This window comes from Neofelis nebulosa, chromosome 7, assembly GCF_028018385.1.
Source record: "Neofelis nebulosa isolate mNeoNeb1 chromosome 7, mNeoNeb1.pri, whole genome shotgun sequence".
Taxonomy (NCBI): Eukaryota; Metazoa; Chordata; class Mammalia; order Carnivora; family Felidae; genus Neofelis; species Neofelis nebulosa.
Genome location: NC_080788.1, coordinates 114,557,017 through 114,699,534, shown reverse-complemented (window position 1 = coordinate 114,699,534; position 142,518 = coordinate 114,557,017). Strand labels below are relative to the sequence as shown.

General features: G+C 42.4%; 5 protein-coding genes across 11 annotated transcripts in view; 3 read left to right on the top strand and 2 right to left on the bottom strand.

Moving 5' to 3' along the window:
• Positions 1-22,836, top strand: part of ZFYVE26 (zinc finger FYVE-type containing 26) — a 68,831-nt gene extending 45,995 nt beyond the window's left edge. For both annotated transcript variants that reach the window (XM_058739437.1, XM_058739436.1), the window contains exons 29-42: positions 1-112; positions 1,917-1,948; positions 2,645-2,781; positions 3,690-3,910; positions 7,819-7,966; positions 8,224-8,433; positions 8,915-9,133; positions 13,044-13,241; positions 13,932-14,131; positions 14,965-15,106; positions 15,399-15,458; positions 16,902-17,084; positions 17,852-17,896; positions 20,551-22,836. The exon at positions 1-112 is cut by the window's left edge and continues 25 nt beyond it. In XM_058739437.1, coding sequence (XP_058595420.1) covers positions 1-112; positions 1,917-1,948; positions 2,645-2,781; positions 3,690-3,910; positions 7,819-7,966; positions 8,224-8,433; positions 8,915-9,133; positions 13,044-13,241; positions 13,932-14,131; positions 14,965-15,106; positions 15,399-15,458; positions 16,902-17,084; positions 17,852-17,896; positions 20,551-20,754 — 2,111 coding nt within the window. In that variant the 3' untranslated portion in view covers positions 20,755-22,836. The remainder of the gene's footprint in view (positions 113-1,916; positions 1,949-2,644; positions 2,782-3,689; positions 3,911-7,818; positions 7,967-8,223; positions 8,434-8,914; positions 9,134-13,043; positions 13,242-13,931; positions 14,132-14,964; positions 15,107-15,398; positions 15,459-16,901; positions 17,085-17,851; positions 17,897-20,550) is intronic.
• A 15,285-nt stretch (positions 22,837-38,121) lies between these two features.
• On the bottom strand, positions 38,122-48,068 carry RDH12 (retinol dehydrogenase 12). Its single transcript, XM_058739435.1, has 7 exons — positions 47,962-48,068; positions 45,721-45,839; positions 45,077-45,232; positions 44,315-44,419; positions 43,296-43,505; positions 41,362-41,551; positions 38,122-38,966 (listed from the first exon to the last, which is right to left on the bottom strand). Exons 1-7 carry the CDS (start codon positions 48,027-48,029, stop codon positions 38,864-38,866), a joined length of 951 nt encoding a protein of 316 aa, XP_058595418.1. The 5' UTR covers positions 48,030-48,068; the 3' UTR covers positions 38,122-38,863.
• Positions 48,069-59,186: 11,118 nt separating this feature from the next.
• On the top strand, positions 59,187-79,742 carry RDH11 (retinol dehydrogenase 11). 5 transcript variants are annotated; one of them, XM_058739431.1, is made up of 8 exons: positions 59,603-59,692; positions 61,829-61,937; positions 62,197-62,315; positions 62,663-62,818; positions 64,195-64,299; positions 64,857-65,066; positions 68,665-68,854; positions 75,899-77,180. In XM_058739431.1, the coding sequence occupies exons 3-8, from the start codon at positions 62,201-62,203 to the stop codon at positions 75,999-76,001; spliced, it is 879 nt and encodes a 292-aa protein (XP_058595414.1). In that variant the 5' UTR covers positions 59,603-59,692; positions 61,829-61,937; positions 62,197-62,200; the 3' UTR covers positions 76,002-77,180. The 5 variants fall into 5 exon arrangements, with proteins under 5 accessions (XP_058595413.1, XP_058595412.1, XP_058595411.1 ...); XM_058739430.1 differs by lacking the exons at positions 59,603-59,692; positions 61,829-61,937 and adding an exon at positions 59,187-59,265; XM_058739429.1 differs by lacking the exons at positions 61,829-61,937; positions 75,899-77,180 and adding an exon at positions 78,945-79,742 and having other exon boundaries at positions 59,552-59,692.
• On the top strand, positions 79,487-109,821 carry VTI1B (vesicle transport through interaction with t-SNAREs 1B). Its single transcript, XM_058739433.1, has 6 exons — positions 79,487-79,737; positions 101,288-101,346; positions 103,496-103,687; positions 106,454-106,627; positions 108,168-108,229; positions 109,493-109,821. Exons 1-6 carry the CDS (start codon positions 79,623-79,625, stop codon positions 109,587-109,589), a joined length of 699 nt encoding a protein of 232 aa, XP_058595416.1. The 5' UTR covers positions 79,487-79,622; the 3' UTR covers positions 109,590-109,821.
• On the bottom strand, positions 109,781-142,282 carry ARG2 (arginase 2). 2 transcript variants are annotated; one of them, XM_058739427.1, is made up of 8 exons: positions 142,050-142,282; positions 141,087-141,159; positions 117,837-118,014; positions 115,275-115,434; positions 114,291-114,385; positions 113,761-113,865; positions 112,643-112,776; positions 109,781-110,266 (listed from the first exon to the last, which is right to left on the bottom strand). In XM_058739427.1, exons 1-8 carry the CDS (start codon positions 142,158-142,160, stop codon positions 110,061-110,063), a joined length of 1,062 nt encoding a protein of 353 aa, XP_058595410.1. In that variant the 5' UTR covers positions 142,161-142,282; the 3' UTR covers positions 109,781-110,060. The 2 variants fall into 2 exon arrangements, with proteins under 2 accessions (XP_058595410.1, XP_058595409.1); XM_058739426.1 differs by having other exon boundaries at positions 112,643-112,779; positions 142,050-142,279.
• Between the last annotated feature and the right edge of the window lie 236 nt (positions 142,283-142,518).

Sequence of the window (142,518 nt, the reverse complement as noted above, 5' to 3'; positions counted from 1 at the left end):
GCTGTGGCCGACTAGTGTGCAGTGCCTGCTCCACTAAGAAAATGCAGGTGGAAGGCTGCAGAGAGAGCCCTACTCGCGTGTGTGACCAGTGCTATAGTTACTACAACAAAGAGTGAGTGTCCTGCAGTGGGGCCACTACGTCCATCGGCCTCTGCACCACAACCCCCACCCCCCACCCCCCTGTCCTTACACTCCTTAAAGTCTCATTGTGGAGAGCATCTGAAATCTGGAACAGTTACGTAACAGCAAGTTTTAATTTAGCATTCATGCTGAAATGTCATTAACTCTACAGTGAAATGTTTGACTTTGGTCAGAGAAACTTCTAAGAGAGGAAGTAGGGGTGAGAGGAAGCAGAACTCAAGACTCTTACATGATGTTCTTCCTGATATCAGGACACATGGTTCCTGTCTGAGGCCAGTAGCCTCACCAGTTTTTCAACCACTCTTGCTTCCGTTGGTTTCAGCTGGACTCAAAGCCACATATTCACACCTGTTGAATGTTTGGGCATCACTTCCATCATTTCTAATCCAGCTAATCAACCTGGCTTGTTACCCACAACTAGGACAGCCCCCACACCTCCCTACACACAGTTTACCTAATGACAGAAACTGCTTATACCTCTGACAAGACAGATTGAGACTGTTTGCTGGCTTGCTGTTGCTCAGTTTTTTTCACTTCTTCTAGCAGCAAAGGAGGGTGAAACTAAGACTCCTAGGCCATCTGGGAATATGAGCCAAAGAAACTCCTCAAAAGCAAGTTACTCATGTTTTGCTTACGGACTTAAATTGATTTTATATTCTGCTCAACAGAATTATTGCATTTGTTTTAAGATGAACACTTTTTGTCATCATTTACCATGATGATTACTGGTCTCCTAGGAAGGAAGACATACCATGCTTATATTGCCAGTTCTGTGATCCTGACATACCGCTTGCCTCCCTCGGAGTAGAGGACAAGATAAATATCCATATACCATATTGCTGAGATTAGAAATGAGCAGTAAATTGATGGGGATTCTCTTACTCAACAATTACTCAGCAATAATCACTGTGTCCTCAAGGGGGCCCCATGTTAGTGGGGAGACCTTAACAAACAGACCACAAGGTCATTGGATGAGTGTAGTGGTAGAGACACACAGCTTAGCCTGATGGTGAGAAGATTTCTTAAAGGTATAGCACCTGATCTGAGCCTCTGAGTATGAGAAATTAGTAGGTAAAGAAGCCAAAACGGCATGCCCAGAAGTGGGAGTGATAACCGCAAAGGTAGCAACAGGAGAATATGTGGATTGTTGGAGGAAGTATAAAGAGGCTCGAGCAGTGGCTCCTCGTACAGGTGATAGACTTGACCTCTGAATTGTGGCATCAGGACTTAGTGCTTGGTGATGCTAACTGAAATTGACCAGAGCCAGTGGCAGAGTGGAGAGGACTTTTATGGGTTGAGCACAAGTCATGGGTGGCAGGAGTTGGTCTCAAGAGATAACCAGGCTAGGTCATAAGGACTGAAACTGCAAATGTGGAATACTTTTACCCTGAAGAGCTGTGGAAGAATTTTAAGCACAAGCATAACATGACCAGATTTGCATTTTTGAAAGCTTGCTGTAGCTGCAAAATAGAGAGTAGGTTGACAGAGTCAAGGACACCAACTGGGAAGCCATTGGAAAGGTTCTGGCAATAAATGCTGAGGGCCCTTTCTGAGGCAGGGATGGAGGGAGATATGGGGACATTTAAAGAGGTATGTAAGAGATGGAAGGGACAGAAAATGGTGAGTGAATGGCTGTGACAGGTGAGGGACAGAAAGGAGTTTGGTTGGTTCCCTGATATATTTTACTTGGATAATGGTGTAAATGTCAATGCTCTATACCAAGTTCAAAACCGAAGAGGAGAAGGAATTCAGGCATTTCATTTTTCTGTTTCCAGTGTGCCAGAGGAGAATCCAGAACAACCAGAAGGTAAGGTTGAATCATATTCCTGTGACTCCTTGTTTATATGTTCAAGTTGGCTCTTTCTTCTTTCTTCAGCGTTTCAACTGCAACTGATACCCTTAATGGCAACTCAATACAACTTGTTGGCCAAGGAATAAAGAAAATTATTGGCATTTCTATCAAGCTGTTTCCCTTAAAATTTACCATCATATTAACCTACCATATTTAGCCATTAGCTTCCAGCACTCAGAAGGCCAGCACCCAAAGAATTTGATCCCTAACTTTGAATAGGTTATTTCTTTTTTTTTCTCCTGGATTTCCCCTTCACCACCATCCTACCTCTGAATGCTACCTCCTTCCCCCAACGCAATCACTATTAATAGTTTGGTTTATATCCTTCCACAGAAGTTAGTTTTTAGGGTAGCCAATGACTCAGCCCTCCATTTGAGAAGGATACACATTTCAGAGTTTCTTGTGTGAAGAAGAAACTCAGGGTTTGTCAGGGTTGTATGACAAACACTGTAACTCTCATCCGGGATCTTCCCTGGGGAAGAAAGTTTGAGATACCTAGTAAGATCTTCTAAAGAAGATAAAGGGGACCAAGGAGAGACAGAGGCCCTCAGATAGGCAGGGATCTGCATGTAGCTCATGCCAGTTTTCTGGCTGGGGCTACCCTGCACTGCTGGTCAGTTACTGACACACAGATGGCACTTCTCTTCTCAGCACCACCCAGCTCCAAGAGTGAAAGCCCTCCATACTCAGCTGTGGTGAGAGTCCCCAAAGCAGCTGAGGTGGAATGGATTTTGGATCTGAATGAGGAGGAAAATGAGCTGATGCGGAGTGAATTCTACTATGAGCAGGTAATGGCAATAAATGTGATGGTCATTTGAGTTTTTTTCTAACATATAATTATGGCAAGAAATGCCAGAGATAGGTGAACACGACCTGGCCGTCACTTACAGCATAATAATACGGGAGCTAAGACAAGTAAACCAACTGAGGCAGAAAATGGAGAGCATCTTGGAAACATGAGAGATCAGTAAAGGCTTCATGGAAGAAGTAGCATTTAAGATGATCCTTAGAAGAGTAGTAGGAGTGTGACGAGCAGAAATTTGGGTGTTTTAAGGAGAGTGAGGATAGGGGAAGGGCAAAGAGTGCAAAACTAGAACATCTGAGCAAAGGCACAATGTCAAAAATTGCAGGGCATGGTTAGGGGACTGGAAATGGTTTAATTGGAAAGAACATAGGGCGGTAATAGAGAGGTAGTAAAAGGCAGGATTGAAAAGAGCTATTTATGGATAAGGCCTTGAGTTCTGCAGTAGGGAATATGTACCTGGTAGGCACCAGGGACCGTGCAAGGTTTTGGAGTGTGCTTTTGGAATATTAATTCAGTAACAATGGGTCTATGCTTGAAACAGAGACTTCTCCAGCAAGGCGACTTCCATAGTCCTTGCCAGTAGTAAGGAAGATCTGCACTAGTGAGAAAATGGAGGGAATGTGTGGACATCCCCAAGAAGTAGGTAACACATGAACACAGTATTCCCGGTATGGGAACGAAACCTAGCAGCCAGAGCTTTAGCAATGCCACTTAGAACACCTGCAATTTGTTGAGTTTCACTCCTACTTTGCTGTGGAAGTTGGCTCCTTCCTCCAGTGTAGTTCAAGCCTGGCGAAATAGGAAGAATAATTCCTGCCATCCAGCTACCTTTGAAGAATGCTTTGGTCCCGAAGCTCACTATGTGTTTCTCTCTTCTCCCACCCTGGCCAGTCCCCCAGTGCCTCTTTGTGCATTGCCATCTTGAATCTGCACCGGGACGGCACTGCGTGTGGCCACCAGCTAATTGAGCACTGCTGCAAGCTGTCCCAGGGCCTCACCAACCCAGAGGTGGATGCAGGGCTACTCACAGACATCATGAAGCAGCTTCTTTTCAGCGCCAAGATGATGTTCGTCAAGGCTGGCCGGAGCCAGGACCTCGCTCTTTGTGACAGGTAAATGGGAATGAGTCTTTGTTCTTTTACGTGGGTATCATTTCTCTCTGGTGGCTTTTTCTGGCCCCACTATGAGTTCTCACCTCACCTCCCTCTCTCATAAGACCCACTAAAATGTTTTGCTTCTCAGTTTGATATTGGTGAAATGCTGCTACCAGATCACAAGTGATCTTCCCTACCCTTCTTTTTCCCTGGGTGGATCCTCAAAGCAGAGTGTTCTGTAGCACTACCCCATCAGAAAGAAAGTAAACACTTTGGTTAATCTGTAATTAAAATCAATTTGGGGAAGCACCTTTAGTTTCTGTGGAACTGTCTGGCTTTAAAAGAAAATGTGCCCTCCCTAAATGTCCAATGCTTAGCCTTGGCCAGAACTCTACCCTAGTCTTGACCAAATCCAGACTATTGCCTCAGAAGTTCTGGGTAACAGATCTATAAAGCATACTGGGGGCTAGTCTATCCCTGTGTTACAGGTAGGAATCTGCATCATAAAGTAGAAATATCTATAGAAAAGGTAAGACTAGGCCCCAGATCCCTATACAACCTGCTCTGCCTCCGTTCATTAACTTGACAGTGAAAACTCCCAGTTAGTTCCCAGCTTATCTGAGATGTGTGACTCATGTTGTGTGTTCCCAACACTCAGTCCTAGCCAGATATGGGAGCAGAGAGCATAATTTTCTTTGAAGTGTAAGTGCCTCAGGCCCTTACTCAGTTTTCACCTGCAAATTCCCAAGATGGAGAGCCAGTGCAGTGGCTCATCTCTACTACTTCCTAGCTCTGTAACCTTGGAGAAGTCTGTTAACTGCTCTGAGTCTCAGTTTCCTCTTCTATAATATGGGGGGTGTTAATAATACTTACAGGGCAGTTATGAAGATAGAATGAGAGTATCCATGTGAAGGGCTAAGAACCCTTTGTACTCCAAAAATGCTAGTTTTATTATTTTCATTAACAAAACCAGGGGACATGTGGGTGGCTCAGTTGGTTAAGCATCCAACTCTTGATTTTGGCTCAGGTCATGATTTCACGGTTCATGACTTCAAGCCCCACTGTCGAACTCTATGCTGACAGTGCAGAGCTTGTGTGGGATTCTCTCTCTCCCTCTCTCTCTGCCTCTCCCTTGCTCACGTACATCCGCACAGGCAGTCAGCACACATTGTCGTGTGCTCTCTCTCTCAAAATCAATAAAGAAACTTTAAAAAAAAATTTATAAAGGAGGGCCTGGGTGGCTCAGTTTGTTAAGCATCTGACTTCGGCTCAGGTCATGATCACAGTTTGTGAGTTCAAGCCCTGCTACGGGCTCTGTGCTGACAGCTCAGAGCCTAGATCCTGCTTCAGATTCTGTGTGTGTGTGTGTGTGTGTGTGTGTGTGTGTGTGTGTCTCACTCACACTCTGTCTCTCTGTCTCTCAAGAGTAAATAAAAGATTAAAAAAAATTTTTTTCAAATAACAAACAGAAGATTGAGAAAGACGGGAGGAGGTGTAACAGAAAGTGGAAGGAAGTATAAAGGAAGTATAAAGGAGTTAATTTCACTGTTTCATACTAAGAGACAATAGAGTCTATATCATTTTTCAAGTTAATAAATGAAGAAATAAGTATATGTTAAGTAAAGTTTTTTAAATAACCATGAAAAGAACCAAAAATCTACCCATTTACCAGAAATAGAGAAGTGAAAAGAACAAAAACCACTCCATATAGCAGAAAGTAGAAGTTAAGGCAAAAATAAAAATATATCTAAATATACATCAAATGTCAGTAATGGAAATGAAATAAAATCTTATTAAAAGAAAAAAGTATTCAGATTGGGGGGAAAAAACAAATTTAACATCAAGTCCTATACTTCTTTCAAAATCTAATATAAATGGAGGAAATTTTCACTTTAGGCTATAGACAGCAGAAATTAAGAAGGTGCTAAAAAAAAGAGGGGGGCGTTGGCAGGAGGGCCAGGGTGGCTCAGTCAGTTAAATGTCCAACTGAGATCAAGCCTTGAGTCAGGCTTTACACTGACAGCTCAGAGCCTGCTTGGGATTCTCTCTCTCACCCTCTCTGTGCCCCTCTCCCACTTGTGCTTGCTCTCTCTCGCTCTCTTTAAAAATACATAAACCTAAAAAAAAAAAAAAAAAAGGGCAGGGCACCTGGGTGACTCAGTCAGGTAAGCATCCAACCCTTGATTTCAGCTTAGGTCATGATCCCAGGGTCACACTGAGCATGGAGCCTGCTTAAGATTCTCTGTCTCTGTCTCTCTCTCTCTCTCTCTCTCTCTCTCTCTCTCACCTCCTCTGCCCCTCCCTTGCTGAAGTGCATGCACACAAGCACTCGCTCGCTCTCTTTCTCTCTCTAAAATAAAAAAATTAAATTTAAAAAAGGAAGTGTTTCCTTCGGTAAGATTCTCAACCCCAGATGCTGTGCGCTTCTCTTTACAATGTACAACAATTGCTTTACATTATACGTTTGTAATTTATAGATTCAGACATGCCCATTCTAGATGATTTCCTCCTTCCTGCAGTTTTCATCTCTCATGTGTATTTAGAACTCCTGGTTTGCACAGTATTTTTCCACTGTTTTTAACTCATACCTCCTTCTGAGAGACATTTAAATAAATAAATAAATGTTTAAAAACAAAACTCACATTACCTGTTACTACACGTTTGTTTTTTTAATTTTTTTTACACATTTTTTTAAATTTTGTTTTTAAGTTTATTCATTTTTGAGAGATAGAGACAGAGCATGAGGAGGGGAGGGGCAGAGAGAGAGGGAAACACAGAATCAGAAATAGGCTGTAGGATCCACGCTGTCAGCACAGAGTCCGACACGGGGCTCGAACTCATGAACTATAAGATTATGACCTGAGCCGAAGTCAGAGGCTTAACCGACTGAGCCATCCAGGCGCCCCTTACCTGTTATGACAAATGTACAATACATTATGATACCAATTTTGTTTTTACACCATGTACTCTCCCTTACCCCATTCCCACTAAGTTGAGAATGAATGATGTCCTGAATCCCTTTCCAGGGAAATTGATGGACAAGTAAGGATCCATGGAACTTTTTTCTAGACTTCTAAACAATTACATATAATTGTATATAACATATGTTACATAATATATATATATACATACATACATACATACATATATATATAGTGTAATATATATTGCATCATATATACAATTATATTCAAGAACTTTGAGTGTAGGACTGTTTCAGGAGCACTGTACAAAATGACCCAGTTCTCTGGGCTCTCTGTCACCATAAGGTTTTTACAATCACCAGGTATCAGGAGTAAGATCAAAGATGGCAGTGCTAATGGGCTGTAGCACGGGGTCATCCTAAGCATGGGAAGAAGATGTCAAGTCCAAGAGATTAGAATCCAAATGAAGGACCAGGTTGCCCTTTCCCAGCAGCATCTCCAAGGAAAGTAGTGACGTGGCTTCTGTACTGACCAGAAATACAGGCCAGGCCATTGATAGTCTCTGTGCTTTCTTCCTAGCACGCAGTTCTAAAGAACCAAAAAGCAAGTGGGCAATTTATGAATCTCCTAGTTGTAAATATCCCTACTCTGAGTATTAATATCTGGTATTTAATGATTACCTTCAAAATTCTAGACTCAATGCTAAGCCCTTTTACTTGGGCTATTTCATTCTATTCTTAAAATTATCGTATATCCATTTTACAAATGAGTAAACTCAGGTAGAGAAGAGTTAACTGACTTGCCCAAGGTCATAGAGCTGCTAAGTGATAGAGTTGAGATTCAGAGAGTCTGACTCTAGAGCCTTCTCTCATAGTGTCTATGTACCTCTCAATTCTCATTACCACATTTCGCACTGGAATTGAAATAGAAAACATTAAAGCAGCAACTATTCTTAGTAAGACTCGGTAGAGCCTCATTGCCTTGCCTCTTTCCTCCCTGTAGCTACATCAGCAAGGTAGATGTGCTGAATATCTTAGTTGCTGCTTCATATCGCCACGTGCCATCTCTGGATCAGATCTTGCAGCCGGCTGCAGTAACCAGGCTAAGGAACCAGCTTTTGGAAGCTGAGTACTACCAACTGGGTGTTGAGGTGAGGCCAAGACAAAACTTACCTCTACCCAATTGTAATGACTTGCCTTTGCCTGGCCTTGCAAACAGGTACTGTCATCTCTCAGTTGTCCTTGGCCATAGGGAAGTATCTAGAGCATGACAAGTTTGCCAGTGGGGAGTAATGGCAGGTGGGATGATGGGGAAGGAAGATGATTGGCAACAATGGGAAAGAATTGGTCTTTGGGACTTTCACTGGATTTAGGTGCCTCTCACTAAAAGGAGCAGTTTTTCCTCCAGATCTCCACAAAGACTGGCCTTGATCCCACTGGAGCGTGGCATGCTTGGGGCATGGCCTGCCTCAAAGCCGGGAACCTCACTGCTGCACGGGAGAAGTTCAGTCGCTGTCTGAAGCCCCCTTTTGACCTCAATCAGCTGAGTCATGGCTCAAGACTGGTACAAGATGTGGTTGAGTACCTGGAGTCCACAGTGAGGCCACTCCTGTCCTTGGTAAGAAGACAGCAGATGGAGAGTCGGTTCAGGGAGGAAAGCTCAGGAGCAGTAATGACCTGGGGAAAGAATCAGTGTCCACTCAGCTTATAGTGGCAGTCCCGGCTCAGAGCTGCCAGATTTAGATTTTATTCTTTCCATTTTACATAATTAGGTAAGTAACTCTATATGGTTAGATAAGTAATACAAAGTCCATTTTAAAAAAAAAGCAAACTACAGAAAAGTATTTTTTAAATGATAAAAATTATACATAATCCCCTACCCAGACTTAAGTAATATCTAGATTTTGGTGAATTTTCTGTGTTATGTTTTTGAATGAAATTGGTGTTATAAACACAGTGTTATAGTATGATGGAGAATTGTAAAACTGTATTGTAAGGTTGTCTCCACATTACTAAATACTCTTTGAAAGCAATATTTTCAGAGGCTGCTGAGAATTTACTGAGTTTTATTTTTCTTTTGCACTCTCCTTTCCTGTCAGCAAGATGATGATTATTTTGCTACCTTGAAAGAACTGGAAACTACCCTTCGGACCCAGAGCCTCTCTCTGGAGGTGATTCCTGAAGGGAAAATCATGAACAACACCTACTACCAAGAATGCCTCTTCTACCTGCATAACTATAGCACCAACCTGGCCATCATCAGCTTCTACATGAGGCACAGCTGCCTACGGGAAGCGTTACTCCACCTCCTCAACAAGGTGGGACTCACAAACCCAGCTCTCAAAGAGCAGTGCCCACTCTGCCCACCTGGGTTGGCCCACTCAGCTTTAAGGGGAGTGATAGCCCACCTGAAACTTAACCCAGTGCTGAGCTATAAGATCATCTCTGGCAGAGTCAGGTAAAAATGGAAAGCTCTATCCATTTAGATTATGATTTGATACATGTGCAACAAGTCTTAACCTGGATCCTGGATTACCCCTGTGATTGGCAATGACAAATTTCATTCCTTCTCCCAAAACATACAGCAGAATCAAATAGTAGTTGACAGCATGGTCTCTAGAATGAGATAGTTGGTATAAGTGGTGTGACCTTGAGCAAACTTGTCTACCTCTCTGTTTCCACACACCTCCCACCTGCCGTGGGACTATGTCCCACTGCTAACTCAGCTGCTGGTCTAGTCAGAGTTGTTACAAGGGCCAGGAAACACCCATGATCCTATATTTGGGCCCCAAATATTTAATGGGAGGAGAGTGTGCTCTCCTTTTTTCCCCTCTGACATCCTCTGTCCTCCTCCCACAAGAGGTGAGGGCACCACCGAAGTGCATTTTTTCTTTGGAGCCATTGTTAAGCAGAGTCAGAACTCTGTTTCCCCTGACCCTTTGGTATTCACTTTTTTACAAGAATGTTCCAAGAATATTTTCGGAGGACTTGGCTGATTTGGACCAAATTTCATAGGAAAACATAGGAGTTCAATACTTCAGTTTCAATCTGCCACCCTAATTCAAAATGGCAGCCAGAGAAAGTTTACAAATGGACACATCTTTTGGGGTTGCTCCAGGTGAAGTCTACTGTTCACAGTCATGGTGACCATACCCCTACAGGACAGTGAAAGGGAAATGTTTTCACTACTGCCTTAGCTACTATTTCTTAGCTACTAACCAGGTTTCAGGAATAAAGTAAGAATTATTTTATTTAGGGTTTAATTGCTAAATTTTTCCTTTTCCTCAGTTTCCAAATGAGTTTTGAGATAAAGCTACCTTTCCTAAACACAAATTGAGAGTGGAAATCAACCAGTTCTGTTTCTTCTAACTGTTGACTAGTTCAGAGAGTTAATCTGCTTACTTACTTATCTTGGTATAAGCTGACAACAGCATTACCCTGCTTTACATTTGTCAGAGCTAGGAAAGAGCCTTCTTTTTATCTCCTATAATCATATTTACCCTTGAACCAAAATATCTTAATTCTCAAGCAGATAGGGAACAACAGAAAAACACATTGTGAAAACTACAGCTGACTGGCTAGAGCTGGAAGGTGTTCTGTTGCTGGTCTTGTTCCCTGCCCTTTTCACCCCTTTACCTGCCGCACTGCCCGAGAGTGAGCTTTCTAAATCGGAATACATGCTATTTATGTTATTCATAGTTCATGTTATTCGCCTTTCTGAAAGGCCCTCAGAAGATCCCTGTGGCCATAAGATGAAGTCCAAATTCCTTGGCATGCATACAGGACCCACCCAGATCAGGCCCCCTGATTTCTCCAGTTTGTTTTCACAAGTTCTAGATATGCCCTACATTCCAGGCTTATGAAATTATTTACCTTACGCTTTCTTACCTCTGTGAATCTGCATGTGCTGTACCTCCTACCTAGAATACCCTGCCCCTCTTTGTTTTCTCGGAAAACTCCTGTTTATCCTATCAGACCCTCTCTGTTGAGCCTCCATAGAACACACAAGCGACGTCAGTCCCCACTTCCTACACACCACCACTGTATCTAGAGTACAGCTCTGTTACCGTGTTGATCCCACCGCATTGCAGCTGCTTCTTTACAACTGTGTCATCCCTTCTGGATCATGGAAGCTTAGGTTTTACCTCTCTGTGTCTTCAGATGCCTGGCCTAGTGCCAGTTATGAATGAATGAGTAGATGAATAGATTAAATAGAAGCTCTTAAGGTATTGCTCTTCTGAGAAATTCCCATTCCTATGGAGCTGATCCCCCTGCTTTTTAAAGTCTGTCCTAAAACTTTTAAATTAGGTCTGGGTTTCTCAGTTAGGAACAGCCAGAATCAGAAAAGAAGTCCTCACCCACTGTGGATGTCCTCAAAGCTCAGAACTCTTCCAGTTCTAAACAGCTTGTACCCAGTGCTGCAAGGCCGACATGGTTACACTACTGTGAGTTTATAGCCATTCTTTACTCTCCATTAGTTATTCACAGTTTAACGTCTAAATGCCCAGGTGATTTTTTTTTTCTATGACTATAGAATGCGGATTTACGACACAGGGTCTCTGAACCACAGATGAGCTTCAGAAGGGAAGGGATTAGTATATGTGTGCACTTTCCTGAGGAGTTGATCCATAATGTTCATCTTTTATTCTTTCATCCAAGAAATATTTATTAAATAGCCAAGGACTATTCTGGGCATTGTGGGAAAAAAACAGACAAAAATATCTGCCCTCATAAAACTTACATTATAGCAGTGAGACAGACAATAAACAAGGTAAATAAAACCTGTAGTATAGGTGATGAGTAAAAAGAAAAATAAAGCAGGGAAGGGGCAGGGATGGATGGGGCAGTTTTAGAAAGGATGCCCAGGGAGGGTGACTCAGTAAAGGCCCGAAGGAGGTGGGGAGCGAGCCGTGCAGATTATGGAGAAAGCGTAGTCTAGGCAGAGTGAGTAGCAAATGCAAAGGCCAGGGTGGCTCGAGCAGAGTGAGCTGGGGAAAGCATAGGAGCAGATAAGGTCAGAAAGGCAACAAGGGCCCAGTCATACAGGGACCATATATGGCCTTGTGGACATTGTGAAGGTTTGGGCTTTGTCCTGAGTGAGGAAAACCACTGGAAGATTTTGAGCAGAGGAGTAACATGATGTGACTTATGTTTTAACAAAACCATTCAGGTTGATTGGTTGGCATTAGACAAAAAAGAGGCAGGAGCAGAAAGTGATAGACCAGGGAGGAAGCTATTTCAATAATCCAGGCAAGTGATAATGATGCCTTGGCCAGGGTGGTCAGATAGAGGCAGATTCTGTATGTATTTTGATGGTAGATTCAATAGAATTTGCTAGTGAATTTTATACTGGGGAGGGGAGAGAAGATCTGACTGAATTTTAATCTGAACATCTAGAAGAATAAAACTGCCATCGGAGACAGGGAAAACTACAGAAAGAAGAGATTTGGAAGAAACAACCAGGAGTGAAGTTCTAGATGTATTAAGTCTACTAGATACCCGAGAAGACATTTTGAGTAGGCAATTGGATATTTTAGACATACACTTCTGGAGTTCAGGAGGAATGAACAGGATGGAAATAGGGATCTAGGCACAATCACCAAATAGTTTTAAAGCCATGAGACTGTATGAAATCACCAAGAGTGAGTATAGAAAGAAAAGAGAATAGCTTCCTCCTAAGCCCTGAGGAAATTAAGAGGAATCAGCAAAGGAGATTGAGAAGAAGTAGCCAGAGAAGTAGAAACAAAACCTGGAGAGGGTAATGTCCTAGAAGCCAAATAAAGAAAATCTGGCCAAAAAAAGAAAAGGAGGAGGAAGCCATCAGCTATATCAAAAGCCATCAGCTATCCACCTGATAGATCAGGTGGAAAACAAGGGCACAGAATTTTAGATTTAACAATTTAGAGACCATTGGTGACCTTGGGGGCAGTTTTAGTGAGGTGATGGGTGCAAAAGCTTGATAAGAATGGGTTGAAGAGACAATCACAGGAGAGAAATTGGAGACTGAGAGCGTAGATGACTTTGTCAGGGAGCTTTCTGTTCAGGAAAGGAGAGAAGGGAGCAGTCATCAGAGTGGGGTTCTCAAAGGAATCTGTGACTCGTAAAATGTTAAGAAGCACCACTGTAGAAGGAAGCTGAAGGTGTGTGAGTGGAAGGAAATCCAGAGTGGATCCCAGAGAGTGCCAGAACCAGGCTCAATACTTGACCTTTTGCCTTGCCCTGCTGCAGGAGAGTCCTCCAGAAGTCTTCATAGAAGGCATTTTCCAGCCAAGCTATAAAAGTGGGAAGCTACACACTTTGGAGAACTTGTTAGAATCCATTGATCCAACCTTAGAGAGCTGGGGAAAGTACTTGATAGCTGCCTGCCAACATTTACAGAAGAAGAACTACTACCACATTCTATATGAGCTACAGCAGTTTATGAAGGTAATAGCCCCTTCCTGCCCTCTACATCTGTTGATGACAACCTGCCAACGGAGAGACTGTGCAAGATGAGGGAACAAGACTGTCATCTGGTCCCTGACTTCACTATTTGACCAACCCTAGAGCAAATCCATGTTGCTCTCTAGCATTGTTGAATAATGTTGGGATTTCCATTCTCATCCCAAAGAGACAAATCGTAACCTTGTCAGTAATGGCATTCTTTAGAGTTCAAGGAATGTGAAGGTAAAAAAGAGGTCTGTGGCAATTTCGAAATAAGCATGAGGCATGAATGCAGAATTCATAAGGAATAATAAATAAAGTGTTTTTAGAGAAGGTGCATGAAGGGAGAGGTAACAAGGTTCTCCCAATCTGTCCCAGGGTTGCAAACACTAAATCACAGAGAAATTGAACCATTCAAAGCCAAAGTGAGACCAAAGCCAAGCTGAATGGAAAAGCAAAAGTATCCTTTTTTGAAGATCTCTTGTGTGGTGGAATAAAGTCCTTCCCAGGAGCTCAGCCAGTCAGTTCACTTTAGAATCCCTTGGGCTTAGGAGTAACTGATACAAAATAGTTGTTCAACCCATGCTGGCGACTAGGCTTTATGGATGGGAATCAAGTCAGAATTTTCCTAACAGCCCCACCTTCCAATATCCCTGATCTCACTTGATCTGAACATTCATTTCCCTCTTATAGGACCAAGTCCGGGCCGCCATGACCTGTATCCGGTTCTTCAGTCACAAAGCAAAGACTTACACAGAACTGGGAGAGAAACTCTCGTGGTTGCTTAAGGCCAAGGACCACCTGAAGATCTACCTCCAAGACACCTCTCGCAGCACCAGAAGGAAGAAAACCACCTTCTTCCAAAAGAAGATGACTGCAGCTGATGTGTCCAGGTAGACCAGGGCTCAGGGAACAATTAGGGTGGGCAGAACGGCTAGAAAGGAGTGTCTATTGGCGATGAAGCCACTCTTGTCCATTCCTAAACCCTTGAAAGAGAACCACTCATCTAAAGGGGATCATTCCTGAGTGACAGTGTGCAGTACAAGCACGCAAAGCCTACAGAGGAGCTCATAGAAGAGAGTGAGGGAAGTACTGGGATGAGACTACATGCCAAATGCCTTCCAGTAGGCAGGTGGAAGAGGTCCTCAAGGTGTTGGCCTGGCCCATCTCCATCTTCCTCGCACACTCCTCCCTTCTCCCTTGCTGAGTGACAGCCACACTGGCCTCCTGGGGGCTCTTTTGCACACCAAGCCCTTTCCTCCTCTCAGTCTTTATACTTGCTTGCCCATTACACTCCCTCTGCTTACAACACAACATCCAAAGTAAATGCTGCACCCTGCCTTCATTGCCTTCATAGGCCCAGTCGCTAGATATTTTGTGTGTTTGTTCATTATTCATCTCTCCTCTCGCCTATGAAGTCTGTGAGGGCAGGGTTCATGTCTCTCTTGAGCTCTGTTGTTATCAGTGGCACATGGTGCTTCCTAAATACTTACTGATGCAGGGACTGGACTTTGTCCAGTTCCACGGAGCAGCAGTTAGTCTGTACAGGGCACCAGACCACCCTATCTTGTTGTAACTGATCAGAGGGTATTTTGGATTTCTTCTCTCTCCATATCATTTCTTTCACCTTTTCCATTGCCATCTTATCATGATTTCTCAGTCACCAGGCCCTAGTCCCTCCTGAAGCCCCTCGTGAGGCTATACTATGTGTCTCCTGTCACCATAGGCACATGAACACACTTCAGCTGCAGATGGAAGTTACCAGGTTCTTACATCGGTGTGAAAGTGCTGGGACCTCTCAAATCACCACCTTGCCTCTGCCAACCCTCTTTGGAAATAACCACATGAAAATGGATGTTGCCTGCAAGGTACCTACGAATGTTTCAGACCTCTCACAGACTATTCTCTTTCAGAAGCTTATCACAATTGTCATCATCTAGTTGTATTTCAGTTGTTTGTTTGATGGCTGCCTTCCCACTAAGACATGAGCCACAGAAGGCTGGAGATCAAATCCATTTTGATTACTCTTGTATCCCTAGTGCCTGGTGCTTGGTAGAGTCTCAACAAATATTTGTTGAATAAATGAGGCCCCTTATTCTTGATAGAGGGGCTACTCCAGTAATTATTGCTTCTTTATACACATTTCCCTCTCCTTTTCAGGTCATGCTAGGAGGGAAAAATGTGGAAGATGGTTTTGGAATTGCATTCCGTGTTCTGCAGGTATGTCTTGAATCACTCAAGACTTATTCTGAGAGCAGTCAGCACCTGACCACAGTTCCATGAGAGATTGTTCTTCAGAAAACTTTTATCCCAAGATAAAGCAGATTTACATATACATCATGAATGTAGTCGAGGTGGTTACCACAGAGCAGAGTCACATTCATGATTCTAGGACACATTGCCAAAAGCCAAGTAACCAAGGACAGATTCATCAAAAGCTATCAGGTCTAGAACAGCTCCTCACAGCTGTTCCCCTGCACAGCCCCAGCTTGTGCTCTGAAGGGAGCATGGCTGAAGGATGTGGCAGGTGGGGGGAGATGGTCCTGTGCAACAGGAAGAGCCGCAGACAGCAAGGACTGCCCCTCCACATTCCATCTGCCCAGGTGCTGGCTCAAGGAGTACCTTTCCTGTTGTTTGTGGTGAGAAGACACAGGTGCAGCTGCGGCGCTCGAGAGAGTCTGGGGCAGGCACTGAAACCACAGGGGCAGAGTTTCTACAGACCACCCCCACCACACGGTTCCATGCAGACACCCTAAGGACCGTCATTCTCTGGGGTGGGAAGAGCACACTGTGTGTCTCAAGGATCAGTGGCTTCGTGAATGATCGGACCGGTTCCTTTCTTTTCCACATATCAGTGTTGGAAAAGTCTCTGCACATGCAGCTACCCCTGGCGGGCAGGCAGGGCTGCAGCTCCTCCCAGACTCTGATGAGGATTGTCCTAGACCACGACCTGACTTAAAGGGTTTATCTGGTAGTTTCCAGCAAATCAGTCCTTTGGTGAACTGGTCTGTTTCCAAACACTGAGGCATCTCTCGATAGAGCACCAAGTGTCCACGGCAGCAAATACTAACCCCCAACATCCCTTTCCTAAGAGAAAGGTGGCTCATTAGAGAAAGAACGAACTGGGAAATTGGATTAGAATGTTTTCAGAAAATGGCAGGCAGCAAGTTAAATATACTATTTTAGATATCAAGGTTATGATTTTTATAGTTGTTTCTAAATGTCTGCCTAATTCCAAAGAGGAACTTTTTGCTTGTTTTTGTTTGTTTGTTTGTTACGTGATTTTTTTTTTTGTCATGACTACAATCAGTATGGCTTTCTACACCAAGCATAGTGGGAGCTTTTTAATTTTTTTTTTTTTTTTTTTTAACGTTTATTTATTTTTGAGACAGAGAGAGACAGAGCATGAACGGGGGAGGGGCAGAGAGAGAGGGAGACACAGAATCAGAAGCAGGCTCCAGGCCCCGAGCCATCAGCCCAGAGCCCGACGCGGGGCTCGAACTCACGGACCGCGAGATCGTGAGATCGTGACCTGGCTGAAGTCGGACGCTTAACCAACTGCGCCACCCAGGCGCCCCAATGGGAGCTTTTTAAATATTGCCTTCCTTCCCCTTGCTCATGTTCTCTCCTACCCTAAGGCCATCATTCCGTGTTCTGTTCTAGGACTTCCAGCTGGATGCCGCAGCGACCTACTGCAGAGCTGCCCGGCAGCTGGTGGAGAGGGAGAAATACAGTGAAATCCAACAGCTGCTCAAGTGTGTCAGTGAGTCAGGCATGGCGGCCAAAAGTGATGGGGACACCATCCTCCTCAACTGCTTGGAAGCATTCAAGAGAATTCCACCCCAGGTGTGCTCGCTTCTATACCTCTTTGCCCCTCTATCTGTTTCAGTGTCTTCATATCCCTTTCTTTATTTTTCTGTTCCCCGTAATGTACTCATAATGTACTGAAACTCTGTAAGATCCCTTCATGTTTCTGACTCCTCTGTAATCATGGCCTCACCCTAATCAGCCCTTCCCTGGAATAGTGGCCTCACCCTAATCAGCCTTTCCCTGAAAAGAAAATTCTTGATAATCTCTATACCTGGAAGGTGTCCCTGAATATCTATTGTCTAATATTTGCAACACCTGGAAATGTCTGTGGACGACCAATTTGAGCTTCTCCCTGTGATTGTAGAGGAGGTCAGGGTGAGTCTGTAGATGGCCTTTGAAGCATGTTGCCTATGAAATTGCCCCCCTCTGGCTTCTTTGTGGAGTTAACGAAGCCACATCCATTCATGAAGGCCAAGAACAGGCCTTTTGGGAGCTGTTCTTTCTCCTCAAATTCCCCAGCTTAGTGTTATCCCTAATAGCAGAAGTTGAGTTTAAGGGATGCCTGGCTGCCTCAGCCAGTGGAGCACGCGACTCTTGATCTTGAGGATGTAAGAAGTTCAAGCCTTACATTGGGTGTAGAGATTACTTACAAAATGAAATCTTAAAAAAAAAAAAAAGAAGAAGAAGAAAAAGTAGTAGAGTTTAACAAGAGTCAGAATGACCAGGCTAAGACTGGATTGGGCCTCAGCTCCCATGCTGGGGACTCTTCTTCCTCTCACAACTGCTATTTCTGTTCTGCACAGGAGCTGGAGGTCCTGATCCAGGCAATACACAGTGATGACAACAAGGTGAGCAGAATTTTCTCCAAACCTGGTGTTGCTCCTGAATAGCACCTTTTCACCTTTGTCCCTTGCTCCCCACAAAACCTGTACCTCAGCTTCTTTGTTATCCAGAGATGGAGCTGGGGCCCAGATGGAGGTGCAGAAGGGAGAAAACTGAGAGAGAACGCACATTGACTCTGTGAGCCTTTCCTTCCCATTTCTTTATCCCCAAGACAAACATGTCCTAGGCTACTGTTGAATCTCCATTTTATATGCAGAGCTTTTCTGAGAGAGTCCTAGGAAATCCTTCATATCAGTCTTCAGGTTGACTGAATGAGGTTCTCAAAGTGGGCAGACATTTATTTATCCTGGAGGGAAAAGGGTACCCTGTACAGTAAGAAGGATACCCCACCCAACCCTTGACCAACAGATATCCATTAGTGTCTCCTTCTCTAGAACAGGCCATTTCCCTGAGGTCAGTGATCTCTTCCCTATTGAGTAGGAAATCAGTGCTTTTGCAAGGAGTGCCAACCAGCATAGAAGTGCTCCCAACTACTCCTATTTGTGCCTAACTACAGACTAATCTAATCTGTCTGCCATCCAGAGGAAGTCTAACAGGCCAGGAGAGGCATAGGAAAACCAAGCCAGACTGCCCTGGCCGCTAGCAGTGGGAAAATCTGGCAGCTGAGTCCCTTGTGAAGAAAACTAATGTCAGGCACATGGCTTTTTTTTTCCTTTAATTTTTTTAAATGTTTATTTTTGAGAGAGAGAGAGAGAGAGAGAGAGAGAGAGAGAGACAAAGTATGAGTGGGGGAGGGGCAGAGACAGAGACACAGAATCCTAAGCAGGCTAAAACACATGGCTCAAACTCACTAGTCATGAGACCTCAGCTGAATGTCCAACCGACTGAGCCACCCATGCACCCCTCAGGCACATGGCTTCTTATACAACCACAGAACTGCTTCCCATGGCAGTTTTGCTAGTCCCTGTACTGAATTTGCCAGGCCTTCTTCAGCTGAGGGATTAGGAAGACTATGTTCTTAGCATTTCTTCATTTATGCATGCAACATCTGGATGACCTCATATAGGATAGGATTCTGATATTCTGAATTGTGGAGAATTACTATTTCAGAATCATAATGAGAATCCAGCAGCCAGGCCAGATACCCCGGTTCCCTGATCCCCAGACTGCAGACCTTTTCCAAGCCTTTAGTGAGCCTCCCCCTCAGCAGGACAGAGGCTTTGCCCTGGGAAAGACATGCATTAAAATCTAGGCAGTTGTTCTTTTTCAGGGTTTTTATTTTTTTCTTAGCACTTATTCTAATGCACTTAAGTGATCTTAGGCTAAGGTCTTGCCAAAAACCAGCCTTATTCAGTTCCTATTCCAGACTGTCTGGCAAAAATGCCCTCTTCCTATAGGTATGAATGTTGCCTGACAACTTATGATACTGTGTTTAACATACATAGGTGCTAAGTAGAGCCAAAGGCCTGGGTGAGAGTGAACATCATGGGGTAGCAGGTAGATACCCAAACAGCAGGACTTGATCATGATCATTTGTGAGCCTAGAGAATATTGGACATCTTCTAGCTTTAGCAAATTATCTGTAGCTGAGCTTCAGATAGAAAGATAGAAAGACTTCAGTGACCAAGACAAAAAAGATGGAAGATGAAATATGAAGAGAGAAGAGTCCCCTCCAACCACCAAGAGGGACTGTCACAGCAAAAAGTCAGCTGTTAATAAAAGCTGAGGCAACTCATTAGGGCCTTGCTATTGGCTGGCATAGCACACTGGCAAACCAGGGATGTGCTGGTGAGCTCGGGGCCCGGGAAGGTGTGGGCTCTAGTCTCCATTAAGCTGGGGATTTGTGAGATGGAGGGTCTCCAGAGTGCAGGAGAGACCACCCCTCACACCTGAAATTGAGACGCTTCTGATCCAAACAGCAAAAGTAAGTCAGTGTGAGATTATCCCTTAATTAGCCCTTTTCTAACTGTGTGTGTGTGTGTGTGTGTGTGTGTGTATGTGTTCATCCCTGAACTTCCTATTACAAGATTTTAAATTCAGCAGGTTGAAACCAAAAAATAGTGAAGGAAGAATCTTTGTGCCCATCGTAAGGGAGAGATATGATGGCTCATTCATTCATTCATTCAATCATTCACTTAATGCATGTTTATTGAACACCTGCCAATGCCAGGCCATGTGCTAGGCACCAGGAGTACAAGAAGTAGAAAAAGCGGACACTATTCCTGGCCTCATGGGGCTTACAATCTAGTCAAGGAAACAGACATCAGATAATCACCCAAACAACTATCAAATCATAATTTGTCAATGACAGTGCTGACCCAGTACTGACCCTGAAGCTAGCAGGAAGCTGGAGAGCCCAGGATAGTGAGGAGGAGGGCCTCAGAAGGAAGAGACAGAGACCAGATTCTGCCTGCCTGCCTGCTTTTCTTCTTTTTGAAATTTTTAGGTTACTTGTAATAATTATAAAATAACAGTGTAATAGGTTAACATCCGGAATATTTGAAGAGTTGCTACAATGTAATGAAAGACAAGAACCCAATCTTTAATTTGGTAGGTGAGAAGTGCTCTCGTCTGCCAAGCTCTCTGACACAGCTCTGTGTGTGTCGCTTCAGCATTGGTGATGGTCTCCTCTTGGCTGTCTCTTATGCCCAATTGCCAGGTTCAGGCCTACCTGACATGTTGCAAACTGCGTTCTGCCTACTTGGTTGCCGTGAAGCAAGAACACTCACGGGCTGCAGCCCTTGTCCAGCAGGTGCAGCAGGCTGCCAGGAGCAGTGGGGATGCAGTAGTGCAAGACATCTGCACCCAGTGGCTTCTGACGAGCCACACCCGGAGCACCCACAGCTCAGGCTCCAGAAAGTGACCGTGTACAGCGGAGGCCTGACTACTATAGAATGGGAGAGATGGAGATGATCTCTACCTCTCCCCTCCTGTGCAGTGGGACTTCCCCGGCTCTGCCCCAGGTCGGAAAGAGCTGGATTGTACCCTACTTGCCACCTTGGGCAAGGATAGGACCTTTCACGCCACGCAAGTGCCATGTTTCTGTCAAACTGTGGGATCTACGTGTTCGTCCGGAGATGGCCAGTTGTTTCTACCTCAGCGTGAGTAAGTGTGTGTGCACACTTCTGTGCACTCATGTTTACGCCTAAGCATTTCTGAACAAACAAAACTCTCCCCCACCAAAAAGAGGCACTTTACTTTAGACTTCTGCCAGTCTGCACACCTTCCCTGCGTTTTGGTTCTTAACCCGGGTCATCCTCTTTGTACACAGTTCCCTCCGTGTGGAGATGCTCAATGGCTCCTCAGAACTAGAAGGGTTTTACAGAGAATTATAGAGCAGCACCAAAAGGATTGCCTCTTTTCTTCCTTCTCTCCCCAAAATTCAGAGATGGCGAGGGGCAAGTGCTACCTGTGGAATAAAACTTCCGAGTGTGCCCTCTCACAAGCACAAGGAGTAACCATGAGTCTCTGGAAGGTAGCCTGAACAGAAGCGTCCTCAGGTGCTGGCGTCTGAAAGCTGTGGGTGCAGACAGTGAGGGGGCCAGAGCCCCACTCACCAGCAGAGGGGCACCATTGCATTCATGCTGTGGGGAAAGAAAGGGGAACCTCTCCAAAAAGAATGCAGGGGGCTTGCTTACAAGCACAGAGCTGGCTTTTGTGAATATCCCTGCAGGAAAGAGAGAATGTGGCTCCCTCTTAGAGAGTCTGGGGAGAGAAATGGTAGCCAAGATCCTAGCCCTAAAATGGCTAGACTACCTGTTTGAGTTAACAGCCTGTTTGTGCTCCTTAAAATGGTCAGGAATCCACTTCCTCTTCTGTCCTGCTTTTCTACAGTCTCATCAGGACCACAGGGTGAATACACAGAGGCCTAGGGTCATTGAGAAGGCAGTACACTTCTCTGTCTTCACAGAGGGAATCAGGGTTTGGGCCTGCAGACAAGAGTCAGAACAAGGGGATGATGAAAAGGTCCTGTCCAGTTGATGGAAAACCAGGTGAAGTACTCCTTTAATATGCACTGGCTTGTGTTCCCACACCAGATATGATTTTTTTTAATGTTTTATTTTATTTTTGAGAGAGAGAGAGAGAGAGAGAGAGAGAGAGCGCGCGCATGTGGGGGAGGGGCAGAGAGAGAGGAAGACAGAGAATCCGAAGCAGTCTCCAGGCTCTGAGCTGTCAGCACAGAGCCCAACCCGGGGCTCGAGCTTTCAGACCGTGAAATTATAACCTGAGCCGAAGTCGGACACTCAACCAACTGAGCCACCCAGGCACCCCCAGACATGATTTTAAAAGGGTCTGTTGTACTCAGTGACTTGGATTTGCAAGTGAGGGCCCTAAGAAAAAGCTGCAGCTCTGAGCCTCCCACCAGCCAGAGCTCAGTCTGTTGATCTCACATCTGCTGCTGAAACAAACAGGAACTGGAAGCCAAAGTCAGTATCTCCGGTGCTTAGACCCTGTGGATTTCTTTCTGAACCAGGTTTTTTGGTAGTAAAAAAATAACCATCATGGGCATCTGTCAGATTCAAAGTTTTGGTCCTGTAGAGAAGAGAAGCTTCAAAGAAAATATTAGATCTCTTTTGGGGGAGGTTTAACAAGTCAAGTGGCTTTTCCTTCTTCGAGTCATACAATGTATCTGTCTTCCAGGAAACATCATTCCCTGGCATCCACTTGTCCTTCTGAGTCTGCCCTCTTTGCACTGAACATAAGCACTTTATATGAATGAGTTGCAAATCTTGCAGCCCTTAATTTGGGATGTTAAAACCAGATTTTTCTGACTTTTTCCTCTAATTAGTTGAACTATAAAATAGGTAACCATTGACTAGACTGACATAAGATGACGCTAAAGACCTTTGAGCATCACGCTGCGGTCTCCAGGGGGAAAAAAGTACATGTTGAAGGGTTGAATGTTTTACTACAAGCAAGCCACAATAAAGTGTCTGTCCTACCAGTTTCTTGCCTTCATGACTGTTTTGTGATGTCTCTCTCTTACCCTTCCCTTCCTTTTTGCTTTGTGTTCTGTGTGAAAAGAAAACGTGGATGGGGAAGCTCAGATGGCCTTCAATTCTTGAACTTTCTCAAAATGATTCCCATCATAACTAATGACTCTTTGGTTAGAATTTATCTCAAGTTTCCAATGTGTTCAAAACTGTGAGTGTACTCTCTACCACCAGAAAACTTTTTTCCTTCAGTTGGGTTTGTAGGTAGAAATAGGTTATACATTCATCAGGTGTAAATGGTAAGTGAAAAGTCCCTCCCATTCCTGGCCCCTCAGCCCAGTGCCTTCCCAGAGGCCATCATTGTTACCAGTTTCTAATGTATAGTTCCAGAGCTATTTTATTGCATAAACAAACAGGAATGACTAAAGTATTCCATGGCCATATAAAGATATGCCATAATTATTTAACCATTGTCTGTTGGGTATTTTAGGTCATTGCCATATTTCACCACTACAAATTATGCTGCAGTGAATTATCTTGTCCAGAATACCCTGGGTCAGGGGTGCCTGGGTGGCTCAGTCACTTAAGCATCTGACCTCAGCTTAGGTCATGATCTTATGGCTTTTGAGTTTGAGCCCCACATTGGGCTCTGTACTGACAGCTCAGAGCCTGGAGCCTGTTTCTGATTCTGTGTCTCCTTGTCTCTCTGCCCCTCTCCCACTCACACTCTGTCTCTCTCTCTCTCTCTCTCAAAAATAAATAAACATTTTAAAATATATAAAAAAGAAAAAGAATAGCCTAGGTCAGAGGATATGTGCATTTGGCAGATATTGCCGGCTGTCTGCCAAAGAGATCATACCAATTAAACTCTCCCACCAGCAGTATATAGGACAGAGCCTACTTTCTCACACCCTTGTCTCAGTAGATCCCAAACTTTGTAGCTCTTTGCCAGTCTGGTAAATGAAAAATTTGGTACTCTGAAAAGTTTTTTAAAGCTATTCATCATTTTTCAAATTGTGTGTGTCTTTTTAATGTCAACCAAATTATGAATCTTCAAAACCAAGCATAGGGTCTTTGCAGAAAGTAGAACTCAAATTTAGCTTGTTTTCTTGCCATCCTCTTAGAGCGTGTGTTTGCAGTATAATGCTTGAGCCATGGACTTTAACGTTGCTGCCGTTATCTCCTTTCTCCAGAAACTTATTTCCTCGAATTTCTCTTTAAAGAAAAACAACAACAGCAACTTCAGAAACAAGCACAACAAATAAAAACTGATGAAAGTGGACCTGAAAATTATCTGTTATGGACATGGCACAAAGATGTGTCACAACACAGATAATTAGAACACCCAATCTAAATCTAGGATATGGGACCACGGACTATGTTTAGAAACCTGAGACACTCCAGAGTTACCAGATATCTTTGGCTGGAGCTTAAACAAAGCAGGTCAAATGCTATTAGACTCTCTTCATACCCAAGCAACCAAATATCAATAGTCACATAACCCAAAGGTTATGGCCTTTTCTTGGTCATCATCCTCTCTTCTACAGTAATAATGTTGACTGACCCATTAAAACTTCCAGTTCTTTTACAACAAATTCATTCCACATGTGATTACCAAAAGGCTTCTCCGGTGGAATCCTTTCCTGTTCCATTTCTTCATGTTGTTATTTCTTTCACCACCTACCAGTCTCTGGTCTGCCATTATCAAAACCCTTTCTTCAGGCTCATTTTAAGTGCCATTTCCTCTACAAAGTACTTGCTTCTCGGGCTATACTTCCTCTTCATGCCACTTAAAGGCTAAAATTCTTCAAAGTTCTATCCATTCTCTCTTGACATTTAATACTCTCCCATACCATCCCATAACTTCAGCAGTCATCTTGGTTGGCTGAGTTCTAAACCAAATTTGTCCCTCTTAACTCCTTTCCACATCACACCTGCCTTTTGATTGCTTCTTGAAGTCACCCACGTGGCTAACCTGTAACTAAAAATATCAAGTCCAAAATGGAACACATTCTATTCCACCTACAAACCTGATCTTCCTCCTTTGATGAATATTGGTATTACTGTTATTACCGTTATGCATGCTGCCGGGGTTAGCAACCTCAGGGTTTCTCTGTATTGACTATTCACCCTCCTCATTCAAACATTTAGATACTTACCTCAAAAATAAATACCTCAAATACCTCAAAAACAAGTAAATAAACATTAAAAATATATATAAATAAATGAATGATCTGATGGTGGCCTAAGGAAATCTATGATCTAAGAGGCAGACAAAGGAGGAGCAACTGGGCAAGAGATCCCAGAGGGAGGAGGAAAACCAGGAGAATGGAGGCTATAGAAGTCAAGGAAGTAAGTGTTGACTTCCAGTTTCCACATGGCTCTTTTTACTCTTGAAAACCACCTCCAAAGAGCCAAGGAGAAACAAACTGTAAACAAACATACTTCCAAACAGAAACTCTATCTTTGATAAACTAGGAGACAACTGTTAAGAAAAATTCACAGGTCGCCTGGGTGGCTTAGTTGATTGAGTCTGATTTTAGCTCAGGTCATGATCCCCAAGTCATGAGATCAAACCCCACATCGGGCACCATGCTGAGCGTGGAGCCTGCTTAAGAGTCTCTCTCTCTCCCTCTCTCTCTCTGCTCCTCCTCTGCTCGCTCGAATGCTCTCTTTGCTCCTAAATAAAATTTTTTAAAAATCACAATATGAAGATTTTTAAATGGATGGAGGGACACCTCTTCTGCTGTAGAAGGTGGAAAGGAAAAAAATATGAGTGGGATACAGATAAGTTTGCTGGTTTGGTAGCAGAAGGAGAGAGTCTATGACTAATGGCTTCCATGTTCTCTATGAAGTCAGGAAAAATCACCTGTTAAGAGCTCAGGTTTGCTGGTAGGTTGAGTAACTTGAGAAGTTAGAGAAGACATGAACTATGTGTGTGTTGTGAGCTCAGAGGCAGTATACTGTGACGTTTTTGAAGCTTATGTGGGCCTCTGTGAGTAAAAGAGTCACTGAGCGTTGTATTGTGGGCTAGGGGGTAGAGGGACAGGTTTCTGTTAGCATTTTTATTCGAGTATTGCTAGTAAATTGCCTAAAGAGATCTCAGAGGACCTTAAATTCCCATGGCTCATGGTTTGGGTTTGTTGGGGGTTTTTTCCCTTTTTTTCTCATTCTAAATCAACATCCATTTTTGTACCAAATTTTGTGTCTGTAATTTTGTATTCTCTTCTTAAAGGTGGTCCCACAAGTTGTCTAAGCTTCCATGGATCCATCCTTTACTGTGGGGGAACAAGTGATCAGGTAGCACTGAAGTCAGCTGGCACTGATGACCAGCAATTGATGATCTGGTGGTCCTGCCAGGTTGAGTGATGTTCTCCAGTAGCATATAGAAATTGGAGAGTTGGATTCTTCCAGGCTTGACTTTTGCCAGATCAGTGTGATAATGGGACAGGGGAATTGGCAAGAGGAGCTGGAGAAGGAAGTTGTGGTTGGGATGTTGGAAGGTAACCTATCAGAGGAGCGGCAAGTTCATGTTGACACCATGACACCATGACACCATGTTGTCATGACACCATGACATGTTCATGACACCATGTTGACAAGGTGTCCAGGTGTGGTCCTTGTCATGGGAAAGGGAGACTAAAGAGGAGTGGAGAAGATCAGAGCTGAGGAAGTCAAGAAACTGAGTCTGTGTGGACATACAGCACACTTTGAAACACTGGTGCTTTGGGCAACCCATAGGCACCCACGATTATCACCCTCCTACAGTATCATGACGCTATCTGAGTTAGATACATCCTGTCTGATCACACTCTCTCAAACACTTTATGAGGCAAACGTCTCATATGTTCAGTAAACACTTGATCTTTCTTTCATGCCAGATTGAAATTAAACCTCTATGGTAGACAGGGGCCCTGGCATATGAAAGGGGCCTCTTTTTTGAGAATTCCCAGAGCTGGACTGCCAGTGCCCATCTCAGAGCTATGTGAACAGTAGTGCCCTTAGACCCCGGCAAGAAGGGCTTCTTCTCAGTCACACACTTTAAAAAGCCCTACATTTTACAAAAACGCACATAAAAGCAGTAAATTTATGGGGCGCCTGGGTGGCTCAGTCAGTTAAGCGTAAGCACCAACTTCGGCTCAGGTCATAATCTCGCGGTTCATGAGTTGAAGCCCCTCGTCAGGCTCTGTGCTGACAGCTCAGAGACTGGAACCTGCTTCGGATTCTGTGTCTCCCTCTCTCTCTGCTCCTTCCCCACTTGTGCTCTGTCTCTCTGTCTCTCAAAAATAAACATTAAAAAAATAATAATAAAATTTTTAAAAAGCAGTAAATTTATTTCCGAATGTATGGACATCTCTGTTACTTGGGCTCTGGTGCTTAGTTCAGACTTAACACAACTTGACACCCTCAAGATAAGCTCTCATGCTGAACACTATAAAAGCCCCCAGGGAAACAAGTCGTGGCTGCTTCAGAGTTCCGGGAAGGATTTGAACAGAGGAAGCAACTGGGGACAATAAAGGCCAATTGGGCACGTTGTTTCTCAGCATGAGTATCAGAGATGCTTGCATTAAAATGGGTATTGGGGCGCCTGGGTGGCTCAGTTGGTTAAGCATCCAACTTCGGCTTTGGCTTAAGTCATGATCTCACAGTTTGTGAGTTCAAGCCCGGGTCTGGGTCTGCGCTGACAGCATGGAGCTTGCTTTGAGCTCTGTGTCTCCATCTCTGTCTGCCCCTCCCCCACTCTCTCTCTTTCTGTCTCTCTTCCTCTGTCTCTCTTTCCAAAATGAATAAACATTTAAAAAATGGGTATCATTTTCAGTAGTGCTGAGTGTATTTTTTCTTATCTCTTCATATTCCAATGTGTGTATGTTTGCAACACTTGTATCTGGAAGCTAAATAATAAACAATTCATTTTACCTTTAAATTGATAGATGTGTGGGTGTAGAGGAAACAAGAATGAAGTATAATATCCATTGTTTACACTGGCAACAAAATGGACACTGAATAGTGTTTTGTTTTCTTTTGTTTTAGTTTGTTTTGAGAGAGAGAGAGAGGGAATGAGCAGGAAAGAGGTGGAGTGAGAGGGGGACAGAGGATCTAAAGTGGGCCCTGTGCTGACAGCAGAGAGCCCAATGCAGGGCTCCAACTTACGAATTGTGAGATCGTAATCTGAGCCAAAGTTGGACGCTTACTCCACTGAACCAGGTGCCCCAGAATCTTGAATAGTTTTATTTTTATAAAAATTCATAGAATTAAATTTTCTTTAAAAAAAAAAATTTTTTTTAACGTTGATTTGTTTTTGAGAAAGAGACAGAGTGAGAATGGGGAAGGGACAGAGAGGGAGACAAAGAATCCGAAGCATAGAATTAAATTTTCAAAAGCTTAAAGATTTAGCTTTACTTAAATAAACTTTATTTAAAATGTTGATATTCATAGCTGTGCTGTATTTTGCCCTTTAATTTTGGTATATAATTTAAATATTCTAGAAGAAAATAACGTAAGACATTTAAAGTAATTTTTATTTTTGCATTTCTTTAATTTACATTTTTATGAAAGCATATTTAAATCGCAATGATTTTAAATACAATTACATTTTATATTTTTTAAATTCTTTAGGTAACTAATAATAACTTCCACTAGAACATAAAATATTGGATGATTACAACAACATAATTAGTGATTTTATTGAGATGAAAGCCACGTGGAGCAGAGCCACCCCTCACTTTCACCCCATTGGACTGTGAAATGAATAAGAAGTTTTTATTGTATTAATCCAGTTAAGATTAGCATTGTTTGTTACAGCAGTTAATCTACTCCTCCTATCAGAACAAGTTGTACGTCATGTTCTATGATCTTCTCAGCTGATTGTTTTGGTTAAGAGATATCGTATATCCATATGTAGAAAAAATAGATTATACACAAATTAAAACTTGGATAAACACCTGTGAAAGTATAGCCACAACTACTGAGACTCTGTACTAGGATGTTAGATTAATTAACCTTGTTGAGACTGAAGTTAGTGAAAAATGACAGATCTGTGGAGTGGAGAAAAATATACTGAAAGCAGAGTCAAAATGTCACTTTACCGGTAAGGAAATTGGAGGCGATGAAAGTAGGTCAAGAAGACATCTGCCTTAGGTCAGGAGTAATGATGGGGGGAATGTATGTAAAAAATGACAGAATTTGGGGCACCTTGATGAGCTCAACCATTTAAGCATCCAACCCTTGATCTCAGCTCAGGTCTCAATCTCAGGGTTGTGAGCTCAAGCCCCACACTGGGCTCCACACTGGGCACAAAGCCTTCTAAAAAAAAAAAAAGGAAAAACTGGCAGAACATTAGCATTTTTATATGGCCCAACACAATAATGTTGTATCAGGACATAGATTTCAACAATAAAGACCATTTGCTGTGTCCTATAACAATAAGTCACAAGGGAGGATAGTTCCAGACTTGGTTAATTCCGTGACTCACTAATTTATCATCAGCACCCCAGGTCCTTTCCACCTTTCCCTCAGCATGTGAGCTTGGTCTTTGGACCACCTCAGCTCCACTCGTGACTCAAGATAATTGCAGTGGGTTCAGATATCATATTCAGCCATGACAACATCCAATAGAAGAAGACAAAAAATTTCTTCCTGTGTCTCACTTTTTGGTCAATGTGGAAGCCTCTACCAGAAGTTACCAATGAGTATCCTTCCATATCCCATGGGCCATGATTGAGTCACATGCCTTTTCCGTAACTAATTACTTCCAAAGGAATTGTGATCACCATGATTGCCTTGGACCAGCAGTCCAAGGACCTTTGCCCAAGAATACAACAATTAAATATGAATCTCTGAGGTAAGACCTAGGCATTGGCATTTTATGTTGTTGTTTTTTTTAATTTTTTTTTCAACGTTTTTTATTTATTTTTGGGACAGAGAGAGACAGAGCATGAACGGGGGAGGGGCAGAGAGAGAGGAAGACACAGAATCGGAAACAGGCTCCAGGCTCCGAGCCATCAGCCCAGAGCCTGACGCGGGGCTCGAACTCACAGACCACGAGATCGTGACCTGGCTGAAGTCGGACGCTTAACCGACTGCGCCACCCAGGCGCCCCGGCATTTTATGTTTTAAAATACACCTAGGGTTGGGCGCCTAGCCTGGGTGACTCAGTAGGTTGAGTGTCCAACTTTGGCTCAGGTCATGATCTCACCATCTGTGGGTTCGAGCCCCGCCTCGGGCTCTGTGCTGACAGCTCAGAGCCTGGAGCCTGCTTCAGTTTCTGTGTCTCCCTCTTTCTCTGCCCCTCCCCCACTTGCTCTCTGTCTCTCTGTTTCTCTGTCTTTCAAAAATAAACATTAAAAAAATAATTTTAAAAAAAATTTTAAATACACCTAGGGTTGAGAACACTACAATGACTTAAATCAGTCACCACCAGTCACAGACACAGTAGCAGCCCACAGTGTCTACTGAAAGTATTAATTTTTACTCATTAGTGTATAGTTGACGTGTAACATTATTTTCAAGTGTGCAACAGTGATTCAACATTTATATACATTAAGAAGTGGTCACGGTGATAAGGATAGCTACCATCTGCCACCATACAAAGTTGTTACATATTATTGACTATATTCCCTGTGCTGTACGTTAAATCCTCATTGTTTATTTGTTTTATAACTGGAAGTTTTTACCTTTTTATCTCTTTCACCTATTTCACTCATATTCCCCCCCACCTGCCCACCTGCTTCTGGTAACCACTAGATAGTTCTCTGTACCTGAGTCTGTTTCTTTTTTTTCTTTTTTTTTTTTTAATTCTTTTATGTCTATTTTTGAGAGAGAGAGAGCACAAGCAAGGAAGGGACAGAGAGAGGGGGAGGGACAGAAAGAGAGGGAGAGAGTCCGAAGCAGGGTCCAGACTCTGAGCTGTCAGCACAGAGCCTGACACGGGGCTCGAACCCACAAACTGTGAGATCATGACCTGAGCTGAAATTGGACGTTTAACTGATTGAGCCACCCAGGTGCCCCATCTGAGTCTGTTTCTGTTTTGTTAGTTTATTTATTTTGTTTTTTAGTTTGCACATACAAGCAAAATCATACGGTATTTATCTTTCTCTGACTTATTTTACTTAGCATAATATCCTCCAGGTCTGTCAGTGTTGTCACAGATGGCAACATTTCATTCTTTTTATAGCTGAGTAATAGTCCACTATGTATGTATACACCACCTCTTTATTCATTCATCTATCTGTGGACACTTGGGTTGCTTCCGTGTCTTGGCTATTGTAAATAATCTTGCAATGAACATAGGGGTGCATATACCATTTTGAATGAGTGTTTCTGTTTTCACATAAATACTCAGAAGTAGAATTGCTGGATTATATAGCAGGTCATTTTGTTTTGTTTTTTGGTAGTTCTATTTTTAAGGTTTTCAGGAACTCCATACTCTGCTGCACTAATTTGCATTCCCACCAGCAGGAAATCATTAATTTCTAATTTCCAAGTAAAATATTCTGGGTTTTTTTTTTTTAAATGAAATGTATGTTCTATCAATCCTTCCCAGGGGCAACCTCTTTTGTTTTCATTAGATATGATTTTAGACCTTTTTCTGTGCTTTTACAAACTTAAATATGCACCCACAGAAAATATATGGTGTCATGTTATATGTGTGTAATCTTTAAATATAAATCTTATCACCTGCACACATTCATCATTCTCCTATTCACCAATGTAGCCAATAACTCATGTCTGTATGTATATATGTGTGTGTATAATTTTTAATATAATTACTTTTGGAGTAGTTATCCCAAAAGCAAGTATACTAATACTCCATTGTATGATTATATCAAAGATTAATTTTCCCCAATTGGACACTTAGATTGTTTCCAACTTTTTGCTAGTACAAAAAAAAATGCCTCTTTGCATATATACACTAATGTTGCTATAGATACTAAGAAGCAGAATTTTCTGAGTAGAAATGGCTTCACCATTTCTTCCACTCATATCAGCAGTATATAAAAATACCTATTTCCTAGACTTTTATCAACATTTGCTAAGCTCTGTCCTTTTTGACAATCTATTGAAAAATGATACTGTTATTGTTTTAATTTGTAGTTCCCTGATAACTACTAAGATACATTGGCCATTTTTATTTCTTTTTTTAACATTTATTCATTTTTGAGAGACAGAGACAGACAGAGCACGAGCAGGGCAGGGCAGAGAGAGAGATGAGACACAGAATCTGAAGCAGACTCCAGGCTCTGAGCTGTCAGCACAGACTGTGAGATCTCACAGACTGTGAGAACCCACAAACTGTGAGATCATGACCTGAGCCAAAGGCAGATGCTTAACCAACTGAGCCACCCAAGCGCCCCTGGCCATTTTTATTTCTTCTGTGAATTTCCTGCTTATATCTTTTTTTTTTAATTTTTTTTTTACATTTATTTATTTTTTAGAGACAGAAAGAGACAGAGCACAAGTGGGGGAGGGGCAGAGAGAGAAGGAGACACAGAATCCGAAGCAGGCTCCAGGCTCTGAACTGTCAGCATAGAGCCTGACACCGGGCTCGAACTCACAAACTGTGAGATCATGACCTGAGCCAAAATTGGACGCTTAACCGATTGAGCCACCCAGGGTGCCCCTTGCTTATATCTTTTTTAAAATGTATTTCTGTTTTTTGTGTTTTTTTTTTTTAAGTAATCTCTATGCCAAATGTGGGCTTGAACTCATGACGTCAACATCAAGAGTCATATGCTTTACTGACTGAACCAGCCAGGTGCCCCCCTCCTGTTTATATCTTTTGAAAGTACTCTGTCAGGTATTCTATCTTGTTCTTATTGAGAAGTAAAAGTTCTTTATATAATATGGCTACCACTTTTGTATCTGATATACATCTGTCACTGCAGCAGATGCCGTGGCATGCCAACCAGATTCCCCGCTTCAGAAATGAAACACCTATACCCCAGATGCTGAGAGTGTTGGCAGCTAACAGCTCTCAGCTGAGTCTCTCTCTCTCTAGAACTTACCCTCATCAGAAAGAGCCGCCTTGCCCAGGCTATGTCCCCTCCCTGGAAGCTGTCCACATCCAGTAACTGGGCAGTGTGGGTCTATAAAGGCCACCCTTCTTTCCTCAATCCAAGATAACTCAGTTCCAGAGCCCCCTGTGGGTTTAGGATCGTCTAAGCCTTTGTTGTGACTGCACCACTGTTCCACTCCACCCTCTGCCCAACCCTGTTTACATTACACCCCATGGTTATTGTTCCCAAGAATACTCCCAGCAAGCTCCCTGTGTGCTAATGTCCATCTCAAAGCCTATTTCCCAGTATACCTGGCCTGCATTACACATGTTTACCAATATCACTTGAGTTTTAACGTTATTTCTGGTGTGTTATTTTCTTATTATCTATTTATTTTAAATGTTTATTTTTGAGAGAGAGAGAGCATAAGCCAGGGAGAGGCAGAGAGAGAGGGACACAGAGGATCGGAAGCGGCGCTCTGTGCTGACAGCAGAGAGCCCAATGTGGGGCTCAAACTCATCAACCATGAGATCATGACTTGAGCTGAAGTCAATGCCTAACAGACTGAGCCACCCAGGCACCCCATCTGGTGTGTGTTTTAGATGTATCCCTCCTTTCCCGTATGCATTTTGCTTTTCATGTCTTAAAAAGGCCTTCCCTGGGGCGCCTGGGTGGCTCAGTCGGTTAAGCGTCCGACTTCGGCTCAGGTCACGATCTCGCGGTCCGTGAGTTTGAGCCCCGCGTCGGGCTTTGGGCTGATGGCTCAGAGCCTGGAGCCTGCTTCCGATTCTGTGTTCCCCTCTCTCTCTGCCCCTCCCCCGTTCATGCTGTGTCTCTCTCTGTCTCAAAAATAAATAAACGTTAAAAAATAAATAAATAAATAAATAAATAGGTCTTCCCTATTCTAAGGGCTTAAAGATATTCTCCTACATTTTCTTCTAATATTTTTGCTTTTTTTACATGAAATAGAGAATCTAACCTTATGTTTTCATTTAGATAGTTATTTGTCTTACATTATTGAATAGTCCATGTTTTTCTCATTGATGTGAAATGCCACCTCTACATTTGTCACATCCTTACATGACTCTTCCCCCTTACCATAGCTAAATACTATGTGTGAGCATCTGACCCCTGCCATACCTGAGGTTCTTTTAATACGAAATATAGAAAATTGCTGCAGTGTCTCTTTAATGATGGACTCCACGAGGTGTGAGGCTTGACAGTTTTCAACAGTCAAGCTTCTTGCCACTTAACTCTGAAGTGAAGTCCACATCCAAAGAAAAGCAAATATTGTAGAGAAGGAGGCATGGTGATGCTTGATGCTTGAGTTCTGGTTATTTCTGAGATTCATCCCTGCCCTTTCCCACTATTCATATCCAACCCTTCCTTGAATTTATGAGCAAACTATTCTGCTTTTTGGCTTAAGCTTGCTCAAAATGGACGTCTAGCTTGTAACCAAAATAGGCCAAATACACACGGTGTGTCTGCCAAGGCTCAGAGGCATAGCAACACGGAGTACAGAGCTGAGTTGGACAAGGGCTAGGTGTCAGCCAAAATCTGTGACAGCTAGTCATCACTTAGGTCATCTGTGCCCTGGAACTGTTTGCTTCTTGACTTTTATGTTTCTTCAGTTTCCTTTTCTTCTAGTTTCCCAGACAGGTTTCATCTTTACGAAATTTAGGCCAGTCTCAGTTGAGTCAAAGGGAAAAATTTTCCACACCTGGGCTAGGCTACGTAAGGGTTTCCAAGCATAACAGAAGCCAGGATCATGAAGGCAGTGGGCCTGGAGCAGCTAGAGAAGCACCTCAGGGCAGAGAAGTCCGGGATGACTGTAATCCCTGAGTCCTCCTCCACAGGATCTTGTCTCCCGTATCCTGAGGGGCACTCTGCCAGGCAGGAAGGCATATCCATAGCATGAGTAAAGTGGAAGGAAAATGGCCTCTGTGGTCATGGGAGAAACTGAGAAGTGGAGGTTGAATGATGCTAACCCATCCACTCCCAGTGTTGTTTGTGCTGGGCCAGGGCCTTTCCCTTGCTTGGTTGGTAACTTGGGACAAGTCTTTCTAAAAAGATGACAGGAGGCCAGGGCTGGCACTTGTTCCTTGTCCAGGTTGAACAGACTAGACAAAGCTTCTGGTGTTGAGCAGGAACCTATACGGAGGCACGATGAAGTCTGAGCACATGGCAGTTACAGAGAAGTAGGGCTGAGAGAGGTTGTGTCTCACAGGAGCACCTGAAGGCCACAAGAAATGGTTGAGTCTGGATCCGAACAAGGGGAACAACTATTGTTTTATATTATGAAAATACCAACAACATGTAAATCAATATACACACCTAATTTTTTCCCTCATTTTTAGCATTCTTTGCTGTCCAGTTCTCATATATTTGGTGTTAGGCACAAATGCATCCAACTATCTGAAATAGGATAGAAAACTTCAGATTGAAAATATTTTCCCTGACCAAATAACACTTAACAGGTTTCTTTAAGTGAGAGGCAGTGTAGTATTGTGGTTAGGAGCAACTGCCCTGAGCCCTCTGCCACTTTGAGCTGGCTGAGAGCTGTGCCACATGCCAAGGATGGCAGGAAATAATGCACATTTCAAGTAGAGTCATTCTTCAGGAAGGAAGGGATAGTATGGAGGTTATAATTAGGGAAGTTGCACTGGAGCAATTTCCATGTTTTCCAGAGACCAGGGTTAGATAACAATGCAGGGAGTGCCCCCTCTTGCCCCCCAAGTCCAAAAGTTAAGAGAAAGAATTTCTCCACCAGACACCATGACCTTAAGGTCAGCCCTCAGCCCCCAAAGTTCCTAAGGCCATTAGGCTTGAGGGGAGCAAAGTCCTTTCCTTTTGGGTGCCAGATTCTCATGCAAATTGCTTTCATCTGTCTCCCCAGCTCACCCAGGTTCCTCCTAGCATTAGACCCTGAGGATCTTATATTCAAGCTGCCTGTCTTGCCCTGAGTTCTAGGTTCTGCTCCCTTGCTGTTAGAGTACCAATACCCAACCTCCGTACTCCAGATTGAGGCTAAAAGCCCCCTTGCCCCCCGCAGTTGGCCCCATGGTCTCTGAGTATCTTAGAAAATGTACAAAGAGGTTTTTCAGATTTCAGATATTTGACACAAATCAAGAGTAGTATAACCTTCATCAAGCCAATCATACTAGCAAGTAACCCGGCAAACGTGAAAAGTTTATAAAATGTAATAGTCCAAAGGATTCCAAACACACATAATGTAAAGATTCCGTGTATTTTTAGGAACAATCTTTTGAATGTGTTAGCATTGTCTCTCTGAAAAAGATGTCCCTCTGAAAAAGATAGAAGACTCCAATTTAATAAAAATGGCTATACTTGAATGAGTGATAGTGGAGGAACCCAGCCTTGGGAGCAGGTTTACTCACGAACCGTGTACCACCAATACCAGTGTTGCCTAGATGTGGTAATTGGAACCAACTCTTTGTAGCTCATACCTGGTTTTGTTTCTTCTACCTACAGCCAGCCCCCTCTGAAGTGCATAAGTGTCCCACCCCAAGCCCACCCCTCTTGCTTCAATGTGTCAATGCTTATTAGTGCTTAAACTAGCACACAGGTGGGAGTCCTTGCTCTCATACCCATTGTCTGCTTGTTCTCCTTACTGTGCAGAGAGCAGCTCTGCACGCTTGCCTTCCACAGCCCACACTCCTGCTTTTTGGTTTATGCTTGTTCCTGCAGCCCAGAAGAGACATCCAGGATCATCCATGCCCTGCAATGCTCTTCACCAGCCTTGCCTCCTACCCTTGCGTGACCTTTGGCTGTTTTGTTTTGTTTTTTTCCTCTCTTTTTTCCCCTCCAGTCTTCACCAGGCTTTTCATCAGACCCAACAGCCTATGAGCACAGACTGTAGGTCCCAATAGCAAGCATATATTGGTTGCTTCCCTAGTACTATCCCCCCACACACCCCTTTGCCCCTTCATGTTCCCAGATTTTTCCTTGGAATTTTTTGCTTCCCCCACCGTGGGAAGCAATACAGCATAGCAATTAAGAGAGCAGATCCTGGAGTCAGACTATGGGGGGGGGGTCCATTCCACCAATTATCAGCTGTATGAACTTTGGCCAACTACTTAACTTCTCTGTGCTTCATCAGTAAAATGGAGATAAAAATAGAGAGTGCGTGTGAGGGCAGCTAATCCTAATTAATGTAAGTGCTGTATGTTAGCTACTATTCTTCCCCATTGGGTGGGGATGGCGGGATGGCCCCCAGCTCAGGTGTGGATAATGACTGACTTAAGCCAATTAACATAGCCCATCTGTAGTATCCATTCAGGCCAATGAGGCACAAGGAGATTTGCTGGGGCTTCAGGAAAGAAAAGCTTCCTCTTTTTTTCAGGACCATTTCTCTTTCCCTGATTTGCACAAACCAACTGTAAGAAGACATTTGTGAGACAACGAGGGAAACTTGAACTCCAAGAATTAACTTATATTCAAAAATTATTAATGTTCTCAGGAGTGAAAACGGTATTGTGGTTTTGTAAAAAACAAAGGTTCTTATTTGGACATGCACATTATTTATGGGCGAATGTACAATGTCTGGAATGTGCTTGAGAATATTCCATGTCACCTCCAGAAAAAAATGTCATGGAGGAAATAGACAAAAAAAGATTGGCAAAAGTTACTGTTGAAGCTGGATGATGGGTAGGTACATGGGGATTCATACTACTTGTTACATTTTTATCTACTTGAAAATCTAAGGAATAAAAAGGTTTTTTGAAAAGTCTCCTTGCTATGGAAGGAAAGGGTATTTTTGTCATCCAGAGGCCCTTTGGATGCTTTAAAACTAGAACCAATAACATGATTTCCTGTGTCAATTAGCTGACAGATGGGGCACATCTGCACCTGCCTCTTCTTGGTGAACTTTAGCACTTGAGAGAAGCAGCAGGTGGCCCGGAAACACAGCGTAAGAGAGCAAGGGAGGCCAGGAGAGACATCAGCTGTGATTTTTGGTCAAGGGTTTATGAGGGCTTGGTTTTTTTAAATCTATGTATCAAACTAAAAGAAATCCTATATTACCTCTGACCTTAATCTGTAGGGGATATCAGCATCTGTGTGATTTAAATCCCTTCTGTTACATGTTCTGTGATAAAAATCGGAGAGCTGGAAGAAACTGGAGAAAATACCCAACTGAACCATCTTATTTTGCACTCAGATGTGATATAAGAAGATTATGGTTGGTTGGGTGAGATACTACTCACTAAACTAGAAGACTGGCTTCCCCACTTTGTTGCATTTCTCCCTTGCTTCCCTGACAAAATAAATAAGGCAATAAGATGAATGCACAGACTTTATTTTCTCTACAAATTTAGGTAAAGGCAACTTTGTAGAAGGAAACTATCTACATGTTCAAAAATGAGAAAGCCCAAACTTACTCAGTATTATATGTTAATTATGTCTTAATAAACCTAGCAAAAAAAAAATTTTTTTTAACTTCTTAAAAAGAACCAGAAAGAGAAAATGGGAGGGTCCAGCTTCATGCAGTGGCTCCAGGATGATCAGAGAAAGAAACTAAAGTTGGCCAAGGATTAGCCATGATTTTCCTGAGTTGTCCAGACTCCAGAGTTGTGACTAGTATCTCAAAGAGAGATCAGTCCAGAGTTTGGGTCTATAGTCCCTGGAAATACAGTGTATAACGCTGACGCTCCTGTCACCTCAGCTGAGCATGCTTGCTGGCATTTCTGGTATTGGTGAGGAAACTGACCTAATTTTCCAGGCTCTTCTGCCATCCTTGTGCCCAGCCTGGCATCTGTGCAGCCCTCCTGCCTGGAGAGGGCAGCTGACTCTGCAAGCCTTGGGGAAGAATTCTCTATAAGTGTGAACATCTTGTGCCATGGAACAGCCTCACAAGAGAGTTGGGTGTGCAAAGTTTTCCAGAAGAGACAGGAGAATCGGAGCAGGACAGGATCCTCAACAGCAGCCAACCAGGAGGACAACCCTTCAGAACTGGCCTTTTCCTTGGTCCTGTTTCAGTATGATGTGGACTAGGCCTGATAAAGCTGTGGCTCTTCCATCAGCACTACTCCCACTGGATTCCTAGAAGCTCACAGCTGACATTCCACAAGCGCTCAGCTGTTTCGTTATCTCGGGCCCTTGGAGACACCCAGGTCCTCTTGCAGTCACTGGAGGGCAGAGAAACAGCATGAACATCCAGGAGTGGAAATGGACAGTCTGGAAAAGTTTTTGGCCTCTTTATCAGAATATATTTCTTTTTTGCTTTAAAAATGTTTTTTTTTTTAATTTTATTTTAGAGAGGGACAGAGAGAACAAGCAGGGTGGAGAAGCAGAGAAAGAGAGAGAGAGAGAGAGAGAGAGAGAGAGAGAGAGAGAGAATCCTACGCAGATTCCATGCTGAGTGCAGAGCCTGAGTAGGGCTTGATCCCATGACACTGGGATTATGACCTGAGCCAAAATCAAGAGCTGGATGCTCAACCGACTGAGCCACCCAGGTGCCCCCAGAATATATTTCTAAATGTATATTGGGGCGCCTGGGTGGCGCAGTCGGTTAAGCGTCCGACTTCAGCCAGGTCACGATCTCGCGGTCCGTGAGTTCGAGCCCCGCGTCAGGCTCTGGGCTGATGGCTCGGAGCCTGGAGCCTGTTTCCGATTCTGTGTCTCCCTCTCTCTCTGCCCCTCCCCCGTTCATGCTCTGTCTCTCTCTGTCCCAAAAATAAAAAAATAAAAAACGTTGAAAAAAAAAAATTTAAATGTATAAAATATTTGGATGAAAAGGAACTAATTGTATTGAAATTCAGTTTTGAAATATTTTAAAAACAGGGGCGCCTGTGTGGCTCAGTCGGTTAAGCGTACGACTTCAGCTCAGGTCATGATCTCGCGGTTGGTGGGTTCAAGCCCCACGTCGAGCTCTGTGCTGACAGCTCAGAGCCTGGAGCCTGCTTTGGTTTCTGTGTCTCCCTCTCTCTCTGCCTCTCCCCTACTCACACTCTGTCTCTCTCTGTCTCTTGAAAATAAATAAATGTTAAAAATAATTAAAAAATAAATAAAATGAAATGAAATAAAATATTTTAAAAACAGCTTCGTGGTAAAGTGATCCACAGGCTCCTTTGTTAATGTGCTCTGTAACAAGAGCTAGTGCTGGGGCCGACAGCCACCTGCTTGTAAAGTGGCAGTGAGCAGAAGTGACATCGTGAGACACCTGCAACAACTGCCAGGGGATGTGAAAATACTTAGTTTTATTGGTGACAAAGTCACAGGTATCCCTGCTACTCTAGAAGGTGATGGCCGACGTTGGTTATCAAAGTGAAATGTCAAATTTCAGATGGAGATTAGTGAAAATGAAGATGTAACTACCTTCCTGTCCAACTTCACAGACCCCTTGAATTCTATCCATGGACCCACTTGTGCCCCATGAACACCAGACTAAGTACCCTGTTCTCTTTTGGAGGGAACAGGGGACTGGAAGCTAGACAGATTGGGAGGTGGGGGCAGAACACAGTGTTCATGGTGTTTTTCTTTAAATAGTATTTTGTTTTGGGGGTGCCTGGCTGGCTCAGACAGTTGACCATTCAACTCTTGATTTTGGCTCAGGTTATGTTCCAAGACTTTGGGTTCAAGCCCTGTGTCAGGCTCTGCACTGACAGTGCAGAGCCTGCTTGGGATTCTCTCTCTCCCTGTTTCTCTACCCCTTCCCCTGCTTATGCTCTCTAAATAAATAAGTAAATAAATAAATAAATAAACAAACAAACTTAAAAAAAAGAAAAGATTCTCTTTCTCTCTCTCCCTGACCCTCTCCCCCACTCGTGTGCACACACTCTCTCTCTCAAACAAACAAAAAAAAGAGTACCAAACACTTTCAAGAGCTTAAGCAACATTAGCTATTATTTATCCGTTCTTCTACTGTTGGGCACTGAGGTCATTGCCAATGCTTCATTTAATAAATGGTGTACCAATCAGCAGCTTTCAGCAAACAGGAAAGAATAGCAGACTGGGATGGTTCAAGCCATGGAATGGGAAGGAGACTGAATCTTGCCCTTCCTTGTATTCCTAACATCTGAATTCCCATTGAGTTTGTGGCAAGACTCAACAGTGAAATGTCTATTTCTATTATTCCAACAGATAGTACCACTCTTGGCAGCATTGGGGGACAATGGGGAGAGGTAACCTTGCCCCAGCGCTTTGTGCTAAGTTGTATTAAAGAATTTATTAAAGAAGTCAGCCAAAAACTTCAAGGAGGAGAAAAAGGATCCAGAGGAAGCCCTCTGGATGTTCTTTCCAAAGCATAACCAACAGGGACAGTCTGACGGCCCTCAGAAAGCCACAAAACTTACTGAAAATGTGGCACACCGTTATAAAACAGAACCATAAAAGCAGCTCTTTTCAAGTTTCTAATGTAAGCTCCCTTGGAAAAGTAACAGCATTTGGTGTGCAGGCCCAACCTAAACCTGGATTCCATTATCACGCACAAACTTGGCCACTAGGGCAGGGTGCAGAGCCCAGGGAGCCCTGTGCCTTACCACATACAAACTGGTGGAGAAAACCCGTGCTGCCTCCACACACCTGAAGTACTTGCCACTCAATGGCTCCAGGCCCTCAGCCAGGGCACAGTGCAGGCTGGTCTGTGCCCCCTCCCGTGCCGACTTGACGAAGGGGGAGAAGATCCGCCAGAGCAGACACAGCAGAAAGGAGTGCCGGATCAGCTCAGAGCTGACCACGCCTGGGTGCACAGCGTAGGTTGTGACCCCTGTGCCTGGGGCAAAGAAAGCACAGTTAGCCCAGGGACACATCGGAGCCCAACAGTTCATCTCCTGTGAAAAAAATGCACAAATGAGAAGGGACTCAGAGAACAAAACCCCGGGTTCAGAAGGTACCTCTCCCAGCCAAGTAGAATCTATCTCTTCCAGAAACATCTATAGCCTTCTCAGCCTTCTATGTTCCACAAGGAATTCTTGATTGAAGATCCTTCCATTTGAATGCCACTTTTACTCTGTGGCTTAAGTATTAATAGTAGAAACAACCACATGTAGTAGTAGGAAGAGTAGTAGGAGTAGTAGTATCAATTATGGATAGTAGTATCTTTGAAATTTCTATAGAAGGAGCTTAGGGGAAGCGACTTGTTGGGAGGTAGGAGGCTGGAAACTTGTTTTGAGCTGTAATTGTTGAGCAAGCACATTTTATGGGGAGGGTACTTTGAGGGGTATTGATAGAGATAATGGAGGTTAACATGGTCCCAAGACACCACTGGTACCTCTACTATCTTTAGTACTTATTATGTGCAAAGGCTATGCTGCCTGCTTTACATGTATTATTTCATGTAATTCTCCATGAGTCTTGTAAGGTGCCCATTTACAGTTGACATAACTGAACTCTTGTCACAAAGAAGTTGAGTAAATTGCCCACGGTCATACCTAATAGGCTGCAGGGCCAAGGTCTGAACTCTGAGGAAAAATAAAGAGCATAGACTCTAGAGCTAGACTATCTGCATTTGAATCCTGGCTCAGCTAGGAAACTTTCTTGGTCAAGTTTCTTAATATATCTGTAGTGAGATATATCTATCTCTTCATTTGTGGAGTGGGGGAAAATAATAGCACCTACCTCATAGGTATGTTGTATTAAATGAGTTTAGACATGTATAATATATGGCACACACAAAACTCTCAATTATTATTGTCATTATTATTGTTTCTTCTAATAATTACCCTATTCTTCTACCCTCTGTATTCTGATAGTAAATACCATTGTTCCCAAACTCTGGCGTATTCCCTGTGGCAAATGGTCCCCCAGGTTTGCAGATGTCAAAGCCAGCAGCTCAGCAAAAACTTCAGGGGAGCACAGAATCATAGGATTAAGTGAAGCCTCGCCTCATTTTACAGCTGAGGGAATGAAGTCAGGGGAAATTAAAGGGACATGCACATATACACAGGTAGATCATATGTGGTACACCAAGAGCTCAGACCCAGGGGGCCAAAATCCAATCTGGTCTCTCTGACTCTAGGTAGAGGCAGCCCTGTAGCTTAGCTCACCATGTGAACCTCAAGGCAACTAGCACACACAGAAGGAAGCACCCTGGATTTAAACCAGAGTACCCATATTCCAGTCCTGACTCCTCCACTTGCCATGTAACCTTGGGCTAGCCACTTCTTGAAACCTCAGCTTGGATCCATAAAATAGTAATAAGAGTACCTGCCCTGCCTATTACAAGAGGTTGCTGTGAAAAGTCAAATAAGATGGTAAATAGGAGAAAAGATGTGACATAAATGAAAGGTAACTTTATAGATTCCTAACCCCTGTTCAATTTTAAGTTTCCCAGGAACAAGAATTATTTTTAGTCTGTTTATGACCTTGTTCACCTTAGTGTGTAAAGCTACCGTTGAAATGCGCATGTTTGATATCTTGACTTCGCAAGTTTCTGTGAACCTCTAATCTAAACAGAACCTCTAATCTAAACGGAAGTCCCTTTGCCATCTTAACCCTGGCCCTTTCTCCAGACTTACCTTGGAGCCTCCTGGCCAGCTCACGAGTAAAAAGCACATTAGCCAGCTTGCTGTGGCAATAAGCGAAACCTCGGCTATAGCGCTTCTCACCCTGGAGGTCATGGAAGCGAATCTTGCCAGCGTGGTGGACTACCGATGACAGGTTCACCACCCGTGAAGGAGTGGACTCCTTCAGCCGCTCCAGGAGCAAGTGGGTAAGAAGAAAGTGGCCTGTGAGGAGAGCCAGCAGGGGAGATTGAAGAGTGGGGTGACAGCTCAGGCTTAGGGGTGGGAGCTGATGATAGTACTTCAGCATTAACTCCCTATCTTCTGGGCATGAACAAATTTAGATGCTGTGATAACTCAGTGCAAATGATCAGTCAGAGTGAGTGGATTCCTCAAGGCAAGGGCCAGAGCTAGACTATAGACAAGGCAATATAGACTTGATCTGTATTTATTTGTCCCTCTGCCCTGTCCCAGTCAGGAGAAATGCCTCCTGATGGCTTCCAACCACCCTCTGGCCATGATCACACAACTGAGGGCCCAAATACATTTATGTACAGAAGGAAGGATGGAATAGTAAGGTTAAAGTATTTGCCTAGGACCAGAGAACATGTTCCATGAACTCTTCACTAGAGCCATGAACCCTGAACCCCAGCCTTATTCATACCTCAGACCCTCAAGATCTGCCTCCTCTGTAGCCTACCCCTTGACTTGCTTGGTCCTTAGTTATAAATGTGACCCCCTCCAGCCAAACACAGATTCCTGCACCCTGCATGCCTGGCCCTGCATGGGAAGGCTTGCACTACCACGGCCCCATCCAAGAATGACATTCTTCTTCCTGGTGTCTCCAAGTTTTGGGGCTTCTTAATGGTATAAGTAGGAGGATCTCACTTTTTGTACTGGTCAGGAGAAGGATAGTAAACAAAACCCCCAACTCTATGAAGCTCACTAGAGATTCTCAGTAGTGGTATAGGGTCATCTCCCTACAGAAAACAAGATGGGGTTTTCTTGCTTTCCAGTCACTCAAAAATACTTACCTAGGTGGTTGACTCCCAGGTGGGTTTCAAAGCCATCAGCTGTCTTAGAATATGGACACAACATCACCCCTGCATTGTTGATCAGAATATGGAGCTGCTTTTCCTCTATAAAGTATAACCAAGGAGACCCTGAAGTTAGCAAGGAGCCCACTAGCTGCCTGTTGTAATCCTGAGTATTTGCTTCTTTCCCTTCAACCTATCTCAGTGATATTCAATAACCACGGTCATTGGATTTCTAAATTTAGTTATTGATATCTGCCTGGACGTTCATTCATTCATTCATTTAGCAAATGTGTACTAAGTACTAACTCTGGGCTAGGCTCACTCAGCTATGCGCTGGACACCCAGTCATAAAACAAGACAGACATAGTCCCTGTCTTGCATGGATTTCACAGTCCTTGGTAAAAGCTAGTCATTTTCCAAGAGACAGAAAAATGTTGGCAGCAGCACAACTTCATTTAGTGCCTGTGGCACAGAAGGTTGATTCTCAGGATGAGAAAAGAGAGTGGCATCAGGGCCACACCTTGATGCTAAGGTGCAAGCCCAGACAGAGAGCCCAGCATTCCCATTGCTGAGGAAAAAGATGATAAGGATCCTGCCCAGCTTGTCCACCACCAATTCCTTGCCCTGCTGGTTCATGTGGCAGAACCTGTCCAGTGAGATCGATGGTGGTTCTGATGTAAAGGTCACAGATGATACAGGGTGGAGCAATCAGTCCCACACCCAGTTTCCTGCTTTTCTGTCTACTCACAGGGGCCTTACCTGCTAGAAAGCCCTCAGCAAAGGCTCGGATGGATTTGGTATCAGATAGGTCCAGTTTCCGCACCAGCACCTGGGAGTTCTTTGTATCAGCTCGGATTTCACTGGCTGCAGACTCTCCCTTCAGTACATCTCTGCAGGCAATATATACTCTGGCTCCTGGGGCCAAAACAAAGACAGGGCAACATGTTCAAACCCTAGGCTGAAAAAGAGGATGTGAGCTTGAGACCGGTGGACAGAACATTCTCCTAGCCATCCCTAAACAGTGAGTGGCTATATTGCCATCTCAGGGTTCTCACAAGTGAACTACTCAGACCCTTTGCTGTCAGCTTAACCCTAGGCTGGGAACCCTGGCTTTTACACTCTGGTATTTAATGTGGCTTGGTATCTACCTTTAGAATAGCTGATTTGAGCAATATTTACATGGACATCATTATTTCCCTTATACAATAGGGAAGGAGAAGGGAAGAAGGTTTGTTTAAGGGTACAGAGTAAGTTGGTGCCAGAGCTGGACTTGAATCCCAGGTTCCTTGAATTTCTGACCAGAACCTCCAAGCCCAGGAGGAAAGACAAGGAAATGTGGACAGAATCCCCAATGATAAAGGCAGGAGGCGCTGTCCTATGAACACAGAAGGGGAAGGACTTGCCTCTACGAGCGAGTTCTCTGGCCGTCTCCTTGCCAATGCCTGTGTTGGCGCCAGTGATCACCACTACCTTCCCAGGAAGTTGCACATTTGATCTACAAACCCCACCGGCAAAGAACTTCCTATAGGCAAGGGAAACAAAAGGAAAACAAAAGCATTCATGCATTATCCTTCCCAATTCCAGACTGAGATCAACATAAAATCCATCCATCCTCAAAGAGAAATTTCTTTAAGTTGTCATCAGGAGACCCAAAAAAGTGAATCTTCAGGGGACACTCTTTTCCCACTAGGTATCCTGCTCATTGGCTCAGGTGGTAAGATCATGTGCCCAGAAACTACAAATGATCATTTGGACGAAGTGAATAAGTGCTCTTGAGCCAGGGCCAACGGAGAAGTTCCTTGTTAGATAACACAGATACCTAGCTTTTATCTCTAGAGGTTCCCAGAGGTCAGCTTCCTCCTCTAACCTGCATTCAAAACATATGCATGATGAGCATTAGTAGAATCAATGGTCCTGAGCCCTAGGTCTTCAATAAGCATCAACAGTGAGCAATTGATTAACAGCACTTCAAGAGTTCCCATATACATATATGGCTCTTGGGCTGCTTTCCAGTTTTAGAGAGCTGACATCTTCAGAGGCTTTCTGCCATCCTACTAGAAATTCCATTCTAGCCATCAGCACACAGACAGAAACCTCTTTTGTTCAGACATCTGTACAGAGAGCATCCTTTCACATAAAGTTGACTTGACAAGTTCTGAAAAAGAGGGTGGGAACAGGGGAGAACTAACATTTCCTAAGCATCATCTGACTGGCACTAGGCACTAGGCTAGGCACTTTCCATAGAGAACTTATTTTATTTTTTTAACGTTTATTTATTTTTGAGACAGAGAGAGACAGAGCATGAACGGGGGAGGGCCACACAGAGAGGGAGACACAGAATCTGAAACAGGCTCCAAGCTGTCAGCACAGAGCCCGACGCGGGGCTCGAACCCACCGACCGCGAGATCGTGACCTGAGCCGAAGTCGGACGCTTAACCGACCAAGCCACCCAGGCGCCCCTAGAGAACTTATTTTAATCCTCTCATTCTGTTAGTATTCCCCTTTTACAGAGGAGAAGATGGGGGTCAAAGAAGTTCAAGTCATTTGCTAATGGTGGCAAAATTAGAACTTAAACCTGGATTCTATGCCAGGACCTAGAGCAACACTCCGTTTCTGATGTGTTCATTTATCTTCTTTATTGTCGGCATTTTTTTTTTTTTTTTTTAAATTTTTTTTTTTTCAACGTTTTTAATTTATTTTTGGGACAGAGAGAGACAGAGCATGAACGGGGGAGGGGCAGAGAGAGAGGGAGACACAGAATCGGAAACAGGCTCCAGTCTCCGAGCCATCAGCCCAGAGCCTGACGCGGGGCTCGAACTCACGGACCGCGAGATCGTGACCTGGCTGAAGTCGGACGCTTAACCGACTGCGCCACCCAGGCGCCCCTATTGTCGGCATTTTTTAAAATGTTTATTTATCTTTGAGAGAGAGACAGACAGAGCACAAGTGGGGGAGGGGCAGAGAGAGAGAGAGAGAGAGAGAGACAGAATCTGAAGCAGGCTCCAGGCTCTGAGCTGTCAACACAGAGCCCGACAAGGGGCTTGAACCGTGGATCATGAGCTGAGCCGAAGTCGGATGCTTAACCAGCTGAGCCACCCAGGTGCCCCTATTGTCAGCAATTTTTAAAATTTTCACTCAGAACGCACATTTCTTTGACACCTCCAGAAATCCCACAGCAGAAAAGCCATTCCAAATCATTAGTTGAGGGTAGTCTCAAAGGTAAGAGAGTTTGTTTCCTTTGCAAAATTTCTGGTACTTAACAATGAATCTTTCAGCAATGACCTCCCATGGTAACCCAGCAGGGCAACCTTGAGTAGGAGCAGTGAAGAAAGGACATAGAGACCTTCAGAGAAACCCAAGGGAATAAAGTGATAGAGCAAGCACTCCTACCTTGATTGTCTGTCATAGAGTCAGCTATCCACTAGCATCAGAATTTAAACCAGCCCCTTCTCTCCCAGCCCCAGGTGCTTCCTTCTCGGTTTCATAACTACCTCCTTCCTGCTTTCTCTGCCCTGACTTTCTTTCCCTCAGTCTCCATCCCTTTCTCTTCTTTCAGCAGTTGAGAACTCATCTACTTACAAGCTCTGTGGCTCGCAATCCAGGACTTTGCAAAATATTCCATGAGTTACTGAATTAAAACAAACCTGATGGATGGAGCTATCACATACAGGAAAGAAAGGAAGGAGGTGAGCAGTCCCAAGACAACCAGCATCTTTTCAACTTCTTTAGTTGCTGCCGCTTTAGCAAAAGCACCTTAGACTCCAGGTCTGGCTCAAGCTCCTGGTCTAACTCCAACTCCTGGCTGCTTCACGCTGCCTCTCCTCCTCTAGTTCCTCTCACTCCTGGGCACTCAGCAGCAGCAAGGCTCTATCTGAGCTTAGCCCAGAATCCTATTTAAATCCGAGCTGTCAGAGCACAGCCTGCTGGGAGATGTAGTTCTCGGGGAAGAAGATGGAGGAAAGAGCAGTACTTCAAACTTACTGGCAAAGGGAATGGGGGAAAACTAGAGCAACTACCGGCTAACTCCCCACCCTCGGTTATTTCTCTTATTTAGGGAATGTGTTCTCCCAACCACGCCCACCTCTACTCCTGCAAGACAGAATATTTTTAACTTTAGCAACAGACCCCATGACGCTTGGAATACAAGTGTGATTAAAATAGAAAAGAAGGGGGGGCGCCTGGGTGACTGAGTCAGATGAGCGTCCAACTCTTGATTTCAACTCAGGTCATGATCCCAGGGTCATGGGGTCATGCTCCACATTGGGCTCTGAGCTGACAGTGCAGAGCCTGCTTGGGATTCTCTTTCTCCCCTTCTCTGCCCCTTCCCCGCTCACTCTCTCTCTTTCAAAATAAATAAATAAACATTTTTTAAAAATAGAAAGAGAAGGTAGAACCCCCCAGAAGAATAGTGAAAGAAGTCAGGAGAGTGGTCTCCTTTGGTGGGAAAGGGATAGAGACTGGGAGGGGGCATGTTGGGAACCTCTGCGGGGATAAGTGTTCTGTTTTTTGAGATGGGTACTGGTTACAGAAGTGTGCTCATTTTGTGAAAATTCATTGAGTCAAATGCTTGATTTGTGCACTTTTCTGTGTTTTATGTTATGTATCAATAAAGTTAACACATACGTGTACATACCAAGGAAAGAGTTTCAGTGCATGGGCTCTAGAGTGGACTTCCTGGTTCAGATCCCAGCTGATCTACTTACAAGCTCCATGGCCCTGGGTAAGTTATTCAGTTTCCTCACTGTGCAATGGGCATGGTAAAAAAAAAAAAAAAAAAAAAAAAAAAAAAATATATATATATATATATATATATATATATATATATATATATACCTACTTGTTTTAAGTATTAATTAAAGAGATAGAAATTTTGAGACAGAAACTTGCATATAGGAAACACTGTAAAAGAGTTGGCTGTTTTGATTAACTGTATTGATTCCTGGCTCCTTTGCTATCCCACTTGCTTTACTCATGGGGTGAAGGGCAAAAAGGGAGAGGTTGTGAATGGGAGTAACATTTCAGTTGGATGCTATTAAAGATGAGGGAAAACACAAGACAAAAAGCTAGCAGATATTCTCAGAGCTCTCTGGAAATGTGTGAGAGGGTGGGAGGAGGGTTCACAGCCCTTGCTCACTTAATATCCCTCTCCTGGATGGTACAACAGGCAAGGAGTCAGAACGATACCCAAGAGTCATATCCTGGTTCTGCTCCTTCCTTTGAAGCCAGAGGAGGCTCCAGGAGGATGCACGTGATGAAGAAGAATCCTGTGGCAGGCAGGTGTTCACTCCCTCATTCATTTATTTAACATATACTTTCTAAGCACCTCTTGGTGTCAGGCATTGTGCCCAGTATCCTGAAGACACAGTTCCTGCTCCTTGGGAATCTCATGGGCCTGATGAACAGAACAGATCATTCCAAGGAGGGATCTCTCTTGACTCCCATGTTGCCTCTCTCCTTTCCTTCCACATCTCCTGCTCTGGCTCCAGTTCACTGCATCCACGTCAGCTGCAGAGCCCTCAAAGTCCAAGAAGCCCCTGAGGAGATCTTCCCACTGGCACTCTCCAGGGCCCCTCTCATAGAAGTTGATGCCCACTGAGCCAGCATGGTCCAACTGATTGGGCAGTCTTTTTCTGACACACCCAGGGACACTGGGTCTGCAACACCTCACAGATTTTATGTGAAAACAAGATCTGTTGGTGTTTTATGCTTACAGTCCTTCCTTCCCTATGAAATCAGGGCCAGGATCAGCCAGAGAAACAGACCCAATGCCATACTACACAAGGGAAAGTACATCTAATGATCTCAAATCTGGATACCTTTGAACTAATGTTTTCTGGTTCCCCAGTGCTACTGAATCAAACCCAAGATCTTCTGCATTTGTGGAGATGATATTCAATTTATCTAGAATTATGGAAATACACAGTTTGCTAAACACACACACATTAAATATTATAATCCTAAGACCACCTTTCAGTGATTGATTAGTCCCACCAAATGTTAAACTGTGTTACAAAGCAATAATAATTTAAATAGTGTGGTGCAAGTGGGAGAATAGTCAGACAACTCAACGGAACAAAATGGAAAGCCAAAAAACAGATCGAAATACATGTGGAAATTTAGATATGATAAAAGCACTATTTCAAATCAGTGTGTGGGGCAGGAGCGAGATAGATTATGTAATAAAGTATTGCACTACCTAGGTATCCAGCTGGGAAAAAGTAAACTTGATACTTATCTTACTCTTTACATCAAAATTTCAAATAGACCAAAGATGAAACTACAAAACATGGAACCATTAATGTATTAATAAGAACCATTGGACAAATTTTAAAATAATTTTAGAGTTGTAAGACCCTTTTAATAGGATAGGAAACCCAGATATTAAAAAAAGAAAACAAAAAAAAAAATCTTCATGACAAAAACTACCATGTATTAGGCGAGACAAAAGAGAAACTGGTGGAGGGGGTGGAATATCACAACACATATTGCAGACAAGAGTTGAATTTATTTAGTATTTAAAGAACTCCTACAGATAACTAAGAAAAAGAATAAACAACCCCACTGAAATAACAGTTTGAAGAACAGGAAATACAAGTGGCTGTCCAACCTCACTCAGAACAAGAGAGATGCAAATTAAAATTACACTGGAGCTACTTCTCACTTAACAGATTGGCAAAGACCAAAAAAATTATAACATGGTTCACTGATGACAGCATGAAAAAATAATGATGGACTGCTAGTGGGAGAGTTGATTGTTACAGCCTCCGGAGGGAAGTGTGATAACATCTAATAAAGGAAAGCATGCACCTGTTGACCTGGACATTTCAGATCCACTTATTTATAAGGCTGTTATTGCAGCAATACGTATATATAGCAAGAGCTGGGAAACCTAACTGTCCACCAGAGTACAGCCATACAATGGCTTTTTTATAGCTATAAGAAAACAATAAACACTTTTTTAAACATATGGATAATGGAACAATCTCTGAGACAAGTTAGGTAAACAATCAGGGAGGACGACAGTGTTTATAATATCCCACCATTTGCTTAAAAAATGGAGGGACTATATGGGCATATTTGTTTGTATATGCATAGACTATCTCAGAAAAGATAACAAGAAATAATAGATAATGATAGTCACTTCTAAAAGGACAGGGGGACTGGAGGAAGAAGCTTTTCACCAAATGTACCCTTTTGTACCTTGTGAACTTATAACCTATGGCTTATTAAAAATTAAATTAAGTTTTTGAGCAAAAAGATCCAGATGACTTTGAAACACCTTACTGGTTTAATTTTATTAATCATTGCAATACCACAAAACAAAGCTATTTCTCAAACCAGCATGGAGACATTCTTAAACATGTGTTGCCACATAAGCAAAGCCATTATTATGACCTTCATCACTGTAATCGACATTGTAATGATTACCTCATCATTGTAATCGACGCCAAAGGACCATGGAGCAGTACCTGGTTTTTAGGAACTTTCAGTCTGAAACAGACATAGATATAAACCAGAGAGAGAAAACAGGATGAAAATACCAGAAGACCCAGTACAGAGCAGATCTGAAGTTCAGGGATGAAAAAGCACTCATCAGTTGCAACACCACTGAGAAGGGCCCTCTTCCTACCCCTGGCAAATCACAAGTCAGAAGATAACACCATCTTCCATGGCATTCTATGAAGCTGGGAAGCTGCTCCATGATTTGACCTTTGGTCCGAATTTAAGTGGAGTCACTGCACTGGCTACCTGGTTATCCCTGTGCTGATTACTCTAGAAAGGAGCCTGTTATGAATTAGAGTGGGAGAGGGGCAGCTGGGTGACTCAGTCAGTTAAGCTTCTGACTCTTGATGTTAGCTCAGGTCACAGTCTCAGAGTTCATGAGGTTAAGCCCCACGAATCTGTGCTGACAGCTCAGAGCTTGCTTGGGATTCTCCCTCTCTCTGCCCCTCCCCTGCTCTCGCTCTCTCTCTCTCTCTCTCTCTCTCTCAAAAAAAAAAATTAAAAAATAATCAGAGCAGGAGAAAGAACTCTTTCTCTCGTTCCCCTCCACTAGTCTTAAAATCACAGATTCTGGAAGGTAGGCAAGTAAAAGGTCACAAATCCATTCCTACTGCAAATCATCCCCCACTTTCCTGAAAGGGCTCATGCAGTGCCACATAGATATTTCCATTTCCAGTCATAAGGAGCTTGCTGCCTCCTCCCATGTCCCTACCCCAAACTTCACCAAAATGGAAACACATATTTGTATTTGTTTTATCCAATAATAACGATTGTTCTTTTTTCTCGATTTTAAAAGGTGAAATAAACACACTATCTTTCCAAAAAAGAAAGGAAAGGCAGGAAAGGAAAGGAAAGGAAAGGAAAGGAAAGGAAAGGAAAGGAAAGGAAAGGAAAGGAAAGGAAAGGAAAGGAAAGGAAAGGAAAGGAAAGGAAAAAAGTTTGCTGCTAATATGTAAGTTCTATTGATTTTCCCCCCATGGGTCAGTGATTCTTACCTATAGCAGGCAGTGTTGACATTCCAGACCAGATAATTCTTTCTCATGAGGCTGTCCTGTATATTGGAGGATCTGTGGCATTCAGTAGTAGATACCAATAGTTCTACTACTGCCATGTGAGAACTAAAATGTCTCCAGACATTGCCAACTATCCCCTGGGGGACAAAATCCACTGCCTTCCAGGATGGGCCTTCACTATAACAGTATGATAAAACTTGGATTAGAGCACAGTAATGCCTTTGACTCAGCTGGAATCTAACCAAGCTAACCTGCTAATCTGATCAGTCAGTATGTTAACTCTTCAGGGCCTAGGGCCGCTGCCCATCTCCAAATTCTTTTGCCCTTCAAAACTTCATCTTCTCCCAGCTTAGTTCTGTCTCCCTCTTTTTTTTTTTTTTTAAGTTATTTATTTTTTTAGGTTTATTCATTTTTCAGAGACAGAGCGTGAGCAGGGGAGGGGCAGAGACAGAGGGAGACACAGAATCTGAAACAGGTCTCAGGCTCTGAGCTGTAAGCACAAAGCCCTACGTGGGGCCCGGACTCACGGACGCTGAGATCATGACCTGAGCTGAAGTTGGACACTTAACCAACTGAGCCACTCAGGCGCGCCCCCCTCCCTTTTGTTTTAATTTTTGTTTGAGAGAGAGAGTGCAAGCAGGGGAAAGGGGCAGAGGGAGAGAGAGAAAGAGAGAGAGAGGGAGAGAGAATCCCAGGAAGGCTACATGCTCAGTGCAGAGCCCAACATGGAGCTCAATCTCACCACTCTGGGATCATGACCTGAGCCAAAACCAAGAGTTGGACGCTCACCTGACTGAGCCATCTTAGGTATCCCTGAACACGAATGTTTATAGTGACTTCATTATCGTCAGATGAGTCAGCAACTTCCTGGACCCTGGGTCCCTTGACCTCCTCATTTCCAAGAACCTCCTCCCCTCCCTCATCCCGGACCTTCAGTCTGTCCACACCAGGAACCATCCACCTCTAACGTACTACATTCAGACCCGCCACCATTCTACAGCACCTCCTACTCACTTAGCTCTCTTGTGGCATGAATCCCAACACTGCGGTTTTTTAGCGCCAGGAGTACCCCCAGACCACTATAACCCCTCCTGTCATCACTTCCTTAAATTTTCCAATCGAGATTTCACTCTTCACTTCAGTCATTCTCTTGCCAATATCCTTGGCCTCCTGGCCCTCTTGTCTTTCTGTCCCAAGAGCCTAATAAAACCTCAATTCTGGATGAACCATCCATCTGTCTGCTTTGTGCAGCTGGCTGATGAGGGCTGCTCGAAAAAAATCACATCACCTTCCATGTTGGTGCCATTATAAGTACATAGCCGCCAACACTGCCCAGGGCCTCCAACTAAACCGTCAATCCTTTTTTTATTTCCCTAAACCCCACTAACCTAATCTCCACAGTGATTTTTTCACATGTGCACTCCTCTTCTTAAACTTCTTGCCTACCCTCCTCAATTTCAGCATGTGTTCTGGCCTCTACACACACATATACACATATACATACATACATATATACATACATACACATATACACAATTAGGACCATCAGAAAGAAAATTCTTTTATACTCTGCTACCACGCTCATAAATCTTTGAATTTATGCTTATCACATCTTTCTCTCCTCCTAAGATGAATTTCACTCCATCTCATCCTCTTCTGCTTTCTTGGGGACCCATTCTGTCACTTATCTTCTATCTCCCCATTCAACTTTTTCCTCTGTGCTCTTTAAAAATGGTCCTTCCATTCCACCTCCCCCTTCTGATAGGAACCTCTTCTCTCCTTCCCAGCTTGATAGAGTTGTCAATACTTTCTTACTTTCTACTCAGCCCTCAACCTATTCCAATCAGGGTCCCACTGACCACTTCTCTGAAACTGTACTCCACAACGTCACCAATGACGACTATGATGCTACATCTAGTGGATACATTTCAGCCCTTATCTTGCTTAACTTTTCAGTACTATGGCACATTTGAATACTTTCTATTTTTAACAGCTTTATTAAGGTGTAATTGATGTGCAATAATCTGCACATGTTTAAATTATACACTCCAATGAGTTTTGACATTTGTGTACACTCATGAAACTCTCACCACAGACAAAACGATGAATCTGTCCATCACCCCCAAAAGCTTCCTCATTTTCTTTGGTATAACCTTCCCATCCCTCTCCACTTCCCCCATCCCCAGGAAGCCACTGATCTGTTTTCCATCACCACAATCTATGATCCACATTTTACACTTTCTAGAATTTTATATAAATGGAATCATACAATATTCACTCTTTGTTGTCTGACTTCTCTCATTCAACATAATTATTTGGAGATTCATTCAGGCTGTTGTGTGTGTTGGAAGGCTATTCCTTCTTATATCTGAGTAATACTTATTTCATTATGTGGGTATAGCATCATTTGTTTATCCATTCAACCTGTTGATGGGACATTTGGGTTGTTTCTTGGTTTTGGTTATTGCAAATAAATCTGTTATGATCATTCACACACAAGTCTTTGTATGAATAAACTTTCATTTCTCTTGGGAAATTACTGAGGAGTCCTATGATAGGTGTATGTTTAAATTGTATTTAATTTTGGAGAATGCCTGGGTGGCTCAGTCGGTTGATCATCCGACTTTGATTTCAATTCAGGTCATGATCTCATGGTTCGTGAGTTTGAGCCCCATGTTAGGTACTGCGCTGGCAGTGCGAAGCCTGTTTGAGATTCTCTCTCTCTTTCTCTCTCTCTCTCTCTGCCCTTCCCCGTGCACTCTCTCTGTCTCTCTCAAAATAAATAAACTTTAAAAAATTATATTTAACTTTAAAGAAAATTGACAAACTATTTTCCAAAATGGTTGTACCATTTTACATTCTCAAAAGCAGTGTATGAGGGGTGCCTGGGTGGCTCAGGTCCAACTAAGTGTCCAACTTCGGCTCAGGTCATGATCTCACAGTTCGTGGGTTCAAGCCCCGCGTTGGGCTCTGTGCTGACAGCTCAGAGCCTGGAGCCTGCTTCGATTCTGTGTCCCCCTCTCTCTCTGCCCCTCCCCTGCTCATACTCTGTCTCTCTCTCAAAAATAAATAAACATAAAAAATTAAAAAAAAAAAGCAGTGTGTGAGAATCCCACTTGTTCCACATTCTCATCAATACCTGGTCTGGTCAGTCTTTTTTATTTTAGCCACTATAGTAGATGCATGATAGTATTCTAGTGTGGTTTTCATCTGCTTATCCCTAATGACTAATGATATTGAGCATTTTGGGGTGTGCTCATTTGCCATCTGCATATCTTCTTTGGTGATGTATCTGTTCAAATCACTTGACAACTTTAAAGATTGAGTTATTTTCTTAATCCTGAATTTGGAGACTAAAAAAAACATTCTGACTACAAATACTTTATATCAGATATGTGATTTGCAAGTATTTTCTCCCCATATTTTGTTTCTTTTCATTATCTTCCAAAGAGCAGAAGTTCTTAATTTTGATGAAGTCTAACTTATCAATTTGTTCTTCTTTGGATCATGCTTTTGGTGCTGTTAAGTGATATGTCTTGAAATAACTTTTTAATGCATTCCATTACACCACATTCCCCAGATTCCTTCCCGTGCCAGTTACCAATTTATAGCCTCTCAGCTCCAATTCATCCTGATTGCCTGCTCCGTAAAAGTGGAAATGGACACTTGAAATAGGTTTTTCTTTGCTATCTGGCATAATGTTAAACTTTGTCAATAGATGGCACTAGTGAGACATTGCAGGAGGAAAGGGGTTTGCTTCTTCTTTCTGCTAGCTGCACAGGCTTCTGCAGCAAGCTGGGCTCCTGCAACACGAGGCTCTTGCGGTGCACACACCTTCTCTCTCGGCACTCAGTGGCCAGCAGCTTCCTTTTCAGGGTTTTGGAACAGAGCTCCTTCAGTGAGACACCTCCCTGTAGACAGCTTTCCCTGGCACTGTACACATTGAATTTCCAGCAAATTCCACAGGTGTAGCACCACAGCAACTTCTTTTGCATTCAGAATTCAGTGCACTGTGCCTGTCCTTCTCCAGCAAGGTCTGGGAGTGAAGGCGTCTCTTCCTTGGGGGCGCTATTTCAGCCCCAAGTGGTGGCTATTTTATATGATATTGTATTATTTCTATTACATCTGCTATTAAAATTTTAAATTATTATATTTTATTGCTCTTTTTTAAATGTTTATTTACTTTTGAGAGAGACAGAGAGAGACAGAGCATGTGTGGGGGAGGGGCATAGAGGGAGACACAGAATCTGAAGCAGTATTTTTGTTGCTCTTCTAATCTTTGGAGTTCTCTTTACTTCTTCCTAGCCCACAGGTTGGCAAACCACGGGCTAAATACAACCCACTGCTTGTTTTTGTAAATAAGTTCTATTGGAACATGCTCACTCATCTACATATCATTTAGGGCTGCTTTTATGCTGCAACAGAGCGTAGCTCTGAGTAGCTGCAACAGAGACCATAGGCTCCCAAAGCCTAAAATATTTATTTTTCTTTACAGAAAAAGTTTAATAACCCCCATATTTGCCAGTTCCTCATTACTCCAATCTCCTGTTATGGTTCATAATTCTTTATATTAAACTTTCCCTTTTCAAATTACTGTGTGGTTTCTCTAATCTCATTGGACCCAGTCTAATACCTTATCAACCTCTCTGTCCATTTTTCAGGATCCATTTTCAGGCTCATCTTCCTCTACCTATTCCATAATGTTAGTGCTGCCCCAGACCCTCCTCTCTACTTTCTGTCATCGCTTCTCTAAGCCACTCATTTGCTTACCCATCTTCCATTATTGGGTTTAACCAGTGGTTTTTAATCTGGGTTCTGTGAATGAAATTTCATGCAAATTTTGTATGGATGTGCAAATGCACATACATACGGGGAGGAGGTCTCCAGCCTCATCTTTGGGCAACATGGCTTAGTAGTTAAGGGCACAGACCCTGGATACACCTTTCTTAAGTCTGAATCCCAGTTCTGTCACTATGGCCTGGGATAATTTATTTAACCTTGCTATTGCCTCAATATCCTGGTTTGTAAAATAGAAAAAAATGTAGTCCTACCTCATAGAGTTATTGTGGGAATTAAGGTAGTTAATTTATAGAAAGCACTTGGATAGGGCCTGACACATAATAATTACTATTGAAGCATTGGCTATTACTACTATTTCTAGCACTCCCTCTGGCCCCTGTGCCCCAGCTAGACCAATGCTTTCCATTGCTCTGGTGCCCCTGCTTTCTCAGACTCTAAGCTCTCCAGTGGGCTTTTCCCTCTGCCCAGAACACTCTTGCCTATATATTGTTTACCCACTAGCTCCTGACCTTCCCTCAGGCCTCAGCTCAAATGTTATTTCCTCAAAGAAGCTTTTCCTGATCTCCAGACTAGGAGAGGCTTCATGCTATGATCCTTGTTTCTTTCATGAGATCATGTTGTTTCCTTGCTTGAGTTCATGTTTCCCATGAGTTCCTGTTGCTTCATGTTGTTTCCTTGTTGAGATCCTTCATGCTCTGATGCTTTCCTTGTTTTCCCTCATAACCCTCATCATAATTTATTCAAGGTGATCCTGAATCAAGACATTCCTCCCTGATAGCCCATAAGCTCTGAGAGGGCAGAGGTCATTTCTGCTTGGCTCCCTGCTGTACCTCAGCATAATGCCTAGTACACTGTAGGAATACCATAAACATTCATCAAATGAATGGATGGAATGAATAAGGAACAAAATACATGAAAGTCTTTTAATAAAGGTATAAAAACCTGTATACATATTAGGTATCACAATAATGAGCATATGACAAAATCTGATGATTATTAGATAAACTAATGTTAAATCAGTAAAAAATTGTATTGTGTGAAGGAAACCTCCTCTTCAAGTTCTATAAAACACTCATTAAAATTGATCTTGGAACATGTCTTTCAGTCAAATGGAAATGAATTATCCCAATTATTGACTTGTCAAAACATCCTCTGCCTCTACCTCCTGGAAGCCAGATATAGGCCTCAGATGGTAGAGCTGAAAGGAATAATTGAACAGGGAACCTGTTTGTTCTCAGAGAATTTTCATGGCCTTAATTCAAGACAGGATTATGTATTTTCACGAGTAAGCAAAACCAACTGTGCTAATCTGAGAAATTCATTGCTACCCTGGGAGTTAATATATCTAATCCAAGTCACCAGGAAAACTATGTTCTATTATCAATTCACATTCAAACAGGAGGAAAATGATAGCATTATAATTCAAACTAGACACAATAAAGTGATTCTCTTGGGAATGTCTTCAGGGACGGGTTGCTTACACTCCATTGGATGAAGGAATCCCTAAGGCGAAAGGATTCCTACCTCCCCATTTCCCTACCAACTGTCAGACCTCAACCGATCCTCCGCTGTCTAAATGGCCTTAGAACACTCCCCAGAGGCCAATCTTTGATCTCCAGGAGAAACAATGCGGTAACTGCCTCACTATGGGGAAAACTGAACCACGGTCTGGACTTGGGAACCGGGAGATAGAGGACTGGGGAGATTTCGCGAGAACGCTGGTGGCCAGAGGGCTGTGGGAGAGCTGGACGATCCTAGAGGTCCTAGAGGCTAGATGATTGAGGACTTTTTGCGTGTCAGAGCAAGGGTCAGCTTCTCTGAGCAGCTGGAAGCACTAAGCTTAGGACCAAGCTGTGGACTACATTTCCCAGACGGCTTTGCTCCGTGGGCTGTCGTACTGAGACTAGGGCGTGTCTGGGAGGAGCAGCCACAGTCCGGCAAGGCTTGCTGGGGCATCTCGCTCCGCTTGTGCAGCCCAGCAGCCAGCCAGGATGGTCGGGGTCCTGCTCCTGCTCCTCCTTCTCCCCTTTTTCCTGTACATCGCTGCACCCAAAATCAGGTCTGTGCAAATGTATTGCCTTCTCTTGAGAAGAATTCAGGGGGGCGTTAGTCCTCACCGAAGCTCTGTTCTCCAAAAGAAGGAAAAGGAAAACTCCCTGGGGGGCCCCAGTAGGTCGAGGCCCGGAGTTCGGTTGGTCGGAGGAGGTCCAGCTGTCCTGGATGCGGGGGGACGAGAACAGGAGACTTCGGGCGGTGGGAGGGGGCTGCATTCCGCAGCACCCCACTTTGTTTCTCCGATCCCTTTTTTCGTCTCCGCAGCCTTTGCTTCCCGCTCCAGAGAACCCCGTGTGCAAGGCTACCTCCAACACTTAAGTTTCCAGCATTGGGGGGTTTTAGACCCTAAAATGGAGTGAGGACCTCAACACTGTTTTCCCCTTAGCTCCCACGCCTTGGACTAGTCCTATCTGGCTTCTTGCTTCCAGCCTTTGAAGTGCAATGGAGCGATTCGACTTTTTGCTTGCTGAAACTGTTCCTCGATGGGAATCGTGGTATCCGCAGACCCATTGCTTGATCTCTTGTTGCTGTTAGATTCGCTTTTTTTGTAAAGGAAAGAAATGAAAGGGTTTCGTCATGAGCGGTATCCTGCCTTCAGAGCACGACTCATAACCTGGGGTTTGGGGTTGAGACAGAGAGCTTGAGGGGTAATGCTTTCTGGACCTGGTGACACAGTAGCCAATGGCTGGCTGAGTGACACAGAAAATCGGCAGAGTTGCACAAAGGCGCCTGCTGATTGGTTCTGAGTAAATCACCAGTAGTGACGGTGGACCAGTGACTGATGAGACACAACCCTTTCTGGGTGGGGGAGGGGGGAGGAGGGGCGTGGTCACCACCCACCGTCTTGCTCCTCTTCTAGTTCTTCCTTCTGAACACCTCGTGCTCCCACTCAGATGAAAACGCTTTTTATCTCTTTAAAAAAAATTTTTTTTAAATGTTTAATTTATTTTTGAGAAAGAGAGCATGAGCAGAGGAGGGGCAGAGAGAGAGAAGGAGACAAAGAATCTGAAGCAGGCTCCAGGCTCAACGCTGTCAGCATAGAGCCCGACGTGGGGCTCAAACTCACCAACCGTGGGATCATGACCTGAGCCCAAGTCAGATGCTTAACCAACTGAGCCAGCCCGGCGCCCCGCTTTTTATCATTTTACACCACAAGATTCTCTTACCCAAATAGAATCTCAATGAAAAGTTGAACCTGAACTGAAAATACTGCTCACGTCTCTGTGAGATTTTTCTGAGGAAGATTATGCTGCAAGGGTCATATCTGCAAACCCCTGGCTAGGTCATGGGAGCTAGCCCAGAGCTAGACTTTTCATAGTTTGTTGTCCCTTTCATTCCTGTTGGTAAGGAGAAGAGCGAGCTCAATGGAGGTCCAGATAGTTGTTGCTCCTGGAGCTAAAACTGAAAGAATGTGAGAAACTGAGCAAGGAGGCTTTTCTCTGATAAGGAAGATAGCCTTAGGTGAGCACCATGAGTTAGTTTGCTTCCTATCGGCCTGTGTCCACTAACCAGGTAGCGTTCGTGGCTAGGAGTGTGTGCTTTGCAATTCTCAAGTTCAATGAAAAATACTGACATGCTCTTTAAAATTGTATCTCCTGGTCAAGAGATTCTTTTTACTTGAGTCTTGAGATTTGCAGAGAAGAAAAAGAACAATTTGAGACCTGTTAATCCCTGTTTGTGCATTCATTTCTTTGGAAAAGAAGGATAGCACAGTGCTTAGGAAGAAGAACACTCAACCAGCTCCACTTTGTACTGATTTATGTCTTTTCTTGAATAATTAAAAAAAAATTTTTTTAATGTTTATTTTTTATTTTTGAGAGAGAGAGAGAGAGAGAGCGTGCGCGCGCACGAGTGGGGAAGGGGCAGAGAAAGAGGGAGACACAGAATTTGAAGCAGGCTCCAGGCTCCAAGCTGTCAGCACAGAGCCAGACATGGGGCTGGAACTCACGAACTGTGAGATCATGACCTGAGCAGAAGTCAGACGCTTAACTGACTGAGCCACCCAGGCGCCCCTAATTTATGTCTTTTCTTTGTCTTAATTTTAATTGTGTGTGTGCATGCATGTTTCTGTTTCTGTGTTTCACCTCAGGTTGGCAAGCTTTCATAATTTTAACTTTTTTGTTGAATTATGTATCTCTAGGCCATAAAGTGCCAGTTGTGGGCAGATTGACATTAAGTGGACCAGTTCTTGCTTGTAGGCTGAGTCTTGTGATTCCCCAAGCCTGTTGAAGAGCTCAAACTGAAGCCAGGTGCCTGGACAATCAATATTTATCTAGTTGTTATACTGCAAGGGGCAGCTCTAAGGTTTGCCATTACAATAAAATCAATTTTGTTCTTGAGCAAGAGCAGAAAATTTTTCTTCAAACTTACTTAAATCTGTAAAGGGACAGTACTAGAAAGAACCAAAATAAACCTTAGCCTTGGGATTGGAAGACATGGGGGTTGCAGGAACCTCTGGCCAGGGCAAGGAGAATGAAGAACTGATGAGCTCTCCCTCCCTCTCTACAGGAAAATGCTGTCTAGTGGGGTGTGTACATCAACTGTCCAGCTTCCTGGGAAGGTGGCTGTGGTCACTGGAGCCAACACAGGCATCGGAAAGGAGACAGCCAAAGAGCTGGCTCAAAGAGGCAAGATCATCTGCTTCTAATTCCCTCCTGCTACTGCCATTTTATCCCTCACAAGGGTGACCATGCTCACTATTTCCTCCTAATCTTGGAATACAAGAACCTTCCAAGTGTCCCACAGATTCACTGGTCTCAACCTAGTATAATGCTCTGCATGTAATGGATACTTAATGAATATTATTTATTTTTCCTTTTTGATTTGCTCACCAGATACCTCTGTCGTGAAGTAGGGGTAAAATTCCGATTAAAAAAAAAAAAAAAAAGAAAATTACATTCATAAGTCTATAGGTTTGTAATGTCCACTCCAAAGCAGAGCTGACAGTTTGTCTCTTTTATATGTTGATTGACAGGAGCCCGTGTGTATTTAGCATGCCGGGATATCCAAAAGGGGGAATTGGTGGCCAGAGAGATCCAGACCATGACAGGGAACCAACAGGTGTTGGTGCGGGAATTGGACTTGGCTGATACTAAATCTATTCGAGCCTTTGCTAAAGATTTCTTAGCAGGTAAGTGTTGAACCAGAGATTATGTTTTTGGTCTTGCAATCAACATAGCAGACTTAGCTAAAGGAAAAGGTCCTTCTCCCTCTTTAATACGTAGAAATACTAGATCGTTTATAATAAAAAACTTTCATTCATAGCTGACTCCTTAGTAACAAAGGGGAATCCTCAAGAGGCAGAAATAAAAAAAAAAAAAAAATGGATTTAAAAAGTCATAGCATGCAAGGCACCTGGGTGGCTCAGTCAGTTAAGCGTCCGACTCTGGATTTCAGCTCTGGTCATGATCTTGTAGTTCATGGGATTGAGCCCCGCATTAGGTTCTGCACTGACAGCATAGAGCCTGCTTGGGATTCTCTGTCTCTGCTCCTTCCCATTCTCTCTTTGTCTCTCTCAAAATAAATAGGTAAACATTAAAAAAAAAAAAAAAAAGTCCTAGTAATGCATAAGAACTAAAGCCAAAAATCTCACGGAAGTATCTGAACTCAATATGAGCTTTAGGGTCTGGAGTCTAAACACTCATACAGGGACAGAAGATAAGGACTCAGGCCCTGAGAGCTGGGGAGCTGTATCTCAGGCTTCACATAAGGTTGGGACTCACAAAAAGCCATCTTGTCCATGATAAAGAGGCATAAAAAAAACCTCGCCACCAGCTCTAAGGCATGACAAAAAAGCTCATCTTCTCTTCAGGACATAGATGGTTAGAGAGTCATCTGTAAGATATTAGAACCTCAAGTTGGCATCATCTATGGGGGAGAATTTATTACATCACCAAATGATGTAAGAATCTTGAGCTGAGGAATTAACATAAAATCCTATAGAATCACATCAAAATCAAATCCAAGAGTAGTCTGTAGGCATCCCCTCATAATACAGGGATCTTGGCCTCCCTAAGTAAACAGCTTCTGCTGATATGAGCTTATAGTTAGAAATTAAAAACCACGTGAGAAAATAAACCAGGAGAAAGAGTTGTCATATGTAACAAAGAGGTGAAACCAGTATTTCTTTTGGTGCCTTTTGGAGTTCTCCAGTATCAGGGGTACATACAGAACATCCTTTTTTCTCCTGCTTGGATTCTTCCCATTCAGCCCGGGAAGTCTTTCTATTAGGAGAGCTGGGTAGAACACTTTTTCGAAAGCAATGAGTAAGTAGCTCCTTAATTGGAAAGATCATAAAGGCCACTTGGTTGTATAAGATGGTAATTTTGCTCTGTGCTAAAAGTATGTAGGATTCAACTACAGTCTTAAATAATGAAAAACAATACAAAATACATCTGAAGGGGAAATGGAGGAAAGATTGGAGCCGTGGGTCCCCATTTCTAAGGCAGACTTCTTAGGTATCACCGCTGTGGCTGGCTGCTTCCACACTACATCTCTTCCCTGCAGAGGAAAAGCATCTTCACATTTTGATCAACAATGCAGGAGTGATGATGTGTCCCTACTCTAAGACAGCAGATGGCTTTGAGATGCACATGGGAGTCAACCACTTGGGTAAGAAATCTGGCCTCATCACAAAACTGGAGGAAACCTAAAGTTCTCCTTGGCAAACTTAGGGGTCAGATTGAGCTGTCCTTGTGATGCGATTGGACACTGGGCCCTAAAAGACCACAAGTGAATAGCGAATATTATGGTCCTGCCTGAAAGCCCAGGGATAAATTTGAGGCCCACTTGAGGCTACACCAACTTTTTAATCTGTGATTTGGTTTCAATTTACTTTGGGGCATTTTTAACAGCCTAATTGGACTGAGGACTGTGTTGCTTTCTTTGTAGTGATCCTCACGGCGAACATTAGGTAGAGGCTGCCTGCTCTTAAAGAGTGATATTAATCAAAGTTGGAAGAAGACAGGACTTCATATTCACATGTTCCAGATCCCCCTCATGGATGGATGGCTGTCCTATTTTCCTAAACCCTCACTGAGCTTGTTCTGTAGTTGATAATGAATTAATGAGGCAAAAAGCCTTATTCCTGAATTCTCTGCAGAGCTCACCACGACTCCCTTAACCCTGACATTGGCCTCGAACTATATTAATTCTAGTTTTTCTTGTAGGTCACTTCCTCCTGACCCATCTGTTGCTAGAGAAGCTGAAGGAATCAGCCCCATCAAGGGTAGTGAATGTGTCTTCCCTAGCGCATCACCTGGGGAGGATCCACTTCCATAACCTGCAGGGTGAGAAATTCTACAATGCAGGTCTGGCCTACTGTCACAGCAAGTTAGCCAACATTCTCTTCACCCAGGAACTGGCCCGGAGGCTCAAAGGTAGGCTTAGAAGAAATGAATATAGAGATATAAGTCAATGGGAAGTAGCAAAAAGCCACAGGAATACATTCTGTTTTCGGGAGCCTATCCCCTGGATAAAACCTGCTTTCATGACTATAACTGGGTATTATTTTAGTAAGTAGCCCAAAACTGAATATTGGAGGTAGCTGGCAGGAGATGGGGAAATTCTGACTTTGAGTCATAAGGCTTAGCTTTAGTACTTATCAGCCATGTGACCTGTAGCAAGCTACTTAACTTTTCAGGACTTATTTCCTCATAAGTAAAATGGGATTATTTTATAGGTTATTGTCCTTATTAAGTCAGGTCTCATGAGCAAGCAAGGTTTTTTACTCATAATGAGACTAGATAGAAGGGAGGGACCTGAACTGGCACTAGATACAACCATTAGGATAAAACAGGTGCTAGGACAATGGCGGGATGTTGCCCCCTAACAGCAAAAGGTTAAGTAAGAGAAATGCATCCTTGAAGAGGGAATTCTCCAGTCACAAATACACAGAGGTCCTTAGCACTGTCCACTCTGAATTTTCAAGAAAAAGAAAGGTAATCCAGGATGGACAGCTGGAGTTACTTAGGAGTTGAGGCAGGCAGAATTCTGGCTCAAGAAGGCAGACATAGAAGCCCCATTGTTGGGACAGGATCATCAAGTTATGTGGACAGCAATGTGGGGGAAGGAAGCTGTGGTCAGCTCACTTCATATGCCCAGTCTATGCCCAGGACGTGACATTGTTTATCAGCTCAGGATTGATCAGAGTAACTGGATGGTGAAAACTATCCAAAGGGTTGGTAGGGGAGCTAGGGTGCCCTTGAGGTGGAGAGATAGACCCAGCCATGAGGATCCGATAAAAGCAGAGGATACACAAGTGAGGAAGCCTGAGAGATGTGAGGATTAGGTGGGAGACAGCTGAGGTGCAATGAAGGCAACCTGGGCATAACAGAGGAGTCGTTCATTCATCCATTCAGCAGTCAAGTATTCAGTATCCATGCTCTTCTATGCACTGATTCAGGGCTTGGAGATGGAGTGGTGCCTGATACAAGTACAGTCCCTTCTTTGATTTGGTTTAGATCCACTGGGGGAGGGAGATAATAAACAAGTATTTATACATTATCACATGTAAAATCAGTCTAGGAATACATGAATAATTCTCTTTGTAATAAGTTCCAATAATATAGAGCTAAAAGTAAAAAAAAAAACCCTTTACTTAATCCCCACTTTCTCCCTTCTTTCTCCCCTCAAGGAACCACTGTCAACAACTTGATGTGCACCTGTCAATCATTTTTTATGCATTTATATACGTGTACATCATATATAAGGAACTGAAATTCCAACACAATATTTTGGAGATCTTTCCATGTTGTACATACAGATTTACCCCATTCCTTTTGTGGGCTGCATTATATCTCACCATATAGATGAGCCTCCGTTTATTTATTAATTTCCTTAACAACATCTGGAATGTTTCCTTTTTGTTGTTGTTTAATTATAATTGTAAATACTATGAAAGGGGAAGTACAAGGACCTATAATGGATTGGGGTGGGTGCTTATTCAGTTTAAGGGATCAGGGATTTCTCTAAAGAAATGAGTTGCTGGGGCACCTGGGTGGCTCAGTCGGTTAAGCGTCCGACTTCGCTCAGGTCACCATCTCGCGGTCCGTGAGTTCGAGCCCCGCGTCGGGCTCTGTGCTGACAGCTCAGAGCCTGGAGCCTGTTTCGGATTCTGTGTCTCCCTCTTTCTCTGACCCTCCCCTGTTCATGCTCTCTCTCTGTCTCTCTCTCTCTTTCTGTCTCAAAAATAAATAAACGTTAAAAATTAAAAAAAAAAAAAAAAAGAAATGAGTTGCAAGCTAAGCCTTTATATAAGATGATTAGAAATTAAATGGGTTACAGAGCAGGTGGAATGAGGCATCTGAGGAGGTTGAGGAACATTCCAGGCAGAAGAAAGAGAATGCACAAAAGTCTTGGCTCAGTTTGAGAAATGGAGAGGCTGCTGTGGTTAAAATGAAGAAAGCAAGAGGAAGAGAAATCTGACCTGAGACTGGTGAGGTCGACAGGGGCAAAATCCTTAGAGGCTATGGTAAAGATTTTGGTGTAAGAGCAGTGGAAACCCTTTAAAATGGGGGCAGGGCTGTGTACAGCAAGTGATTTCTATGGTCTAGGTGATTGATGACAGTAGCTTGGACTACAGTGGTAGAGATGGAGGGTAGTGGACACTCCTAAGAGATATCTAGGATGGGAAAACCCTAAAGCTTGTTGAGCATGGTAACGTGGGGAATTGTCAAGAACTGCTCTGTGGGCCTGCCTGGTCGGGAGTTAGGAAACACTGCAAGATCCAGGTTTGGCCTTAAAAAGTATGAAGTTAATTGAGGACCTATGTGTCTGCATTACTATGGGTCATCTAGAGTAGATGTCAAGTTGGAAATAATATATATCCACAGTCCTTCGTCTGCAATTATGAAATCCACAAAGACATGAAAATTCCATTTTTTCAGAAGCTTGACACCAAAGCTCATTTGGCAACAAAATCTCACCTGTACCAGGGAGATTAGGTAATAAGCAGTATATGTATAGGTGTTTGTATTATCTTTCCAAAATCAAAAATTTGGAAACCTCTTTGGCATAGCCATGCATAAGTGTCATTTAGCACTTACCATGCACCAGATACTGTTCTAGCCTCTTGTACATATGAACTCACTTAGGGGCGCCTGGGTGGCGCAGTCGGTTAAGTGTCCGACTTCAGCCAGGTCACGATCTCGCGGTCTGTGAGTTTGAGCCCCGCGTCGGGCTCTGGGCTGATGGCTCGGAGCCTGGAGCCTGTTTCCGATTCTGTGTCTCCCTCTCTCTCTGCCCCTCCCCCATTCATGCTCTGTCTCTCTCTGTCCCAAAAATTTAAAAAAAAAAAAAAAAAAAAAAATGAACTCATTTAATCCTCAGAACAACCTTGTGAGGTGCAGGTATTAGGATTATCCCCATTTTAAGAGGAAACTGAGTCACAACATCAGGAGCTTGCTCAACGTCACACAGCTAATGAGTGGTAAAGCTAGGATTTGAAACTGGGCGGTCTGCCCACAAAGTTCATGCCCTGAACCACTACATTACACTGCCTCTCGTAGTCAGTTAAGAGTTCAAAGGAGTATAATGTACCAAAAAATGTGCATACCGAAAGTTATAGAGAGGGATTTTAGCAAGCCATGAGAACTCCAACATTTGAAGTTTGAGTAGAAGATGATGAACTGGCCCAGGAAGCTAAGAGGAAGCAGCGAGAAAGGATAGGAAAATCAGGAGTGTGGGGTCATGGAAGCCAATAAAAAGGCAGCTTTGAGAAAGAAGTAGTCAGTAGTGTCAAGTGCTACTAATAGGTTGAGTCCTGGCTCTACTGTTTGCTAACAGTTAGTAACCTCTTTGAGCTTTAATCTTAACCTGTGAGATGGGGAGATATAAATTACTGTGAGGAATGCTTGTAATACTGTTGGGGGAAGGGAGTCTTCATGGGGTCAAATGTTTATTCGTATCCTCTGCTCTCTTCGGCCATGTGGCAATATCAAGTCCTGTCTTCCTCTCTCCCAACGGCACCCCCATTAGGCTCTGGCGTTACGACGTATTCTGTACACCCTGGCACAGTCAACTCTGAATTGGTTCGGCACTCACCTTTCATGAAGTGGATGTGGTGGCTTTTCTCCTTCTTCATCAAGACCCCTAAACAGGGAGCCCAGACCAGCCTGTATTGTGCCATAACGGAAGGTCTTGAGATTCTAAATGGGCATCATTTCAGGTATGAATATATCTGTTTTTGAAGACGGGGTTTCATTGCTCAAAGGAAATAATTTGGATTTGTACTCTTCTTATAAAGTACATTGGGCAACATAGCTTTTTTTGTTGTTGTTTTTTAAACAACATCTTTTGCATCTTTTTTTTTTAAGTTTATTTATTTATTTTTTTGAGAGAGATAGAAAGAGAGATAGAGATCAAGTGGAGGAAAGGCAGGGGGGTGGGGAGGCAGAATCCCAAGCAGGCTCCATACTGTCGGCGCAGAGCCCAATATGGGGCTCAAACTCACAAACCATGAGATCATGACCTGAGCTAAAACCAAGAGTCAGATGCTTAACCAACTGAGCCACCCAGGCACCCCTCTCTTCTTTTTTTTAATGTCTATTTTTGAGAGAGAGAAAGAGTACACAAGCAGGGGAGGTGCAGAGAGAGAGGGGGACAGAGGATCCAAAGTGGGCTCTGTGCTGATAACAAATAGCCTGATGCAGGGCTTGAACTCACGAACCATGAGATCATGACCTGAGCCAAAGTCAGACGCTTAACTAACTGAGCCACCCAGGTGCCCCAGCTTTTGTCTTTTGACTAGGGTTGTTACCTTTAAGAGGGGGACTGACTCATTCACATTTTTCGTGGTACTTGTAGGTTTGATTTTCTCCATGCCATCTTTTATTAATATGGCTGTTTCTTTTCTTCCTACTTTTTCTTATGTCCATCCAGTTTTCTTTGTTCCTTTTTGGACTCCTTGTTTTGTTTTGTTTACATTAAAAAATTTGTATTTTTCTATTGTCTTCAGGACTAAAATAGTATCAATGGACTCTGTTCTTGAATAAGTGAAGACTTTTAAAACTTTTTATTGTAGAGGGTTTTGAACATACACAGTCGTAGGTAAAATAGCATGTTGAATCCCACAGTACAGCCTCAACAACCATTAAGCCGTAGCTAGTGTTCTCCCATCCCATCCACCAGCCCTTCACATATTTTTTTCCTCTCATGTTATTATTATTTTTTTAATGTTTATTTATTTTTGAGAGAGAGACAGAGCACAAGCAGGGGAGCGTCAGAGAGAGAGGGAGACACAGAATCTGAAGCAGGCTCCAGGCTCTGAGCTGTTGGCACAGAGCCTGGCACGGGGCTCAGACCCACAGACCGTGAGACCGTGACCTGACTTTAAGTCGGACACTTAACCGAATGAGCTACCCAGGCACTCCTCCTCTCACGTTATTTTGAAGCATGTCTCAGACATCACATAAGATTGAAATTTTAGCATGTTTTTACCTCCTCTTCAAGATTATGTGGAAATAACTTGCACTTTTAGAGAAAGGGCTGCAAATAAATTAAAATTGGAAAGAAAGGTAGATAGATCATGAAAGGCCCATAATGCCAGACCTGGAGAGGAGCCACAGAAGTTGTTTCAGTAGAAAGAGAAATAATCTGCTCTGTGCTTCAGAGAAACATCCCTGCTGACTTTGTTTAATGAATGGATAAATAACCCAAGTGAGAGATAATGAGTTCCTGATTTAGGGTAATGACAGTTGGAATGCAAAGAATGATTAAGAGAGAGAGGCCCTGAAGAGGCAGAATCTTTACCACTTGATGAATAATTGAATGAGAGGTCGGGGAGGAGTTGACCTGGGGGTCAAGCCTGACTTACTATGAGGTTGATGATGACATTAACTGAGACAGCAGAAATGGAAATATAATGTGTATAGCTTAGGGTTCTCTGATTGCAAAGCAGTGGAAACAGACTCAAGCTAACTTGAGCAAGAAGGGAATTTATTAGAATATGGGGGTTCTTCTAGGTCCAAAGAGCAGACTGAAGAGCCAGGCTTAGAACACACACAGTGGCCAGTCAACTGGCCGGGGCACTGTTGCTGGAACGAGTATATGCCAACTATCTTTAGTCTTTGTTTTGTTGCTCACCATCCGCTCTCTAGCAAGGAAGCACTCGGTCTTCCATCCTCACATCCTCACTCCCTTGGTTAGGGGAAGACCAGCACTTGATTAATGGGCTCTCCAAACTGTGGGAAAGAGGTAATTTTACAGAAAGGAATCAGATTGCTGTTGCCAAAAGAATGTGGAATGGATCAGTTGCCCTCTATAATACACCTGGCCTTATACATGTTGAGTGAGTGTATATCCATAAGTCATGGAGTAGAAATGTATAGCAGATAGTTGGAAATGTGGGTCTGAAAGTCAGGAAGATAAATTTATATGGTTTTATACACTAGAATGATTGTCCATGAATGACTGGATTCTTCTTCCCTGGAAATTTTAAGGTTTTGATTGAGTAATCTAAAGAAAGCCGGTCTCAAATTCATGACTTAGTAAATATTTAATTGGCTTTTGAAGAGCCTTTCCAGTGCCAAGGATTCTCAATTGTAAGCATTTTGAAGATCCAACAGCAGCTGTGTTGACCACTATCAAGAAATGAACTTAAGTCTGTCTTGGCTGACACATTAGAAACTTTGCACTAGTTTTTCTTCCTGACTGAAACCACAAACCTACTTTTGTCTCTATGGATTTGCCTGTACTGGATGTTTCATATAAATAGAATCCTGTAATATGTAGCCTTTTGTGACTGGCTTCTTTCTCACTTTGCAAAATGTGTTCAAGGTCATCCATGCCAAAACATGTATCAGTACATCATTCCTATTTATTGCCAAATAATATTTCATTTTGTGGATGTTCCACATTTTATTTATCCCTTCATTAGTTGGTGGGCATTTGGGTTGTCACTTTTTTTAATTGAATAATGATGCTATGAATATTCATGTACAGATTTTTGTATGGACATTTTTCTTGGTTTATATACCTAGAAATGGAATCCCACTGGAATATGGGTCATGTTAACTCCATGTTTAACTGTTGAGGAATTGTCAGGGGGTTTTCCAAAGTGGCTGCAGCATTTCGTGTTGTCATCAGTAGTGTATGAGGGTTCCAGTTTCTCCCTCATACACTGCCCTTGCAGTGAGAGAGTGACACAGAGTGTGAGTGGGGGAGGGCAGAGAGAGATGGAGACACAGAATCTGAAGCAGGCTCCAGGCTAACTGTCAGCACAAAGCTCAACGCAGGGCCCAAACTCATGAACCGTGAGATCATGACCTGAGCCAAAGTCAGACACTTAACCAACTGAGCCACCCAAGCGCCCCTCTGTCCTTTGTTTTAGCCATTATAATAAATATGAAGTAATTTTTCTATTTATGTTCTTCTAGTTTTTCTCATTATGGTTTTCATTTGCATTTTCTTGCTAGTGATGTTAAGCATCTTTTCATGTGCTCATATTTGTTTATCTTTGTTGGAGAAATGTCTATTCATATCCTTTGCCCAATTTCAAAATGGATTAGTCTTTTTATTGTTTAATTGTAATGAGTCTTTATATAGTCTGGATGCAAGTCCCTTGTCAGATGTGTGATTTACCAATATTTTCTTCCACTCTTTGGTTTCTCTTTTTACTTTCTTTATGGTGTCTTTTGAAGCAGAGAAGTTTTTGAGGAATTCTAATTTATTGACTTTTTTCTTTTGTCACTTGTGCTTTTGGTGTCCTAAGAAACCATTGCCTAACTGAGGGGCACAAAGAGTTATTACTATGTTTTCTTCTAACAGTTTTATAATTTGAGCATTACATTTCAGTCTATGATTCATTTAATTTTTATATATGGCTTGGGGATAGGGTCCTGTTTCATTTTGAATGTGGATATCTGGTTTTCCAAGAACTGTTTGTTGAAAAGATTAATCTTTTCCCATTGAATTTTCTTGGTAGCTATATTCAAATTCCTTGGGCTGCAATAGCAGAATACCAGAAATTTATTTTCTTACAGTTCTGGAGGAAAACAGTTTTCTTATAGTTCAAGATCAAGGTGCCAACAAGATTGATTTCTGGTTTCTTCCTGGCTTGCACCGGGCTGCCTTCTTGATGTGTCCTCAGATGGTTTTTACTCTGTGTGTGCACACTCCTGGTGTCTTCTCTTATAAGGACACTAGTCCTATTGAATTGGAGCCCTACCTTTTTGACCCTATTTAACCTTAATTATCTCCTTAAAAGTCCTTCCTCCAAATACAGTCACCTTGGGGATTTAGGGATTCAACATGGATTTGGGGGGACATAATTCAGTCCGTAACAGATTTATCAAAAATCAGTTGACCATAAATGTAAGAGTACTTGTATACTTTTTTTTCTTTTCATTTCTTAAAAATTTTTTTAACATTTATTCATGTTTTGAGAGACAGAGACAGCATAAGTGGGGGAGGAGCAGAGAGAGGGGTAGACACAGAATCTGAAGCAAGCTCCAGTCTCTGAACTGACAGCACAGAGCCCGATGCAGGGCTCGAACTCACAAATCGTGAGATCATGACCTGAGCTGAAGTCGGATGCTTAACCGACTGAGCCACCCAGGTGCCCCTTTTCTATTCATTTCTATGTCTGTCCTTATGCCAGTAGAATAGTCTTTGTATTAAGTTTTGATATAGGTCTTTTTACATATACTGGTTGATACTACCCAAAATCCTACTGGAAATATCAGCACCATGACCATGCTGATGCATAACCACACTTAAGTAGCTTTTTTTTTTTTTTAATTTTTTAAATGTTTATTCACCCTTGAGAGACAGAGAGAAAGAGTGTGAGCAGGGGAGAGGCAGAGAGAGAGAGAGGGGAAGACACAGAATCTAAAGCAGGCTCCAGGCTCTGCACTGGCAGGAAGAGCCCCACATGGGGCTTGAACCCACAAACCATAAGATCATAACCTGAGCTGAAGTCGGACGCTTAACGGACTAAGCCACCCAGGTGCCCCAACACTTAAGTAGCTTTTACTGTGGTATTTGAATACATTTTACAGCATGTCATAGCTTATGACACACAGTACTTTCCATTGTGTCCATTGCGTGTGTCATTTGCTCTTCATTGTAACCTTGCAGAGAACATCAGGTATACATAGAGGCTACAGAGGCTTACAGAGGCCAACTGAGAGAGTCATACAAAGCCTTTTGGTTCTCGGTGATGGTCTTTTTACTCAGCAGTGACAGGTTGTACTGGTCATGCTGGTGAGTTCCCTTAAACAGAAGTACCAAGAAGCCTTGTTTTGTAAATTTGAAGATATCTTTAAGTGGTGTTTCTCAAAATTCTATGTGTTTTAGAGGAAGTGGCTGAAAACAGATAACTGGGCCTCAACCCTGTTCTGATTCAGCAGGTTTGGATGGGGCCTGACAATCAGCATTGCTAACAAGCTTCCAGATGATGGCTCCTGCTAGTCCACAACCCACTCTTTGATTAGCAGTGTCTTAATGGACGTAGTGTTAGGAGTTTGCTTCATGTTCTTATTTCAGACTTGCCAAGTTTCCTTTTCATCTTCAGAATTTGCTTAGAATGTCCTGGAAGCAGTTTTCTTAAAATAGTATAATTTTTAAAATTGCTTCTTATGTAACTTAAAAGATTGCAGTTCATTTACTCAATCACTTTATTGAATGCCTGCTGTGTACTAGATGCAGCGAATATAAAAATAAGTAAAAGGGGGCACCTGGATAGCTCAGCTGGTTAAGTGTCCAACTTCACCGGAGGTCATGATGTCCTGGTTTGCGGGTCTGAGCCCTGCATTAGACTCTGTGCCGACAGCTCAGAGCCTGGAGCCTGCTTCAGATTCTGTGTCTCCCTCTCTCTCTGCCCCTCCCCCCACTTGTGCTCTGTCTCTGTCTCTCTCTCTCTCAAAAAATAAATAAACGTTAAAAAGATTTTTTTAAGGGGCACATGGGTGGCTCAGTTGGTTAAGCATCCGACTTTGGCTCAGGTCATGATCTCATGGCTCATAGGTTCGAGCCCTGCGTCAGGCTCTGTGCTGACAGCTCGGAGCCTGGAGCCTGCTTCGAATTCTGTGTGTGTCTGTCTCCCCCTCCCCCACTCATGCTCTGCCTCTCTGTCAAAAAGAAATAAACATTAACAAATTAAAAAAAATTTTTTTAAATGAGTAAAAGTCTTTGAGAAAATTTCTGATAAGTGCAGAGTTTGAATACCCCTCCTGCATTTGTTTTTTTAGATGTTTATTTATTTTGAGAGAGAGTGCGAGTGGGGGAGAGGGGCAGAGAGAGGGAGAGAGAATCTTAAGCAGGTTCCATGCTCAGTGTGGAGCCCAATGTGGGGCTCAATCCCACAACTGTGAGATCATGACCTGAGCCAATATCAAGAGTCAGATGCTTAACCCACTGAGCCACCCAGGCACCCTGTCTCTCTCCTGTATTTAATGGGGATTTAAAATAATTGGGATTACAGCAATGAAGAGAAGGTATATGAAACACTTATTACCTTATTGTTACATTTCTTTTATGCTATCATCTTCTGTCTTCATTGTTTATGAAGCCAGCTTGACTTGTTATTTAAAAACTGTTATAATTGCTGGTAGACCAGAAATCATAAGTTTTGGGGGTGTTTTTTCCCCCACTCCAAGCATCTGTATGTAACCAATGTAATCTCAGCAACATGTCACTATACAAGGTCCTGTGTGAACAAGCTAGACATACACAGGTATCAGGCAGACACAGATATTATAGTTAAATATATACATATAAGGGCACCTGGGTGGTTCAGTTGGTTGAACATCTGGCTCTTGATTTCAGCTCAGGTCATGATCTCACAGTTCATGGGTTCAAGTCCTGCATTGGGCTCTGTGCTGGTGATGTGGAATCTGATTGGGATTCTCTCTCTCTCTCTTCTCACCTCCCCTGCTCTCTCTCTCAAAATAAATAAACATTTACACACACACACACACACACACACACACACACACATACATACAGCAGAATATAAAGACTTACTGCTATGCATTACATATCAAACAGAGCATTCTCATCAGAGGTAGTCTAGTGAGGGGATCTAAATGGTAATTACATTTTCTCTGGGGTAAGAATTGGAGAATGAAGAGGTAAGACAAAGACTGGCCCTATGAAGTGTATAGAGGGCATGTCATCCCTGGGTTGTTTTTCTGTCACATTCCTTGTTTGAGGCAGAGAACAGATTCCATTCTTAAACCCTGTGTTTTAAGTCTCTCTCTTTCATTTCCAGTGACTGCAGTGTGGCGTGGGTCTCTGCCCAGGCTCGGAATGAGACAATAGCAAGACGGCTATGGGATGTCAGTTGTGACCTGCTGGGCATCCCCATGGACTGACAGGTGGTAGCAGTTGGACTCAAGAGAAACCTATAGCAGACTACTCAGTACTCCCTGCCAAAATGATTCTCCTTCATGGTGACCAAAATCGTCAGTACAAAGAAAACAAATCTTCCAGCCTTTCCTGCTTGATGTCTGAGAAAAGCACAGTGTACATTGCCAGATTCATCAAAACACCTTGCATTTACTCCAGATTTAGTTTGCCCTTATTACTGTCAGTTGCAAGAGATATCAGACGATAAGATCCTCAGATGACCTGCGAGCTGATATTTGCCGTCTGAAACCTACTACCTAGGAGAATCTTAGCTATGGCAAGGTCAATTTATGGTAGTTTGGATTAGTTTCTACCCTCTTTGTTCACAATATAGTTCCTCCCAACCACCATCCAACCTTCATTTCAAGAGGGTCACACTGCAGCCTCAGCCGAACTCTGAGTCACAGTGGCTTGACTCAAGAGCAGGACTCATCCCTCACCTATTAAGAAAACCATCATATGCTAACATCTGAATTATTTCCGGAAACTCTTAACTGAATCTGGATTATGGCATGGCTTTATCTCTTGACAACCTAAAGCCACTGCTATTAAAACACTTTCCAACATCTAGACCACAGAGAAGAGCTTCCTTTTCTAAGAAGTTTGTGGGGTTTGGAGGATGGCAGAAATAAAAGTCAAGCTTAAACTATCATTTTCTTACTGTTTCTCAGACCAGCAAGTGGGTAAAGAAAGGGGCAGTATGGGAAGATAGACCATCTACCTGACTTTAGTTAGTGACCCCAGACCGATGGAGGCCTTTTTGTGTCTTAGTTTCTCTTATAAAACCAGAAGAAGGAAAAGGCTATTTGGTGATTGTCACTGAGTTTATCTTTGTGTTCTTCTGTAGTCACACAGTGGGGCTTATTTTCACAGAATTCAAAATAACTACAAAGGAAGAGTATTAAACTGGACCCTGGTGGAGGCAAATGTTCAAAGATGGAGCAAACAGTGTCATCCAGTCTTTGATACAAAAGAGTAGACCAGCAAAGGGAAGTCAACTCTGTATATATGGTTAACTACTTACCCAGAAGCACATGGGTAGCAGGGAAGAAGTCTAAAACAGAAAAATCCTGGAAGATAATGCATGCAGTAAAGGGACTAGTTAAGGACTTAAAAAAAAAAAAACAACAACAAACAAAACTAAAGATGGTAATATGTAACTGGAAGAATTGAGGGCGAGCACCTGAGTGAGCAAGACTGACACTGTACTGTCTTCATAAGCACCAATCAACCAATGTGGCAGAAAAAGTCCCAAAATAAACCCCCCCAATTCTTTATTCAGCAAAATTATCCTAAGGACGGATATTGGTAATTTACAGTCACTATAGTAATCTTTCAGGGCATTTCCTTACATTATCTTAACATGATTAAAATGTCTATTTGCTAGAAATCTACATTTAATTTGGAGAACTTTTATCAAAAGTAATGCTGCCAAAGGAAATTGGAGGAATAATAATGTTCTTATCACTTGTTTAGAATATGTTATTCTAATAGACTTTGATTTACTTGGACTGACAATTACATATTCACTTTGGTGGGGTAAAGAGTTATGGGACCACAGTCTTCTCATATTTGTAAATGGATATTTTGTTGAACGTGTTTTGACCATCAAGCTATATATTTAAAAATGGTCATTTTATGGAAAAATTGGAAATTTTTAATAGTTAAGTAGCATAACTAATGTTTTACTTAATTTATGTTGAACTATCAATGACAAATAAAAATTTTTTATTATTTGTAATGTTTTTACTTACCTAAATAAAAGCTGTAAGAATTAGAGTCAATGAAAGAAAACAATTAAATGAAAGTTTAGCTATAAGAAGAAAATGCTTTTCATTATTATGGTTATACAGTCATTTCTCATTTTTAAGGATAATTTGTCTCAGAGTCTAACCACAGTATAGTCTCCATTGAAATGCCATTAACTTTGGTTGTGTGATAATTTGATTATTCATTCACCCATTTTCTGCTTTTGTGATGCTTTTCAAACATTTTTTTCCATCTCAGGCTATTATGTCCCCCTTTTGCACCTGTCCTTTCTAGAACAGAGTTGTGGGACTTAATCACATTACACTTCCACTAACAACCTCAGATTTTGCTATCTCTATATTCAATGAACATTAAGAGCTCAATGCATTTGTTGAATCAGTGGTCATGAATCAGTCTGATGAAAATAAAGTTCCAGGAGATATATGAATCATCAAATCACTTCCCCCTGAACAGTCATATATCGTTTAATATGTTTGGGAAGTTTTATATATTGGGCTGCCAAGCAAACATTTCAGAAAGGGCTTTGGTAGGAAAATCATGAAATAAGTTGAAAATAGAAATTCCCTGCTATGGAACCATGAAAACCCACGTTGCAGAATAGGACTTTGTCACTGTTAACACATTACACGTAGTGGGAAAGAGACCCGATGAAGCAGAGTGCGCCTTGCTCACCACGTTATAAAATAACCAAGCACAGAGAGTGAATTTTTTATTCACCAACATATGCCCAGATACAGCATAATGACATGCTGAACATTAACAAATACCTGCTGAGGGGCACTTGGGTGACTCAGTCAGTTAAGCCTCTTACTTTTACTCAGGTCGTGATCTCCTCGTCCGTGAGTTCCAGCCCCGCACTGGGCTCTGTGCTCACAGCTCGGAGCCTGGAGCCTAGAGCCTGCTTGGGTTTCTGTGTCTCTCTCTGGCCCTCCGCCACTCATGCTCTGTGTCTCTCTCTCAAAAATAAACAAAAAATACCTGCTGAGTGAATGAATGCACCTAGGCGAGCACAGAGACTAGAGGCTGCGAGCGTATTTGGGGAGTCACTGCCTAGGGACTTTCTGAAAGCATATGGCTCTGGGCGTTTGACCTCTCCAATAAAAGGTTTTTTGTTTTGTTTTGTTTTTTTACCGCTGCAGGGCAAGCAAGGAACGTGCCCCAGCTCTCTCTCAAGGGCTGAAAGCTAATGTTTAGTCAGGTCGCGAAATAAGGAAGTGAGAGACGCCAGACGAGGCGATGATAGCGAAGATAATTTCCAAACGCTTACGGATACCAAACTACTGCTTGTCAGCACTACCCACTGGGCCTGTGGCGTTGACAGAACCACCGCCCCCGCCAGCGCGTGACTTCGGAGTCCGAGTGGCTTCCACGCCGAACTACAGCCCCCGGCATGCACTGCAGCGACCGCCCCTCACCGGAAGGCGGGGCCCTGGAGACAGGCGGTCGCGCTGCCCGTCCCGCGGGTCCCCCACAGTCCCTTCCGTTATGGCGCTCTCCCTAACCCTGAGCTGGGTATTTCCGGGGCTTCAGGACTCCGCTCGCTCCGATGCACCACCACCCTCCCAGGAGTCGCCCAGGCGGGCAGCCCACCAGACTTCCCGTCAGGCTTTCGCGCCCGCCGCTCCCTCAGTGACGGTATGAAGGGGGTGGGCGTTCCGGCTCGGGAGGACCCCGCCGCGGCCCCGGAAGCGCCTCGTCCCCGGCGGTGGTGGCGGCGGTCGCCGTGATGCCTGCGGGACTGGGTGGCTGACCGCCGGGATAGGAGCGGGGCCAGTGCCCCAAATCTCGGTGGCCGCTGCTCGAGCGCGGCCTGCGCCATGGCCACCTCCGCTGCCTCTTCGGAGCATTTCGAGAAACTTCACGAGATCTTCCGCGGCCTCCATGAAGACCTGCGAGGGGTGCCGGAGCGGCTCCTGGGGACAGCGGGGACAGGTGAGGCGCGGGTGGGACGCGCCGTGGGGAACTCGGCCCCTTGCGCGCTCTGGGAATGCGAGCTCCCCACCCCCTTCTCAGATCGGGTCCCTCTTCCCTCCGCTGCGCATCCTCAGACACGCCCCCTAGGGTTGGCTGGGTCTCGGCGCCCAGCATTTCCCTGCTGCTCCTTGAGGGTGCTCAGGGTTGGACCTCGGAGTGTCGTCTCTTTGGGATTCTCTTACTACTGTAGCCGTCAAAATTTTCTTGTGTCATTTTCACCGTGGCAAGAAGATCATAGGAGACCTTAAGTCTGTGTCCCTGTATTTCAGTAAAATTGGTTTCTTTTGTAGCTGTCTGTGTATTTTGCTTTATGAATTTTAGAGCATTATTCTCAAGAGAAATCCATAGTTTTCACCAGACTGACAAAGGATACGTAGCACCAAAAGGGCCAAGAAGCCAAAGGAAACATAATTTTGGAGTTGTTGAATGATCAGGTTTTGTGGGAGAAGTGGTCTTTAAAAATCAGGACTGTGAGTTTAGGTGTGGTCCCCTTCCCAACTTTCTGTCATTTTATTTCAAAATTCAGGTTGCTGCAAGCTTTGCTTGGAGGAGTTAGTTTTCCAGTAAAATCTCTAGGAAGACCTGTCACAGCTCTTTGCCACTCAGAACAAATATGTCTTGATGGCAAGACTTGATAAGACTTTATTTTGTAGTTTTTACTAAGGGTCAGAGCTTGAGTGTTTGCTCTGTGAGTTTCCTGAGGTCATATGAATTGAATAACTCTGGTCAGAATGCCAGAGAATGTTAAACATATTTATTGGGAGAGGCTGCTGTGTGCCAGGCACTCCCCTAAATGCTGGTAGTAGTGCAGATTATTGCAGTGAGGAGACTTAAAATCTTTGTTCTAGTGGGTCCCTGGTAATATATAAATATTAAGAGAAGAGTTATGCCGGGCAAAGGAATGGAGAACTCTAATAGTAAACAGGGTGGCTGTGAAAGTCTTCTTTGAGAAGGTGCCATTTGAGCAGAGACTTGAATGAAGAGAGTCCAGCATGTGAAAATTTGGGAGAAGTGAGTGTGAGGAGAAAAGAATAGTATTCCAAAGTTTCCTTAAGCACAATGAGCTTGGTAAGCATTGCAAAGGTTCTTAAACAGAAATGAGCTCTTCTAGGAAGAGCAAGAAGGCCAGCGTTTGCCAGTGAAATGAGCAAAGGAGACAGTGGTAGCAGATGAGGGTAAAAAGAGTTACGCAGGGCCAGGTCACGTGTTGCCTTGTAGAGCACAGTGAAAGATTTGCACCTTTTTCTAAATCTGATGGGATGCACTTACAGAGTATTGAGCAAAAGAGTGATGGGATCTGATTTACATGGTTGAAAAATAGACCATTTTTTGCAGCCCAGTGCTGAATTAAATTTTGCAGTGGTGGTTTCTGGAAGGGTAAATAGTGCAAAAGGGTATTCCATTTTGAAAAATAGAAAACTGAGTTCTATTTGCCTTTATCATCTACCTAACTTTCTTATTGCTGCAAAGAAGATAATCAAAAAGGTGTGAATATCTAGCCAAGCACAAAATACTCTTTTTTTTTTTTAATATTTATTTATTTTTGAGAGACAGAGACAGAGAGCACGAGTGGGGGTGGGGCAGAGAGAGAGGGAGATACAGAATCCTAAGCAGGCTCCAGGCTCTGAAGCAGGCTCCAGGCCGTCAGCACAGAGCCCAACGCGGGGCTCGAACTCATGAACCATGAGATCATGACCTGAGCTGAAGTCGGACGTTCAACCGACTGAGCCACCCAGACTCCCCACAAAATACTCTTAATACAAGTTGCTGGTAGCGGACTTAGTTGTTTAATGGGTAAGTAAATACAATGTACACGTATCTATAGGTTATAATATGAATTTCAACAATTTTCCATCTCTTTTCGCTACTTTGCTCATACTGCTCAATAAATATTTGTTGAATAAATAGAATTTAGTTGGGCAAACACACTGTGTCTTATCTCTGAATCCTTTTTTCCTAGTTCTGAGATTACTTCATGAGCTTTCCAGAGCTTTAATTTCCATCATAAATTATTAGGTTCTGAATAATGTACATAACAGCTCTTGAATTTAGCTTATGCTCTGTAATTGAACTGAATCAGTTTTTAATAACTCTTTCACAATTACTGTGTATCAGTCACTGTCTTGGACCCTAGGAGTTTCAAGAGCTCTTGCCTTAATGGGACTAAATTTACAACAAAGTGTGTGATTGGTCCTAAGACAGTTTTGAGACCATAAAGAAAAGGTTGACTTGGGTGTTAGGGGAGGGACGCAGAAAGGAGAACTAAGTATTAAGGGGTTGAGTGGGAGTTTGCCAGAGGGAGATAGGAAGAGGCAATAACAGAACAGAAAATCAAATACTTAGAACCATGAATGGAGCTTAGGGTATGTGTGGGAGATTAATAGTAGATCAGGAAAGTGAGACACAGCCAGATTGTGAAGGGACTTTATATCACATTAAGACATTTGGGCTTGATATGAAGAATCGGTGAAGGATTTTAAGCAGCTGACTAATATGGTCAGATTTTACTTTAGAAGGAGAATGCTGGTGGCTGAGTGGAGGATGAAAGAGAAACAAGAATCTGGATATAGGGGACCATATTAGGAGCCTTTGTGGCAATTATCTGGGTAACATGGGAATCTAGAGAGTCCTAAATCCAATTTCTGAGGCAGAAATTAAGATCGGACATGGGGAGTGAGAGACAGATTCAAGGGTGTCTGCATTTTCTCACTTGGTTATTTGGGTGAATGATGAACTTAAATAAGAAATATAAAAGTAGGTTGTAGATGAAAGAAAGCATCAAGTGTGGTTATAGAATAGAGATCATAATGTATGTCCAGTCTAGCCTGACAAGATATTTCTTCTCCTGCCACTAAAAATAACATTAATGGGGTGCCTAGGTGGCTCAGTTGGTTAAGCTCAGGTCATGATCTCACAGTTCATGGGTTTGAGCATAGTACTGTGCTGAGAGCTTGGAGCCTGGAGCCTACTTCGGCTCCTCCCGTGCTCGCTCCCATGCGCGCGTTCTCTCTCTCTCTTTCTTTGTCTCTCTCTCAAATAAAAATAAACATTAAAGAAAAAGAAATAACATTAATGAAGAAGATCTGTGAATTGGGAAGCAGTATACTATAATATTTAACAGCAAGGATTCTAGAGCCAGACTGCCTGGGCTCACATCCTGGATCCATCTCTTAGTAGCTGTGTGACCTTGGACAACTTACTTCAACCTAACTAGTTTCTCCCTGCAAAATGGGGTAAATCGTCGTATTTACTTCATAAGGGTCTTGTTAGATTAAATTAGTTAATATATGTAAAGCCCATAGAATGAATATTGCCTGGCATGAGCCATTCACTATTGTTACTATTATATAGGAAATGGGAGTTTTATTTAAATAAAACATAAGAATCCCAGCTCTGTATGCAACTATTGTCTTGCCCTACTTTCTCTTTTTTCCCAGAGCACTTATCATCTTCTTTTTTTTAAATTTTTTTTAATGTTTATTTATTTTAGAGAGAGGGAGGGAGGGAGGGAGGGAGGGAGTGGGGGAGGGGCAGAGAGAAAGGGAGACAAAGAATCCGAAGCAGGCTCCAGGTTCTGAGCTGTCAGCACAGAGCCCGACACGGGGCTCAAACTTACGAACTATGAGATGATGACTCGAGGCGAGGTCGAATGCTCAACCGACTGAGCCACCCAGGTGCTCCAGCACTTATCTTCTAATGTACTAGACACTTTATGTATTTCTGATGTTTATAGTATAGTATTTGTCTTCCTTTCACTAGAACAGTGGTTTTCATAGTTTGGTCCCTGAACTGCCAGTGTCAGCATCATCTGGGAGTTTATTAGAAATGCAAATTATTGGGCTCTACCCAAGATTTATGGAATTATTAACTGTCTTAACAGCCTGTTTTAACAGCCATCCAGGGGATTTCTGATGCATGTCAAGTTTAAAAGCACCTGAGCCAAAAATAAGTTCTATATTTTCTCCACATCTTTGTCAGTGGGTGTTATTTCTTGTCTTTTGATTATAGCCTTTCCAACAGGTGTGAGGTAATATCTCATGGTGATTTGCTTTGCATTTCCCTGATTAGTGATGTTGAGTACCTTTTCATATACCTGTTGGCCATCTGTGTGTCTTCTTTGGAAAAATGCCTGTCCAGATCTTTTGCCCATTTTTTTTTTATCAGATTGTTTGGGGTTTTTGCTCCTGAGTTGTATGAGTTCTTTATCTATTTTGGGTATTAATCCCTTATCAGGTACATGATTTGCAAATATTTTCTCCCATTTGGTAAATTGCCTTTTCATTTTGTTGATGGTTTTCTCTGCTGTGTAAAAACTTTTTAGTTTGATGTAGTCCCATTTGTTTATTTTTACGTTTGTTACCTTTACTTTTGGTATCAAATCCAAAAACTCATCACCAATACTGATGTCAGGAACTCTGTGTTTTTTTCTAGGAGTTTTATGGTTTCAGGTCTTACATTCAAGTCTTTGATCCATTTTGAATTAATTTTTGTATATGGTGTAAGATACTGGTTAATTTCCATTCTCTTGCATTTTTCTGTCAAGTTTTCCCAAAACCATTTATTGAAGAGATCATCATTTCCTATGAGGTAATGGAAGAGTGTGTGTGTGTGTGTGTGTGTGTGTGTATCTCCTCCTGGTTCCTGACACACAGCTCCCAAAATCCTTGTAATTCCCTAAGTGATAAGAACACTAGGAGCATCTTTTGTTCTAATGAGGTGACTCTGGGTGGGCTCCTGGGTGGGGACTGGTCACCAGAAAGACCAACCTGTGATTAGAAGCTTGGATTTTCAGCCCTATCTTTTGTCCTCCAGAGAGGAAAGAAGAGCTGAAAATGGAAGTTAATAATTGATCATGCCCGTATGAAGTAGCCTCCATAAAATCCCAATAGTATATGAGGTTTAGAGAGCTTCCAGGAGGGTGAAAATATCCATACCTGGAGTGTGATGCACCCCAGCTCCACAGGGACAGAAGCTCCTGTGTTCAGGACTCCCCCAGACCTCACCCTGTGTATCTCTTCATCTGGCTCTTCACCTGTATTCTTTATCATAATCCTTAATAAATTGGTAAATGTAAGTAAGCGTTTCCCTGAATTCTGTGAGCCACTCTAACAAGTTAATTGAACCTGAGGAGGGGTCATAAGAACCTTCAATTTGTAGCCAAATTGGACAGAAGTTGTGGCTAACCTGAGGACCTGTTACTTGTGATTGACTTTTAAAGGGGGGAGGGGTGGTCTTGTGAGACTGAGCTCTTAATCTGTGGAATCTGATGCTGTCTCCATGTAGATAGTGTCAGAGTTGAGTTGAACTGTGAACATCCAGCTGGTATTGCAGAGAAACGTTTGGTGTGGAGAAAAACCTCCACAAGTTTGGTTGACCAGAAGTGTTCTGTCTGAGTAGTAAAGGAGATACACAAGAAACACAGGAGGGACTGAGTTTTTCTCTATACAGGAAAGACATAGAAGGGGGAAGGACTTGGTTTTCTAATGTAGTTCCCATTGTATATTCTTGACTCTTATTGTAAGTTAATTGACCATGTATGTGTATATTTATTTCTGGGCTCTCTATTCTGTTCCACTAATTTTTGCATTTTTTTTTAATGCTAGTACCATACTGTAGCTTTGTAATATCAGGAGTCATGATACTTCCAACTTTGTTCTAATTGGGATCTTTTTTGGTTCCATACAAATTTTTGGATTGATTGTTTTATTTCTGTGAAAATTGCCACTGGAATTTTGATAAGGATTGCAGAGTCTGTAGATTGCTTTGGGTATTATGGATCTTTTAACAGTACTAATTTTTCCAATCCATGTGCATGGAATATCTTTTCATTTATTTGTGTCTTCAGTTTCTTTCATCAGTGTTTTGTGTTTTTAGTGTACATATCTTTAACCTCCTTGGTTAGGCTTAGTGTTTTATTCTTTTTGTTGCAATTGTAAATGGCATTACTTTCTTAATTTCTCCTGATAGTTCATTGTTAGTATTTAGAAATACAATAGGTTTTTGTATATTGATTTTGTATACTGCAACTTACTGAATTTATTTATTAAATCTAACAGTTTTTTCAGTGGAGTCTGTAGGGTTTTCTGTGTATAATATGCCATCTGCAAATAGTGACAGAATTTACTTCTTCCTTTCCAATTTTGAATGCCTTTCATTTCTTTTTCATGCCTAATTGCTCTGGCTTCCAATACTGTGTTGTATAAAAATGGCGAGAGTAGGCATCCTTATTCGTGATCTTAGAGGAAAAGATTTGAGCTTTCCACCAGTGAGTATAATGTTAGCCGTGGGCTTGTCACATATGACCTTTACTTTGTTGAAGTATGTTCTCTCTAGATATATCCAGTTTGTTGAGATTTTATATCATAAATGGATGTTGAATTTTGTCAGATACTTTTTCTGCATCTCTTGAGCTGATCATATGATTTTTGCCCTTCATTTTGTTAATGTGGTATATCATGTTGATTTGTAGATACATTCTTGCATCCCTGGAGTAAATCCCACTTGATCAAGGTGTATGATCCTTTAACGTGTCGTTGAATTCAGTTTGCTAATAACTTTGTTGAGGATTTTTGCATCTATGTTCATCAGGGATATTGTTTTTTTGTTGTTTTGAGAGAGGGCACAAGTGAGTGAGGGGCAGAGAGAGAGAGAGAATCCCTTGAGGGACAGAGAGAGAGAGAGAGAGAGAGAGAAGGAAAGAGAGAGAGAAGCAGGACTTACCTGAAGTGGGGCTGAAGCTTACCCGATGTGGGACTCGAACTCATAACCTGAGTCAAAATCAGATGCTTAACGACTGAGCCACCCAGGCACCCAGAGATATTCTTAATTTTCTTTCTTGTGGTGCCTTTGTCTGGTTTTGGTATCATTGTAATGCTGGCCTCATAAAAGTTTGGAGGTGTTCCTTCTTCTATTATAAGCTCTATATTTTGTCTGTTTTGTTTATTATGTATCCTAAGCACCTAGAACAGTGCCTTGTATATACTAGGTGCTCCACAACTATTTGTTGAATGATTGTAGAAGTACTGTGAATTGTGGAGAAACTTACAATAATATATGGTTGCCTATTAAAACTGGGTGTAACTTTTTTTTTATTCTACCACATTTTCCACATTTTCATCACTTGTAAAATGGATATCTATACCTATTAAAACAAAGGATGGGATAACAGACAAAATATGTCCCTTTTTAGGAAGATTGTATGGCAGTGATAATCTGTTAGCATATGTGATAATTATTAATCCATTTTATATAATATTAAGTATGTACATAATTTTTAATGCATATTGTTTAATATATAATTACTTAATAATATTAAGTATGCCATAATGTCTAGTCTTAGTTTGTAGCATCTGAAGAGGTCTCTCCAAATACCTCAGAATGCTGTAAATTATTATTAGATAATACTCTGCCTGTAGTCATGTTCTAGTTTGGGTTTTGTAGCACCTGAAGGCAGCTCCAAGTGTATTAATGAGTGTTATAGAATTATTGAAAAGTTTCCATTTTAACTCACTCAAATTTCAGCGTGTGTCTTTGAGACCTCATTATTCTGGAAACCAGCAAAAATAGTCACTATAAAGAGACTATAGAATCATATGCAACTGGTTGGTAAACAATTAACTTATTGACTGCAGAATTTTAATTTTTCTAACACTCTTCATATTCTTTGGTGAATTTTGTTTTTACTCTTAGTTCTTTCTACCTAAGGATTTAATTTTAAAAACAATGGTAGTGGGGCACCTGGGTGACTCAGTCCATAAAGCATCTGACTCTTGATTTTGGTTTGGGTCATGATCTCATAGTTTATGAGTTCAAGCCCCACATAGGGCTCTGTGCTGACAGTGCAGAGCCTGCTTGGGACTGTCTGTCTGTCTGTCTGTCTCTCTCTTTCTCTCTCTCTCCCCCCCTCCCCCTCCCCCTCCCCCTCCCCCTCTCCCTCTCCCTCTCCCTCTCCCTCTCCCTCTCCCTCTCCCTCTCCCTCTCCCTGCCTCTTTCTCTGTCCTTCCCATGCACACATGCACATGCTCTTTCTCTCAAAATAAACTTCAAAAAATGGTAGTTGCTATTTATGAAACTCTCAATATGCCGAGCATTTGCTAAGTGCTTATTATGTGTATTATCTCTTTTAACCCTTTCAGACAACCTTATGAGGTCAGTACTGTTATATTTCTTATTTTCAGATAAGGAAACAGGCTTAGAGGGATCTAACACAGGCATATCTTGTTTTATTGCACTTTATTGCACTTCACTTTATTGTGCTTTTCAAATACTGCATTTTTTTACAAATTGAAGATTTGTGGCATCCCACAATTTGTGTTGAACAAATTTATTAACACCATTTTCCAACAACATTTGCTCAACTTAATGTCTGTCACATTCTCATGAAACTTCAGACTGAAATTAGGGCAGTTAATAACCGTATAATCGCCTTTTAGTGTTCAAGTGAAAGGAAGAGTTGCATGTCTCTCACTTTAAATCAGAAGCTTCAAATGATTAAGCTTAGCGAGAAAGATATGTCAAAAGCTGAGATAGGCCAAAACCTAGGCCTCTTGACCAAAGAGTTAGCCAAATCGTGAATGTAATGGAAAAGGTTTTGAAGGAAGTTAAATGTGCTGTTCCAGTGAACAGAAGAATGATAAACAAGCAAAACAGCCTTATTCTTGATACGGAGAAGGTTTTAGTGGCCTGGATAGAAGATTAAACTAGCCACAATGTTTATTTATTTATTTATTTTAATGTTTATTTATTTTTGAGAGACAAGGAGACAGAATGCGAGTGGGTTAGGGGCAGAGAGAGAGGGAGACACAGAACCCAAAGCAGGATCCAGGCTCCGAGCTGTCAGCACAGAGCCCAATGCAGGGCTTGAACCCACAAGCCGTGAGATCGTGACCTGAGCCGAAGTTGGATGCTCAACTGACTGAGCCACCCAGGCACCCCATAAACTAGCCACAATGTTATCTTAAGCCAAAGCCTAATCCAGAGTAAGGCCCTAACTCTTCAATTCAAAGCTGGGAGAGATGAGGAAGCTGCTTCAGAAGAAAAGTTTGAAGCTAGCAGAGGTTGGTTCATGAGGTTTAAGGAAAGAAGCCATCTTCCTAACATAAAAGTGCAAGGTGAAGGAATCCCCAAGTGCTGATGGAAAAGCTGCAGCAGGTTATCCAGAAGATGTAGCAAAGATAAGTAACGAAGGAGACTGCACTAAACAGCAGATTTTTGATGTAGACGAAACAGCCATCTAGGATTTTCTTAACTAGAGAGAAGTCAATGCCTGGCTTCAAAGCCTCAAAGCACAGGCTGACTCTCTTATTAGGAGCTAATGCAGCTTGTGACTTTGCGTTGAAGCCAGTGCTCCTAGACCATTCCAATAATCCTGGGGCCCTTAAGAATTATGCTAAATCTACTCTGCTTATGCTCTATAAATGGACCAACAAAGCCTAGGTAACAGTACATCTGTTTACAGCATGGTTTATTGAATATTTTAAGCCCACTGTTGAGACCTACTGCTCCAAAAAAAGGAATCCTCTCAAAATACTACTGCTCATTGAAGGTGTATGTGGTCAGCCAGGTGCTCTCTCATGGAGATGTACAATAAGTTTCATGCCTGCTAACACAACATCTATTCTGCAGTCCATGGATCAAGGAGTAATTTTGACTTTTAAGTCTTATTATTTAAGAAATACATTCCAAAAAAAAAAAAAGAAAGAAAGAAAAGAAATACATTCCATAAGGCTCTAGCTGCCAAAAGTAATGATTCCTGTGACAGTTCTGGGTATAGTAAATTGAAAACCTTCTGGAAAGGTTTCACCATTCTGGATGCCATTAAAAACATTGATAATTCAAGGAAGAGGTCAAAATAATGACTTTAATGGGAGTTTTGAAGAAATTGATTCCAGCCCTCATGGATGACTTTGAGGGCTTCAGGACTTCAGTGGAGGAAATCACTGCAGATGTAGTAGAAATAGCAAGAGAACTAGAATTAAAAGTGGAGCCTGAAGATGTGACTGAATTGTTGTAATCTCAGGATAAAAACTTTAACTGATGAGGAGTTGCTTCTTATGGATGAACAAAGAAAGTGGTTTCTTGAGATGGAAGCTACTGCTGGTGAGGATGCTGTGAAGATTGTTGAAATGACAACAAAGGATTTAGAATATTACATAAACTTAGTTGATAAAGCAGTTCAGGATTTGAGAGGATTGACTTCAGTTTTTAAATAAATTCTGAATAAAATGCTATCAAACAGTTTTCATGCTACAGAGAAATTGTTCATGAAAGGAAAATTCCATCAATGCAGCAAACTTCATTGTTGGGTTATGTTAAGAAATTGCCACAGCCACCGTAACCTTCAGCAACCACCACCCTGATCAGTCAGCAGCTATCAACATCAAGGCGAGACCCTCTACCAGCAAAAAGATTATGACTCACTCAACTTCAGATGATAGTTAGCATTTTTCACAGTAAAACATTTACTTTCAGTAAAGTATTTTTAAATTGTGTACACTTTTTAGACATAATGCTATCATACACTTTAATAGACTACAGTATAATGTGAGCATAACTTTTGTATGCACAGAGAAACCAAAAATTCATTTGACTTGCTTTATTGCATTCTTCATTGTGGTCGTCTGGAACCAAACCTGCAATATCTCCAAGGCATGCCTGTACTTTTACCTCCTATATGATGTGAGATCAGATAAACTATCATAGGCTACAAATAGAGGGTGTAGTTCCTAGAAATGCCACGGTGGGGCACCAAAAGCAAATTCGCCACCTGATCCTGGTGAAACAAGTTATTTCCACAGCTTTAATGGGTCAAGGTAGTCTTTCTTGGGTTGGTAAATCAAACCACCTATAAGGAAGACAGGCTGTCGCCTTAGTTGAACATTGAGGTACACTTTCTTTAGTCTTTCAGAGCTGGCTCTTTTGTGGTATGTCATCCACCCAGTTTACCAGTCACTTACATGTGACTGGTTTGGGAAGGCATGTGGGGTGGGAGATATTGTTTGGAATGGCTCACTCTTGGTTTTGGTGCCCATTTTACCTAGTATTCAGTCCTGCAATTTTGTAGTTAATTGTAGTGTTAACTCTAATTCCCTAAAAAATTAAGTCTCAACAAGTTTTACCTGTTGCTGAAGTCTATACCCAGGGAACATAAAAATGCCCCTCAGTGCTATAATGTGCAAAAGCCTTGGATTGGGAGTCAGGAGACTTGCATTCTAGAACTAGTGTTGCCACACATTTGCTCCTCTTATGACCTTGGGGAAGGCAGTTTCTGCAGGCTCTAGTTTCCTCAACTGTAAAATGAGAAGGTTAGACTAGATGATCTCTGAGGTCCATTTACACTCTAACATTCATTGGTTTCACAATTCTGAGACTAAAGCATACAGAAGCACCTACTGATACCTCTCAGTTGGGTTCAGCCTCTTTTGAACCTTTAAATATCTCCCTCCTTGGCTTCATCATCAGAAGGGAGAATTTCAAAGGGTTTTTTTTTTTTTTTAACCTTAGGATTCCATAAAGGATCTCACAATGTGAAAGTCTTAAAATTGTTTTCAAAAAGAGCGTATTTCTTTTAAAAGTATATAAGCTGTAGAGAACTCCTAGGAGAAAGTATGTCATGATTTTAGGTAAAGAGTGGGAGTATCCCAATTCCAAAAAGACTGAGCATAACAGAATCATGAAGAGAAAGAAGTTAGTGAAAGGATCAGTATTCTGTGAGCTACCTCTTTGCCTCCTACTCTTATTTATGTAACCACTTTCTTTGAATCATTCTAGAGTTTGCCTCTTAAAAATGCAGATTTTCAGGGGGCCTGGGTGGCTCAGTTGGTTAAGCGTCTGACTTCAGCTCAGGTCATGATCTCATGGTTCACTGGTTCAAGCCCTGCATCTGGCTCTGTGCTGACTTCAGCTCAGAGCCTGAGGTCTGCTTTAGATTCAGTGTCTCTGTCTCTCCGCCCTTCCCCCACTCATGCTCTCTCGCTCTCTCTCTCTCTCTCTCTCTCTCTCTCTCAAAAATAAATAAACATTAAAAATTTTTTTTAAAGATGCAGATTTTCATATCTTTAATAAAGGAGGAAACTTTATGACTAACAGTTGTAGAAAAATCAGAGCTAGGAAGGGGGAATGCACTTATATGTGGAATATTTCTTCATACTGTGTGCCTTGGATCAGAAGTGAGTGTGCTCAAGTTTGGAGATGTGCGTATTCAGAGGAGTGGTGACACTAAGCAACAGCTTATTACAAAGTAATATGATATTTCTCCATGGAAGTAGCCATTCTTGATTGCAGATAATATTTCACTGCTGGTGGCTGAAAACATAGCCTATTCAGGGATAGTGACAGCTGCTTTTGTGCTTACTTCATTTACATCGTGGATGGTCAAGGTGCAGACCATTTGCCATGGCTGAACTTCTTACTATTTAAAAGGCGAAAGATTTATTCGATCTGAAGAGAAACCAGAGTATGAACTTCTTACTATTTAAAACAGCAACAAAGCCTCATTTGTGAGTGGTGTAGAGTCAGAAATGGTTCACCTGGAGTATCTTGTATATATTAAGGGAATGTCACTTAACGTAAAGGAGGCATAGTAAAAGGTGCATTGTCATTTACTCTTGTAGGTAGTAGTAACATCTAAGGAGCACACTACTAGGTTTAAAGTTCTAGAAGCTATGGGGCTTAAAAAGAAAAAGTAAATTTCCCTGTTCTGGAGGAACTGGATTTCCAATTGAGAATATAGAATGTACACATCCAGAATGGTTTATGATCACTTAAAAAGCAGCAGACGACTGACATGCTAGATGCTATTGTGATTAACAAAATGTAAATCCATATAAGGCATTACTGTGGCATTATATTTTACATGGGATTGGGTTCGAATGTGAAGGCTTAGGATGAAAACCAGAGTAAAGAAAATTACGCCAGAATATCTGAGGATAGCATATTGAATACCCACATGCCATCCCTCCATAAGCCCAACTCAGCTGTTTTCTTTGGCATTGGAAAAAATTGTCCTTCCTTCAATCGATGAAGTGCTGGCTTGTATTTAGGAGTCACAGTGAATGAAAAATAATATAACTTTAAAAGACCATGTCCCCATACACATGCTGCAACATGAATGAACTTTGAGGACCTTATGGTAAGTGAAATAAGCTGGGCACAAAAGGACAAATATTTTATGATTCCTTTTGTAGGAGATACCTAGCCTAGTCAAATTCATAGATACAGAAGCAAAATGGTGGTTACCAGAGTCTGAAGGGATAGGAGGTGGAGAATTAGTGTTCATTGGGTATGAGTTTCAGTTTGGGGTAGTGGAAAGGTTCTGGAGATGGGGTAGTGGTGATGATTGCACAACAATGTGAATGTATTACTGCCCCTTAGCTGTATACTTATAAAAGGTCAAGGGGTGACTGGGTGGTTCAGTTGATTAAGTGTCCAACTCTTGATTTTGGCTCAGGTCATGATCTCACAGTTTGCTGCCAGTGCAAAGCCTGCTTGGGATTCTCCCTCTCCTGCTGTCTGCCCCTCCCTGGCTTGTGTGCACATGCTGTCTCTCTCAAAATAAATATTAAGCTAAAAAAAAATTTTTTTTTTAAATGTCAAAATGATAACTTTTATGTGTGGAATAGGTAGATTATGTGTAGATTTTCAGGGAGAACATTCATTTGGACACATTTTCAGAAATTAAGCTGCTCATAAGTAGGGATAATTTTTGCTTGTTACATATGAAGAGATAAGCTACCTACTTGTTTTATAGCTAAGGAAGGAGGTCTGGTCCCAAAGAGATGAATTATTACCCATATTAGATGTTGAGTCAACTCCAAGGAAAGGACCAGAATCTAACTCCTTTTCTTACCAGTGGTTCCCTCTTTCACAAATGTTTTACCGGGTGATATTATGCCGGTCCAAGTACCATTTTTACTGTTACTTAATCATTTTTATATCAACTTATTTCTTATAACATACATTTAATACATAAAGTTATTTTAAAAGGAAATTTTATATTACCATTTAAATAATCTATTTATTTATTTAATGTTTACTTGTTTTTGAGAGAGAGAGACAGAGCATGAATGGGGGAGGGACAGAGAGAGAGAGAGAGACACAAAATCCAGGCTCCACTCTCTGAGCTGTCAGCACAGAGCCCAACATGGGGCTTGAATTCACGAGCCGTGAGATCATGACCTGAGCCGAAGTTGGATACTAAATTGACTGAGCCACCCAGGTGCCTCGAAAATCTTTTTTTTTAGTTTGAAGTATTTGATTGTTTATTTTACGTAAATTTCAATTCTCCAGCTATTAATACTTACCTTAATTTTTTTAAATTTATTTTTATATTGACTTTTTTTTAGGTATAATTAACATACGGTGTTACATTAGTTTCAAGTGTACAATATAACGATTCAACAGTTTAATACATTATTTAGTGCTCATCAAGAGAAGCGTACTTCTTAATCCCCTTTATCTATTTCACCCATCCTCACATCCACTTCCCCTCTGGCAGCCATCAGTTTGTTCTCTGTATTTAAGAATCTTTTTTTTCAGGGCACCTGACTGGCTCAGTTGGTTAAGTGTCTGACTCTTGATTTCAGCTCAGGTCATGAACTTACAGTTGGTGGGATCAAGCCCCACATCAGGCTCTGCGCTGACAGCACAGAGAGGCAGAGAGCCCTCTGCCCTCTCTGCCTTGTGTGCACGCATACATACTCTCTCCCAAACTAAATAAACGTTTAGAAAAAAATAATCTTTTTTTGTTTCTTTTTAATTTTGTTCATTTGTTTTGTTTCTTAAATTGCAAAAAATGAGTGAAATTGTGTGGTGTTTGTCTTTTGTTTTCTGACTTATTTCACTTAACATTATACCCTCTAGATCTATCCATCTTGTTGCAAATGGTAAGATCTCATTTTTTTTTTTATGGACGAATAATAATATTCATTTTATTTTTTTATTTAAAAAAATTTTTTTGAATATTTATTTTTGAGAGAGAGAGAGGGACAGAGCATGAGCGGGGGAGGGGCAGAGAGAGAGGGAGACACAGAATCTGAAGCAGGCTCCAGGCTCCGAGCTGTCAGTGCAGAGCCTGACGTGGGTCTCGAACTCATGAGCCGTGAGATCATGACCTGAGCCCAAGTCAGACGCTCAATCGCCTGAGCCACCCAGGGCCCCAATAATATTCCATTTTATACATACCACACACACACACACGCACGCGCACACACGCACACACCCTCCATATCTTCTTAATGCATTTATCTGTGGATGGACACTTGGGTTGCTTCCATATCTTAGTTTTCGTAAATAATGCTGCAGTAAACATAGAGGTGCATATATTCAAATTAGTGTTTTTGTTTCCTTTGGGTAAATACCCCATAGTGGAATTACTGGATCATATCATATGGTGATTCTATTTTTAATTTTTTGAGGAACCTCCATAGTGTTTTCCTTGGTGTAGCTGCACCAGTTTACATTCCCAACAACAGTTCATGAGTGTTCTTTTTACTCCACATCCTCACCAACGCATGTTATTTCTTGTGTTTTTTTATTTTAGCCATTCTGACAGTGTAAGGTGATCTCTCATTGTGGTTTTGCTTTGCATTTCCCTGCTGGTCAGTGATGTTGACAATCTTTTCATTTGTCTGTTGGGCATTTGTATGTCTTCTTTGGAAAAATGATTGTTCAGGTCCTCTGCCCATTTTTAATTGGATTATTTGGGTTTTTTTGTGTTTAGTTTGGATATTACCCCCTTATTGGATATACTATATCCAAACATCTTTTCCCATTTAGTAGGTTGCCTTTTTGTTTTGTTGATGGTTCACTTCGCTGTGCAAAGCTTTTTATTTTGGTGTAGTCCCAGTAATTTCATTTTGTTTTTGTTTCCCTTGCCTGGAGAAGCATATCTAGAAAAGTATTTATGTGGCTAATGTAAAAGAAATTACTGCTTATGTTTTCTTCTAGGAGTTTTACAGTTCCAAGTTTCACATTTAGGTCTTTAATCCATTATTTTTGTGTATGGTGTAAGGAAATGGTCAGTGTCGTTCTTTTACATATAGCTGTCCAGTTTGTCCAGCACCATTTGTTGAAGAGACTTTTTCCCATTATTTATTCTTGCCTCCTTTGTCTTAGATGAATTGATCAGATAAGTGTGGGTTTATTTCTGTGTTCTCTGTTCTGTTCCATTGATCTATGTGTCTGTTTTTGTGCCAGTATCATACTATTTGATTATAACAGCTTTGTAGTATGTCTTGAAATCTGGGATTGTGATACCGCTAGCTTTGTTCTTTTTCAAGATTGCTTTGGCCATTCAGGGTCTTTAGTGGTTCCATACAGATTTTAATATCATTTGTTCAAGTTCTGTGATAAATGTTGTTGGTGTTTTGATAGGAATTGCATTGAATATATTTTCATTTATTTGCATCATATTCAATTTGTTTTTATTAGTGTTTTATAGTTTCAGAATACAGGTCCTAATCTCATTGGTTAAGTTTAGTCCTATGTGATTTGTTATTTTTGGTGTGATTGTGAATGGGATTGTTTTCTTAATTTCTCTTTCTGCTACTTCATCATTAGTGTATAGAAATGCAACAGATTTCTGTATATTAATTTTGAAATTTTTAAAAAATGTTTTTATTTATTTTTGAGACAGAGACAGAGCATGAGCAGGGGAGGGGCAGAGAGAGAGGGAGACACAGAATTCAAAGCAGGCTCCAGGCTCCGAGCTGTCAGCACAGAGCCCAAAGCGGGGCTCGAACCCACGGACTGCGAGATCACGACCTGAGCTGAAGTCAGGCGCTTAACCGGCTGAGCCACCCAGGCGCCCCGCTGTATATTAATTTTGTAAGTTATGACTTTACTGAATTCACTTATTCTGGTAGTTTTTTGGTGGGGTCTTTGGGGTTTTCTGTATATAGAATCATGTCATCTGAGGGGCACCTGGGTGGCTCAGTTGGTTGAGCATCCGACTCTTGGTTTTGGCTCTGGTCATAATCCCAGGGTTATGGGTCCAAGCCCCGTGTCAGGCTCCATGCTCAGTGTGTAGCCTGTTTAAGATTCTCTCTATTCGGGGCGCCTGGGTGGCTCAGTCGGTTAGGCGTCCGACTTCGGCTCAGGTCATGATCTCACAGTCCGTGAGTTCGAGCCCCGCATCGGGCTCTGGGCTGATGGCTCAGAGTCTGGAGCCTGCTTCCGATTCTGTGTCTCCCTCTCTCTCTGACCCTCCCCCATTCGTGCTCTGTCTCTCTGTGTCTCAAAAATAAATAAAAACATTAAAAAAAAAAAAAAAAAAAGATTCTCTCTATTCCTCTGCCTCTCTCCTCTGCTCGTGTGCACAGTCTCTCTAAAGGAAGAAGAAAAAGAAAATAGGGGTGCCTGGGTGGCTCAGTGGGTTAAGCATCCTACTCTTGTTTTTGGCTCAGTTCATGATCTCCCAGTTCTTGGGAACAAGCCCTGCTTTGGGCTCTGCACTGACAGCACGGAGACTGCTTGGGATTCTTTCTTTCCCTTTTTCTCTCCGTCCCTCCCACATGCACGCACACTCTTTCTTTCACTCTCAAAAATAAAACATTAAAAGAAATTGTGAGAGTGGGCATCTTTGTCTTGTTCCCAATCTTAGAGGAAAAGCTCTCAATTTTTCACCATCGAGTATGATGTTAGCTGTGGGTTTTTCACATATGGCCTTTGTTATGTTGAGGTATGTTCTCTCTAAACCTACTTTGTTGAAAGTGTTGATCATGAATGGATGTTGTACTTAGTCAGATGCTTTTTCTGCATCTACCAAGTTGATCATATGGTTCTTATTCTTTCTCTTATTGATGTGATGTATCACGATTCATTTCCAAATATTGAATCATCCTTGTATCCCTGGAATAAACCCTCTTGATTGTGGTGAATGACTTTTTTAATGTATTGTTGGATTTGGGTTGCTAGTATTTTGTTGAGTATTTTTATATCTATGTTAAAATATGTTAACCTAATATCTATGTTATATCTGGATACTGGCCTATAGTTCTCTTTTTTTGTTGTGTCTTTATCTGGTTTTGATATCAGGTTAATGCTGGCCTCATAGAATGGATTTTGGAAGCTTTCCTTCCTTTTCTATTTTTTTGAATAGTTTGAGAAGAATAGGTATTAACTGTTCTTTAAATGTTAGGTAGAATTCACCTGGGAAGCTATCTGATCTTGGACTTTGTTGAGAATTTATTGATTACAGATTCAGTTCTTTTCTGGTAATCAGTCTGTTCAAATTTTCTACGTCTTCCTGTTTCAGTTTTGGTAATTTATGTTTCTCAGACTTTATCCACTTATTCTAGGTTTTCCAGTTTGTTGGCATATAGGTTTTTTTTTAATTTTTTTTTACGTTTATTTATTTTTGATAGAGACAGAGCACCAGTGGGGAGGGGCAGAGAGAGGAGACACAGAATCTGAAGCAGGCTCTGGGCTCCGAGCTGTCAGCACAGAGCCCGATGCAGGGCTCGAACCCACAAACCATGAGATCATGACCTGAGCCGAAGTCGGATGCTTAACTGACTGAGCCACCCAGGCGCCCCTTTTTTTATTTTTGAGAAAGAGAGAGAGCATGCACACATGTGCATACGAGCAGAGGAGGGGCAGAGAGAGAGGAAAAGAGAGAATCCCAAGCAGGGTCCACGCTCAGAAGTGAGCCTGATGCAGGGCTTGATCCCACAACTGTGTGATCATGACCTGAGCCAAAGTCAAGAGTCAGATGCTCAACCGACTGAGCTACCCAGGTGCCCTAGCATGTAGTTTCTTGTAATATTCTCATAATTGTATTTCTGTGGTGTTGTTATATCTCCTCTCTCATTTGTGATTTTATTTATTTGAGTACTCTTTTTTTCTCTTGATATGTCTGGCTAGAGGTTTATCAGTTTTATTGATTTTTTTTTCAAAGAATGAGCTCCTAGTTTCATTGATCAGTTCTTTTGGTTTTTGTTTCTTTATCATTTATTTCTGCGCTAATCTTTATTATTTCCTTTAGGTTTTGTTTGTTCTTTTTCTAGCTCCTTTAGGTGTAAGGCACTCTGTTGTTTTAGGGGTTTTGCTTTTATTTGCCTGTATTTAATTTATTTCTGTGCTAATCTTTATTGTTTCCTTTCTTCTACTGGCTTTGGGCTTTGTTCTTTTCCTGGCTCCTTTAGGTATAATATTAGGTTATTTCTTTGAGAATTTTCTTGTTTGTTGAGATAGGTCTGTATTGCTGTAAACTTCCCTCTTTGAACAGCTTTTGCTGCATCCCAACAGTTTTAGACTATTGGGTTTCATTTGTTTCCATGTATTTTTTTTTAATCCCAGTGTAATTAACATACAGTGTTATATTAGTTTCAGGTGTACAGTATACTGATTCAGTAATTGTATATATTACTCAGTGCTCATCGTGATGTGTACTATTATAATCTCCTTCATCTATTTTACCTAATCCCCCTCCTGCCTCCCCTCTGGAAATCACCAGTTTGTTCTCTATATTTAGCATCTGTTTTTGTTTCTTTTTTTCTGTTTTGTTTGTTTCTTAAATTCCACATATGAGTGAAATCATATGGTATTTATCTTTCTCTAACTGACTTATTTCACTTAGCATTATACCGTCTAGATCCATCTATGTCATTGCGAAAGGCAAGATTTCATTCGTTGTTTTTTTTTTTTTTAATGTTTATTTTAGAGAGAAGAGAGAGAGCGCGCACGTGTGAGCGGGAGAAGGGGAGGGGCAGAGAGAGAGAAGGAGACACAGAATCTGAAATAGGCTCCGGGCTCTGAGCTGTCAGCACATAGCCCAGTGTGGGGCTTGAACCCACAAACCGCAAGATCATGACCTGAGCTGAAGTTGGACGCTTAACCAACTTAGCCACCCAGGCACCCCTCATTCTTTTTTATGGCTGAGTAACATTTGTGTGTGTGTGTGTGTGTGTGTGTGTGTGTGTGTGTGTGTGTGTGTGTCACATCATCTTATCCATTCATCTGTGGGTGGACACTTGGGATGCTTCCATGTTTCTTGGCTAGTGTAAATAATGCTACAGTAAACATACAGGTGCATAGATCTGTTTGAATTAGTGCTTCTGTTTTCTTTGGGCAAATACCCAGTAGTGGATTTACTGGATTGTAGGGGAGTTCTATTTTTATCTTTTTGAGGAAACTCTGTATGATTTTCTACAGTGGCTGCACCAGTTTGCATTCCCACCAACAGTACATGAGGGTCCCTTTTTCTCTACATCCTTGCCAACACTTGGGGTGTCTCCAAGTATTTTTTGATATCCTCTTTGATTTCTTGGTTGACCCATTCATTGTTCAGTAGCATGTTATTTACCCTCTCTATATATTTACGTTCTTTCCAAATTTATTCTGTGGTTGATTTCTGGTTTTGTACCATTGTGGATGGAAAAGATGCATGATATAATTTTGGTCTTTTTTAAAAATTTATTGAGACTTATTTTGTGGCCTAATAATAATATCCTGGAAAATATTCCATGTACACCTGAAAAGAATGTGTAGTGCACTGGTTTTGTTTTTTTGTTTTTTTGAGAGGGGGTGCAAATGAGTGAAGGGCAGAGAGAGAGGGAGAGAGAGAAGCAGGGCTCACCTGAAGTGGGGCTCAAGTTCACCCAATGCAGGGTTCAAACGGTGAGATCATGACCTGAGCTGAAGTCAGATGCTTAACTGAGTGAGGCACCCAGGTTCCCTTATATTGCACTGTTTTGTGATGGAATGATAGATCTGTTAAGTGGAAAATCTTGGAGACCTATCTAAATGATCTGAAAAATACAATCCAGGCAAAACAATGCTGTTTTAGTTAAATGTTACTGGTTGGAAGCTGAAGCCTATTCTATTTTTGTTAAAAGAGATTAGTAATTTTTAGGTATTAAAGACATACTAGCACTGAAATGACATAATGCAAAGGATTGAAAGAGAATTGCAAAGGGAATGATTTTCTCACTGTGTGAGTCCGTGGTATTTGCATCATTTTACATATCACCGCCAATGGATATGGCTGAGAAATATGTACCATACCATGCAGTCTCCCCAGCAAGCAGAATAAGTGAGTCTTGAATTTGTTTTGCAGAAAAGCAGTGGATGAGGGTTAATACAGAGAAATGTTTCACGGTGGAGGTGAACGTGGGAACAAGAATTTAGAACATCAGTATTGTTAAACATTCTTGTTGATGGTGTGCCTGATCCCTCTTGGGAAAAATAGATTGACAGTAATTAACTTAGACCTATAGTGTTTCATAGTAGAATAATCTTGACCTTTGGGGCCAGATAATTCAGGAGTGTCCCAAGAATGGATATTTTTGTTCCCTGGGCCCTAAATGCCATTCGTAATACCCACTTCCTTCACTCCCCCATCGTTGTGATAACAAGTTCCTGTACATGTCTAAATGCTTTTTAGAGGTGATTAAGTACTGTTACCCCATCAGGAGAGAGGGTTGGGGAGTTTATTGTAAGCAGAGAGAATGACCTCTACAAATATATGGAAGGCAGGACTGAACTCTTGAAACTTGTTTACCTTTTCCAGAAGAGAAGAAAAAACTGATCAGAGATTTTGATGAAAAGCAACAGGAAGCAAATGAAACGGTAAGAACAGGGAGCAAGTCCTTATTTCTTCTACCTGGAGTTAGTCTTTTCCAGAATTATTACCCGACCACAGATTAAATGTTCCTGTGTATTGATCTTGATTTGGATTATTTCTTACTAAGTGAGGCCAGTTGATGGGGTGAGTGATGAGAGGATTTGACAAACACAAATGGGTAAAGCTTACTCTCTTAAAATTAGTATTTGATATAATACATTCCTGATGTGAGTAGTAAGGGCATTCTCAAACCTTTACCTGGGTGTTCTTTTAATGTTTGTTTATTTTTGAGAGAGACAGACAGACAGAGCATGAGTTGGGGAGGAGCAGAGAGAGAGGGAGACACAGATCCAAAACAGGCTCCAGGCTCTGAACTGTCAGCACAGAGACCAATGCGGGGCTCAAACTCATGAACTGCAAGATCATTACCTGAGCTGAAGTCGCGTTCTTAACCAACTGAGCCACCCGGTTGCCCCTACCTGGGTGGTCTTTTAAAATGAAATTTTAAAAGCTGGCCATTAAGATGAGTTATTCTTCTTTGTTAAAATTATTATCACAAAAAATGTACCTCAGAAGTGGTTGTAGTTCCCTTCTGCTGTTTTAAAAGACAACATAGTGAATATGATTGATCTTGACAAACACATTGAAGACTGTTAAAGGAATCCCCTGATATTAGAGGGGGAGATTTCTGATTTTTAATATATAATATGTTCTCTTTAATTTCATTTACCTAACTTTATTAGATATTGCAACATCCCAGTTTTGATGGAACCTGTCTGTATATTGACATTTCTCCCCTAAGTCCTCATAAAGAACCACTTGTCTGGTATATGGTCAGATCAAATGCAAGAACCAAGCAGTTGCCTTGAGTTTAGTTTTATTAATAAAAGCTGAAATAATAAAAATAAATTAATTAAATGAGAGAAAGAGAAAGCAAACAAACAAGCATAGTGGCTGGATTTGGTTCCTTGGGCAGGGCATGCATGGACTGGACAGGTTTCCAACCAGGACCCAAAGTGGGCTGGTCAAATGTTGGTCCAGGCTGCCGAGCAATTTAACAACTGCTTCTCTCTTAATCTATGGCTTTTCTTTAAAAACAAAACAAAACCTTATTTTTTAGAAGTAGTGTCCCTCTCTCTCCATATCCTTATCCTCTAGCTTCATCAAACCCTTTCAGGAATTTGGGGTTAAAATCCAAGTTCCAGTAGCCAAAGTATGGAAAGAGCCCAAATGTCCACCGATGGATGAATGGATAAAGTCAGGCCACCAGATTGTGGAAACTGTGGAAACTATCTCCTTCACAATGGACATACTAGAAACTCTTCTTAATACCTGTGTAAATCTGGGCATCTGCAGGATACCAGTTATAGAATCAGTCTTCTTTTTTTGGTTAATATCTTTGTAGAATGTTAAACATCTTTTAGCTAACACCAATTTGTTTGGTGCTTAGATACTTTTCTCTGAACTTAGCAAAATTAACCAATCCAACTTTGGCCATCCCAGGCAGATGAAAATAATTTATGGCTCTTGTGAACATGTCTGAGTGTTATATTTTACTTACCCAATAAAATGGAGATCTCATGTGGACCCCTGGTTATATAGGACATGGAGACAAACAATTGATTTTCCAAAAGAAGAGGAAGGGAGAAACCTCATGCCAGACCCCTATCATTTTTAGTACAGTAGACTTCAAAGTGTTTCATGAGAGTACTTGAACTATAACAGCTTAAGAATTTGGTATACTGGAAAGGCAATTTGAAGATTTTGAATCCTGACTTCCCTTATTGTGTTATCTTGAGTACATTTCTTCAATTCTTACATATGAAATAGAAGTAGTATTTACTACCTTACTGAGGACAGGGAAGATTAAATGAGATAATACATATAAAAATGTTTAGTCAGATATAAGGTGCTTGTTAGTTTTTTTTCACTCATTCATCACATATTTCTTGAATGCTTGTTCTGTGCATGCTAGGCACTGTGCCAGGTGCTCAGAATAATGAGGTGAACAGATCACATGTGGTCCCTGCCCTCATGGAACATATGGTTGAATACTTATTTGCAGTTGTCTGTGGTTTGATTAGTCCATACTAGGCATGTGCCCAGATGAGAGAGAAAAGAACCAGGCTATCTACTCACTTTTTGCCTTCCTAGCTGGCAGAGATGGAAGAGGAACTACGTTATGCACCTCTGTCTTTCCGTAACCCTATGATGTCTAAGCTTCGAACCTACCGGAAGGACCTTGCTAAACTCCATCGGGAAGTGAGAAGCACACCTTTGACAGCCACACCTGGGGGCCGAGGAGACATGAAATATGGCACATACACTGTAGAGAATGAGCATATGGTAAGCCTTAGCTGTTTGTTGTTTTTTTTTTTAATCTCCTTAAGGGCCTGTGGCACAAAAATTAACCATGTCGTAGAGTACAGTTTGTTATCAGTGTTTATTGAACTCTTATTCTTCCCACCTTATCCTCTTTCCTGCATCCAGTTCCCCTCCTGCCTTGGGGTAACCACCTCTCCTGTATTTTTTTGTTGTTGTTGTTGTTAAATTTTTTTTTTTTTAACATTTATTCATTTTTGATAGACAGAGAATGAGCAGGGAGGGGCAGAGAGAGAAGGAGACACAGAATCCGAAGCAGGCCCCAGGCTCTGAGCTGTCAGCACAGGGCCCGACGCAGGGCTTGAACTCACAGACTGTGAGATCATGACCTGAGCTGAAGTCGGATGCTTAACCAACTGAGCCACCCAGGCACCCCTCACCTCTCCTGTTATTTAATGCAGATCTTTCCCAACCATGCTTAGATTTCTTTGTATCTTTAATAAAACAGTGCTTGATATATAGTGGAGGAATACAAGAGTTCCCTATTCTTATTGTATCTGGACTTTGTATTCTGACCCATAAATCCAGTTTTTTCAGATATGCTCAAAAAATTCAGTTAGGTTTTTATCAGGATAGCCCACGCTTTCAGGAAGGGGCTCACAGCTTACTCAGTTGTAATAGAAAGTAAGCCAGACTGCCTCTCTAGACCCCAGTATTCTGATTTATCAAATTAGACTGACAGAATTGAAAATCTATATTCTGAAACTATCTAGAGAAGTTAAAGGAGTAAAAGTTTACAAAGATTAAATGTAATGTGTTGCATTTGGAATTATACTCCACTGTGCAAAGTAGAAATGGCCTGGCAGGTGGCCTGGCCAGAAGCATGGGAAAGAAATGGCGGGGCCTGTAAGTGCAGACTACGTGTGTGTAGAAAGAATCCTGTTTGATGATGCGTCCTGACTATAGTTGAAGAGTTCAGACGATACTGGCCTGACATTTACTGGTGTCAAACTGGAGTATTTGAAAATGATATAAACTTTTCAGAATTCACTTGTAAAGGGAGACTGGGAAAAGGCAGATAGGTGAAGCTTGTTAAAGTGAAATGAGAGGTATAAAGTGACTTTGATCATTTGTTAACCAAAAATAAACCAACAAAAAAATGGGGGGGGGGGGATAAAGCCAAACAATAATTTGCTTTAAAATTACTAGTTTCAGAGTCATAAAAATAATTTAGATATACATACCACCTTCATTGGAATTACTGTTCCAGACCTTGAGTTGATTTATGTGATCTTACTGTCTTTTCCTTCTCTTCAATCTAATCAGTTAAAAATATCCATCTTTCATTAAAAAAAAAAAAAAAAGCCTTATTCCTTATGCTTCTTTTGAGCTGAATTAACTGGGATTTATTTCAGTGACATTCAGTGGTTCCATCATCCACTGGCCTGTATGCCACATATGAAAACTTCTCATCTAGAAACCCAATATTTTGGCTGCCTGATGGTGGCATCAGTAATAGGCCCTGTGAACCGGCCCCTTTCTGAGTGGTGCATGTATAAGTGCTTTAATAGCTAAGAACTTAACTGTTCCTATTTGTCGGTGGTTAATTCTGGCTGACAATGGCTACTCCTGTCATCATGCCTTCGGTGCTTGGGATTATAGGTGGAGTAAAACTTTGGCAGAGATTTAGGAAATTAGGGCACTAGGGAAATTAGGGCAGCTTACTTGGCCCCAGATACCTCCTTCTCTGAGAGTAGTCACCAGTGTGGCAACTTAAGAGTTTATGTTTTGTATGGCTGAGGTGAAATTCTTTTGGGGCTTACCAGGATTGTAACCAGTTAAATGTTTTCCAAAATGTAGTAGTGTCACAAATCATTTTGAAGTCTGAATGTACTAAAAATGAATAGCTTATTCATGGTGCATCCGTCCTCAGTACCAGTCAGGTGGGAATCTTCAGTGAATTAATCTATTTCTGAGGCTATGGAATTTAGTTGGTTTGTTGTCCTGTCAAAAGTTACAGGCTATACCCATATTCAGATAGCTCCTGCACCCCACATCTGGGCCACTGCCTCTCATAAATTGTTAGTCCAGAAAGTACATGAAATCATTGCAACCTCATCACAAACACAGGGGAAATGCTCTGTTTTTAACCTCCTTTTCTTGCATCACATAAGTATAAAACCAATGGAGTGAAAGGTATGTCATCTTGTATTGGATTCCAGGTGCTTTCATCTGACCTTGAACATAATCTTAAAAGTAATGAGGGGCACCCGGGTCGCTCAAGTCAGTTGAGTGTCTGACTTTATTTAAAAAGATATTTTTTAATGTTTATTTTTTGAGAGAGAGGCAGACTGCAGGCGGGGAAGGGCAGAGAGAGAGGGAGAGACAGAATCGGAAGCAGGCTCCAAGCTTTGAGCTGTCAGCACAGAGCTTCACACGGGGCTTGAACCCATGAACCATGAGATCAGGACCTGAGCCGAAGTTGGACACTTAACTGACTGAGCCACCCAGGCACCCCTAGTGTCCAGCTCTTGATTTCGGCTCAGGTCATGATCTCATTGTTCCTGGGATCAAGCCAGCCCCACTTTGGGCTCTGCACTGACAGCATGGAGTTTGCTTGAGATTCTCTCCCCCACTCTCTCTCCGCCCCTCCCCCACACACTGTCTCTCAAAATAAGTAAACATTGCACACACTATATCCCTTCTTACATCAGAAGGGTCATAAGGAATGTGCTGGCAATGAATTTATGATGGGAGATGTTTAATATTTCCGTTCCATTTTCTGGTCAGAATCGGCTACAGTCTCAAAGGGCATTGCTTCTGCAAGGCACTGACAGCCTGAACCGGGCCACCCAGAGTATTGAGCGTTCTCATCGGATTGCCACAGAGACTGACCAGATTGGCTCAGAAATCATAGAAGAGCTGGGTGAGCAACGTGATCAGTTGGAGCGTACCAAGAGTAGGGTAAGTCTGAGTGGATGGGGCAAAGTAGGTGGGCCCTTTATATCCTGATGCCTTACCACTGCCGGAAGTTATAGCAGTTCTGAATTCAGGGTCAGGACCTTTTAAGCACTTCAGCTTTTCTCAATTTTTAATTTTCTTGATTGAGAGAGTTCTCTTGAAAGTTTTTTACCCCTCAGATGTAGAGGTCATTGGAGGGGCCAGGGCGGAGACAGAAGAAACCCAATTTCTGTATTTATGGAAGATTGTCAACTAAATCTAAGACTGTAGCCACTCCATCCTTTTATTAATTCCTGTATTACCAACCTGAGATTTTTCTCATACATCTAGTAGGATATTATCCCGTTCTTATGAAAGCGTCATCTACTTAAAAGATCCTAGGCTTTTGGGTTTTTTTTCTCATTTAGAGCCAAGGCTGTTTTCCACATGTCATAAAATAGTACCACTAACAATTTATAGAGGGGGTCAGTCCTAGACTATGACTCTTTCCTGTTACCCAAGGTAAGCTGGATCATTGTGGGAAGAAAACAGAAACAACTTAGGCCAAATGCCTGTATCAGTGGAGTCTCTATCACTCTTAAGAGGTTCTGAAAAACTCATTTCTCCCTTTCCATATACCTGCACAGAAATTTAAAAAATAGTGCAGCTTGCCAGTAGAATGTTATATCCTTAACGTTAAAAGGCACATCCAAATTGAAGAATAGATACTGTGGGCAAGGCTTGGATGGAAAATATTAGCTTAGTGTGGGGATTGTCTCATATCTTAATAGCTGCAATTATCCCCATTTTTAAAGTAAATCAGAATAATGCCTTTCCATCCTCAGTGAAAATTCACAACTACTGATTTCAAGGTAAACTGTGGAGAAGACAACTTGCTTACATATTGTATGGTTTTTGACTTTTGAAAAAAGCAGGTGGATTGGTTGAATTTAAAAGCTGTGGAATGAGCTGAGATCAACTTACCATGGCCACTGGGGAATGGGAACAGATGGTAGGTGGCATCTGTTAAAATATCCCCCAGCTATCTTGATTATCAACAGGCAACCAAAAGGAAATGATTTTTTTAAAGGCTTTTAAAAGATTAATTCCTTTCACAATTCAGTGCATCTGTAAAAGTGGTAAAGAAAAAATGAATCGGATCCCAAAAATGGTAATTGACCAGCCTACAAAAACAAATACTAACCCAAGAGGCCCTCCTGGAATTTGGTTGATGAAATTCAAATCTTAAGTTGCTTCACAGTTACTGGTGAGGCACACTTGAAGCTTTTTTCTGTCTTGAGTAGCCAAGGTGAAGGATTAGCTTGGCCCCAGGAGTCCCCCACAATAACCTTGGGACATAATAATTCCTAAGCCTGCTTGTTGAGTACTAAGGTATCTTATCCTTGCCAGTTCCTTCTACTTGTACTCAGAGGCCATCATTCAGATTGATTTGATGGGGTTTTTCAGCACACACCCTTTAATGCCCACTGTCAGTTTAGGAATGTTCAGGTTTTACGGTATCTACTTTTAAAAGGGGGAAATAATTGCTATTTTCTCTTCTCAGCTGGTAAACACAAGTGAAAACTTGAGCAAAAGTCGAAAGATTCTCCGTTCAATGTCCAGAAAGTAAGTTTTAAAAAGTCACAAAATTTCTCCTACCTCTAAGACATTAAACAGTGACTTGCAAAGGTCCTGATAAAGCAGAAAGAATAAAGTATTATCTTGTATAAATATCCCAGGACAAAATTCTTTGTTAAAATTATATGCTGCTCTGACTTGGTGCAGTCAAAAATTTGTCCACTATTAATCCCAGTTTACATTCTTCAGAGCACATGGGAATAATACAGCTTCATGTTCCTTGAAATATAGTTGTATAAACTTGGTGAGAAAACTGTTTTTACAGCTACTGCTTAGTAGTTGCTTTTGGCTCTGCTTGTCCTTCATGGAAGTAAGCCCCTTATCAGGGAGTTCTGTCCTGTTAGCAAGAAGTTGACTTAAAAAAAAACAAACCCTAGTGCACTAAACAAAACTACAACCTAGCCAGGGAACTAGTAGAGTGAGATTTTCCTAAACAGTGGTAAATGTCTTGTCAAACCAGAGGAAACCTTCAATTAGAGTTGCCTTGAAGAACCAGAGATTGAATTCTTTGTGTTAACAAAAGATAATATAACGGCTTCAAAAAGTTTACTGCTTTTATAAAGGTATCCTTTTGGGTTGATGGAGGAAGAGAGTAATTAGATAGTGGTATTATATTTCTGCTATTTTGAAATACTCAACCTCATTTCAGAAATAATTTTTCAGGGTGCCTGGCTGGCTCAGTTGGTAGAGCATCTGACGCTTGATCTCAGGGTCATGAGTTCAAGCCCCATATTGGACATTGAGCCTACTCAAAAAAAAAAAAAAAAAAAATCTTTCATATTTAATAAACACTAGCTCTCCTAGAAAAGCCTTTAAAGTTTTATTTAAGTAGTCTTTATACCCAACATGGGGCTTGAACTCAAAACCCCAAGATCAAGAGTCACATCTTTTTCCTACTGAGCCAGCCAGATGCCTCTAGGAAAGCTATTCTTAAAGTGAGAAAGTAACTACTATTTGAAAACATTTTAGAATCAAGAAACCATTTTTATGCTTTGGGATCTGTTGTCACAATTTTCAACATTTCCGTGAGGTAGTGTTATCCCTAAGTTACAGTTGAAAAAAGCTTTCAAGATGTCACTTGAAAGAACCTTATATATACACTAACTTCAGTGGCTATGTGATCAAACAAAATTTCAATCTGTCTCACAGTATCTAGCCTCAGCCTGAGGGTCAAACTCCTCAGTATTACAAATGGACAGAAATAAGGACATCCAGGCTTCTGACTGTTCCCTGCTTTGCTTCTCTTTGTAGAGTGACAACCAACAAGCTGCTACTTTCCATCGTCATCTTACTGGAGCTGGCCATCCTAGGGGGTCTGGTTTATTACAAATTCTTTCATAAGCATTGAACTTCCTAGAGGGAAGGGTTTGCGGACCAGAACTTTGACCCTGTGAATGAATGGTGTTAGGGATGGGGAATAAGTGGAGTGCTGCTGTAAGGTAATGGTTCAAGGATGCACTGTGTAGCTAGACTGGGAGAAGGGAGGGAAGACGGAAAACCACTTTACTGTGAAGGAACAGCAACAAGACCAGTATGATATACCAAGGTAATAAATGCTGTTTATGACTCCTTTAAATTTACATAGTACTCCAGCATATTAATAGCCTGTGAACTGCAAAAACAAACAAAAAAACCCCCACAAATTTACAGTAGTATTGGTCACCAAAATGGAGAGGGAAAGGAAACTTTACAATTGTGAGAATGCGCAAATGTTCTCATTAAGGCAATATTGACCCAGAAACCATTTAGTATATGTGCCCTCAAATGCCTCATAATTCTGGAATGCCCATCATGACAAACGTGTCAGCACACAAAGTTCCTAAATTCTCACACGTTCTTCACTTTCTGATTCATCCGGTGAACTGGGAGTAGGAAGTTGGTCATAGACAATGTGCCCTCCCTCCCTTGTCTGACCAAAACTTGAAGCAATCACATCCACTGCCAGGCCTGCGGTAGCCTTGGCCTCTTCCTCTGAAGCAGCCAGCTGAGGATTGACTTCAACAAGATCCAGTGCTGACAGCAATCCTGAAAGAACAAAGCATGACAAAACCTTAGAAGATTCCCTAGCTGCTCTTTTCATTGAGGGTCGTCCTACTAGATAGAACAGGCCAAGGTAAAAAGTAATTTTCTACTATTAAAATTACCTACGGTCAAGGAACCCCTTATACCTACCTCATCTTCTTGGGCATGAAGTTGAAACACTGTATACGAGAGTAAGATTAAAATCAATCATCCCTCTTCAACTAACAGAATAGGCATAGCTGTCAGGTTTTCTGTATGAGATGAGGAAAGAGCCTGTGGGGAGGAGGTAGGATTTTTCAGCCTACTCGTTGGGAAAACATGTGCCATGTCCAGTATTACTAGGAACCTTCCAGATGTCTGTATGTAGTTGTATGAAGAGATCTTTTGAGCTGTTCCCCACTTTTGAACTCTGACGTTTCATCTCTTAAGGCATCACATGCCCTGAAGTATAGTTATTAGGGCAGATCTTAGTCTCACCCCTACAGGTTAAGGGCGGGTATGATGTCTGACAAGATGTTTAGGTCTCCCATCGTACTGACCCAGTATCTTGTGCTTAGTCAAGGGAAGACTTGGCCATACTTTAATCTGGACTTGTTACCTTCTGTGAGGGCTGAAGAACTTGTACTAAAGGGTTTGAGAAGGGAAGAGTAAACCCGAGAACCTACCCAGACATGCCTTCTACTCCCCATCCCCAACACACAGGCCCCACTTCTTTGAGGTAAACTTTTTTGTTGTTATTCTGGGTGAAGTTAATCTACCTCTTCAAGTCATTTGAACAGACTAGTATTGGAAAATACAAGTATCAGTATACTTAGACCACTTAGGGTGGCCATGAAGCCTGGAAACATGGGTGTATATACCTACTGATTTATAGATACTATAGCATAGTACATGACCTGCTCGGTGCCATTACATTTGTTCAGTCTACAGTCCTTTATTAGCAATGTGTAGTTCAATGCAAAACTGAAATGAGCAGGCATGTTACTGCAGCATTTCCACCAGTTCCTGTGTAAGCATCTGGGTCTCTGATGATTTGTGTGTCTGATTTCCACTGACTAAACCGGAAACTTTGGTGTAGCCCAGAAGTAATCCAGAGGGTTTGAGCTATTAGAAATAGGGGGATCTGGGTGGCTCAGTTGAGCCTCCCAAGTCTTGATTTTGGCTCACGCTGTGATCTCACACTTTGTGAGATTGAGCCCCACATCAGGTTCTGCACTGACAGTGTGGAGCCTGCTTGGTATTCTCTCTCTCCACCCCTCCCTCCCTCTCTCAAATAATTAAACTTTAAAATATAGGGGCGCCTGGGTGGCGCAGTCGGTTAAGCGTCCGACTTCAGCCAGGTCACGATCTCGCAGTCCGTGAGTTCGAGCCCCGCGTCAGGCTCTGGGCTGATGGCTCGGAGCCTGGAGCCTGTTTCCGATTCTGTGTCTCCCTCTCTCTCTGCCCCTCCCCCGTTCATGCTCTGTCTCTCTCTGTCCCAAAAATAAATTTAAAAAACGTTGAAAAAAAAAAAAAAATTAAAATATAAATAGGGGCACCTGGGTGGCTTAGTAGGTTAAGCGTCTGACTCTTGGTTTCGGCTCAGGTCATGAGCCCTGCGTTAGTTCTGTGCTGGCAGTGCAGAGCCTGCTTGGGATTCTCTCTCCTCTCTCTGTCCATCCCTCACTTGAGCTGTCTTGATCGCTCTCAAAATAAATAAGCTTTAAAAAAAAGTTTAAAAGGGGCGCCTGGGTGGCTCAGTCGGTTAAGCGTCTGACTTCGGCTCAGGTCATGATCTCGTGGTCCGTGGGTTTGAGCTCCGCGTCGGGCCCTGTGCTGACAGCTCAGAGCCTGGAGCCTGTTTCAGATTCTGTGTCTCCCTCTCTCTGACCCTCCCCCATTCATGCTCTGTCTCTCTCTGTCTCAAAAATCAATAAACGTTAAAAAGAAAAAAATTTTTTTTAAAAAAGTTTAAAAAATAAACTATTATGCTCTAGTATAAGGCTTATCCTATATGAAAGGACCCAAGATATTGTCCATCTTTACACTATCTTCCAGAAGGTTTAACTCTACCTTCTTAATTCCAAGTGAACTAACTTTTAATGTCAGGGTAAAAATTATAGCTACTTGGCCTTGCTTTTTAATCTTAGCCTTTAGACAATTCAGATGCAAAGGACTATATCAGTTTGGCAGGTTATTCAGTATTACCTTCGCATATTTTGCTATGAGCCAAGTCAAAATATGCCTATAAATGACTATCCCTTATTAGCCTGACCAAATGACTTTCAGTTATAAAAGTTTAAGAAATATCGTATCTGTAATGGCATGGAATAGAAGAAAATCTTCTGGCATGTTAGAGGTCAGCATATTTCCATAGTTAACAGGATGATCACTTCTTACCTGTATTGTGTATTTCTTCAGTAATATACATGCCTTCTCGATAGGTCAGTCCTCCTACAACAGGGGTTCCTGTGGCTGGAGCCAGTGTAGGGTCAAATGCATCAATATCAAAACTCAGATGGATTGGCCTTTGTCTTCTTGAGAGGAAGAGTAAGAGAATAGTCATTTGGGTGTACTTGGACATTGATCCTTCCTACAGTCTTAGTTCCTTGATTTTGTTGCTGTTAGTCCTGGTACTTTGCTAATACAGCAGATTTCCAGGTTTCCTATTCTGGATGTTACTGTGTATTACCATATTAGCTTTCTACACGCCATGTCATAATTTTGCCATTTGTGTGCCTCAGACAGATTAACTGCAGTTTATATTTCTGACTTAACCTAGGCATTAGAGTCACTCACATTAACAAGTGTCAATAGAGGGAATTCTTCACTTTTCCTAGGAGATTGATCTAGGTTACAGTTGCTCAGTCTCTCCATATAATAGCAGCTGAACTTAATTGATTTGAGGTCTATAATCTTATCTCCCAATTCTAATTTCAGTTTCGCCCTGGTTTCCAAGAGTAGAAACTAGCATACAACACATATATGCTAGATAACTAAATTTCTTAACAGCTTAAGAAATGTAATTGCTACCTGGTAGTATGCCATTAATCACCTGGAAATAAAGACTCCACACTGAGCAAATGCCCTTATAATTAGCATCTGTTGGCATTCATCTGCCATCTTTCTAGCTATACTGTCAAGATTTGTTCAATATAAGACTTTCAGATGAAGCAGTTGTGAGCTTAGGAAAGAATGGAACAGTTGAACAAACACTTCTCATCTCAAAAGATAATAATTAAAAATGGACTTAAAAAAAACTTCATGAGAGACAGAGGAGCTGGGCAATGACTTCAAGGAAACCCCCTCCCAATCCCAGAGGAAGAATATGACCTATGTTTCACATTCTCCCTTTCCAAATTATTTGAATTTTTTTGTATGTGTACATATTTTGCTTTTATTTTTAAAAAAGCTGCTATCCTCAAGACATGGGCTAAAGTGTGTTGTTTATTGGGAGTTTGCCCTATTGCCTTTGGGACTTTTCCCTTTGGAAGTAGACATCCACTGTAGTTACTTACTTGCCAATTAGCAGATCAAATGTCTGTTCCATAACCTTCTGGATACCAAGTCGATCTATGTCTCTCATGGAAAAATACTGGATATCATAATTCTTTAAAATAAAACTGGATGAGATATAAAGGAAGGAGTCCTTAGTTTAAAGAGCATTTAAAAAAAAATTTTTTTTTCAACATTTTTTATTTATTTTTGGGACAGAGAGAGACAGAGCATGAACGGGGGAGGGGCAGAGAGAGAGGGAGACACAGAATCGGAAACAGGCTCCAGGCTCCGAGCCGTCAGCCCAGAGCCTGACGCGGGGCTTGAACTCACGGACCGCGAGATCGTGACCTGGCTGAAGTCGGACGCTTAACCGACTGCGCCACCCAGGCGCCCCAAAAGAGCATTTTTAATCAAATCCTTGTTGGGGTGGGATTGGGGGTGAGTCTGTCTCTATAGTGACCTACAACAGGTTAAGGCAAGGAACAACCTATGAAAAGGAACATAAATATCCGAGACAGGCCCAAAGCTTAACCCCAATGTATCAACTTACTGTTCAGGAGGGTCCACATCTCTCAGACCAATATACACGATACTTGGGGAAGAGATACAAGGTTTGATCCAAGAAAATCCTGGGAGTTGTGGTACCTGTCAAAAGAGGAATGGACAAGACTCATCAAGGATTCTTGGTCAGACCAAGATAATTACTGTGTGCTTCTCAATGTATGCAGGCTGCTTTCTCCTCCTACCTACAAGATATGCTTAAAGCAGCACAAGACACACATGCACTGGGAAAGAACTGATAGAAGTGGAAATGATTCAGAAGGCAGGCAGCTGAAGAACACAAATTTCCTGGAATAAAAAAAAAATTCTCCTAAGGTAGCCACAGTTTCTCATTAACTTACCTAAATAACAGGAACACTGCTGATTAGCCCTTTTTCACCCCTTTGTACATTACTGAATTGTTTACAGAATGGTTCTTGAAACAAAACCCAATTGCCATCTTACGTTGCCTACAGCCAAAACAGGAATTCTGCCTAATGAATAACTTTTGTACTATCCTGCTTTAACTTGGTCCCTCACTGAGGGGAAGGATATACAGATTCTAGTCTATACCTAATACGGACTCCCATGTTTTCTAAACCACCTGGGAAATTACCGAGAGGTAATCATAATTTTACTTTCCTCTGGACCAGTGGATCTGAGAGTGAAGCAGGACTGGGGACCTCTAACCAAGAAGTCCTCGTGCTATAGGTATATCAATCACTAGAGTTATGCCACTTTCCTTTCTTGCAAGATTATGACACACACACACCCTTCCTCGGAGCAGGGCCCATATCCTGGTCCTCTTTATATCCCTAGCATCTAGTAGACTGCCTAGCCCGTAATAATTTTGATGAACAAATGAAGGAATACTAAACATTTCTACCACCACCATCAGCCCATCCTTCACAGAAATCGTATTGAACTAGTTCCTCAAAGCCCCAGCATAATCCATGCAAGCAATTCAATTTTCTTCTCATTTCAGCCCACTGACCTTGTCCTGTAGTTCTCTGAGGAGAAATGAAACTGGCTGTCCATGGAGATTTCCAGATGAAGTGGTGAGGGGTGTATTGATGTCAGCATGGGCATCAACCCAGATCACACAAAGGTCTGGGCAGTGTCGGGCGTGGCCACTAATGGTACCAATTGCCAGGCTACAAGAAACAAACATGATAATCGAGGCCCTCTGCTTGGCAAACATCACCAGTAACAAATATCCTCATGTCAGTGCAGTTCACACTTTGTCCTCAGGGCAAAGTCAGGGCCCCAGACTGTGGCTGGATTTGGATGACCCAACAGTCCTCGGCCTGTAGTTCCCAAAGATTAACCTTGAGTGAGTTAAGGAGAAGTGGAAGGTTCCAAAGATTCAAAATTTGTTGACTGCTTATCATTCTAGTTTGACAGAGGTCATTGCTCTCCCTAAAATTTGATATTAGTCCTGGCCCAGAAAAGGACCTTACATATTTGTTCAATGAATGAAATCCAGTTAAGTGGTATGTTCTATATGTAACAACTCACAAATATTTAATACTTAAGGAAGACCAGGGAGATCTAATTATTACTTTCAAAGAATCAGTTAAAGAAAAAAAAAAAGAATAGTTCTATTAACTTTTTAAGGATAAAAATTAGCATTATAGCTTTGTAGAAAGATTATGTGCTACTTCCTCAAAGGAAAAGTCAAAATTGCTAAAGACATTAAAGTAACAGGGGAACCCAATTAAAGATCTCATTTATCAGATCACTAAGTAAACATTTATTTGCATGTTATCTTCTATCTATTAGCATGACATTCAAGTATCAGTGTTTTTTGCCTTTCCTTGTCCTGGGACTCTGTGTACATGGGCTAACTGTCCTGTCTCCATTGTAGGAATACAGCTGATGAAATCGTGGTTGGAAAGCTGCCCAGCTTCCCAGTAACCAAAGAATTTGACATAGATGGGAAGTGCAGCTTATGCATTTTAGAAACTAAGTACAGCTATCCTTCTTGGACAGTATAGCATGAGACAACATTTTAAGCTCCATGCCCCACAAAGGGACTTTTTGCGGGATAGCATGGTCTAGTGTGAAAAGTGGTGGACTTTACTGTTTGTTTGTTTGTTTGTTTGTTTTCCAGAAAGCTGTGATCTAGCACAGGTTATCTAGTTTTTCTAGACAGTTTCCTTTTCTGAAAGGGATAATAATTTTGGCTTAAGTCAGAGATAGTTTGATGTCTAAGACCATAGTTTATATCATATTGTGTAAATGGAGCAGGGTGACCTAAAGATGCCTCCTTCCTTTAAAATGTTCAGTAGCTGTTCAATATGTACACTCCTCCCTTCCTTTCTAGAATCTTCCAGATAGCCTTAGTTTTAGCACTGAACAGAAAAATCAGGAACAGTGAAAAGGGCTGCAATGTAGATAACTACAGAAAAAAGAAAAGCCAAACATTATGATGATCACCTTGATAAGCAGTTCCCAAATAGACAACCAAAAGAAAGTCAATATAAATGAACTTCAAGAGATAACACTGAGCTAAAAGGAAGATGGCCCACCCTCTGGTTGATTTAACTGGATCACTGTAGAAAACCTAGCTACTGTCTTATTCTACCTGAGATTTTATTCCTAATGAGATCTACCTGCATTTCCAGTTGTAACAAAGATTCAACTTCTGTTAAGAGATCTGAAAAGCTCTGTGTGCACCTCAGGGGAAGTTGCTAGATTGACTCTCAAAAGAAAAGCTAATTGCCTTCAGAATTTGCCCTCTGAATTTGAATCTCACCTCTGCTACTTCCTGGCTCTAGAAGTTGGATAAATTATCTGACCTCTGTCCCTCAGTGTTCCTAACAGATTAGGTAAAACTGTATCTGCTTCATGGCGTTATCATGAAGATTAATCATGAGATCTATATGAAGTGCTCAGTACTCATAGTACTTTAATGCCTTTTTTCTTTCTGCCAAAACCCTTCATTACTTAGCTCAAATAGGACTGCTCTGGCCCAGAAGGATCTCTTCTTTCTCTCAAATTCTGTATAATTCAATATTTTTTTTTAATCCCATGTTTATTTTATTTCATCTAGTCTTAATAAATCACAATTCCCACAGTCTCTAGGACTACTTGAGAAGACATCAAACAGTGCTCAATAAAGTACATGCTGATTCACTAAGAGAAGGATCCTAGAGTCCATACTGTGAAGGTAGAGAACATACTCACATGGCAAGTGGAGAACCTGAACATATTTGCAAAACTGCTTAAAACAATTCAGCCTACTAATGTATCCTTCCAATTCTCTCGAATAGCCAAATGAAAGTCATAAGCAGTTCAAGAGAGGAGCATGTTTCTAAAAACTTTCATTGTCCATCTCTGAACTTGTCCTCATACTACACAGTGTGTCCTACAATGAAAACCATAGGTGCCTCCAGCAACTCAGGATTGTAGATCTTAAGATACTATTATGCACATCATACCTTCAAAATTCTGAAGGGTATTTTACTTTTAAGTGAGGAAGTAGACAAGCTAACTCATTAGACCAAAACACCATATTATCCAGCTCCTCCACCACCCCTGGATCCCAGCTTACCTGTGGTCTCCTCCCACTGTGACACAGCTGTAGCCACCTGACACAGCTCTACTAACCACCTCAGCCAATTCCTGGTTGGCAAGGCCCACTGAGCGAGGATTCACAATCAGGTTGTTGTAGAGATCATCTTTAGGGACTGGAGTAAAACTCAAATCTCCAAAATCTTTCAGGCGGCAGCCTGGGAACAAATTGGGGGTGACAAGATTAATTGTATACGTTATTCCAACTCTTACTGGCCTGGGCCACAAATAAGAACTTGTGACAAAGTGCACACATCACACTCATTTTGCCATAGTAAAACTCAAAATGTCACATGACTGTAGCAGGACTGTCACATGATTATCTCAGTCCTCCCAGCAATCCTGTGGGGTAGATCCTATTAGGAACACCATTTAGCAGACAAAAAAAGCTGGGTTATGGAAAATGAAGCCCAGAAATGTTCACTGACTTAACCTAACAATCACAAAATTAGTAGCAATTAAACCTCCTATCCCAGAGTTATAAAGTGAAAGTAAAATACCAATATGAACCAATAGAATTTAAAGAAAATTAAGTACTATTAATTTAGAGCAAAAATACATAGTAATTTTAATATTATAAACTTTTTTTTTTTTTAATAAAAGGCCAATCTGAGGACCTAAAGCATCCTAAAAGTAAGAGAAAGGTCTTTGTTACCAAGATCCTAGGCAATGTTTTAATTGCTTGACAAAAATTCTTAAACTCACAACTATCCTATTAGACCACTAAAATCATGCTGTTCTATAGATGAAAAAATGGAAGGTCCCAAAATCACAGAGCTGCTAAGTGGCAGAAGCAGGACCCAAATTCAGGCCACCTGCCCCTAAAACATACATTCTTGACTACACGGTTTCCTAAAGAATCCCTTTTGATCCCTTCTCTTTAAGAACTGAGCACCTGGGTGGCTCAATCGGTTGAGTGTCTGACTTTGACTCAGGTCATGATCTCACAGTTCATGAGTTCAAGCCCCACATCAAGCTTGCTGCTGTCAGCCTGTCAGTGGGGGCCCTGCTTCAGATCCTCTGTTCGCCTCTCTCTGTCCCTCCCCTGCTTGCACACTCTCAAAAAACATGTTAAAAACACTAGTGAGACCTTTTGTAAAAAAACACAGGTTGGTGGAAATGGAGGAGCAGCAAACCTCTCACAGGTTTACCTACTACAGCATACACCTAGACCAGCTGCTGGACACATCCTCCGAGCAGCTGACTCAGTGACAGCAGTGGAAGCAGCATTTGCTCCCAGTGTGCCTGCAGAGACAACCAGGAGGCACCACCCACAGACAAGCCAGAGATGGTGAATACACACACCTGCTGGATAGCAACGTCCCGCGCAAGATGGCGGGCATCTACAACGGCAAGGCCTTCCTCCAGGTGGATGTCAAGCCCAAGAGGATCAGCCACTACCTGTGGGAGTTCTCCCCTACCTACAAGCCCATGAACGTGGGGCCCCAGCATTGGGGCCACCCACTCCTCCGGCTTAATCCCCCTCAAGTAGCCTCTTTGACCAATAAAAGCACAGACTTATCTTAAAAATTTTTTGGTGGGGAGAGCACCTGGCTGGCTCAGTCAGAGGGGCATGCCAGTCTTGATCTCGGAGTTGTGGGTTTGAGCCCCACGTTTGGTGCAGAGATTAAAAATAAAATCCTTAAAAAAATTTTTTTTTTCCATTTTGAAATAGTGATATATTCTGACAATATACTATATTTTTGCTCTTAGATTCCACATTTTCCAAAGAATTATGACACCAGTCATTATATGTTAATTTTTACCTTACGGTAAGTACCAGTCTTTCCATGTAACCATTTAATAAACTGGTTGGATGCCATAAAGGCTTAGGACTAAGTAATCCAACTCTATCACGAACAGATCTGAACTATCAGAGAACATAATGTTACCATAGATTGTATTCTTAAGACCCTGCTTCTCAAACTGGAGACTAGGTAAGGGCGGTGAAGGGGAAATGGTCACAGGATAGTAATTCTGGAAGAGATTTGTGTTAAAGATTTGGATTAGACCAGTGCGGACCCATCTTGAATTTAAACTGTACAGTTTTGAGCTTTACTTTTTGAGCCCATTCTCTATTCAAAGCAAACAACTGAGAAAATGTAAAAATTTGAGAACCAACAGCCTGTAACATAAGGCCAACCAGAGGATCACTACTAAAAGGGATATTGGAAGCAAAATAGAAAACTTTATCCTATTTCCAAAATTATGATACACCTACAGCTGCAGAATTCTGTATGTATCTTTTGTTCATTGCGCTTTAATCCTATAAAAACACCCAGAGAAGATCTGGAAAACTTAAAGGGAAAATACTAAAGGCAGAAGAATATGATAAGCCAAAGCCATTGGGATACAAGATAAAAAAATATGACCATAAAAAACATCTATAAAAATCTTTTAAAAAGAAAAAGCCGTAAGGGATAAGCACTTTATAAGATCTCAGTATAGGAGCACAGTTTAGATTTAATAGAAGCTTTGACTAACTTTTAAGTCAGTATCAAGTCTTGCTATTGGCAACAGTCTTGGGCTGGACAGATTTTGAATGTCCGTGCCTACACTTGCTATATCCGTGTTTATATCTGCACCCCCTCTGCCACTTCTAGGATTTAAGTTCTTAATAGGTATAAGACATCAGGGCATGTCTGGTGTTTTATAATATTAGGTATACAATTAGAAAAGGTTTATTATCTAATTAAATAATGTTAATATTAACCAACTTTTGAAGACTACTTTAACTCACTATTCACAGGACAAATAAATACATAGGAATCAACCCAGTGGATAAGTGACAACTTGGGGAACATACAAGTCCAGTCATGGAACTTGTAGACTCATAAGTATGACAATACAGAACTCAGCTCATTGTTACTGACTTAGCAGAAAAAAGCTGCAGAAAGCCTATAGAGGAACCTTAAGAGAATTTGGCAGTCTTAAAGAATACTCTCCAAGGAAGACAGACTCAATTTCATAAAAGAATTTTGCTTGTTAAGTATGCAACTCCATGATGCGGATCACCAGATTAATTCACAGCCCAGAGAGTGGGTTCTTCTAAGATTATCCAACTCCCATTTGCTCTCCTTCCTTACTCACCAAACAGCCTGCTCTGGTTATTCACTTAGTTTCCCTGTTGCCCTCATACCAGCAAGAGGGCCTCCTAACAGTGGATATTGGAGGGACTGTTGCTCATCATAATTTTGATTGGGCATTTTGGTTTATACATCATGGTTAACAGGAGTCTCTGGGTTGGAAAGCCTGATAAACTCCACACGTATCTAGATTTCTGTTCCTAACTAATTTGAAAAGATACATGCACTCCTAGGTTCACCACAGCATTTTTACAATAGCCAAGACAACCTAAGTGTCCATTCACAGATGAATGGGGTAAAGATGAGGTGCATATATATACACCTACAATGACATGCTAGCCATAAAAAAGAATGAAACCTTGCCCTTTGCAACAACATGGACAGACTTAATGAGCATTATGCTAAATGAAATGTCAGAAAGATCATACCATATGACTTCACTTGTATATGGAATCTAAAACACAGAAGCAGACTCAAATAGAGAACTGATACTTGCCAGAGGGAGGGGGTGGAGGCATGAACAAAGTAGGTGAAGGGAAATAAGGGGTACAAACTTCGTTATAAAATAAGCCATAGAGATTAAAAGTACAGCATAGGGAATACAGTCAATAATACAATAATGTTTGCTGCCCAGTGGGAACTATGCTTATCACGGACGTACAGTGGATGTACAGAATTGTCAAATCACTATGTTGTGTACCTGAAATTAATATCGTGTGTCACTATACTTCAATAATAAAATTTAAGCAAAACGAACTCTCCTCTTCCTGGGTCCACAAAGCTGAGGACCAGACCCCTTGAAGGGATTAATATCCTGAAAGGCCCTGCCTGAGTTGCCTACCCTATAGTACTCCCATTTCTGCTCTTTATGTTCCAAAAGTGCCAGGACTAAGGATGAGGACTGTTAAGGGAATGAAAGGAAATTCAGCAGGGACTGGGGGGACAGGGGTCAAGGAACTATTCCCACATCAAGTAAAATTTGTACCAGCACTGTGTTGCTATTTTCATTGTTTTCTTTCCTTACTGGTAATAGAAAATTTTTATAAAATTTATAAGGGAAGTGTCTAATGGTGAAAGTCCCTACCCCACTTCCCAGGCTTGACTACTCCATCTTTGCTTGACCTTTGTGCATAAACATAATTCATACTTTTTGTTTTTAAGTAGGCTTCTGCCCAGTGTGGAGCCCAATATGGGGCTTGAACTCACGACCCTGAGATCAAGACCTGAGCTGAGATGGAGTCAGACGCTCAACTAAGCCACCAGTGCACCCCCATACTATTCTTTTAAATAAGGTTGTTGGAGTAGGCTTAACTGCTGTAACTAACCTTCCCCCAAACAATGGCTCAAACACAGTAAATTGGTTTCTTGTTCCTTTAACATCCAGGGTGGATATTGTAGGTCAGCAGGAGGCTTTCCTTCGTGCAACGATTCAGAGACCAAGCTCCTGGCTTGTGGCTCTGCCATAATTAGGGCTTTGCCATTTGTGTGGCTGAGGTTGGGTTTCCCCAGGATCAAGGCAGCAAGAGAGGAAGAAAGCCCTGAGAAGGCAAACATCTATTTTTAAAGGCCTTGGGACACAAGTGGTACATCATACCTGCTCACATGGTACTGGTCAGCAAATCAGATCTAACTTCTGTCCAGAAGAGACAGGATTTTGGTGGACAGCTAGCAATCTCTGCTGCAAGTAGTACTTTTAAATTCTGCTGCCATAACTTTTAAGTGATTAAGAACTCAAGATTCTTGGGGAGCCTCGGTGGCTCAGTCGGTTGAGCATCCAACTTTGGCTCAGGTCAGGATCTCACAGTTTGTGAGTTCAGTCCCCACATCAGGCTCTATGCTGACCGTGTGGAGCTGGGAGCGTACTTTGGATTCTGTGTCTCCCTCTCACTCTGCCCCTTCCTGGCTCATGCTCTCGCTCTCTCAAAAATAAATAAACTTGGGGCGCCTGGGTGGCGCAGTCGGTTAAGCGTCCGACTTCAGCCAGGTCACGATCTCGCGGTCCGTGAGTTCGAGCCCCGCGTCAGGCTCTGGGCTGATGGCTCAGAGCCTGGAGCCTGTTTCCGATTCTGTGTCTCCCTCTCTCTCTGCCCCTTCCCCGTTCATGCTCTGTCTCTCTCTGTCCCAAAAATAAATAAAAAACGTTGAAAAAAAAATTTTTTTTAAAAATAAATAAACTTAAAAAAAAAAAAAAAAACTCAAAATTCTAAAGCTTATGTGCTGATCCGTACAATTGGCAATCCTAACTATCCTATTTCATTATAGAGCTGAATCAGCAAATGTACTATGCCATCCTGATATAGCCTCTCGGGGCCTTTCTCCTCTAATGCCTGCTATACTGATAGCATTGGAGCAAAGGACTAGTGGAGAAGAGTCCAGGATTGGTTTCTAAACAGTGAACAAGGTTCTGAAAGAAGAAATGCACACAAGCCAGGTTTGAAAATAGTAGAGCAATTTAAAAGAAATGAGAAGTTCACAAATTGGAGCAGTAATGCAAAGGAGGCTGAAGAGAACATGAATTGTAACCCAAGGGCCAGCATTTTTGAGGAGTGGGGAGGCTGAAGGGAGTTTAATTTTTTATAAGAACAGGATGAACAGAGTAATAATGAAGCTATTACTTTATCTGAGTGCTATGGCAAATTCTTCCTGTTCAAAAGGCAAAAAAGTGGTGTCACTAAATTTTAGAGAACCTTAGAGTCCTAGTGAAGAGCAAATAGAATATGGAAAGAGCATCTGCCTGTCATGCTTAAGGCAGCTGTCCCTTTGTCGGACTGTTTGTGCTTCAGGTCAACTCATCTGCAAGTCTTCATCAGATGAGACATCAGGTTTCATTGCTACACTTCCTTCTAAGAAGGCATTGTAGGACAGAATAAACCTAAGACTTCAAAAAAGCTCTTGTGATAAACAGATTTAGAACCAACTTGAAAGGGCTCTCATTTTTCACTTGCAGTGGGAAAGTAAACCTCTGTAGATACTGGCACAGGCTCACTGCTTCTCCAGTGCTGATAATAAAAATACACCGAATACTACTCTGATCTTTTAAGCCCAAATGTTACCTTTGGCCTTGATAAACCTCTCTAGGCTCCATCAGAGTGGAACGAGAACACAAGTGCATCAACAGAATGATGTAACCAACTGGTGGGGAAGAAATCAAAACAGCCCTTAGCAGTATCTGTGGACAGCACTTCTATCTCAGAGCCCTGATCACTAAGGAATCCCTGAAGGAAGCCAGTGACAGGAAAGGAGGAAAGGAACAAAATTGTCTCCATACACCACACCGTGCTAGATGCACTACAGATAGCTGCTAATCCTCACGTCCTCCTGTTACTGTCATCCACACACTTCAGAGGAAGAAACCCAGCAAAATTAATAGTTCTGTGTAGGACAAGCCTCTGAGCCCTTTGCTCAGAGGTTCACAGAAGACAACGTTAGCACGAAGGTAACATTTCAACAGCATGAAGGTTCCCCATTCTGCCACTGCTGACTTTTTTTTTTTTTTTAATGTTTGTTTATTTTTGAGAGAGACAGAGACGGAATGTGAGTGGGTTGGGGCAGAGAGAGGGAGAGAGAGAGAGACACAGAATCCAAAGCAGGCTCCAGGCTCTGAGCTGTCAGCACAGAGCCTGACGCAGGGCTTGAACTCACGAGCTGCGAGATCATGACCTGAGCTGGAGTCGGATGCTCAACTGAGCCACCCAGGCGCCCCCTGCCACTGCTGACTTCTACTCACAAGGAGCTCTGACCTTCCAAGCTCCCAGCAAGTCAAGAGAAATGGGTTCAAAAGGGGGCTGACACCCGGGAGAGTCTACTGCACCACAGGTAGCCCACTGGCAGAACAACAGAGTTTGAGAAAAGCTAAGGACCTATTACTGTGCCTTTTTTCAAACTGTCCCTGAATAGGATGGCATGTTTATTATGACTTGTCAGGAATAACAAGTCAGTGAAATGTGGAGAAATACAAAGACTCAGAGATCTCATTTAATGCTGGGAGGATACTAATACTGGTGGCTTTAAAGCTATAGACTCAAATATCATACGTGACAGATTTAGCCCCACACAAAGGGAAGTCCTGGCATTATAAAGGGATGTAACTGCTAATCCTTAGGACCTTAGAAGGGTACTAGAGAACCAGCTTATTGAAAACAGTGGCAGTGTTGCCTGAAGTCTACATTAGGAAAAGAAGGCCAGTTACTTCAGGCCACTTGACGTAAGAATTTCTGTTACCTCTAAAATGTGATTTGGGTAATAACCTTCGAAGAGACTTATTTAAGGTAAACTCATTTTTTATTTAGTGCCATTTAACTGCCAGAGGTTATACAACCTCCAGAATCATGTGTCCTGGAGGCCTGTAAAAATCTGCTCTTCTTAGACTCAGTATCAAGTTGAGTGCATTAGGGCAAGAAATCCTACCACGCAGAGAACACGTATTTGTTGTAGTTCACATCTTCGGAGTCTGAGGAGGCTGCTTCAGTCAGGGCTCCCAACACCTCCTTCCTCCCCACCCAGTTCTCTGAGGCAGTGAGGAGCACAGCTGACGAAGACCAGGGCAGGGAAAGTGGCATTGGCTTGAGGACAGAAGGTGAGCCAGCCAGGCCAGTCATTTCAGACATGTCCATCTGACATGTACCAGAGTTAACCTCAAGATCAAAAGATACAAACATGGTGTCAATAGATGCCTTTGCATGAATGTGATTCTTGAGTAAAAAAAAATCTAAATATAGAACTCAAAACTTTAGGGGCACCTGGGTGGCTCAGTCGGTTAAGGGTACGACTTCAGCTCAGGTCATGATCTCACCATTCATGAGCGTGAGCCCCACGTCGGGCTCTGTGTTGACATCTCAGAGGCTGGAGCCTGCTTCGGTCTACTGTGTCTCCCTCTCTTTCTGCCCCTCCCCTGCTCATGCTCGCTCACTCTCTCTCTCTCTCAAAAATAAACATTAAAAAAAAAATTTTGAGAGGGGAAGGGAGGGGAAAAAATGTTAAAATTTAGTTCGAGACATGTAACCGAGATGACTTGCAGCACCAGTTTAACTTCCTTGCTAGTTGGTGTTCTAGCTATGTCCGTCCTCTCCTAAGGAAAACAGAGTATCACTGTCTGAAGATAAGCTTAGCAATGTATGCCCTCTGAACCAAGCTCACATCAGCCCTCTACATGCCTCTAGATCACGGTGAACCGGCTCAGGCCTTCTCAGATGGACCGCTGGCTGACGGCACCCTAACAGCCCAGTTCCAGCACAGGCAGGATAGAGGGAAGAGGAGGGTTCCTCTGGCTTCACAAGACACAGCAGTATAACCATTTTCCCTCATTCAGAACAAGACTGTTGAGCTTATCTGGAAAAGAGATCTGCCATTGTCAACATGCTAACAAAACTTCAGCCTGCTCCACTGTATAACCTCAGGAAGAGACAGTGACAATCCCTGGGGATAAAATACTGCTTTTCAGAATACGTGATCTTTTTTAGGTTCTTGATATTCTACCTTGTTCCAGAAAGGATTTAAAGGGCAACGCATCAGGCTAGTGACTACAGCATTGCCAGTTAACAACGGTTGTGATGTCCAGCTCCCTGCCCCAGACCCTGGGCTGGCTTCCTGGTGAGTGTTCCCAGGGAACCTCAAACCAGACAGACTGCATTCCAGACCACTCTGGGCTGAAAGCAGAGCGCACACAAGATGGCCACAGGAAGTCAAGTGCCACAGTAGATGCAAAAGGAAGAATCCTTGCCCTCCAGCCCCTAACTTCCTAAGAGTCAAGATCTGCAACCAAGTTCATTTCCTGAGCTTGTCCTATCTCACGTGCTTTCCAGGAGTATTAAATGAGATAACAAGGAAAAGCCTACACATGCTAAGGATTACGTATTAGTTCAGTTGGGTGAAGCACCTTTGTGGTTTGTCTCCCCACCCTACCCTTTTCCTTGAAACTGATGGTGTAACCTAAGACTTCCCAAAACCTGTTTGTAATAGGACTATGTCATTTTGATAAAATCAGTTTCTGGTGAGAAGTAGCAAACACACATAGGTCCACTGATTTCTCATTGAAATGGCTCCTATAGAGTCCGGTTCTCACTCACAGCTTGAATCGTCCACATCTCCTATAAAAGAATATAAAGGCAAAGCCAATTAATCTTGGAACACCAATTCTCAGAAGCCCTAACCACAATGCCACACGCCCTGCTGTGACTCAATTCTTGGGTCACACAGGAAGTAGTTTTCTACTTCTTTTTCTATTCAGTAATTCTGGTCTCTTGGCAGGGGGTAGGGAGCCAGGAAGATTTGGTCTGTCTTCTCCCAATCTCAGCATTACTCACATCTATTATATTAATACACCCTCACTACCAAGAGAGTCTGGTCATTAAGAGAGAGGGAGGGGCACACCTGGGTGTCTCAGTCAGTTGAGCATCTGACTTTGGCTCAGGTCAGTATCTAGTGGTTTGTGGGTTCAAATACCATGTCAGGCTCTGTGCTAACAGCTTGGAGCCTGCTTTGGATTCTGTGTTTCCCTCTCTCTGCCCCTTCCCCACTCACGCTTGAGCACACTCTCACTCTCAAAAATAATCATTAAAAAAATTTTTTTTAACAAAAAGGAAGAAAAAAATTAACTCAAAGACTAAATTATTTAAACCAACCACAGTAATCCCTTAGGTTCCAGGACTCTGAACTGTGCTATGTTGGATGTTGAAATAAATAATGCAACAGCTCTCTAAAGTAACTAGAGGCCAGCCTGACTTGAAGAAGCAGTCACCATCAGCGACTCAGGTCCTGATGAAGAAACATGGGTTTCGAAGAGGGGACAACAACTGGCTGTTATCACCTACTTTTACATTTAGCTTAAATAAATTCATCAACTAGTAGCCTAATACCTTGTAAGAGTTAAACAATTTGATATATGCCAGTTACTCTGAGTCATACATTCTCAAAAATCAGGAGATCAGCTGGCTTCTGAGGAGCCAATCATTTTTTTTTTTTTTTTTTTTTTTTTAGGAGCCAATCATTTTGAGAGAAAGGAAACAGTGATCTGGGAAAATCCCATGGGGCATGATTTGAATGAAGTTACAGGAGAAGGCCAGGATGCTTGCCCCTGTCTTCCTTCAGCACAGGCGGACTATGTGCTTCCTGTGTGCCAGGCTCTCTAGTAAGTCCTGGGGATGTGGAGATGAGGTATGGCCACAGATTTCAACGAGCTCCCAGCCTGGTGAGAGGACAGTCCAGTGCTTACTGCTATGAGGCAGCCGGGCACTGTGTGTGAAAGGAACAGAGGAAAGTGCTGACTCAGACCCAGGAAGAGCCAGGAGGACTTATCAGGGGCACTAGCTGAATCTTGAAGGTATTAGCCAGGAATAAAAGGGGAAGGGGAAAAGGCTTACCAAGCAGAAGAGGCATATAATACCTTCAGCCCTAGAGAACAATTCACAATTCCCCTGAGCCCAGGGTTCCTGGGAGGATTGTGGAAGGAAAAGGCAGGAGGAGGCAGAAGAGGGGGCAGGGCCCAGAACCCAAGCAGTAGGGTCAGGAAGTGAGAAATCAAAATCTACACTGCAGATCCAGTGTACTGAGGGCCTGAGGGAAATGGACTGGCCTGGAGAAGAGCAGCTCCACAAGGGGACTGTAAAAATAAAGCAGTAGATTCCAGCAATACTTAGAGGGGGTGTGGAAATAAAGGGCCTGCCCTGCAGCTTTCTGGCTCTACTTCTAAAGATGAGAAAGACACAGGGGAAGGGAGTGGAGATGATGAGGTCAGTTCTGGATAGATGGCCTTGAGATGTCAGAGACTATCCTGTTGAAAACACACGGAAGCAAGTACAAGGATCAATTCTACACAATGTTCAATGATGAATAACATCACTTCTGATGGAAGTGTATACACTGCCACCAACTTTGCAGAACTGCCAGGAGGGAAAAAAAAAAGCCTGAATCTGACCAAGGATCTAGATCCAATTATCAGTTTACAGGAAACACAAAAGAACACATCACAGGACACCACAGGGATGTAATCTGCAAAATTCAAACAGATTATTACACAGACAAATGACCTAGTTTCCTCCACAAATACACCACAAGGAAGAAGAAGAAAAAAAAGATAAAGATCCCAAGTCAAACAAACTGTAAATAAACATCGCAAAAAACTTAAGTCTGTCAAACAATGTCGACATTAACTGGTTTAAGGGCAGAGACAAAGGAAAAATAGACTTAATTTTCCCTGTTTATAAGGGGAAGACTCCTGGCTCCCTTTTGTTTCAGAATTTCCTTCTCTGTCCTTTTCAAATGCATGTAAACGTTTATAACATTAAATAAACCTCTTGTCAATCTCCTACCCCAGGAATGTTTCCCTCAACGACTGGAAATTCAGAGGCTAACTTCTGTGGGCACAGGGGGTGGGCAGCCTGCCCCAATTTGCTAAAATACCTCCTGCCTTAGGATATGAGAAGTTTGTTTTCCTCTGGTGGTTGTTCAAATTTCTATGATAAAGTTAGGATGAGCTCTGACAAATGTTACTGTCAAATCCTCTAACCAGAGGACTAGTTATTATTTATCTTGAAAACATGTAATGGGCTGCACCTGGGAGATTTCTTTATCTTTGCAATCTCTTAGCAGATTTCCTGATTGAATGCTTATTCAATAACTGCTTTCTCTACTACCTTTATGGAAAGGTTCTCTTGGTTGGGAGGAGATTTATTTTTATTATTATTATTATTATTATCATATTTATCCAACACTGGGCATTTGATATTCTTTTAGGTATGATAATAGTATTATGGTTAAATTTTAAAGAATTCTTATATTTTGAAGATATCTAATGAAGTATTTGCAGATAAAACAATAGGATGTCTGTGATTTGCTGTGAAAGGCATGGAGTAGGGTGATTGCCATGTATTGATGATTGATGCTTGGGCAACAGACACGACAAATGCACTATGTCACTGTATCTACTTTTGTTATGTTTGTACACTTCCATAATAAGAAAGTTAAAAAGAATATACACATGGAAGCCAGCTGGGATACAGGTTTGGAGCTGAGAGCAGAAACAAGTGTTGGAAATAAAGCTTTGGAGGCATCAGCATACAGGTGACAGAAAAGCCATGGGAATGGACAAACTGAGACAACATTAAACCAAGAGGATCAAGGGCAGAGAACCCATGAGGAACACCAGCATGTAAAGGGTGGGTAGAAGATCTAGCAAAGCAACCAGAGAGCTAAAACCAGAAGAGAATGGTGTCTGTTTCAATAAAGGTGTGGCAGACAGTGTTGAATAAGGTGAATGTTGCAGTGTCTACTGTGTTAGGAAGTAGGAGGTCTGAGACCTCGGCAAAACCAGTTTCATTGCAATGATGGCTCAAGACCTCAGATTATAGCAAACTGCAGTGTGAAAGGGCAGCAGAGAAGCCAGGATGGTGGCTCGGAAGAGAAACAACTGGACAACAGCTGGAAGGCTACATAAAGACCAAGGAGGATGTCAGGACGGTAAGATTTGCAGAACAAAGGGAGGGAAGGGATAATTGTTAGAACAAGAACACTCAAAGGTCAGGAGAGAGGGGATCTAGAACCCAGGGAAGTGGTATGACTGTTAACTTGCCCAAGACCTGTCCTTCACTTGTTCTGCAGAGACAGAACTTTAGTTGGGAGCATGACCTCTTAGAATGAAGACTAAACTCGGCATCTTCCCTTGTTCCTTGGTGTGGCCATGTGGCCCTTTGGGTCCAAAACGATAAGCAGAAACATCCTGCAACTTCTTGGGAACTTCCCTTAAGGGAAAGCACAGAGTTCTCCCTTTGCCCACTTCTGTCCATTCTTGTGCCCTGCTGCCAGAAACGAGGCCACACCATCTGGGACCACTAGACAGAGGCCTTGCTGGTAACACAGCAAGGTAAGAATCTAGGTCTGAACTTACAGAGCGGCCAAACCAGCTCTGGACTTCTCTCCAGATTCTGTTTACTGGAGAGTGAAACTATTTTTCTTAAGCCATTGTTACTTTGTGCTCTTTTCACACGCATCTCCCTAATACTGTTAGGACTGTATCCCTCATCCTCTGAGAATGGGTCGCTACAACTAATTGGGGGATGACAGGGAGAAGAACTGTAAAGGAGTCCATGCCTTAGTTGGAAAGACAGGGCCATGAGGATTATGGGTAAAGACTTGAAGTATCTGTCATGGGAAATGAGAGAGGGAATACACTAGGAACACACAGGACTTTAAGAAATAGGAGACCACCCACTTATGATAGTGCCATGGAGTTTCTTTGGCTGCTGCAAGAGCTGAGAAGACAGCTGACTGCACCAATCCAGCCATCAGGTCATATACAGCAAGAAACGAGATTCTCAACTACTTCTGCTGATTGTAGGGGCTTGGGAAAGTTTCTCGAAGTCTTCAGGACATACTTTACTTTTTTTGTTTGTTCATTCTCAGCTTTGATTTATAGAGCAAAACAGTGTGCTAAGAAGCCAAAAAAATTCTTCAAGCATGTGGCATTTTTATGTCTTAAGAGAAGCTACAACCTTGTTCTTAAAAAATAAGTTAGAATAGGGGCGCCTGGGTGGCGCAGTCGGTTAAGCGTCCGACTTCAGCCAGGTCACGATCTCGCGGTCCGTGAGTTCGAGCCCCGCGTCGGGCTCTGGGCTGATGGCTCGGAGCCTGGAGCCTGTTTCCGATTCTGTGTCTCCCTCTCTCTCTGCCGCTCCCCCGTTCATGCTCTGTCTCTCTCTGTCCCAAAAATAAATAAAAAACGTTGAAAAAAAAATTAAAAAAAAAAAAAATAAGTTAGAATAGAATATGAATTAAGGCTTCCTTTAAATTGTGGTAAAATACACATAAAAATATCCATTTTGGGGGGTGGCTCAGTCAGGTTAGGCGTCTGACTCTTGGTTTTGGCTCAGGTCATCATCTCACAGTTCGTGGGTTTGAGCTGCATCAGGCTTTGTGCTGACAATGTGGAGCTTGCTTGGAATTCTCTCTCTCCCTCTCTCTTTGCCCCCCCCCCACTCTCTGTCTCTCTCTCTCTCAAAATAAATAAATAAAAACTTTAAAAATATATTTTAAAAATAACCATAAAATTTTTTTTTAATTTTTTTTTTCAACGTTTTTTATTTATTTTTGGGACAGAGAGAGACAGAGCATGAACCGGGAAGGGGAAGAGAGAGAGGGAGACACAGAATCGGAAACAGGCTCCAGGCTCCGAGCCATCAGCCCAGAGCCTGACGCGGGGCTCGAACCCATGGACCGCGAGATCGTGACCTGGCTGAAGTCGGACGCTTAACCGACTGCGCCACCCAGGCGCCCCCATAAAATTTTTTTTTAATGTTTTATTTATTTTTGAGAGACAGACAGAGTGCAAGCCAGGTAGGGGCAGAGAGGGAGACACAGAATCTGAAGCAGGCTCCAGGCTCCAAGCTGTCAGCACAGAGCCCGATGCGGGACTCAAACCCCCAAACCACGAGATCTGACCTGAGCCAAAGTCAGACGCTTAACTGACTGAGCCACCCAGGTGCCCCTAAAAATAACCATTAAAAAAAATTTTTTTTAATGCTCACTTATTTTTGAGAGAGACAGACAGAACTCAAGCAGGGGAGGGGCAGAAAGAGGAGACACAGAATATGAAACAGGCTCCAGGCTCTGAGCTGTCAGCACAGAGCCTGACACAGGGCTCAAACTCACAAACCATGAGATCATGACCTGAAGTCAGACACTTAACCAACTAAGCCACACAGGTGCCCCTAAAAATAACCATTTTTTTTTAACATTAATTTATTTTTGAGACAGAGACAGAGCATGAACGGGGGAGGGTCAGAGAGAGAGGGAGACACAGAATCTGAAACAGGCTCCAGGCTCTGAGCTGTCAGCACAGACCCCGACGTGGGGCTCGAACCCACATACTGCGAGATCGTGACCTGAGCCGAAGTCGGACGCTTAACCGACTGAGCCACCCAGGCGCCCCAAAAATAACCATTTTTAAGTGGTAATAAGTACATTCATATTTTTATATAACCGTTTTAACTACCATCCACCTCTAGGATTCTTTTCATCTTGCAAAACTGAAATTCTGTACCCATTAAACAATATTTCTTCATTCTCCCTTCCCCCAGTCGCTGGCAACCACCATTTTGTTTTCTGTCTCTATGAATTTGATTTCTCTAGGTACCTCATAAGTGGAATCATACAGCATTTGTCTTTTTGTAACTTCTTTCACTTAGCATAATGTTCTCAAGTTTCACCCATGTTACAACATATGTCAGAATTTCCTTCCTTTTTTAAGGCTAATATTCCGTTGTATGAATACCTTCTTGTTATTGTGTATAATGCTATGGACATGGGTCTATAAATAGCTCTTAAAGACCTTGCTTTCAATTCTTTGGGGTATATGCCTGAAGTGAAATTGCTGGGTCACATGTTAACTTTATTTTTAATTTTCCAAGGAAACACTATATTGTTTTTGACAGCAGCTAAGTTATTTTACATTCCCACCAACAGTGCACAAGGGTTTCTAATATCTCCACATCCTCACCAATGCTTGTTAGTTTCTGGGTTTTTTGATGCTGGCCATTCTAACAGGTATCATTTGTTCTTAACAAATTAAGAATGACACTATAGCAAGAGCGTAGCACAATGTCTAGAACATGACAAATGGGTCAAACAACTTTGAAACAAAACGTGTAAGTTAAATTCTTTGCTGCCTTTATAAGACTGGTTATACGGATATTTGCCAAATCCCAATGTCTTTAAGAGATTTGCCTTTATTCATGCACACCAGTGATATATGCTCTTGCCACAGCATATTGCTAAGCAAATTACTAATTACAGAACAGCTTCATCACCTTCCAGAAAGAAACCAGTGCCCACTGCCAGCCACTCCCCGTTGCCTTCTCCCCACTAGTCCCTGAACTAGTCTACTTTCTGTCTCTATGGATTTGCCTATTCTGGACAATTCATATAAATGGAATCATGCAATGTGGCCTTTGTGCCTGCTTTCTTTTACTTAGTATAATGCTTTCAACATTTACCCATACTGTAGCATGAATTAGCAATTCATTCCTTTTTATGGTTCAGTAATACTCCATTGTATGGATATAGATTTCTTAAAACAATGCAGATCAGGGGCACCTGGGTGGCTCAGTCGGTTGAGCGTCCGACTTCGGCTCAGGTCATGATCTCACGGTTCATGAGTTCGAGCCCCACGTCAGGCTCTCTGCTGACAGCTCAGAGCCTGGAGCCTGTTTCAGATTCTGTGTCTCCCTCTCTCTCTGACCCTCCCCCATTCATGCTCTGTCTCTGTCTCAAAAATAAATAAACGTTAAAAATAATAATAAAATAAAATAAAATAAACAATGCAGATCTACCATAAAAATCCATATTTCTGGCTTTTCTTGAAAAATTGGAGAGAAGCATAGAAAGCCCTCCCCCCCTTCCCATGCAGCAATCACTGGCTAGAGCTCAGTAATGGCTTTTGTTCCCTGAACATTCCAGACACCTTTCTGTCTCTGAGTCTTACTGTTTCGTCTGCCTAAAATGCTCCCAGATATGCACCTCATTCCTTTCTTCACCTGCCAAAGGTCTGCTCACATGACTCCCTCTGAGTAAGGCCTCTCCATCTACATATGCAATGTTTACTTAGTATTCCCCACTCCTTGCTTCATTTATTCCACAGTACCCATTACCATCTGACATACTGTAGATTTTACTTATGTCTGTTTCCAACCACTCTTCATTAGAATGAGCTCTAAGATAACAAGGATTTGTTCTGTTCACTATTATATTCCCAGTATCTAAGCCTTAGCAGTACTCAAATTTTTTGAATATAAAAGTTAGTGAATGGGGGCGCCTGGGTGGCACAGTCGGTTAAGCGTCCGACTTCAGCTCAGGTCACGATCTCGCGGTCAGTGAGTTCGAGCCCCGCGTCGGGGTCTGGGCTGATGGCTCGGAGCCTGGAGCCTGCTTCCGATTCTGTGTCTCCCTCTCTCTCTGCCCCTCCCCCATTCATGCTCTGTCTCTCTCTGTCTCAAAAATAAATAAACGTTAAAAAAGAAATTTAAAAAAAAAGTGAATGAACTTGTTAGTTTGTAGGGACTAAAAGCTGTTTTTTTTTTTAAGGTTTATTTATTTTTGAGACAGAGGGCGACATAGCACGAGTGGGGAGAGGGGCAGAGAGAGAGGGAGACACAGAATCTGAAACCGGCTGCAGGCTCTGAGCTGTCAGCACAGAGCCCGATACAGGGCTCGAACCCATGAACCGTGAGATCATGACCTGAGCCGAAGTCGGACGCTTAACCGACTAAGCCACCCAGGCGCCCCTAAAAGCTGTTCTTGAGAAATAAACCTGAGAGGTGCCTGGCTGGCTCATTCAGCTAAGCATCCAACTTTGGCTCAGGTCATGATCTCACAGTTTGTGGGTTTGAGCCCCACAGAGCTGCATCAGGCTTTCCACTGTCAGCAGAAGCCTGCTTCAGATCATCTGTCTCCCTCACTCTCTGCCCCTTCCCCACTCAAACGTGCTCTCTCTCAAAAATAAACATTAAAAAAAAATTTTTTTTAAGAAAAAAAAAAAAAAAACCAGGGGCGCCTGGGTGGCTCAGTCGGTTAAGCGTCCGACTTCGACTCAGGTCACGATCTTGCAGTCCGTGAGTTCAAGCCCCGCGACCAGCTCTGGGCTGAAGGCTCAGAGCCTGGAGCCTGCTTCGGATTCTGTGTCTCCCTCTCTCTCTGCCCCTCCCCCGTTCATGCTCTGTCTCTCTCTGTCTCAAAAATAAATAAACGTTAAAAAAAAAATTAAAAAAAAAAAGAAAAAAAAACCTGAAAATGATGTTTGAAAAGCTTTGATGCATACTCTATATTACTCACATTTTAAGTTCGAGTTTTAACAAATGTATACAATCTTGTAACCCTCTTTAGATATATACTTAAGATCTAGAATATTAAAAATGATTTTTAGGGGTGCCTGGGTGGCTCAGTCAGTTAAGCGTCCGACTTCGGCTCAGGTCATGATCTCGCGGTCCGTGAGTTCGAGCCCCGCATCGGGCTCTGTGCTGACGGCTCAGAGCCTGGAGCCTGCTTCGGATTCTGTGTCTCCCTCTCACTCGCCTCATCCCCCCCCACCCCCTACTTGTGCTCTGTCTCTCTCTCTCTCAAAAAAATAAATAAAATGTAAAAAATAAATTGTTTAAAAATAATTTTTAAGTCACAGTAACACATTACTACAGTCAGGCATGCCTGGAACTTGAAAATATCTTTAAAACTTGAGGTTCTTTTCCCAAGTCACATTAAGGAACATGATGGTTCAGAAATCAAAGCACCAAGAGAACAGGGAGTTGCTAAAATCCAAAAAGATGAAGATATAGTCCTAAATTAACTTACGGCCAAAGAAACTGTAACCTAATGAGTTATATTAACTTACAAGAAGACTGTGTCAAGTACTAGGGAAAAAGCAACCAAAAGAACAAGAATTTATCATCAAGGGCCTAGAAAGAGGGAGGATTTTGAATATTGCAGTCCACGTGGCAATTTTTTCCTCACTGGAATATGTCAACTAGGTATCAATCAGGATCTCTAAGCTGCAAGCAACAGAAACCTATTCTGGCTAATTACAGCAGAAAAGCAATTTATTCAATTTGGGCAACTCCCAGAGTCTTTAAGAGGGCCCATATCTGCTTTAAAGGCCATATTACCAGGAATAAAGCCTCCAAAAGTCATACTGCTGGATGGTCCAGGAAAGAGCCTATTGCTACGGTCACCTCCACTACTGGGAAGAGGAACCGCATGCAGCTGGCATGGCTGACCCCACCAAGACTGGACAGAAGCCACTGCTAGCATTGCTACCACCCCTGCCCATCACAAAATTAACTCTTTGCTGCCCTTTCTTCTTGAATCTCAAGTCAAAGTTTAAGATGGGTGCTTCTGTTCGTGGAGCCTAGGTCAAGTGCCCACAACTCTAGCTACCATGAAAATAAGGTAGAATGTGGGTGGAGAGAAAGCTGAGGTAGATTAGGGTCAAATTATGTGGAAGCTGTCCTTTTGGTTGACACGTGGAACACATAGCACTAGGGGCTGAAGCGCAGATATCAAAATGTAAAACTATTAAATGAGAGTGTATTAGAAAACTGTATCTAGTACAAGCCTGAGATTTCACTGTTTATTATAGGGTCAGGCTACATTTTAAACATATGAGGCTTTAAGTCCAATTTAAAGAAAAACACCAAAATGAAAAATATGGCAAATTAGAAAAGATAGTATATGAATGACAGGACTGAGAAGCATGGATGCATGTAAAACTAAGCCAAGGAGAAAGTCTTAGCTCACTCTGGTGGCAGCAAAGAATGTGAACCAAGGAAGGCAAGAATGGGACAAAAGATATCATTGGAAAGTTATAGTCAGGTGTCAGGAGGACACAAGTACAGCAGTACCATTATGCTGAAGGACTCTAATCATTTAGGAGGAAAAAAAACAAACAAACAAGACTTTGTGATCAACATGTAAGGCACAAAAGGGAAGAAGCAAAGGATTGTGATGGTCTTAGAGTTGGACTTGAGTAAACTGGATAACGAGTGATAGCATGAAACAGACAGTGGAAAGACAGCAGGAGAAGTGTATTTGAGGGAGAAGATAATGAATTTTGTTTTGAACAAGTTGAGTTTGAGACATCTGTGAGAGGGCGGGGGAGGCTCCTTAGAACAAAATTGGAGGAACACTCGGGTCAATATTTGAGGGTTGGGAAGGAGAGGAGGATCCCACAGAGGAGTCCAGGAGTCAATGGAGAGAAGAGACTCAAAAGGGAATAGTGTCTGCTAACAGAGTATTTCCAGAATACAGTGGTCAGTTGTACAATAGAGAGGTCCAGCAAAATAAAGGCTGACAAATCCGTGGGCTTGCTCAAGGTAGTTTCAGTGGAACAGCAGGGTGGAAGCCAGGCTCAAGTAGCAGTATTATACAACTAGACTCATGAATGCTGATTTTCTCTACCAACCACTGAAAGCAAATACACACCCCTGAACTCACACACCAATCTGTACCAAATGAACAGCTCTCGTACTTCAGATCTTCACGTGAAGCAGCTACCTCGGGCCCTCTCTTGTTCTTCCTGAAGCAGACCAGATTCCTGGGTCTCAACCAAAGAGATTTCTGTTCTGATAGAGCACCAAATGGAACAGGAAGAACAAAGGTCTCTAGCCTAGTTGAGGGTAATCAGAGTAGCTCCCACATGGCTTCCTGAATAAACTCTGGGACTCTTGGCTTGGTCACAGTGGCAGTTAATTTAGATGGTTGTTTCAGTGGCCGGAACCTCCTTTCAGTGCCACAGCTGAGTCAAATTACCTAATTACAATGATAAAGGCTGAAAACTTCATCTCAGTTTACAGCTATCTTCCCCCCACAGAACACTCCTTTAACCTCTGAAGAAAAAAGGGGCAAATTACCATGGCTGTCAGAGCTACCCAGAATCAGGAGCAGAGGTACCGCATCTGAGCCTTGCCAGAGCAATCGCCTCTTCATCTCGCTCAGGCTCTCCTTATATACTAAAATAAGTGGTTACCTGACAGAGGAACCATTATTGGTGTCCTTACCAAATCCGGGAAAAGGGAAAACCAAAAGCAGACACTAAGTCAAATACATTCATTCAAGAAAACAGGAAGTTTGACCAATGCTATGACAACACCAGCAGCCTGTGACAGCAGACTTGAAAGCAAGGAACAAAGGGATTTGTGAACGTTACCTTTCCACGAGTCTTCTGTCCCCTCAAATTTGACCCATGCTGCTTCTTCGAAAGTACTACTTTAGTACTGTTTCACAATATAGCAATGGAAACTTCTCATGGTACCTTTCTCCAACATATTTTTGGAGATTAGCCAAAACCACATGCTGGAAATCTGCTGAGTGCCACAATCATATTAATATGCAATGAGATTCTATTTTGGGCTGCTGTTGATACTGGCCTTCCAGTCTGCTACAGGGTAAGGATATAAATTGTAAAACTGAAAATATCTGAAAAAATTAAAGGGAAGACCAAATAAACCGAAGCTTCACCATCACTGTAGGGTGAGCGTTTACAGAGGAGTTATTTGAGGGAGTAGTATTTGAGGGAGAATGGCCTTTCCCAGGTTGGAGTGGGAAAATTCCATGAGCTAGGACAGGAAAGGTCTACAAAGCATGAGTAAGGGAAGCTGCTATAAATGTGCCCTTCCCTTTCAATCAGCAGCCTCAGCTGAATATTATAAATGTGTCCCGTGTCAGAGGCTGAAATGGATTCATCAGTCTCTTAAGGTAGAACTGAGCACTGAGCAGGCAATTCGAGCAAGGCCAGGCCCAGTTTATCAGATGGGCTGCAGAGGTTTACCCAGTATTAAAAACCAGCGATCACCAGAAATTGTTGTCTTCAGTGTAAAACGATGCCTTTAAAAAGGGTTTGGGGCACCTGGGTAGCTCAGTCATTTGAGCGTCTGACTCTTGATTTCGGCTCAGGTCACAATCCCAGGGTCCTGGGATAGAGCCCCACACACATCAGGCTCTGTGCTGACAGCGTGGAGCCTGCTTGGCATTCTCTCACTCTCCCTCTCTCTGTCCTTCTCCCACTCACTCTCTCTCTCGCTCTCAAAATAAATAAACTTAAAAAGGGATTTAAAGGGACAGTATCCTCATTTATAAACAGGAATAGAAACTTCTTCCCTTTATGACATTAAAACTAAATCTCAATTTATCTTTAATCTTCAATGATGAACCTGGAGAGTTATTAAAATGATCAAGAAAGAGGGGCACCTGAGTGGCTCAGTTGGTTGAGCATCTGACTCTTGGTTTCAGCTCAGGTCACGATCTCAGGTCAGGATCTCACGATCTCAGGTCATGAGTTAAAGCCCCATGTCAGGCTCTGTGCTGACAGAATGGAGTCTGCTTGGGATTCTCCCTCCCTCCCTCTCTCTCTGCCCCTTCCTGGAGGGCACACATATATGCTCACTAGCACTTTCTCTCATTCTCTCAAAATACATAAACTTTTTTAAAAAATGATTAAGAAAGAGACCCTATTGAAGAAGAAACTTTAATTATTTAACAGAGGAGAGTTTTGAGTATTCAACCAAAGACACCATATCTAGACGTAGCCAGAGGTATATGAAGTACACCTCAACTCAAGGTGATTTTGGTGACTTCATTATTCCTCTGTTTTAGGAGATGATCCACCCTAATGAACTCAATGATCAGCAGAGGAGATTTCAAAGCAAGAGTAGGGAAAGGAGTTGTAGTTCACCTAGATTCCACATGATTATCTTCAGGACCTACAGCTCCCTGTTGCCATGCATTTTGCACTTACAGCTTCAGAAAAGATCTGTGAATGGTCCTAATGTGAATGGAGGAAATGACCTTAAAAAGCAGCTAGAAACATTCAGGTAAAATAAAAGGAAGAACATTCCTCCCATTCAAGTTGGAATTTGATGCCTTCTTACCAAAAGAAGTGTTCTCTATTACTATATAAATAGCATTTATCTGTGGGTCATCTTCAAGAAGTTTAGAGTACTATCCTAATCACACAACTGCAACTTTACTGCGGATTACCTGGGCACTTGTGAAAATGCACATGTCTGGGTCCCACCACAGAGCCAATAAACCAAACTATTCCATGGAGGAGCCTAGGACCCTGTATTTTTAACAAGTAACCCAATCTCTGTTTCTCTCTCGCTCAAAAATAAAAGCAAACAAACAACAAAACAAGCAACCCAAGTGATTTTCATAATCAGGGAAAAGTTTGAGAAATACTGATCTAAGGCTCTGCTTACAGTAATATAAGGCTATTCATCCTGGGGAGGAAGCAAATGACATGGAGAGAGGAAACTGGCTAGACTGATGAATCAGAACCGCCTCATGACAGAATTAAGAGAACTAGAATTTGAGGGGGAAAAGCTGAGCGGTTAAAGCTGGAGCGAGCGTTCTTAGCACTGCTTGGTAGCCACTAAGCTTGCTCCAGGTCCTGCGTCACTCCACCTCCTTGCCTTCCACACACAGTTACTCTCTTTATTGCAACAAGACTGCCTGAAGACTCCCGGATAGATCTTGAACTGCAGATGGAATCCAAGGGAGGATGAGAGATGCTTCCCAAGAACACAGCGGATACTCGGCAGTCCCTGGATATAAGAGGAGACTGAACTGGTCCGTTACCGGCCATCACAGACATCTCAAATCCAGCTACTTACCTAAACTGGAGAGTCTTTTCATCAAGCCAGCTTCTCGGATGGCAGCAGGACCACGTTCCACTCCTTTTCTTTTCTGTCACACAAATTACACATTTAGATCTGAGGTCAGAGGATTGGAAATAAGACCACTTTATTTCACAAAAATACAGAAATTTGCTAATTCTATACTTAGTTCCCAACAGATCCCTCTGAAAACCTGTGACAGCATTAGCCCTTCATTTTATTTTCACCTGAGGACTGCTCATTTCAAACACTTGCAGGGAAAGAGGGGAAAACAACTATCACTGGAATCCCATCATCCTTCCAAGCCCCAGGCTGTGGGAAGAACAAGCAGAGGCCAAGACAGGGGAGGGGGCTGAGCCAGGTCAGGATCCGGCGGCCGGGGGGTGTGTGAGTGTGGCTGGCAAAGGCCTGAGCCCGGACTTCTAGAGCGGTGAGCTCTCCACGACCGCAGGTTTCCTTCATTGATCAAAACAGCCCCTCCCGGCCTCCCGCCGCTAGAGCCGGCAGCGCCAATTTCCCCGCCAGTGAACGCTTTCTGAGAATAGACCCTGAAGCCTTAAATCCTCGGTCGCTCTCTTCAACCTCTTCTCCCTCGATTTTCTACCGGGTATTCTGGCCGGTTTCTCCCCCTCCAGCCCCTCCATGAAATCCTGTCCCTCCTCCCCTCCCCTCCAACACCCCAAGCGGGTCCCACCACTTTCTCGCTCCTCCAGGGGAGGCCGCAGAAACCCGCCAGCCCGCGGCCCCCCGCCCGCAGCGCAAACAGGATGCCCTCCATCTCCTCCCTCCCTCCCCATCTTCTACCAGGGAAAACCCCACGTGCTCTCCCGGTGCCCAATAGCGGGAACCCACCACCTCGTGCCCCTCCGTCTCTCCCCATCTTCTCCTCGCCTCCCCGTCCCTCACCCCACCCCCGCTTTCTCCAGGTTCTGCCCCACGGTGCCAGGTCCCGGTTCTCACCTGTCCCTGTGAGAACGGGGCTCCGATCACAGCCACCGAGTGAACCGACTTCTTCAGGACGGAATGCACTCGCGTCCGGAGGAGACGCGAGAGGCTGCTTCTCAGGGACATGACCGGCAGCGCGGGACACAGATGACCTAGAAGCTACTTCGTGCGGCTAGCCGTCTTAAGTGAGCGCAGCCGCTAGGCGCCGGGCTTACCTACCCGGGCGCCAGTTGCACCGCCCCGCCCCGTGACGTTACCACCGCCCGGCCACGCCCCCACGCCCCCTACCAGCCCCCCTCACACCTTCCCACAGACCCCGCCCACTGTTCCTCAGGGCCTAGACACGCCTTTGATGACGTCATCCAGCCCTGGCCGGGACTCTCCCTCCAGGGACGAGCCCCTACAGCTGACGCCAGGAGGCTTGTGTCGGTGTCTGGCCAATAAGAGCGCGGTCACGGGCAGGTGTGTTCCTTGGCGGGAAGCG

Excerpts from the sequence above, each read along its gene's own strand:
- RDH12 (XM_058739435.1), bottom strand. The coding sequence starts at position 48,029 with ATGCTGGTTGTCTTGGGACTGCTCACCTCCTTCCTTTCTTTCCTGTAT. Across the intron at positions 45,840-47,961 it reads GTGATAGCTCCATCCATCAG|GAAGTTCTTTGCCGGTGGGG; the intron begins GTTTGTTTTAAT and ends CCTTGCCTATAG. Across the intron at positions 43,506-44,314 it reads CCTGGGAGTCAACCACCTAG|GCCACTTTCTTCTTACCCAC; the intron begins GTAAGTATTTTT and ends CTCTCCTCACAG.
- RDH11 (XM_058739428.1), top strand. The coding sequence starts at position 59,625 with ATGGTCGGGGTCCTGCTCCTGCTCCTCCTTCTCCCCTTTTTCCTGTAC. Across the intron at positions 62,316-62,662 it reads CAAAGAGCTGGCTCAAAGAG|GAGCCCGTGTGTATTTAGCA; the intron begins GCAAGATCATCT and ends GTTGATTGACAG. Across the intron at positions 65,067-68,664 it reads ACTGGCCCGGAGGCTCAAAG|GCTCTGGCGTTACGACGTAT; the intron begins GTAGGCTTAGAA and ends CACCCCCATTAG.
- VTI1B (XM_058739433.1), top strand. The coding sequence starts at position 79,623 with ATGGCCACCTCCGCTGCCTCTTCGGAGCATTTCGAGAAACTTCACGAG. Across the intron at positions 101,347-103,495 it reads AACAGGAAGCAAATGAAACG|CTGGCAGAGATGGAAGAGGA; the intron begins GTAAGAACAGGG and ends TTGCCTTCCTAG. Across the intron at positions 108,230-109,492 it reads CTCCGTTCAATGTCCAGAAA|AGTGACAACCAACAAGCTGC; the intron begins GTAAGTTTTAAA and ends TTCTCTTTGTAG.
- ARG2 (XM_058739426.1), bottom strand. The coding sequence starts at position 142,160 with ATGTCCCTGAGAAGCAGCCTCTCGCGTCTCCTCCGGACGCGAGTGCAT. Across the intron at positions 114,386-115,274 it reads TCAGAGAACTACAGGACAAG|GTACCACAACTCCCAGGATT; the intron begins GTCAGTGGGCTG and ends CTCTTTTGACAG. Across the intron at positions 113,866-114,290 it reads GATGTGGACCCTCCTGAACA|TTTTATTTTAAAGAATTATG; the intron begins GTAAGTTGATAC and ends TATCTCATCCAG.